A 144,179-nucleotide genomic window follows, 5' to 3' on the forward strand; every position below is an offset into this window, starting at 1 on the left:
CATGGCCTGATGAGCGATGCTATGTCCCCGCCCAGGATCCAAACTGGCAAAACTCTGGGCCAATGAAGCAGAGCACATGAACTTAACCACTAGGACACGGGACTGACCCCTGGTTTCCTTTTTAAAGTAGGTGTCAAACAGCCATGGAAGAATGGATTTGAACATGTAGCCAGGAGCGGTATGGCCAGGAACGGAACCCAACGTTAGAGTCTTGGACAAGAAGGTGTTAGCAGATATGGATGAGGATCAGAGGTGGGATCACACATGAGCCAATTATGAGGATCAGATCAAGATGGGGGAATGAACATATGCTTAGTACAGAGCATGAGGGTGAGAACCAGGAGTGGGAAATGGGTCAGTAACAGGAAGTCAATGGAAAGACATAGGTAGAATCCAAAGATTTAAGCAGAATAATCAACCTAATGGTCAAATCTGATAAAAGTCACAGGGGCAAGTTGTACAAATGAGAACTTTGTACTCATATGAGGGTCAAAAAAATTTGGAGAGTTGTCATGGAGAATCACAGACATGATTCTGCTTCACATGATGGGGTGGCTGCTGCTGTCGTTCATTCATACTCTCTCTGGGCTTTTTGCCTCACTTCTTTCCCTCACTGGCCCCTCTTGTAATAAGGGATACATGTTTGTTTATTTAGAGCCCAACTTCTCCCATGAAAAGATTTGAGAATGTTAATAGGAAACACACAAAATAAAATTGTTAAATATAAGTTTTAAAGCCAGGACTAAGGAAAATCTACATTAATATAGTAAAGAATTATAGGAGATGAAGGAATCAATAGATCTGGGAGGGAAAGAGAATGTAAATAATATAACCATAATGTCCTACTTTTTTGCAATAGTTGATCTGGGATTTGTGTTCTGAGCTCCCTGGGGGTCAGAAATTAAAAGAAAATACAGTCAGAGTCAAAACTTTCCATCAACAATGAGACAAAGAAAGGCAGAACTTTTCCTAGAATATACCTCCAAAGGAAATTTCTCCTGAGTAACATCTAATATTAGGTTCTATGCGATGAACGGACAATGTTTTACAGTATCTCCAGAGCAAAGGAAAAGCAGATTTTATAAGATTGTTTCCTTCAGAGAATCTCCATTAGAAGCACAGAAGCCAGTCCTGAAGGGAAGAGGAGAGCAAACACCTCCAGGTTCCACCAGGTCAGTAGAGAGAGACTGATTGTTTTCTGTTTCAGCATGTGAAGCCCCTCGTGCCTTCTTAGAGCTCTCCATGGTTCTGATCTCTGCCTCTTATCAACGCTAAACTTGTAATCCAGGTTCAACCCGCTAATATGTGCCTTAGCCAATCTTGCCCCATCCAACATAGATCAACCCATTTTTCACCAACTTGCATATATGTGAAATTATCCAAGGATAGTATTCTGTTAACTTTCAAGCAAAGAATTTGAGCCCGCTGGAGGTGCTCAAAAAGTGCCAATTCTCACTCTTATATATTCATTTAATTCTATTCTCTAATCCATCATTTTAGCCCATGCTTACACTCTGAACCATTAAGTACTTTCTACTTAGTGCCTAACAAATAATACAACTTAATAATATTAATGATATTTATAGAGTGCTTATTATGTGTCAGGACCATGTGTAATCTCATTGAATCCTCACTGCAGCCCTCAAGGGAGCTGTTATTATTGTTCCTGCTTCACAGATATGGAAATTGAGAAACAGAAAGATCGAGTAATTTGCCCAAACTTACACAAATAGTGGTGAAACTCGCATAATAGAGCTCAAATGAATGAATGAACAAATGAAACATGGAAGAATGATAGTTAGTGGGAGACATGTTCATCATTGTGAAGAAATGGAGTATTCATCAAGTGCCCTTTATGTATCAGATATTCTGCTATGTTTCTTAAACACAGAGCTTCATCAATCTTCCCTAACTCTGTGAAGGAGGCATCTTCAAATTCAGTGAAGAGTCTTGACTGTTAGATAGTAGCTCTAAAAGAACCAGGGATCACTAGATGACATGAGACCCCATGAATCTGGATCAGGAAGGAAAGTCCTCAAGACTTGGTAAAGCTTTGGAACCCACTTACCTTTTTAAACCTTTAGATATTGAGGGCCCTCAGATGGGTCGCAACAAGTTTTCAGAGTCATTACTACTTTTTGTAGATCCCAATCTCAGGAGGGATTCACGCAATACAATTTGAATGATTGCACAAATTTTTCATAGCATAATTACATATGACTTTGGATTTCTGTAATTTTAACTACTTTTCTTGTTCTTCCCTCCTTCTGACTGTATTAGCTGTACCCAATGCACAGTCAGGATTGAGCACAGCCCCTATTGAACAGTTAACAAATATGAATTTAGAACTTTCAAGTGCCAGGCATTCAGCTTAGTATGGAAAATATGAAGCTTAAAAGACAGGCATATCCCCTGCCCTCAGGGAATTTGTCTGACCATGAAGACAAGCACTTGAAAGAAATTTTTCAAGGTACTGCTATTGGTAAAGTATTGGGAGTAAAAGAGAAGTGGATGCAAAGGGGAGACAATTAGCTGAAAGAGGGTTGATGGACACAGATGCAGAAGCAAGACGAAGTGCCTCATTAGAGACCTTTTGGGAGCATGGCAAATGCCATCAAGTTCCAATCCAGTCATCAGACCAAAGAAAGGTTTCCTCTGGGGAAGAGCATGAGACATCAGCTTATAAAGCGTGAAGCAGAGCACAGCTACCACAAACGGCCAAGTCAGTGTGCAGTGCACAGCTCCAGAGGCCTCCATTACCATGGCCTTGCAACCAAGATAACAGGAGCAGCAGATACGTGCTGAGTTAGCCAAGGGGATTTTTCTAGGATTAAGCATGGAGAGGAGATAAGATCAAGGGCATGTGTGGTGGGTGGTCATGTGCAAGAATCAACAATAATAACATAGCTAAGATTATCTGGATACCTACAATGTGCTCAGCACTATTCTAAGATATACAGCTCTATATTAGAATAAAATATTCATTTATATATGCATGTTGGTTCATGTATGTGTATAGAAATATCCATTTAATCCTCATAGCAACCCTATAAGATGGGTACTATTTTGTCCCCATTTGACAGATAAGAAAACTGAGACTCAGAGAGGTAAAGTAAGCTGCCAAAGGTCACATAGCTAGGAATGTGGCTGGGGCACAAACTGGGAAGTCTGGCTCAAGAGCCCAAGAGAACAGATGCCTTGGGAAGTGGGGAGATAGTTAATCCCCAAGGACCTAAGTGGTCCAGTAGAGAAGAGCTAACAGAAGCATCTCTCCATCCAGTTTGGGGACCAGTACCTTTTGCCATGGCTGTGGGTCCTGGGGCCCACAGCCATCCTCTCAAGAATAATGCAACGAAAACCTAATTCTAAGTTCACCAGTCCATGGAACTGGGACTGTTGATGCAGTGGTCTCTGTCTGTCAGGAAAGAACTGGAATAACCTACATTTCACTGGATGCTCCTCAGGAACAGCTGGAGTGAGGGCAGCTGACAGGAGCCTCAGGCAGCATCAACACAAATAACACTTCTGAGTTGGAGGTAATGTAAATCTAGACCTGGTCAGCTGTCCCAGAAATCAAATTCAGGTCCAAAACATCTAGCCTATATTAACCTTTTATGTTTCCAAATTGCAGCCTTAATCTCTTTCCATCAGCTTACTTATAATTGCATCAGAGACCCCACAAACCTATCATTATTCCTCTGTGAGGCCCTGAGGCAAATCATTTGTGTGCTCTCTGATTGAGTGCCCTGTTAGTTAAATGGGGAAAAGGAAAAAAACCTTCCTCACCACAGCACTGTGAGAATTCATAAGATTCCTGAACACCACACTTTAAACCTATATTATTCCCTTCAAAGAAAACTTGCCCTTGATTTTCAGGATGCACAGGGTGCAGGAGGAAAGGGAAAACTAAGGTCTGTCACTGGTTCTTGCTTTTATGATTCCAACATTCATTCATTCAAAAAATAATTCCTGAGCACTGACTACATGCCAGGCATTGCGCTAGGTGCAAAGGAGTCAATGGTGAGCAAAACACAGCTTCTGGCCTCAAGAAGCCAATGGTCTTTAGAGCAGTGGGTGTCCATCCTGGCTGCTCATCACAATAGCCTGGGAGGCTTTCAAAAAGATCCATGCCAGTGACCCCACCCTAAGCCAACTGAATCAATGAAAGTAGAACCTTGGCATTTGTATTTTTTAATCTCCCCAGATGATTCTGATACCTAGAGAGAGTTGAGAATCACTGTCTAGAATGAATTACCCCTCCTCTCTGCCCTTGGCACAGCCTTTCTAGAACACTTCGTTGTAACTATAGGAGACGTTTGGCAACTGCAGGAAAGACTCTTGTCCTTTTGTCTATACGAGAGTCAGGTGGTCATCTGTAGCTTCTCTGAGGCATGAATTGGAACTCTTGAATTGGAAGGCTGGGTGTAGAAGTGAAGTCATCTGCTAGTAACTTAATCTGGATAATTCTTTGGTGTCCATGACTCTATGCCCTTTAGAGGGAGGGATTAACATCAATCTTTGCATTTTCTGTGCATAATCAAGAAATTGCCTTAAGTAAGTGATCAATTAATAAATAGTGGGAAGGGATACCTTTTGTTTTTGTTTTCCTGGATCCCTTCTTCCAAAAATCTCTCTCTACCATTTGAGGAACAACACTTCCTCCATCTCTCTCTCTAAAACCAGGTGATTTGGAATAGTTCTACCCCCAACCTCCTGGTTCCAAAAGATGGCATCTGTCCCAGACCAGGCTAATGTGTGACATTATATACCCCTTGCCTATGGCCTATGCCAGGCCAATCAATGTCCATCATTCATATTTTGCTGGAGCAATCAGCCATCATTCTTGCCCATGGTGACTAAGCTGGTGTATGGTAAATTAGAGTTGCTGGTTGACTTATTAACCATCAACTTGGAGACCCTGGTTGAGAATAAGGCCAACATAGATTCCTGAGGATTTGGCTTGAATACTTGGATCTCATTGAGCCTGAACGTCTACCCTTCATCTTTTCATTATGTGAACTAATAATTCCCATTTTTGTCTTTGGCTTATTTAAGTCAGATTCCATCTCTTGAAGTCAAAAGAGTGTTCACAAATACAGTGGATAAATGAGTGAATTCTTTATTCCCTACTCTTCAAGTAAGAAAATTTAAGGAGACAAGCAAGGTTTCTTCCTTTACCCTCTAAATTGCTGAAGTAGATATGACAATAACTAAAAGCACTGACTGATATGTCTAATATAACTTTCCCCAAAATGTGCTCCACAGAACACTGAATTTTCCGATGTCAAATAAGTTTATGGTTAAACTGTTAAAATGTATCTTTAGTGAAAAATTTCTGAAACCTTAAGTGTATCCGTGAGAACTGTAATCTTTCACAAGAACTGAAGTATACTGCATTTTCCCAACTTATTTAAGTACAGGATTCTTTTTTGTCCTACATCCCCTGGGACTAGAGTTTTGGAGGAAATGTCATTCAAGCTCCAACCTAAAGAATGTTCTTCCCTCTGCCTGGAACACTCTTCCTATGTGCTCACTCCCAAGCCTGTCAAATTGGTACTCAACCATCATGCCTCAGCTTAAATATCATTTCCTCCAAAATACCTTTACCAAAACCACTACTGTCACCTTCTCCCAACCCCAGAGAAGGTTATTTCTTCTTATCTTTTGCTCACTTTAGTTCTGTACTTCCTCTTTTATAGTACTTATCACATAGAATTATAATTATTCATATGTTTCCCACTTAGAATACATGGAGGCCATTCTACAACATGGCCTCCAATAATCCTCACCTACTGGTATTCATGCCCTTGTGTGGCCACCTCCCACATTTATTTATGGCTGACCCAATAAAATATGGTAGAAGTGAAGATGTGTGACTCCTAAGGTTAGGTCATAAAAGGCATTGCGGCTTCTGCCTTGCCTTCATGAATTGCTCACTCTGGGGAAAGCCAGCCACTATGCATGAGGACACTTGAGCATCCTTGTGGAGAGGCACTAAGGTCCCTGGCCAACAGCCAGTACCAACTTGCCAGTCCTATGAGAGTGCCAACGTGGAAGTGGATCCTCCAGCCCCAGTTAAGACTTCAGAAGAATGAAGCTCCAGCCAACATCTGACTACAATCGAATGGGAGGCCACCAATGAGATCTGTCCAGCTGAGCCCTTCCCAAATTTCTAACCCACAGAAGCCATGAGACTATAAATTCCTGATAGCCAAAACTGAATTGTTTGCTATTGTAACATAGTCTCTCCAACACACACACATATGCACATGCACATGCGCACACATACACATATGCACACACACACACTACAAGAATCCCAATAATAGCACTTGAAACATAAAAGGCACTTATTTATGAAATGGATAAACAATAAATTAATGAACAAAGTAAATTATATATATATGTATGTGTATATATACATATGTATGTATGTTGTGTGTGTGTGTGTGTGTGTGTATATATATATATATATATCTGTATATAAAAACATACAGATATAGGGACTGGCTGATAACCTGGGTTATAAAGTAAGAGAAGAGAAACATTCCTTCAAAGTTATTCAATACTTAAATCCTTAGAAGACTCTCAAACAAAAATTCAAATATCTCACTGTGATTATGGCCCAAACTGGGAAATTAAGGAGACCTGACTTTGTCATTATAGCTACAGGGTTTTAGGCAAGTGCTATACTCTCCCTTCGCCTCAGCCTCCTATGGCAGAAGGAAAGGAGTTAGACAAAGTTATTTCCAAAGGTTATGTCAGCTCTAATTTTCAATAACTCTAAGATAGCAAGCTTTGCAGAGGTCTTGTCCCAACAGAGCAGAGTGGGAATGATACTCAGCTTGTCTAACACAGGGTCCTTTCATGGCAGAGCCAAGGAAGGAAGCCCCAGTCACCTGCTAATGTCCTGTCTTCTTTAGTCCCTCTTCCACTGCTTTCCATGCTGGATTGGGCAGAGCGGATGGGGCCCCCGTCTGCAGAGAGCAAACAGAAGCTCTGCCAAGGCAGTTGCCAGATCCCTGGGGCACACCACCCTCCCAGGATTGTTTTGGTGGTGGTGTTGGTCTTCAACTGTGGAGGTGGTCAGAGGTGCTGTCATTCACAACCTTTGGAGCCCTAAGTCTCAAAGTCAGTCCTCAAAAAACAGCTCCTGCCAATGGCCTCACATAGTCAACTCTTAACAGATACAACAGCTGCTTTCTAAGAACACAGTGTAGCTTTTGGGCAGTAAGCCTAGAAATTCCTTTCCATGGAATTCCTGGAAGAGGCTGCTTGATTTTCTCCACACCCAAGACTCCGAGGAGCCCAGCAGGCCATAAAGCCAAGAACAGCCACACACTGCACCTGAGGAAATCGTGTCTGCACGACCCAGGCTCGTGTGGGGGTGGAAGGAGTTTTTCTGCAAGGACTTGGTGAATGTGAATAAGGAAGGAGAGACTGTAATTCTCGTTTACTATTACGCTGGGGGTGTACCATGAGGATTGGAGTTGGGAATATAATATTTACTGAGTACTTACCACATGTTAGGCATGTTATATTTGTATCTAATTTAATTCTTATGAGTCCTGAAAGGTACGTATTTTTTTTTGTCCATTTTACGACTCACAGAACATTGAGCCAAGTGCACAGAAGCTTCTTGTCCCAGTCTAAGCCCTCCTTAACCACCAGGCTATCTTGCTTCCTAAAAAAAGCAACCTAGGGTGTGAGCGTATTTGTTGCATGCATATGGCATAGAGGAAAGGGTAGAAAAATAAGGACATTCTAGAGCAGGAGTTGGCAAACTAAAGCCTGTGGGACAAGTCCGGCATGCCACCCAATTTCATAAATCAAGTCTTATCAGAACACTACCATGTCCATTCATTTACATATCATCTATGGCTCCTTCTACACTACTGTACTTAAGTAGTATGTATGGTCTGCAAAGCCTAAAATATTTACCATCCTGCCCTTTACAGAAGTTTACCAGCCCCTGCTCCATAAGTTTGTGGTAATATAACACCTCGTTGCAACTACAGGTCCCAGACTAGAAAGATACAATTAAATTTTCTAATTAGCCTTGCTTAAATACTGGAAAGAATGTGAAAATTGACCAAATAATATTCACAATTAAATGGTCATTTATCAGACAATGTTGGACAAACATTGTTCTTATGACAATCTGGAAGTCACTAATAAAGCTAAAGCCATTAGGAAATTAAAACCAGACACTAAGTGTAGAGCCACCCTGAGGAAAGGTGCTGTCTGAAGGGTTGAGTCCATCACCAGTGGCATATTGGCTCAGAAGAGCTGCCTCCCTAACGCATTCTGTGGGTCACTCCGGCAAGAAAGAATGCTGCTGAAGCTGAATAAGCGATAATCTTTCCCACTGCCCCTACTATTCCTCATTACCACCACCAGCCCCCAAACCCAGAGCACAAAGCCCTCCATTAGGATTCTTGAGATCAAAGGTCAAAGGGAGGGACGAATGTCCCCAAAGAAATTTTAGAAATACTAAAATACTCCAGAGATCAAGGTAAGTCAGTGACTTGTCCAAGGGCACGTGGCCATGATAGAGCAGAAGTTGTCACCAGCTCTCCAAAGCCCAGTGCAGATCTTGATCCAGCATGAAGCTGAGCAGTGATGTTCATAAGCAAACAAGACACTTCTCCTCATTGGCACTCCGATCTCAGGCACGAAAGGACAATAAGGGCCTGCATCAGTGTTTCCCAAACTTCAGACATTTCTGGAGCAGCTGCACAATTTTGACAGGTCTGTGTACTGCACATACTATCACCCACTTAATATATTTAATTGAGTCACTTTTATCTTAATTTACTGCACAAGGAAATTATACCATTACCGTAAGTGGAAAATCAGTATCCGTTATCCTCAATAGAAAATGCTATATAAATATAACAATGGTATTAAATTCCGGGTAAATAACATTGCTCACCCAAAGCTCTGTCTCTGAGCCCTCTTCTCTCTTCCTACGGAAAGACTGGAACAAATAATGGAAAATCCTTAAGGAGTAACATCAAACCGAGAGTCTCTCCAGAAGGAGAGAAAGAGAATTAAAAAGAATAACTTTCTCACAATCTCATGCCGTTAGTTGCATTCTCCCCAGACATTTGGGAAACACTGAAACCAGACAGTCTGATTTCATGAGAATTACAAAGCCAGCCAAAGAGTTGGGAAGAGGAGGTAGAAAATAAGAAAGAAAGATTCCCTTCCTAAAATGGACTGAATCTCTCCAGGTCCCTTGTTGAATCTCGTGCACAGCAGACACTCGGTCAACGTTTGTTAACCCCAAAGGAAACGGCACAGTGAACTAGAGCTTGGATAGCAGAGTCCGACTTGAATTTGGACCCTGATTGCCATATTTTGACTACATGAGTTGGGGCAGTTTACAGATCCTCTCCGAGTGTTTTCTCATCTATTAAAAAGAAGAGGCAAGAAGAGTGAATGGTGACTGCCATATTAAATTAAATAGAGAGCACACGACCAAGTGCCTGGCATATAGTTGGTACTCAATAAGGCAAGTTCCCTTCCTTCCTTCCTTCCTGTGACTTTTCAGCCAGAATGGATGTCTCCTCTTTTTGAATGTCTTCCGTACTATCTTTCGTTCTCTGTTCTCACAGCACTTAACCAACAAGATGTGTTCTAATTTTGAAAATACTTTAGCTATTTTCTGAGACAAGCAAGGACATTCAGAAATCTTCTCTTCCCTACAAGTTCCACAAGCTGCCCAACTATAGGATTGGGTTCTGTCGTTAGTGTCTGAGTGTCCCTAACTGCTGCCAGCCACCACCGTGCCCACCTCTCATGGGATTCTAAGAGGCTGAAAGAAAATGGCATCTTTTGCACCTTTAATCTAGGCCAAGCACAGCCCTAGAGACTACACATATTCTATATCATTTAATACTCAAGATAACTTGAAATAAAGTTGAAACTTTATTCCCATTTTGGAGATGAAAAAACCCAAGGCCCACAGACTAAGTAATTTCCTCAGGGTCACAGAATCTCTTAAGTGGACAGAGTAGAGTTGGGACAGAAGTGTATTTGATGCCACAGCCCCCTTCTCTCTTCTCTACCACATAACACCTGAATTTTGTCACCTTCATCATCTCAGTTTTCCTGTCAGAGATCAAGCCCCTGCTTCCTGGCTAATGAGAATAATTGGTCCCTGTCCTCCTCAGCATGTCCTTTCATCTGTCTCCTGCAGTCTCAACACCTCATCTGGCTCAGCCTTCTCTGTAGACTCACCAGACCCAGCTTTCTCAACCTTCTCACATAAATCCAACTCCCGCAACCTTTTATCACTCTCTGATGCTCTCCTTTGAACTGGTTCCAATCCCTCAGTGTCTGTTCATTAAGTAGGGTGTCCAGGACCAAAGGCAGCCACACCAGCATTGAATTAAATAATTACCTGGTACATCACGAACAAGTTTCTTACTGATTCCAGCAATGGGAAGGTGCCAACTAGTGGTTCCAGGTGACAAGAAAGGGCATACAGGGAACTTTCAAGAAATGAAGAAAGTGTCACTCGATTAAGCAGTGGCAAGAAAAGTAGATAGAGGTAAGCCAGCTTGCACACAAGTGTAAAAATGGAACTCAAATCCATGCCACAAAAGTACTGAATACTGAGTAGGCATAAGGCATGTTCTAGGCCCAAAGATGAGTAGAGTGAATGTACGAAGAAGAAAAAAAGACAGAGCCCCTCCCTGAAGGAACTTACCAGCCAGCTCTCCACTGTCCAACACGGGAGTCACTTGCCACAGGTGGTTAGGAGCACTTGAAACGTGGCTACTGGAAGTTGAGAGATGCTGTAAGTGTAAAATACACACCATATTTTGAAGACTTACTATGAAAAAAAGTATGTGAAATATCACACCAGTAATTGTTACATCTATTACCAGTTGAACTGATAGTTTTAATATATTGGGTTAAATAAAATATATTGTTAAAAGTAATCTTACCTGTTTCTTTTTACTTTTTTTTTAAAGATTTTATTTATTTCCTTTTTCTCCCCAAAGCCCCCCAGTACATAGTTGTATATTCTTAGTTGTGGGTCCTTCTAGTTGTAGCATGTGGGATGCCACCTCAACATGGCTTGATGAGCAGTGCCATGTGTACGCCCAGGATTCCAACCAGCCAAACCCTGGGCCGCCACAGCAGAGCACGCAAACTTAACCACTCTGCCACGGGGCCGGCCCCCTTTTTACTTTTTTTAATATGAGGCTACTAGAAAATCTAAAATGACATGTGTGACCCATCTTACATTTCTTTGGACAGGACTGGTCAATTCAGCAAGGTAGGTAATGGAGTCAACATACAAGACTAGCCAAATTACGACACATGTTTAGACGCAATTCCCTACCATGGGGAAGTGGGGAGGCATTCCAAGGTGGGGAAGCACAGTCATAATTTATTTACACAATTCACATTATTTCCACAACATCCATTTCCTACCCAGTTTTTAACTCTTTTCTATTTCCCTCATGTATGTCTAGATCAGAGGATAAACTCGTTGTGTACAAGATGACATTGTCTCCCATTTTACAGTTACTCACCTCCACCTCCCAGAACTTGCTACAATTCTAGGAATGTAGCAAATGCCTGTAGAAGTAGATGAATCCAATTTGTCTTTATCTAGAGCCTTTCTCACATGAGCCGCTTTCTATGAGGACAAGTATCCAAATAGCAGAGAAAGGCTATTGTCTGAGTGTAGAAAGAACAGAGACATGGAGATCATCAAAGAGAGGGGTAGGAGCATTTATTGCTTACTATACACCAGGATCTCAGTTGGGTGTTTAATATCTGATATCTAACATAAGCTTTAAAGAACCCCGTAAGGAAGCTAATCTTATCCTATATTATAAATGAGGAAACTGAGGCCCTAGAGTTTACATAACTGCCCTGAGTTAACACAGTTAATAAGAGAACAGTGCTGGGAAGAGAAATCATGTCTGCCTGACTTCAGACTCAGAGATTTCCCCTTATGGGGCACTCCATACAAGAATTTCAACTTTTAATTTGTATATTGCTGACTTTGTACAAGCAATTTGTCTGAGCATTTGGGGAAGGATATTGGGTAAGTACCTATATCCTATCTATAGAAGGATAGTCAAGAGGGATACAAACAGCGTGACTTTTCTCCCTTCTGAGTCCAACTGCCAAAAAAGTATCCCCTCTTTGTGACTCCAAATGGTGTCTTACCCATCAGGCTTCCACTGTTTAGACTCCCAAACCCATAACCTAAGACTTGGAAATCAGCCAGTGGAGGAGGGAGAGAAAGAATATTTTCGCAATTGCTACAAGAACTTTCCAAGAGCTATTCCTGGAGCTAGGGAGTGTTGTTGACAGCAGGCTGTCAAAGAAAGAACAGGGAAGGACTCTAATTTGGAAACACTTTACACTGTGTGCTTGACAACGTCTACTAAGTGGCAAAAAAAAAAAAAAAAAACAGTGACAGAGGCTCAGATTGGGTAACTGAATATGGGTAACAAGGCTCATTGGTGGCCTTGTTAGTACAATAATGGACCTGACAAAAGGAAATGTAGAGTAGTGATTGCTGGGTTCAAATCGCAGCTCTGTCACTTACTAGCCACATGGCTTTGAATAAATCAGGCTCTCAGTTTCCTCATCTATAAAATGAGGGCAATAATAACCCCTGCCTCATGGAGTCAGTATGAGATTTAATTCAAGTTCATATTTATAATGTATTTTCAATGATGTAAGTGGTAGCTATTATTATCATCATTTTTAGTGGGCTATCCCAGCAGGTAGCTCTGTTTCAGTGTCTTCAACAAAGGTAGGGAAATACTAGGTTAAACAGTACTCGGGAAGATGTTCTCTTCCCACTGATGCATGGAAATGTGAGGTTTTCTTCTTCTGTTTACATTCAGCAGGGAAAGGAGTAGAAAATGTTGGTAGAATATGAGGAAGACGAATGAAGGTATAAAGAGATTAGAAATGAAAGAAAGGAGTTCTTAAGGATGTAAACTTTACGTAGGATGGGCTCTCACATCTTCCAGGTTAGTGTGACCACAACCTTTCCCCACCTCTATAACTGTTTTGATTATTTTCTCCCCTATACACCATGATTTGAAATGTTACCAACAGGTCCTTATTAAGTAACAATTACAAAGCTCTGATATCACATATTAGCTATACTCTCATTTTTATTTGGTGAATAAAGCTTTGAAAAAGCCAACATGTCTTTCACGGATGTCAGTAGAGAAAATGAGCCAAAGCATCTCAGGTATTATGTCCTAGGACTCAAGGCAATGGCCCAGGAGGAGAAGACTTTGTTATATGTTCTTCTGCCACTGAATACCACAAGTCACCAGGCTATGTTATTAAAGCATAAGAAAGCCAACATCCTGGCTCCTCTTGCTTGAACTTCCCCTACTCGCGGGGCGTGGAAGAGGAGAATCACTCTCAACTCTGTCCGAGCCTCCAAATGAGCATGTCAGGGAGAAGAGGAGGTCTCCTCATCACTATCTTATTCCAGTTTCTTCCTGCATGACCCTTCTTCGCTGAGAAGCTGATCTTTGATCAGCCAAGCCCACTTTCCTGTTTGAGATAGAGGCAGAGACACTTTTCATCATATACAGGGACTCACACCAAAGGAGAGGCCTGCATCAGGCTTAGGAGGCTGGTTTTATTACCTAATTATGGATGTGCTAGATACAAAGTAGGCCAGCACTGTTGAAGATGCAAGTGGATTCACCAAGCCAACAGTGAAAAACAACTCAAAAACCACAGGTCTGACACTAGGAGACCCTCATGCTTTGGATCCACACAGATGGAATAGAGTCGGATCCAGGTACTGGGGATGACCATCCAACACATGTGCTCTTCAGGGAGACCAGATGGATGTTATTGGGAGGTCCCCTTCTACCAGCCTTATCCCTTTGACATCTTGATAACTCACCATCCTACAAAGAGTGAAGTGCACCCAGAAATTCCTCAACCAATCCTCTCTGTTTATCAGCACCGTGTCCTCTCCCCATTGAGGAACCAAGGAGAAAACACAGCTGTTGAGTTCAGGATGGATGGGGTCAGGGATAACTTCACACTGTATCTATTTTTCCTTCATTCATTCAGTAAATATTTATTAAGCATTTATGTATAACTTAACTATGTTGTAAAACCTCCCAAAACTTAGTGGGCTAAAACACTGACCTCTATTTAGTTCACGATTCTGTAGGTCAGTAATTTTGGCTGGGCTCAGCTTTGTGGTTCTTCTAGTTTCAAATGAGCTTTCTCATGTGTCTGCTGTCAGCTGTAGTTGATGAGGCAGCGCTGCATCTGAATGGCTGTCATGTAGGGCATTTCAGTTCTCCTCCACGGGTCTCATACTCCAAGTGTCTTTCCTTCCCCTCCAGAAGCCTAGACCAAGCAAGTTCTCATGGCAAGGCCAAATTCCCAACACAAGGAAGCCCAACCGTGCAAGAAGCATAAGTGAAAGCATGCAAGGCCTCCTGAGTTCTAGGATTGAAACTGGCACAATTAGATCTGCCCTCATTAATTTTACAGCCTAGTCGTGGAGAGAAAAGATTAAACACTTGTAATTTAACACTTGTAACTCAGATTAAACACTTGCAATTCAGTTTCCTCATCTGTCAAATGAGGTTAATTATACATTCTCCCATTTAGATAGAGAAGTCAATGAGATAATGTGATAACTTGGTACAATGCCTGGCATTTAGAAAGTGATTTTTTTTAAAGCATAGATTTTATTTTTTAAAGCAGTTTAAGTTTCACAGAAAAACTGAGTGGAATGTTCAGAGAGTTTCCACATACCTCCCACCCCTATACATGCATAGCCTCCCTGTTATCAACATCCCACACCAGAGTGTACATTAGTTACAATTGATGAACATACATTAATATATCATAATCGCTCCACATCTATAATTTACGTTAGAGTTCACTCTTGATAGTATTCATCCTATGGACTTTGGAAAATGTATAATGACATGTAGCCACCATTGCAGTTTCATATAGAGTAGTTTTACTGCCCTAAAAACGCTCTGTGCTCTGTCTATTCATCCCTCTCTCCCCCTAACCCAGGGCAACCACGGATCATTTTACTTTATCCATAATTTTGCCTTTTGCAAAACATCATATAGTTGGAATCATACAGTATGTAGTATTTTCAGATTGACTTCTTTCACTTACTAATATGCGTTTAAGTTTCCACCCTGTCTTTTCATGGCTTCATAGCTCATTTCTTTTTAACACTGAATAATGTTCCATTGTCTAATGTACTAGTTTATTTATCCATTCACCAACTGAAGGACATCTTGGTTGCTTCCAAGTTTTGGTAATAATGAATAAAGCTGCTATGAATATCCATGTCCAGGTTTTTGTGTGGACATAACTTTTCAACTCCTCTGGGTCAATACCAAGGGACATAATCGCTAGTTGTATAGTAAGAGAATGTTTAATTTTGTAAGAAACTACCAAACTGTCTTCCAAAGTGGCTGGACCATTTTGCATTCCCAACAGCCATGAATGAGAGTTCCTATTGCTCCTCATCCTCTCCAGCATTTGGTGTTGTCAGTGTTCTGGATTTGGGCCATTCTAGTAGGTGTGTAGCTGTATCTCATTGTTATTTTAATTTGTAATTCCCTGCTGGCATACGATGTGGAGCATCTTTTCTTATACTTATTTGACATCTGTACATCTTCTTTGATAAAGTGTCCAGATCTTTGCCCATTTTTTAATCAAATTGTTTGTTTTCTTATTGTTACATTTTAAGAGCTCTTTGTATATTGACACCAACCCTTTATGAATAATGCCTTTTGCAAATATTTTATTGTGAATATTTACATTATTTCTCATTATATTTAAACTCGGTGGCTTGTTTTCTCATTCTCTTGCAAAAGTCCTATTTTTTTTAAATCTGAATTCCTTGGCTTGGTAAGGCATGGTCTGATCTTCCATGATTCTGCCAACCCCTTCTCCTTAGATTCATTTTCCTGCCTTAGTCTCCCTTGAATCCCCTCTTCTGCCCACACAGAACTACTCTAAGTTCTCCACCCACCCCAGGCTCTGGGATGTCCATGTGCCTATTTTCAAAGGGCTCCCTCTGCCTGGCAAGACCACTCTGCCACCATCCATCATGCCCACACTCCCTGCTCCTCCAAAACATCCCTCAAACTTCAGCCTCATGAAGCTTCTCCTCTCAACCCTGGGGGATTGTCCACACTTTCCTTTGAGCTCTCGTTGTCCTCTGCAGATTTCTCTTGGTTCATACTCAGAAGCTAGGTATTGCAATCCTCCTGGGTTCCAGGCACTATGTAAGAACCCCCATACTTTTTCTCAAGTGCTCATATCCCCTGCCGGACACTGTGCTTTTGAGGGCAGAACTGTGTGGCATTCACTTCTGTATCAGCAGGTACCACAGGGCCTGGCACACAGTGAACTTTTGACAAGAGTTGGTGAATGAATTGAAGAAGTTAAATAAATGAACAGTCATCTAATTCTCCCTTGGGTTCAATTTATGAGGAACAGGTGGTCAATATGATTGAACCAGGAGTCAGCTACAGTTTTCCATGACCCCCAAACCCATACTCTTTTTCTCTTATGTCGATTATTGTGTTAGCTTTTTATTGTTGCTATAATAAATTACAGCAAATTTAGTAGCATAAAGCAACACAAACTTATTACCTTGCAATTCTGGAGGTTAGAAGTCCAAAATGGATTTTGTTGGGCTAAAATCAAGGTGTCTGCAGGACTGCATCCCTTCCAGAGACTCTAGAGAAGAATTTGTTTGTTTCCTTGCCTTTCTAGCTTCTAGAGGCCACCTGCATTCTTTGGCTCACAGTCGCTTCCTCCATCTTCAAAACTAGCAGTACAGCAATTTCCAAATTATCTCTGTCCCTCTGCTTCTGTAGTCACACAGATTTCTGTCTGACTCTAACCCTCCCGTCTCCCTCTTATAAGGACCCTGTGATTACATTAGTCTCAATTATTACGATAATCCAGGATAATCTCCCCATCTCGCGATCCTTAAATTAATCACATCTGCAAACTACCTTTTTCCACCTAAGGTTATGTGTCCAAAGGTTATGGGGATTAAGACGTGGACCTCTTTGTGGGTGCCATTACTCTGCTTACTACAGTGATTTATTAAAATCCAGAAGATGAAAGATCATCCAGAGAGAATGTTTGGAGCTAGAAGAGAAATGAGACAAAAACAAATTCAAAGAGAGCATCTGAATAGAGGGTCAGCAGAGAAAGAAAAAGAAGTTTGCAGAGAGCGAAGAGAAGAACCAGGTGGAAGTACTGTCCTAGAAGCCTTAGAAGAGAGAACTTCCCAATTCTTGACCCACAAAATGAAATGCACAGAACTTGGAAGAGAGCAGAGAGATGCCCGTGTCATGTGGGAGACCAGTGACCTTAGCAAAGGGGAGATTTGGACAGGGGGATGGTGGCAGAGTAGAAGCCACTGCATGGTCTGGCCCACCCCAGGCCCTCAGCTCACAGGAAACCTCAGCACGGCCTTTTATCTCGGCCAATCTCTCCATACTGTGAACTCAGCTTATTGGAACACAAAAGGCGTGCAGCTGTCACTTGGATATAATTTGAGAAGTCAGGAGTTAGCCTTTGGAAAAGTTGCTTCAGACAGCAAGAATATTTTAGCTCAGGGAGAAATATATTCATCTGATGAAATGGGTGGGGACCAGGGACAGGAGGGAAGCAAGATTCCCTTGGTACCTCCTGGAGCCTCTGCATCCATTTTATTTTATGTGGCGTCAGTGTCACTTTCCGACACTAATGGCGTGACTGTTCAATGAATATTTAATCGTGGTGGGGCTCTCTTCTCTGCTGTGCCTTCAGTCCCCTGGCTCAAGCCTTTCTAAAGCAATAACTCTACTCATCAAATACCAAAAGACCGCAACTTCCCATCTCCATGCTGGGACCATGGCATAGACTTTAGTTTGGATTCCGAGCAACAGGTGGCTGGTTAGGAAGCAAGGGACAGCTCCCAGAGATACCAACTGATGAAGGCCTACATTACCCCAGGGAGGATCATTAAACCCCAGAAGCCATTTGGCAGTTCTATCGAGGCACCTGTATGCAGAGGCTGCTGCCAACACACTCATCTCAATGAGGCTTAGGCAGGGTGATTTCTCCCCGCTGCGCTCACTGATGCACACAAAATGTCAGGGAAGAGCGAGAGCGCCCACTGAGTGATGGAGAGGGGAGGGAGGTTTGCGAGACTACCGGGAAACAGCTCCTCCACCTCCACTCAGGTGGGAGAGAGGAAGCAATGCTCCTTTCCTTAGGAAGGTGGGAAGGATCATTAATAATCGGCAGCTGGCATTGTTCTAGCCCTTACTATATGGTGCTCCATGCCACACCCACTGTTGACATTGGGCTGCTTCGATCCCATTTTTAGGTATGTGAAAAATTGAAGTTTAGATAGCTTAGGTAAGTCCCTGAGGTCCCCAAGGATGAGAAGTGGCAGCACCAAGGTTCAAGGTTCAAGCCATGTCTGTGTGACTCGAGCATTGATGTGGGTACTCGCCAGAGAGCCTTGCTTCTTTCAGAGTCAGACTTTGAGATCCTTAAACACCAGGGCTCTGTCCTGTCTTGTGTGTCATTGTATCTGCTCACCTCCCCAACCACCCACCCACGAGGCAAGCACAAGACCAGGCACCATGGGCAAGTTTCTTCTCCAATGTGAACCACCAGTTCTTCATCTGGAAAACAGGAATAAAAACACCCACCACATGACTCCATAAATGCCATTCCATCTTCATGAAAGAAGATGAGAACTGTGCATTGATGCAACAAGTACTGAGTAAGCACCTGCTGTGTGTGCTAGGCTGTGAGTGGGGCACAAGCGATTAAGGAGATATGGGTCAGAGTCTCAGCAGGATAGACACACAGCAGTGCTGCTAACTCCTAAAAAGTGTACGTGTGTGTGCATGTGCATGTGTGTGTGTGAGACAGAGAAAGAGGGAGAAGAGAGGAGGAGGATACATTCCTGGCTGGGTAAACAGCAGGAGCAGAGGTACCAAGGTAGGAATGTGCAATGCATGTAGAGGAGGCTGAATAAGTTCAGAGCATTCTTTTGACATCATCTATATGCCAAGCACTCTGCTGGGCAGAAGGGAAGTGGCAGTGAACAGGTATGACCCAGGAGACCGATAACACATTGATATCATGATAACTGTGATAAAATGACAATGAGCAAGGGCACAAGATCATAGAGATGCAGGGAGTTCGCCTTATCTGGGAGGTTAGGGAAAGCTTCCCTGAAATAGAATCTGTGAGAACAGCAGAGAGTAGGAAAGTAGGATTTTGCCCCTCCTGGACACGGGGCAAATGTTAGTTCAGTAGCAAGCTTCTTGGGGAGGTAGTCTTGGTATCCAGCCACCCCAGCATGAGGGCAAAATCAAAGTCAGGAACTAGCCTGCAGCTGCATTTGCAGCCAGAAGATGTGGCATCAATGAAATGAGACTCAGGGCAGGATTGGGACTGGAAATCCCAGGCAAGGGCCAAGAATACAAGCCCTCCAGGAGGATGGCACGCTTGCCACAAGAAGCATCGCACATTTCTGTAGTTCCAGTGCCTTTCCCAGACGCTTTAACCACAACAGATGTTTAACATGCATTGTCTCATCTGGGCCTCACAACAAACTCAGAGAGGTGGGAAGGGCCAGAGATATCCTCACCTGACCCAGAAGGGAACTAGGAGGAGGGCTTGCCTGAAGGTACTCTGCTCCTGGAATTAGACATGGGAATTCCCATCCTCCACTAAGACCCTACGCACAGACCATGGTCATCGTGAAAGCCCAGACAGAAACTCACTGCTACTTATATATCAGTTAATAATAACCATAAAAAGGATGCTTGCATAGTGTTTCATTTCTATTTTCCAAAGCACTTTCCTTTCCACCATCTCATTGGAGTATCTCAACAACTGTTAGAAAAACAAAAAACTTGAACAACAAAAAGCCACAAGGCTCAGAGACATCATTTGCCCAAAGGCCTGCAGGTAAAATAATGGAGGAACCTAATCACAAATTCAGGTGTTCTTGCATAGGATCTTTTTCTTTCTTTGCTATATCAGACCATACCACACCATCCCTCAATCCATTTATTCAACAAAATATTTACTGAGCAGCTCCCATGTGCCATGTGCTGTTCCACGTACTGGAGGTGCAATTCTTATAAGGAATTCACAGAAAGCAGACAACCTGATATGTTACTGAATCACATGGTCAGGCCTATAACCAGGATGAGAACAGTGATGAGGGTTGGGGTACCCAGAAGAAGGACCAACAAAGGCTGGATGATGGAGTAGAGAGAAATGAGGAGGCTCTCTAAAGGATCTGGCATTTTGGCTAAGATGTGATGGATGAGTAGGAGCTTGCCAGACCAACCAAGCAGGGCAAATAATTGAGGCAGAAGGAACAGCATATACAAGGGCACAGACATGCACAGGTCTGATGTTTCCAGGGAACGTGACTGAGGTGGGTACAGGTGAGAGATGAGAGAGGAGGCTGGGAAAGAAGGAGCTGGACTGACACCAGAAGCAAAGGACAGCCATAGAGGTATTTTCAGCAAAGGATTGGAACATTCAGCTTTGTGATTGAGAAGCTCGGCCATGAGGAATTTAGAATAAAAAGTGTGGAAAGAGTAAGAATGTTGAAAAATCAGGTAAATTATGAGAATGACATTGTGGAGAAAGGATATCGCATCTGAGAGAAATCAGGGGCTATAGTCAGCAGAACTTAGTGACTCGGATGAAATTATGAGAGAGAAGGTAAAGTAAAGGATGACACCAAGCCTTCTACCTTGAGAGGCCCCTGAAGAACCCCTGTTTCCTCAACACACACACACACACAATACAAAAAGATAAGAGAAATAGAAATACATTAGCAGGTTAGCAGTGCTTATCCTTAAATGACAAAATGCTTTCCAGAATTTTCCACATGTTGTAAAATGAGCATGTATTATAATCAGAAAAGGTAACATTATTTTAAAATTACTATTCATAATAATAGTTACGTTTTGAACTACTACATCCTCACATTTTTATAAGGTAAGAATATCATAATCCCCATTTTACAGAGGAAAAGCTGACGCTCAGAGAAGTGAAGGAACATTTCCGACAACATATGTCAGCCATGATTTGAGCCCAGATCTGTTTGACTCCGGAAGCTAAGGCCTGACTGAATATCCAGTACTGCCATGAAAAGAACCCAAAAGTTGTTAAAGAAAGTTTGAAGCCTCAAGGAGATGACTGGAGATGTCTTATGGTCAGGTTAAATTTTGGACCTGGAGCTCGAGAGGATATTCCTTACTGGAGATGTGGATTTGGGAATTGTCCCCACAAAGATGGGAAAAGGAGACCATGCAGGGATGATTTGTAGACTGAGAAGAGAAGGAACTTGTCAAAGACCTCTGAGTAAGGATAGAGAAGTAGCAGGAAGATGCAGGTGACCTGGAAGCCAAGGCAGAAGGCGAGTTCAGTCAGCTGAGAGGGATAAAGTGGGAAGAGGCGCCCTTTGGGTGGAGTCTTGTGATGGTCTTCACAAAGAATGTTCAAGAGCAAAAGCCAGACCATACTAGGTCAAGGTATGGCGCATGCAAAAGCCTTTCAAGAATGGAATTGATAACGAATAGGTGAGGGAAAGATTGCCGAAATGGTGGAGAGGAAAGAAGGGCTTTCTCCCCCTGGAGAAGGCTGGACTGTGCTTGTAGGTCAGATGCAAGGAGTGAGCGAGACAGAAGAGTCATGAAAGAGGAAACCAGCCGGGGAACACGCTCCTTGAAGGAGTAGGGAGGGGTGGATCCCACGCCCAGGTGAGGGGTTTCTCCGAAGTTCTCTGGATGTAATCACCTCATATTCCAATTATAGATCCTATTGCTGCAGAACAAATCACTCCAAATGTAAAATGCCATGGAAAACAACAACCATTTATTATCTTCCTTACTTCTGTGGGTCAGGATTCTGACGGGCCACAGCGGGGATGGCTTGTCTCTGCTCCATAGTGTCTGGGGTCTCCATTGGGATGACTCCAATAGCTAAGGGTGACTCACATAGCCGGGGACTGGAGTCATTTTGGGGGCCTTTTCACTCATGTGGCTGGTGCCTGGGCTCGGATGGCTCAAAGACGCAGCTCAGCTGGATGGTCCATGGAGCATTTATATCTCCATGTTCCTTGGCCACCCCGACAGTGTGGCGGCAAGGTTCTGAGAGGGATAACAATGCCCTGGGTATCATCACTCCTATCTTGCTGAAAAAAACCTGAAGTTCAGGAAGGGCAAAGCCGCTTGCTCAGTTTCACAGAGTTTTACTGCACCATCCTAGTTTCATTAAAAAAATATACTCACACCACATATAGGAAAAAGTCTGGAAGAATACATCCTAAAACCTTAGAAGTAATTGTCTTTGAATAATGTGATTTTTATCTGCTGTTAGATTATCTGTATGTTTTGTTTTCATTTTCCTGCAATGATTGTGCATTGCTCACATAGTGAAAGTATTTTTTTTCAAATAAAGCCTTGTCAAAGCAGCTTAATAATCTTTTGGACTTTGTTGTCTTCAGGACAAGCCGAGGGGTGGCATCTCCTGGATGGAAACACAAACCAAACCTCTGCCAGGCACGTACCTAGGGTTTCAGACTTGGCACCACCTCATCCGAAAGATGAGATTCCCACACTGCGGGACTGAATCAGACATCACGCTGGGCAGAGAAACTGACATTGGCAGAGAGGGTCCTGGACATGCCACACCACTGTCAAGGGCATGAAGAGGCCAGGACGTCATTAAGTGTTGTGCCTTGTCGTTGGGAGTACAGAACCGTGACAAAGGCCCAAGTCAAAAGCCTGCAGCCTCTCTTGTCACAACAAACTTATTATGGGCAAAGGTCCTCCCTACCTTCTGAAACTCCTCCAAGATCTTCATAAACCAACTCACACCTTAAAAACATTACAGGCATCTTGGAACACAACAGCATCTCCCCTGAAATCATGTCCCTAGCTTATGTGGTCTTAAATTGGGGTTTTTATTCATGGAAATGGAAACAAAAGAATTTTAATATGTTGAAACTTTTAAAGGTAGGTTTCGAATTTGCTTTTGATGAAACATAAACAAAACGTGGGTTCAAATTCAACTAACCGTTACTGAGAACAGCGTTTGGCCCTGTGCCTGGTTCATTGCCATGAACATGCCCTGCTATCTTCCTAGCACTCACCTTGCCTTCCTCCGTGAACCCAAAACCAGGCGGGGCCAGTGAGCGCTGTCTGAACTCAACTGCGGAGTTCACCCAGAATCTAGCTGACCTTGGTTGTTCAAGTAAACTTGGGAGAGGAGTCAGGGGACCAACCGAGGGGCTTGGACCAGTCCTCCACGTAACCACTTGTAACATGGGAAGAGGACCAGGAACTGGATCCAGTCACCTCTAAGACTCTTCCAAGCCCTAAAGTTCTTTGTTTCTTCAAGTCACAGATGCAAACAATTCTCTTGTTACATCAAGCCGTCCTTCATCTGTCATCAGACAGCCACACACCCACCAATTACCCATCAGGAGACAAACGCATGTCCACATGCACATTCTGAGCCCACACCCCTGCAGCAAACAACCCCACCCAAGCTCATGCACCCACATAGGATAGACCCCAAACAGTTGCTCCTCTCAGCTCTTCAGGGCAGTAGAAAAGATGTATTCCCCTCACAGAAACTTCTTCCAATAAGAAAAGGATTTGAAGTCCCCTCTGCCTTGCCTTCTCCCTATCTGGAATTTAACCCTATTTATTGTAATTGCCTTTTTATCTATCTACATAGTCTACCAGACCATAAATCTCATGAAGAAAAGAGCTGTGTGTCATTTTGTTGAGTTTTCTGGCTCCAGCAACCAGCTCAGAGCTGGGTACAAAGGAGTCGTGTGTTGGATGTCCTTGTCGCACCTCCAGATCCATTCTTGTCGTGGATGAAAGGTGGCCCCTTATTCTCTGACACGTCTCTCACCAAGAGGTGGAATCTATATCCCCTTCCCTTCAGTCTGGGCAGGCAAATATCATTCTCCCTTATTCCCAGTTTATAGAGAGGAAACAGAGGCTCAGAGATGTCAAGCGACTTGCTCAAGGTCACTCAGCTAGCAGGTGCAATGATTGTGCATTGTTCACATAGTGAAAGTATTTTTTTCAAATAAAACCTTCTTTGAGGCGAGTCTGTCTAACTCCAAGTTCAAGTCCTCCATGACCTTTAGGGTATCTTTCTTCCTGAACAAAGTTACTGAAGGTACATATGCATGTGGCATCGAGGGAAGGGTAGAAAAAATAAACACCTTCTATAGCAAGGTATGGCTATAGCAAGGTGGGTTGGCAAAGCCCAGCCTTCAGGCCAAATCTGGTAACATTTTATCTGCATATTGCCTATGGCTACTTTCCCCCTGCTACCGTGGCTTAGCTGAGTAGTTGTGACAGAGACCGTCTGACTCACAAAGTCTGAACATTTGCTATCTGGTCCTTTATAGAATGTTTGCAGATGCCTATTCTCGAGGATCAAGGTAAAGGATTACTAACATCCTCAAGGTCACCACAGGCCTCATTTTCTTCCCAAGGAGTGATATGGGGTGACCAACTTATCCTAGTTTGCCCGACTCTTCCTAGTTTTTTCAGGGAACCAACCCCTCAGCCCAGTCCTGGGCAAAGTGGGTCAGTTGGTCACTTTAGTTCTAATCATGCACAGACTCCAGGCCAGGGGACAGCCCTGCCCCACCTGGAAATGCCCTAAATGTAGCTACTCTGGCTGCCAATGGAGAACCAGATGTCCCAGGCTCAGGAAGGCATTTCTTCCTCTTCCAAGGTCCTGCCACAGAGCTGACCCAAGGCTAGGCCACCCTGTTAATGAGCTTAATTGGATTTTGCCAGCTGGGCCATGAGCTCATTGTCCCTGTCAAACCCCCCTGCCCCCCACATTTGAGAGCCAAGAAAAATTCCTAGAGGCCATGATCATGACACCCTGTCTTGGCCTGAGCCCTTCTTTCTCCTCATCCCACCCTGGAAAGGCATACACGGTGTCCTGCCGTCACATATCCCAGGACAGTAAGGAGATATTGTCAATGATGTAAATTTCATAAAAAGTTACATTTTAGTACTAAAATAAGTCTCAGGTCTTTTTGATTTTTCTAACCAAGTAACTTTCATGTTCTTGGGTTGTGAATGATAGGAATAGGGTGGGTGTGATTCTCGGTGATGTGTATATGCACTGCCTACGCAATTTTTTTTCAGAAGCATGAACTTTCATAGGCTTAATAGTCAACCTAAGGGTCCCCTCACCTTAGAGATATGCTCCGTTATGTCTAGCCCCAGGGACTGAGCCTGAGGAAGACTAAACAGGGATAGACTGTCCTAGTCTAGAATGGACTAGAACAGTTAGCAAACTACAGCCCGCACATCAGATCTGGCCTGCCATATGTTTTGGTACAGCCCACAAGCTTAGAACGCTTTTTACATTTTTAAATGGTTGAAAAAATTGAAGAATAATAATATTTTGTGACATGTAAAAATTATATGAAATTGGAATTTCAGTCTCCATCAGTAAAGTGTTATTAGAATGTGGCTAAGCTCATTTGTTTTTGTGTTGTCTATGGCTGCTTTCTTCTTTTACTGATGAAGAAACTGAGGTTCAGAAAGATGACATAAATAAATTATCCCAACGTCACACAGTTTGTAAGAGGCAAAGCTAACATTTGAGCCCAGATCTGCCTATCAACAAAAAGTCTTAACTCTGAGAAGTCGCCATCTTGAAGGAGGCAAAGAAGTGAGCTCCTGAGTGGATGAGTGGGTGGGGGAGAAATCTGGATGACTGAATCAAACGCAGACCTGAGACACAACTCAGCTTTTATCTGTGAACAATGGCTGGCGAAAGCAGAACGTACAAACAGGAGAAGAGAACTCAATAAAAGCAGAAAGAGACATTGAAAAATACTCCATGCAAAGCTCTCCCATGAGGACATGGGAGAATTTGTCCAACATCATCCAGGCGGTCAGAGCAGGATGCAGGAACCACCACATCGTCAATGCCAAGAGACAAGAGATGGATACCTGCCTCGAGAGAGAGAGCCGGACAATTCACTAGCCGTCAAGAGCTCTGGCTAGCAGATTTCAGTTCCACAGGTGGCCTTGGCCAAGGCTGGAGACAGTCCGTGAGTCAGAGGTCAAACTGAGACTAAATCCTCCTGCTCTTATTTCCCCAAAGTTGCAGAAGACAAAATAAATTAGTATTTGACCAGTGGAATGATATACGTGAAATAAATGACTATGTGAAAGTGTGATATGCTTGAAAAGGAAAGAAAATGTCATGAGAGGAACCCAACTTTGGAGCCCAATCTTTTCAGTTAGAATCCGGGCACCACTTACCAACTTCCCCTGTGGTAGCTGCACTTCCTTTTCCAGTTTTGACCAGAGTATCAGAGACTGGGGCACAGAGGAAAGAACCATGTCCAGAAGTCAGCAAACCCGGACCAAGCATCTGTTGTGTTCTCTGCATGCACTGTCACTGCTGATCCTGAATGATAGGCAAAGTGATTCCCATTTGACTCAGGAGGAAACTGGGGCTTAGAGTGACTATGTAGCTGCCCAAAATCGTGCAGCTAAAAAGAACAGGAGCCAGATGCCTCCACACTTGGAAGAGAGTTACATTGCGTAAATATGGAAAGGACTCCTTTCTCCCAGACCAACTGGATTCTTCTATGGAGAAATCTTGCCTCCCTGGCAAGATATCCTCTATCTAGCACTGATGGCTGAAACCAGATTATGGGTGGGAAGCTGCTGCCCTGGGGAGTTTATGCTCAACAGATACAGATAAAAGTGCCATAATTGCCATCAGATGGCCCAGATTCCTCCTGGAGGTCAAATGCCACCACAAATGTCTTTTTGATACAAGCTCAAGGAGCTGATATGCTAAACCTTAACAACCAGGGCAGGGCACTTTTCATCTCCCTGTGAGCGATGACACTCATCTCAGGATGAAATGGGCCGCGGGGAAGGGCCTGCAACTCGACTCACAGCTCCAAAGCTTCCCGAAAGATAAGCCACGCCTTGTGCAAAGTTATGACAGGAAGCCCCACCAGACCCTTGTGATAAGCTCTCGAGCCCGTGGCCAGGGACTGACAATTGTTTGGCAAAGGGGTGGTGTCCATTGCTTCAACTGTGACTTTGGATCAGAGAGTTGTAACAGAAGTGCGTGCCTCAGGCTGGCAACAGCACTCTCTCTGGTGTCAGGGCCCGGCTGAGATTGCTTCAAGAGGGAAATCGATGTTATTAAACTCCTACTTGGTGTGAATGACAGCCTAGTGGCAGGTGACAATCCTGGATCCATATCAGAGGGATGAGGGGACACATGCTGAATTGGCTGTGGTTGAGTTTGGGGTTGGGGGTGGTGCGTCTACTTTTAGCACTCTAAGCTTGCACTGAGTTTCAGCTCCAGCATTTCCTGTTCTACATAACAAACAGCTCCCTGCAACTCTCAAACATCTGGCCATGCATCTAACCATCTCAGAAAACAGCCGGGCATGCATTCACCAGAACGACCTGTGGAATCCTGCCTTGTCCCCTTTGGAAAAGCAGTTACACTGGTCACCCACCCCAGAGAAATGAAGGCACTGGCGTAGAGGACTGCAGGAATCTGCCCAGCCCATGTCTACGAGGTTGTCCTAACTTATCTCAAGTGCTAGGTTCTGTGCTCCAAGAGTACCAAACTGCTCTGAATTCCCACATGTAGATAGCATACTGTTTATCGTCCGTGGGCCTTTGCACATGCTGCACCCACTGTTCAAAATTCCATTTTCTCCTTGCTCACCTGCCTATCCCCTACTCCTCCTTCGTAACTTGACTCAGAAGTCGTCTCTCAGCCAGCTTTCCCCGAACCTCCAGTTTGAGCTTGTACCCCTCTTCTGTGCTCTCACAGCTCCCCTACCATGACCTCTCTCTCCCAGTACTTCTCCTATGGACGTAAACTGTTTCTAGATCAGTCTTCACCACCAGCCAAGCTCGCTGAGAGCAGAGGCCTTGTCTTTACCATCTCGACAGCCACTTCAATAAGTGCTTACTAAATTAAACAATGTGAAGAAATGAACTGCAACTACAAACCAGATCCAGAGGGGCCCCTTTTAGGAATCTCTTCATTCATTTGTTCAGCAGATGTTTTTGCAGACCTGAGCGGGGCAAGCATAGTGACAGTGTAGGCAACAGAGTAGAGAGCAAAGCAGGCCTTGTCCCTAGCCTCAGGGAGCATGTGTGCAGGATAATCCAACAAGCAATGGTGCAACTATGTCATTGTCGTTGTGAGTAGTGCCACCAAAGCACAGGGCTAGGATGAGGGCGAGGCAAGTGAGCCACTCACCTGGGGTGCAAAATTTAAGGAGGTACCAAAAAAAAAGCAGAAACATAGATACTTTAACACAATTTTCTCAATCAAAACTAATGCAAAAGCATCCATGGTGAACAAAATATCCAAAATTTAAAGAAAGAACAGTGTCATGCCAAGCCATGTTGACGCCTAAGGCAAAAACAAAATGTGTGCCTCTATATACACGTGTGTGCTTTTTTTTTTTTGTTTAGTGAGGAAGATTCACCCTGAGCTAACCTCTATTGCCAAATTGCCTCTTGTTTTCGCTTGAGGAAGATTAGTTCTGAACTAACATCAATGCCAATCTTCCTCTATTTTGTATGGGGGTCGCTGCCTCAGCATGGCTGATGAGTGGTGTGGGTCCGCTCCTGGGATCCAAATCTGCAAATCCAGGCTGCCAAAGCAGAGTGCACTGAACTTAACCACTATACCATGGGGCTAGCCCCTGTTTCTGCTATTTTTTTGGTGAGGAAGATTGGCCCTGAGCTAACATTTATTGCCAATCTTCCTCTTTTTGCTTGAGGAAAATTGTCCCTGAGCTAACATCTGTGCCAGTCTTCCTCTATTTTGTATGTGGGCCAGCACCACAGCATGGCTTGCTGAGCGGTGTGTAGGTCCATGCCCTGGATCAGAAACCGCGAATCCTGGGCAGCCAAAGCAGAGTGTGTGAACTTAACCACCACAGCACTGAGCCGGCCTCCTGTTTCTGCATATTTTAATGGTCATTCTTTCCCCAGAGCATTCAAGTCATTGAAAAAGTAGATATATTAAAACTCACATTATTTTAGGCTTAAATGTTTTATTTATTCCAACATAGAATTTTTTATAATTTTGCTTCAGCTTGTTAATTAAAAAATAGTTTAAGATTGCCACTTGATCACAAGAAGCTGTAAAACACGGCAATCCTCTCCAATGTACACAAGATAATCAAAGAAGTGGATCCTGAAATCATGATGGAGAGTTGGCTTCCAATAAAACCAGGAACACACGTTTTCCCTCTGGCTTCAGGCACCAGCTTGGTTCAGCATGGAACACGTCTGCATTTAAAACTCGCCATTTTGTTCACCATGGAATATTTTTTTGCATTGGTTTTGATATTTTAAAGTATTGCATTAGAATATTATTTATCTTGATTACTGAGAGTTTTGCAGAGGGAATCCACTTAAATTTTGCACCCAAAGCAAATAAGATGGTGCCTCACTCATCCTAGCCTAATTCCAGCCTTGCGGAAGAAGGTTAGAGGAGCCGGTCATAGGCTGGGGGTTGGGGAATGTTCCCCTGAGGATGTGGCTGTGAGCATGAGCCCTGTAGGGAAGTGAGGCTGTGAAGGATGGAGAGGCCCCTGCCTACAGTTAGCATGGGACTCGGAAGGAGTCTATTCAAGCAATAATAATGGCGAACACCATAGAAGCCTAAAATGCAGAGGCACTCCCGGAAGTGAAATAGACACTCATTTCATCCTCACCACAAACCTATGAGGTGGGGGTTATAATCCCCACTTTACAGATTAAAAACAACCTGCCCTAAGCTACTTGTTCAAAGTCACACAGCTCTGAAGTGACAGAGCTAGAATGTGAGCCCAGGCAGACTCATGCCCACTCCATTCTGGAGACCCTTCTGCTTCCTCACTCAGAACGAAGTCACTTTGGCTGGAGTGGAGTGAGCCACAAGAAGGCTAACCCGAGGGAAGAATGAGCCTTGTGAAGGTTGCAGTAGGGATTTCAAGGCCTAGAAGGGAGAAGAAATGGTGCCATGTTAAAGGTCTGTTGATTTTACTCTTTGCCCCAACTCCCATTTTGACAGGTGTCTTGTGCCTTCATCTTTGAAATCTGTTCAGGTGGTGCCCAGAAAGAAGTAGAGGAGGGTATTCTTACAATTTACTTTATAATTCAAATGGGGGTTGTGTTAGTCAGGCCAGAGTGGATTCCACACACTGGTAATGCAAAGCCGTGCCCATGTAGCCATGGGGACAAGGGACCTGCCACAAAGAGGAACCTCAGCATCTTCACTCACTGCCAACATTCCATACACTTTGCATATGGTAATGTAGAGGCGCAGTCAAGGGCACAGATTCTGGCATCAGACTGTCTGTGTTTTCAGTCTTGAGTTTGTGACCTTGGATGAGTTACTTAAAATGTCTAAACCTTAGTTTTCTCACCTTTAAAATGAGTTATCATCACAGAGACTGGCTTAGCTGGTCACAAACCCATTTTCCTCTCCCCATGGCACACAGCTAGACTCTGTTACACAGCCTCCCTTGCAATTAGGTGTGGCAGTGACTAAGTATTGGCCAACAGAATGTGGGCAGAAGCAATGGGTACCTCTTCCAGGCCTGATGCATACACCCTCCTTTGCCACCCTCCTCTTTCTTTCTCTCCTTCCCAGTCTACTGCAGGATGTTGAGCCCTGGCATGACTTGGAAGCTCTGTGTTGAACGCAGAGCCTCCATCAACTGGAATCCCTGAATAACTGCATGGATCCGAGAGCTCCTGTCTTGGGCCAGTTTCTCTTGAAGCAGAGCCTGAGACAAGGAGTAGAGTGCACGTGATTTCCTGAAGAAGGGATATCAGGGGAAAGGGAGTGGGAAAAGCAGGCTGGGAGTGAGCAAGGATGTGGTTTCAGCAGGGCACTAGCCTTGGCCTGGTCTCACAGGGGGCTCTGAAGCATGAATTACACCACAGAGCTGGTTCCACCTCTAAACAAGGGAGGTGGGCAGCCTTTGTACCTGGATCAGGCAGTCATTGACCGAGGGCTGCCACTAGCATCGCAGGAGGTGGGGGGGTGTAAATTCCCGGGCAAGGAAGCCCCCTCTCCCCTACTCCCACCATTGTGCAGAAGTCAATTTTCTGGAAAAGGGGGAAGCTGTGAGCCCTTCAAAGCCAACACAATAGCTGAGGAACAGCCAGTGAGTGGGACACCAGTAGCATCCCCTAGAACCCCTGTCCTTCTCCTGCCTCCCAGTCAGAAATTCCTTGTGGACTTTACACGAACAACAAATTAACTTCTACTGTGCTAAGCCACTGCAATTCCCGGGCTTTTGTGCATCAGCATAATAAACATAAGAAATGATATTTACTTCATGGAGTTGTGTGATGATTACATGAGATGCTATTTGATCGTGTGATGGTATCACCAGTATACGCGTATCTTCAAACCCATCAAATTATATACATTAAATATGTGCAGTTTTTTTGTATTTCAATTATACCCCAATAAATCTGCATTAAAAAACCTTTTGGATAGAAATTGATCAGAAAAACTGGTGCAACCACTATGGAAAGCAGTAGGGAGTATCCTCAGAAAATTAAGGATAGATCTACCATATGATCCAGCTATCCCACTGCTGGGCATTTATCCAAAGAACTTGCAAACACAAAGGCATAAAGATACTTGCACCCCTATGTTCATTGCAGCATTATACACAATAGCCAAGACTTGGAAGCAACCTAGGTGCCCATCAAGGGACGAGTGGATAAAGAAGATGTGGTATATATACACAATGGAATACTACTCAGCCATAAGAAATGATGAAATCCAGTGATTTGTGACAACATAGATGGACCTTGAGGGTATTATGCTGAGTGAAATAAGTCAGAGGGAGAAAGTTGAATACCATATGATCTCACTCATAAGTAGAAGATAAAAACAACAACAAACAACACATAGCATTGGAGATTGGATTGGTGGTTACCATGGCGGAAGGAGGGAGGGCAAAAGGGGTGATTAAGCTCACATGTGAGAGGATGGACTATAATTAGTTTTCAGGTGGTGAACATGATGTAATCTACACAGAATTCCGAATGTATTATGATGCACATCTGAAAATAAACAAATAAATGAAGAAAAAAAGGAAAATGATCAGAAAAACAATATAATTCATGAAAACTTCCATTTAAAAGAAATATTTAAAACCACACACTGAAAGAGACACCATGTGCCTGGGAGAATAGACCCAAAATAGACAAGAGAGTAACATGTTCTAATAAATTTATTGTATTTCAAGAAAAAGAAAGTAAATTATTTGGGCACCCCCCCCCCCAAAAAAATGAAATGCCACACTCCAATTGCTTAGCACATGGTATGTGCTCAAGGACTATTAGCCACTATTAGTGATTATTATTATTACTCTGTGGCAGGTCCTGGAGTTGCGGAAATATCCACTCTGCCCTGTTCTAGGGTGCCTCGCGGTCTCGGGGGCAGAAGACAGATGGAAGTAGATGATTACAGAACTGGTAAGGGCTGTATCTGAAACACACATGGGGCACTCACACCTGAATCTACTGATGATGGAATAAAATGCTTCAAGGTGGAAGCGATGCTTGAGTTGGCTTCTAGGATGAGCAAGGGCTCTCAGGCAGACACAGAGGAGAAGATGCCCAGCAGAGGGGTCATGTAATTCCATTATGTTGGGTGCCTTTCCTCGGGGCTCCAGAGCCCCCAGCATGCATTTACACGAGTATTGGTATTATCTGTTGTAACGGTGACCTCCAGAGTTTGAAGTCCCATCTGCCACTTGGCTGTATGATCCAGGACAAGTCATGAAAACTCTCGAGCCTCGGGGTCTACAGCTGTCATGGGGGAATGACAGCACCAACTTCTCAGGCTTGGGGCGAGAGTTTGATTCCAGGCCTGGGCAACACAATACTTGGCTGGAGTAGGTGCTGGATTAATGTTAGCCCCTCCTCCTTTCCTGCATCCCCCCCCCCCCATCCTGCCCCCAGGGCTCTGCCCTCCAGCACAGGCCTCAGGAGCTCCTCAGTCCGGACCAAAAATTCCCACCTCCCAGCTTTCCTGAAGTGCACCCATTCCACCCAAACCAGAGCCTGAGCTACTTGCTGCAGGCTGGGCACTCCCCATCAGCCCCTGCTTCATTCTCCCACCAGTCCCTGCTCACAGCCAAGGCCTCTTCTCCTCTTCCCCTCCCCCTCCTGCCCACCCCATTCGTGAGCAGAAGTTTGAGGAGTATTTATGTGTCAGATACAAAGCGGGTTCCAGTCCTCTGATGGCCTGCCTTATTTTTAGCAGCCCTCCAGCCTCCTAGATGCCTCTGCCAAGGTCTTTGGCTGCCAGGTCTTTTCAACAGGAACATGGACGTGCCTGGATACAAATGAGATATGCACTCCAAGTCCCCTTTACCTAAATATTTGCAGCTCCCAGCCAGCAAGTGCAACAGTCCAGCCTTCTCTCTGTGAACTTCTTTCTTCTTCCCCGCTCCTCGATGCCTTTCTTTTCCTATTTTACTGATTGTTCTGGTTTAGTGCCAGGAACAATCATTTCCATTGCCCTATAAAACAGCGGGGAGAAGCTTCCCTTTCCAAACACAGAGATACTGGAGTGAGGAGGGCTGTGGAACCGCATTAGGTGATTCAGCTCAGCCACTCTCCTCCAGGACAAGGGAAAACCAAGAGAGGGAAAACCACACACACACACACACACACATATGAAAGGTTTAAAACTTTATAGATAAAAATTTTGCTGAGAACCTGGAGTTTGGATCTCATAAGTCATCTCAACTCGTAGAGTTTGATGGCCACGGCTAAAAGCAAGAGAGATGAGATCTGACATTGTTGAGTCCGAGAGATAACAGCCACAGCAGTCCTGCTCCTCACGTGGGAGTCAGCATAGGCTCGTGAGCAAGCCCTGGCTCTGGAGTGCAAGCCGAACTCGGGTTCAATTCTTTAGTCAAGTTACCCAACCTTTCTCTGAGCTTCACTTTCTTCATCTGCAAAATGGGACAACTAACGTTGCCCTCTTCCTAGGGTTCCTGGGGGCCTTCGATGAGGTAATTGATGAAGGTGCTTGTCACTGAGCACTGCCTACCTCACCACCAGCACTCAATAAGGGGTTGTTCTTATTTTCACTTTTGACATTCATCTGCACAATGATCCCATGAACTCTCACCAAGAAATGGGAGCTCCCAAAGGGCAAGATTGGTTTCTTATTTCTTTGCAGCCCCAGCACCCAGCATTGTGGCACCCACTCAACGTGGGCTGAAGATGAAAAGGTAGCTGGTATCATCCCTATTTCCGAGATGATGACTGTCAGGCTCTGAGGAATAAGGCAACCCCAGTTTGTCTGCCTCCAGACCCTGTCTTTTCACAAAGCCGTGGCTATCCCGAGCTGCTTCATTTACAGAAATGGTTTGGAGGGACAGGCAAAGTCATCACAGGCATTCGTCTAAGGGCTGAAGGTCGCTGATTGTGTTCACATTACAGAACAGGTCCAGGAAGGTGCCAACTGGTGCCCTCTCATCATACAGAGACACCTACATTACCAGCCCTAGCCTTTGGAATTTTTTGGCTGGTGGTTTATGTATTCATTCATTCACTCATTTATTCATTCATTAAGGAATAATTGTAAACCTTGGCACAGAGGAGACAAAAAGTAACGAGACACAGGATCTGCCTTCCTGAGGCTTGCAACCTACCAACAGACAAGGAACTGTAAATAAATAATCCTGGTATAGAGCGATGCAGGTTTTAAAGGAGATTTGCCCAAGATCCTCCCGGGAGATGACAGAGCCAGAGGTCTTCGCTATTTTGGGAGCAAGAAGGAGGGTCAGAGAGAACTTCATCCAGAGGAAAGGCTGGAGCTGGGAGGGACTTCACTGGATGAACAAGAGGGAAAGAATGTTCCCAGCAGACAGAACAGAAGAAGGCCAACAAGAGACATGGCTGAGCAAGAAGCATTAAGACCACAAGTGACCGTGGATGGCAGGCATCTAGAGAAAGAATTGGGAACAGTGAGCCTGGAGAAGACAGCAGGAGCCATGCTGAGCAAGGCTTGGAGCAGTTTCTTTACCCTGATGACAACTGCGGACCATGGAAGAATCTCAGGCAGGGCATTAACATGATCAGATTTGCATTTTAGGAACAGAGTGAGCTTTCTGATCCACACATGAACTCATTAGACCAACTCAAATGAGTCTTGGCTCCATCTCTTTCCCCTCACTCTCAGTAGCCTTTGTCACTGGAGGCCCCTCCCCTTCTTTGTATTCTGGGACCAGCAGAAGCTCTCCTCCTCCCACCTCCCTGACTGCACATTCTCTGCTTTCTCAGTAAATCCTTTCTCCTGGGCTTTCCAAACATGCATGTCTCCCAAGTTTCTGCCAAAAGCCAACCGCCTTCATTTTCTCCTACCCCATCTCTTGGGGATCTCATCCACATCCAAAACTTCAACATTTAAGTACCTTGTTGATGAGCCCTGGACCCAAATCTCCAACAGGGTCTTATAGATAGATCACCACAATCGTGCTAAGTTGCCTAAATGTTATTGGCCAGCATTATACAGCCTTTCTATAAAACCATATTTCTAGTCCTATAAGAGAGTTAACTAAGTCCTATTTTATGTTAGGATTGCCACGTCTCAAAGTACCCAACAGAGAAGTAAAAAGTAGCATCCATAGTCACTATTTGACACATCAAATAGTTCTTAGACCTCCTTAGCAGGTGTTTACTGGGAGCGTACTCAATATTCAACCCTGAGCTTGGCACTGCAGAAAATACAAGAGCAGCCTTCCACATGTCCTTTCCTCAAAGCACTTCCCCTTCAGTGGGAACAGCAGAGAGGACAATGGGACATTGTGACCAAGAGTACAAGCTTTGGGCATGACGATCTTAGGTTTGCATCCTTGCTCCTTACAAGCAGGATCTTGGGGAAGTTATTACACCTCTCTCAGCCTCAGTTTCTCCATCTGTAAAATGGGGACCATAAACCATTCCTCCTAGACTTGTTGCAAGGATCCAATTCAATAAAGCCTTGAAGTACAGTATCTAGCATGTTATAAGGACTCGATCCATGTGGTTAAAAGAAAATCAGCACGCTGTGGAAGAAAGTTTGTTAGATCCTCAAAAAGTTACATTTTTAGAGTTACCAGTTACCATGTGACCTGGCAATTCTACACCTAAGCATATACCCAAGAGAGATAAAAACATTCTGCCTCCTTTGTTAGGAGGCTCAAGTTCTGGTGTAGCCCATTCCCTTGACTCCCATTCCCAACTGGATTCTCACGGGGCTTCTGCAGCTCTTCTTCCTCATCACCACCAACCACGTGAAGCCTCCCACTTCTGGGTCCCACCTACTACTCTGCTATTAGGCCTGCGATCTTTATCCTGTTTCATCCCTTGGACTCCACGTCCTGGACTGCCCAGAAGCCCTTACAGAGCTGACCCTCCGCAGCCCCACAGCTTCCTCTGCCCCATTCCTTCCATTCAGGCTCCTGTTTTCCTCCTGGTTGCAGCTGAGAATCCAGCATGCCTCCAATCCTTAACTAGGGAACTTATAAAAACATAAGGCCCAGGCTGCATCCCCAAACCAATTAAATCAGAGTTTCTTGGGAGTAGAACACAGGGATTCTATTCTAGGACCTAAGCACTCAAGAATGGCATTGCCCCCTCCCCAAGAAATTAAACTACCCAAGATCACCCATAGGGCTCAATCCACCGTGCAGATATTATAAGAAAAGGGCTGTGCTTACTAGACCAGAAAGAGATCCAGTGAGAAAAGCCTGAGTTTGGGTGACAGCCTTGGGATCAAACCTTGCCACTTACTAAGCTGTGTGGTCTTGCCCATGTCCTGTATCCTCACTGAAGCTCTGGATTCTTGCATTGGAAATGGAGATAGTAATGCTTATCTCACAACTGGTGAGCATAAGCAATAAATATTAACATCTAGCAGAGCACCTGGGCAATAGGAGGAGTCATCAAAAGCCCTTCTCCTTCCCTTCCTCCTGGAATTGGCAAAAAGTTTAAATCCAGTTGCAGACACCAAAACTGTACCTGCTACAAAAGGCTCCTTGGCCCTGGAAAGGGGTTAATTGTTTAGCTTAGATTTTTTAACATGTGTTCACTAGATTAGGGGCAATTCCGGAAATCCACTCCCAGATGATTAAAATAGGGTGGGAAAAACGGTGAGGCTGATTTGGCTGTGGCTTCCAGCCACTTGGTGGTAATTTGACTAGGTTAACACCAGCCGCAGCCACAGAGATCTGGCCCCGTGACAGGCTACAAAAGCTGGTAGGTGCGGAGGTTCTGGGTGTTGAACTCCTTGTCCAGTTCCTCTGTTTTCCAACCAGAGCAGAGAACCAGAAGGTTCTGATTCTGCTTGATCTTCCTGAGGAGCCTCCTGACCATCCAGTATTTCCTCTGCCATCCAACAAAATGGGAAGCAGACTCCTCTGAGAAGCCAGAAGCCAGAACCCACAAGGACGGAAAGTGAAGAATTCAGACTCTCCAAATGGTCCCAGTGCTGTCTCTGTATTTTGCCTTCCTCACGAACACCCCGTGGAATCCTGCAGCCCAAACAGAAACTCAAACCAAAACCCCTTTCCTTCGCACGTTCTATCTTTTCATCCTTTTCACAGCAGTTTGCAAATAATCCTACCGCAGTCCTTCTTCTAAGTAAGAGTAAAAGCACGGGCATCTTTATTGTCTTTTCCCCATCTCTTTTTCCCCAGTGCCCAGTGGAATATCTGATACATTCATCCAGTAAATATTTATGGTGCACCTGCTATGGGCCAGACACCATGCCTTGTGCCCCTGTGGGTACTGAGTGCCTGGCACACAGAAGACAATCCACCACATAATTGTTGAAGTGAATGAAAATTATTTAGAATTCACTCACACTAATGAACTCGTTTAGAGATAATACGTTAGCAAAATTCCTATGGGCCATGACATTCTTATTTGTCCTGAAGAAAATGTGTAATCCCATAGGGTAGGTCACACTTGTACCTTAAATCTTCACCATGAAAAGAATCTTAGAGCTCACTTAGTCCATTGGATCCCAAGTCTGGATCACCAGGTGAGTGTGAAGAATGGCTTGAGTTGAAAACTATTCATCTAGTCCAACCTTGCACTTAAAAAAACATGTCTCTGCTATGGCTCCCCATTGTCCTTTTGATAAAATACCCAGCTTCCCTATCACGGTCTGCAATGCCCTACATGATCTGGCCCTGCCTGCCCTCATCCCCTACTTCTCTGTCCCTCTCGTCACTGTGCCCAGCCACATTGGCTCTCTCCATTCTCAAGTGCACCAATCTGGGCCTTTGCTCTTGCTGGTGCCTCTGATCACTCAGAACTTGCTTCAAAGGTTGCCTCCTCAGAGATACCTTCTCTGACCATGCAATACAAAGTATAATCCACTCCACATACATGTACACACAAACACACACATGCAAACACAAACACATACACGCACACACACAGTTATTCTTTTACATACTCTTCTTTTATTGTGCTTAAGACACCCATCACTAGCTGCAACTATCTTTGTAACTATTTGTTCACTTCTTTCTTGACTGTCTCCACCACTAGAATGTAAACTTCACGGAAGCAGGCATCTTGTATGTCTTTTTCATCAGTATATCCATGTGCCTAGCACATAGAAGATGCTTAGTAAGTACCAGTTAAGTGAGTGAATCAATTAAGAAATCATTCCTTGAACTGGTGGGAGGGAATCCTTGAGCTCCTACTTGCACACTTCTAGTGATAGAAGGAAGTATCTTTCTCCTACTCAAGGGAATATCATTCCATTATCGGCCAGGTGAGATTGTCGGAAAATTTTTCCCTCTACCAAGCTGATACTTGCCTCCCTCTCACCTCCTGCCACTGGCCCTACTTTTACTCCCTGTAGCCGGTCTTTCTGCCAAGTGACAGTGATTCAAATATTTGAAGACTGTTAAGTTTCCTCGCAAACTTCTATTGTCCAGGTGAGTGGCTTCCAGGAGATGTCGTCAAGGAACACAGCGGTGTTTGCCTTTGATGACTGTGCCCATAAAATGTTTCAGCTTCCTGAATCTGTAAACGGCTTGTGTTTTTATTTTCCAGAACAGCTGCCGACACACTGCCAGGGTGGGGCCCGCACTTGCATTTCCCCATCTCCGAGCTGTCACTGGTAAGGTCCAAGTGTCCTCTTTCGAGTCCCAGAGAAATATGCTTCTGGCTGTATCAATTTCCATGAGAGGTTCTTGGGGGCTTCTAGGAGGAAAGAAAAAAGAGAGAGAGAGAGGTGTCAGGGAGGAGAGTTACTGCAGTAGCCCACTGCAGTGTGGGTGTAATGAAAGGAGTGTAGAATTTGTCTTCCTTCGAGTTCTACCTTTATCTCCTCCACCAGCCTTCCCCCATCATCCTTTCCAAAATAGCATGTACGCCCCACCAACCCCCCCATCCACCAGCACTCTCTATCCAGGTCCAATGCTCTGTTTTCTTTACAGCACATGGTCCTATTTACCTACGTAGTCACGTGTTTACTGCCTATTGCCCCAACTAGAGCATCAGTTCTGTGAGGACAGGCACTCGGCCTGTCTTGTGGAGCTTGGTATTGCCAGTGCTAGAATGGTGCCTGGCACAATGTTAATGTTTGCTAACCAATGAGAGAATGAATGAATGCTTGTGAGATCTTAGGCAAATCACCTAACATCTCTGAGCCACAGTGTCCTCTGCTGTAGATATGGGGAGGGAACGGTAATCCCCTCCTCACCAGGCCATTGTAAGGATCAACTCAGATGATATCTATGGAAGTGTGTCACCAGCAATAACTCCATCAGATGTTCATAGTTCTTACGTCATACACTTACACAGGGCTGGTCCTACAAGCAGAAAAAGTCAGTGGCTATCCCTTGAATATCTGAAGGACCCAACCGCCTCAAAAGTGTCTCCCCTATTGTTTCACCATCTGAAAATTCCGCCATTAGACATTCCTTTCACCAAGGCATCTTGTTTCCACTAAGACGGAAATGCTTTCCTCACTTTGAAGAAGGGAAGGTAGAGATAATGGAGAAGATAGCCTTCTTTCTCTTCATCTCAGCTACTTTCCTTTCAACCCCCAAGTCTTGCTAATTTTTACAACACTTCAGATGCATGAGCCTGGATTACTTTCACCACCAACTATTTTTAAAATGGAGAGATGGGCTTCACTATCATTGACCTATCTTTCCAGCCTGCCTTAGGACTTAGGAGGCATTTTCCATCTGGCCTCAGTTCTCTCGCAACACACATTCCATAGAAGGGGAAGCTCACTGTGCAAGTGTTTCCTGTCTCAGTCTTGCCAAAAGAAAACTGGACTCCGAAGATGAGACTTAAGACAAGACTTTGGCCCAGACAGTTCCAGCAGGATTATCACTGTCTGGAAGCAGAGGCGGGGTATCCCCTGTGCCTCTAGAAGTGACGGGAAGAGGTAAAAATGGGAGAAGCATTATACCAACTCCCCATGGTGACACCTACACAGCAGCCAACCCAAATGCCTGCTCTTCCCAATGCCCTCCCTCCCTCTCCTGCTTTCTGACCTTGGTGCAGTCTGTCCTTCAAAATCCAGTCACTTATTTAACAAGCAGAAGTTCAGCTCCTGCTCTGAGCTGGGAGTGTACACGACCACTGTCCTCCAAGACCTCGCTGCCAAGCAAGAAAAACAGAAGAAAATAGCAAGCAGAATGCAGAGTGACACATCTGCACTCATGGCACTGAGGGCCTCTGAAGAGGAAAATAGAGGGGATCATTTAATAAGGCCTGGGAATGCTCGTGAGAAGAAAGAGTAGGCTGAGTCTTAAAGAACCAGTGTGAGTGAACCCAGGACAAAAGGGACGATGGGCACTGCGATCCCAGGGAACAGAATATGGAAAATGAGAGTCAGGCATCCTCAGGGAAGTGAAGGAGATTGGTTTGGCTGGAGGGAACAGAGAGTGTGAAGCAATAGCCAAGAAGTGCATGGAAAAGCGAATGGGGTCAGATGATGAAAGCCTGGTAGGGCGTGCTGAGGGGGTTGGCCTTATATACTAAAAAGGGAGCCGCTGATGGAACTTAAAAGTGATCAGGGTTGCAGTTAGATAAATTACTGTGGCTTCATTTGGAGGATGGATTGTGGGCAAGGAGGATTGATAGAAGAGTGGAGAAAAAATAAGAAGCTATAGTAAAACCCACCTAAGTCATGGTGACACCTGAAATAAGGCAGTGGCAGCTGAGGGAATAGGAAGGAGCTTAGTTCACTGCGACCCTGGGCAAGGCAACATGCTTTCAACCCAGTCACTTTATCTGGAAAAAGAAGATAATAATACCCAGCTTGCCAGGTTATGAGGATTTGAACTACAAATGTCAAATGTCCAGTACAGAGTTAGGCACACAGTAGGTCCTCAACACACAATAGCTTTTATGTTTATCCATATGACTGAGGAAGAGAGAACGAAGATGCTGCATCTGCCAATCATCTGCATTAGCAATGCCAAATACAGTGGTTATGGGCTACCCAACCTTATATAAGACTAGGAACATCCTAACTCCTCCTCAGCAGCTGTGGACAACTTACAAATAATGTCATTGTGTAAGTAAGGAGAAAATCCAATAGGAACCTGAAGGATCAGCAGCTCATCGGTATTTGGTGGACGCCTTCTGCATGCCTAGCCCTGCACTAGAAACTGTGGACATTCAAAGAAGAACTCAGTGAAGTGTTGGATGCAGCTCTTCACCACCCAAAGTTTCCCAGCTGGTTGGAGAAACAAATTAGAAACCCATGAGACCATTGAAGAACAATACCTCTTTTCATTTCTTATCTTAGACTTCTTTACAGCTTTTGTCCCTAGTGACCTCACCCTCCTTCCTGAAACTCGCTTTGCCCTTAATTTCCAGGGCACCACTCTCTACACTGATGGACTTTTTTTTCCCCTCTCTTTTCCTGGTTCTTCTTCCATCTGTCTTTAACCGTTTGTGCTCCTCAGGGTTCTTCGGTCCTCTTGTCTTCTCAGTGCACACAGCTCCCTATCCACAGCTTTAAGTCCCCGGCTCCTTGGACCTCTGTACTGAGCTTAGAGCTGAACTGTTACCCCACCTTCCAGGCAACAACCCCTGGGTGCCCTACACACAAGCCAGAGAAAGCATCTCCCAGGCTGAACGCACTGTTCTTCCCTCAAACTTGCTTCTCCTTCAGGCCATACCCAAGTTCATGATTTTACTATCCACGTAGCTGCCCAGGTTCTTAGCCAAGTGGTAGACATCACAGTGATTTAAAAGCACAAGTGCTGGAACTGGGCTATGAGGATCCAAGTCCCAGTTCTCCTCCTGATTTGCTCTGTGACCTGCAAATTACTAAACAACTCTGTGCCTCAATTTCCTCACCTGTATAATGGGTGCTTTACCAGTACCTATCTTGTAAAGTTGTTGGGAGCATAAAATGAGTTAATATTTATATAAAGGGCATCAAAGAGTGTCGGCACACTGAAAGTGATATATGTAGGTTTGCAATTATTCTTAGATTCCTCCTTTTCCCTCAAGTCTCTACAAACGATTTGCCTTCAACTCCAAAAAATTCATCCCGTTTAGATTCTCATTTCCCCATTCCAGTTGCTGTTGTCTGCATTCCAACCTTCATGATCTATGGCAGAAGTTCTCAAAGCAGCTTCACCTCATTCCATAACCACCCAGTGAAGGTCCCCAGGGCTTGAGGCTCAGTTGTCATCTGGGTGGTGTTCATGAAGCTACTGCTAAGGCCTTCTAACTTTTCGATTCTCTGGTTCTAGAACACTGGCATCTAATCCAGGTCAGCTGGGTTAGTGTAAGGTCAGAAAATGTTGCCCCCTCCACGCTCACCCACCCCTAATATTCTACTCCCCTGTCGGTATTCCTCCTACTTTGCTTTCTTCCTTTCAGTCCTTCCTTGTTCGCTGGTCCCTTTCCACCTAAAGACAGGTGGGAAAAAGAAAGCGACCTGACCTTTTGACTCCCGCTTGCTAACCCCTAGGGTCCCCTCCTTCTGGATTGATAAGGGTAAGAACATTCGAACCACAGATAAGACCTCAGCTCCCCAGCTCCTGTCCTTCCACTCCCTCCAGCTCAGCTTTGAAGTTCCCAAAACCATGCCTCTGTAACCTGATTGTGTTATCTTCACAGCCAAGGTGAGAGGGCGTAAAATGACTTTATGGTTTCCTGGAAGCAGCCTTCCCCAGAACCACTATTTCTTATAAAGGGAGAGAAAGGAATGAGGCGTTGGCGGGGTGGGGTTGGGGGGTGATGATTTGGGAGGGAGGACCAGTGCTTGTTCAGCCATTAGAGTACTGTCCAGCACAGAGTAGGTGCCCCATGTGGGGCTAGGGATTGTAAAGGAGAGGCACATAGCAGGTACTCAATTCCAGCTTAGAGCAGTAGTTCTCAACCAGAGGTAGTCTTGCTCTCATCTTGCCCATCCCATGGCAAAGTCTAGAGACATTTCTGATTGTTACAACTTGGGGGATGGGCACTATTGGCACCTGGTGGGTAGAAACCAGAGGATTTTCCTGTACTTCCTACAATGTACAGAACAGCGCCCCTCCAGAACAAAGACTTATCTGGCCCAAATGTCAATAGTACTGAGGTTCAGAAACTCTGTTGTGGAGAATGGAAGGAAAAAGGAAGGGAAAGAGAGACAGATCCTTCTCTAACATACAGGGCAGGGTGCCATAGCATTTTTGTTCTGCTGCTGTCCAATCTTCAAGCATCTGCACTCCCAAAAGCTCTCAAATCCCACTCTGATTCTAAAGAGGGTACAGGCAAAGTAAGATCTATGCATTTCCCATTCCGCAAGAGCTGACACCCTGATGTGGGAGAGGACACACATTCGTGGTGCCCAGAGAACTTATTCCTTCTTAGCTCTGCTCCTGGTAACTGGTCACATTTGGGCAAATTGCCTCAGTTGGTTTTTCTGTAAAAGGAAGGAGAGGAGCTCAGGGGACGCCGAGCTCTCTAGTCCAGAGGCAGAGGGAGTGCAGCTGGCAGGGAGAGCTGGAGAAATTAAAGGGGGTCGGGCAGAGGAGCTGGAGAGCATGAAAGGCCTGGAGGAAAAGAGGCTCCTGAACTGGACCCAGGAAAGGAAAAGGTGAGCATGATGTGACAAATTGAGAAAGGAAAGAGGGTTTTAAATAGAGAGAACCACGCGAGCAAAGTTTTGGCGTGGAAATGAAACGTGTGCCTGTCACATCACAGTTGCTCACAGATGCTGGCTCTTCCCCCTTAAGAAAAGCAAGACAGGAGATGAAGCTTAATAGACTGGGACCCGAGTCAGGTCACCTGACTGCCGCCATAGTTACAGAGAGCGGCATACAGGCCTTTAGTAACACTTGAGGATGGGAGGGCTGGGCCAGACCTCCAAGACCACCTACTTCAGTGACTCGCCAAATTGCCAGGTATGAGAACTCCTTTCAACATAATTTCTTCATAATTTTACCCTTATTTATATTGCCAGTTAATTGCCACATTATGGCCAAAAAAATTTTTAATCCTATAAAGTATAACAAATTTGTGTTTTAGTCATGACAGTGTTCATGTACTTTTTTCTTTCTTTCTTTGAGTAGACTTTATTTTTTGCAGCAGTTTTAGATTCACAGAAAAATTAAGAGGAAGGTAGAGAGATTTCCCATATACTCCCTGCCCCTACAGAGGCATAGCCTCCCCCATTATCAACATCTCCCGCCAGACTGGGACATTTGTTACCATTCATGAAACTACATTGACACATCGTAATCACCCAAAATCCATAGTTTATACTAGGACACGCTCTTGGTGTTGTATATTCTATGGGTTTGAACAAATGTATAAGGACATGTATCCATCATTACAGTGTCATACAGAGCAGTTTCACTGCCCTAAAAATCCTCTGGGCTCCACCTATTTATCTCTCCCTCCGCTCCCCTCAACCCCTGGAAACCAGTGATCCTTTGACTGTCTCCATAGTTTTGCCTTTTCCAGAATGTCATATAGCTGGAACCATACAGCATGTCGCCTTTTCAAGTTGGCTTCTTCCACTTAATAATATGCATTTAAAGTCCCTCCATGTCTCTTCATGACTTGATAGATCATTTCTGTTTAGTACTGAAAAATACTCCGTTGTCTGGATGTACCACAGTTTATCTATCCATTCACCTGCTGAAGGCCATCTTGGATGCTTCTAGTTTGAAGAATCATGAATAAAGCTGTTAATATCAAGGGTAGCTAGGAAAAAGAATCATGCTGCAAATCGTTCAGACCAGGCTTTGAGAGGGAAAGTGACATCTAGACACCCACAGTCCTTTACTGACAGGCTCCAACATCTCTGAGCCTCAGTTTCTCCATCTGTAAAATGGTAATTTTTCTTAAAGTGTCTACTTTATAGGAGGACTGAGATAACATTTGTACATCTCTCAGCCCAGTGCTGGCAACATAGTGAGCATATAATACAAGTAAACTACTGATATTAACAGGCAAAAGGATCTGGGGCTATCCCAATGGAGATTTATGTTGAAACTCTGAGATGAGTGGATCACAGGGCCTTCCCCCATTAAATGACACCAAGAGTAAAAGCAGGTGCTTGTGTTTTCATGTGGGTGCTTGTCCACTGGCACACGACCTCCCTTCTTTCAACCTCCACACAAAGGCCTCAAAGAGAAAATATATCCTTTTGTTCAGAGGCTGACCTACCTTTTCTTTTGCTTATTGAACAGTCCTTAATCGAGAGTGTGCTGCTGGTCCGTCAGAACCCCACTTGTCTCTGGGACGGTTACAGTGGTCAGGAGACCTGAGCCTCTGTAACTGCTGCTCTCAGCCCAGGCCCCTCTAAGACCAACCTCTCAGCACCAGCATCTGCAGGCAGGCCTACAAGGAGACTATGATTTAGCCTGAAGCTTCTACACCATTGACTTTTGCCATTGTTTGTGTTTTAAATTCACAATATTTTTCAAGAGCTGAAAAAAAAAACAACCTCCTTCTGTTGATGCAGCAGTGCGTCTTTCAAGGCCTGCACTAATGGAGCACTCGAAGCCTCTTCATCAGATGAAGGCTGCCCCCTTTCCGCCTGAGGTTCTTATATCCATAGAGAAGTCTTTTGTGTATTCTAAATGGCTATGAAGGTCATACAGAATCAATGGGTCACTCATAAAGCCTCTGGGTTTCCTTTGTCTTGGCAGTAAGACCTCTTGAGATGATGTGAGTTTCACCTAAAGATTTCAGTCACTGGTCTAGCCAAAGGCTTGAGACCCAGCCAACACCTAGTGGTTGGACCCTGGAAAGCCAGTGGGCAGACTTCCTAATGGCAATTAACACTTACAGCTCTGTGCAAAATGAGGTCACGACCCCAGGAGAATAAGAACCAAGCTCTTCTATTCAGAGGAGGTTGAGGGACACTGTCAGCATATCCCCTGAAGAAAGTTTAAGAACAATGAAGTGAGGCTTGGGAAAGGAGCATAGAATTCCAGACTTCTCTGCATGCAACTCTACATGAAAGGAAAGATAGCTGCAAATTCAGAAAACCTTCCAGGCATGGTGATTAACAAACGCTATCTTTAGGGTTTCAGTGGCCTTGGTTGTCTTTGAAGTTTCTCCTTCACCTCCAGGGTCAAGTCTAAATTCCTCAGCTTGGGTTTCAAAATCCTTCAGAATCTGACCCAAATCTAGGGAACATATTGTGATGGCAAAAGTTAGAACACGAGATTACAGCACACAAAGGGGAGGAGCCACATCTGAGGCCTAAGCCTGGTATTTGGGAGTTCTGAATGCTCAGGCAAACATCATGTTGCAACCCTGTAAGGTAGCTCTCACACTTATTTGATAGAGCAGGGGGCAGAGACGCAGGGTGATTAAGTGATTTACGTGACAGTAAAAGGCAGAGCTGGGACTAGAACAGGAGTCTGCTTCCTGAACCCTGGTGGAATTCTGCTCCGCTTCTGCCCACACCTGCCTCATCCGTCCTCAGTACATCCTAAAACACACTCTATAAAGCTCTTTTTATGGCTTTTGCACTTTGGAAAGTCTCTGCTAATTAAAGTCACTAGCTTCCCTTACTCTGTGCTTAGATGTTGTGTCCCTCTTTACACTCACCTGCTGTCCATGTTTTGCTCATTAAATTCCTTTCTCAGAGACTGTGCAGAAGAATGAATTTCCTTTAGATGGTCTTTCCCTTTGTCCGCCCATGAAAATGTTCACTTATTCTGTCAGTTTCACTGTGTATTTTGTCCACTTTCTGACCAAAAACCCAACTTCTGCATGCAGAAGCCAGGAAATTTTCATCTATTAATTACATATCTGCTAGACAAAGCTAAAAAAAGATTTTATTATAGAAAATCTTTTTATAAAGTTTATATAATTTATAAAATTTATAGATAAATTATATGTATATAAAAACAAATATATAAATATATATAAAATATAAATATATAAATATAAAATGAATATAAAATACTTATATTATATTTTATATTTATAATATATAGTCTAATATATATTATATGATATGATATATTAAATTATATATTATTATATGTTATATTATATTAATTTATATTATATATTTACAATTTATATTTATATTTTATATATAATATTTATACTTTATAATATATATTATATTATATATGTATAAAATATATATATTATAATATATAATAAAATATAAAATATATAAAAATATACAAAAAATAAAAACACATATTTATAAATTATAAAAATTATAAAACTTTATATTTATTTATAAATATAAATTTTATATTTATATATTATATTATACCTATATTTATGAAAATTTATTTATATAATCACATTTATATTTATATATAAAATATATACAATATAAAATATATCTAAATAAATAAATATAAATAAAATATATATGAATATATATAAAATACATATAAATATATGATTTATAATTATAAAATACATAAATCGTATAAATCTTTATAAAACATATTTTATTATATATCTAGATATATATATTTATATTATAAAATACTATATATTATTATATATTATATATTATATATGCTATATATATTTAATACATATTTAATTTATATAAAATATAACAATATATATTTAGTAATATGTTTAATAACATAATAATCATTAAATATATTAAGAATATTATAAATGAATATTATATATTAAATATTATATATTATAAATATAATATACATTATAAATAAATTGATTAGTTAAAATATATTTAATAATGTATTTAATAACATAATAATTATTAATATATTAATTATATATAATTAATATCTAATTAATTAATATCTAATTATATATAATTAATATATAATCTATTAATATAATTATGTTAATATTATATATGATTATTACTTGTATATCATATATAATACATATATAATAGAATGTATATTATAATATATAAAATATATATATAATTAGATATATAACATATAATCATATATATTAAAATATACAATATATAATATCTATTAATAATATAATGTGAATATATTAGAATACATTATATATAAATATATTAATATATTTAATAATATAATTATTAAATATATTAAATATTAATTCATTATAAATAAATATTATATATTGCAATATATTATATATGTTGTATATTATAAATAAATATATTAAATAATATATTTAATAATACAATAATTATATATAATATATAAAATAATATTTATATTATTATATTATTTATATTATTATATATTATATTAATATATATTTAATAATGATATAGTAATATATAATATAACCTATTATATATAATAATATATTATTATACATGTGTGTGAACATATATATATATATGTATGCAGAGAGAGTACTAAAGTCACAATAAATCTACCATAAGACTTTCAACATAGCCCTGACTTAAAGGGCGACCCTAACACTCATTTGGAGGACCCTTGAGACTTCAGTCAACAGAAGGGGAAAGATGGGGAGCAATTCTCTCTCTCCATTCTCCAAAACAGGCAAGTTGGAGACAGAGGTGCAGAGTAGAGATTTGGGAATGAATGGGGGAAAAATGTAATAACAAGGGGAACAAACTCAGATTTTCTCCTTTTCTTCCTCAAAGACTTCTCCGTTTGGGTAATTCTATCTTGCTGCTTAACAAACAGCCCCCAAATCTCAATACCTTAACATAGAGAAGTTTACTTTGTCTCTAACGTAACAATTCAACGCAAGGACTCAGAAGGTAGCTGTTGACACTGCGATTCAGGGACCCAGCCTCTCTCCATCACGTGGCTCCACAACTCTTGCCGGCCACTAGCACCTTGAAGATCTCTGTGTCCAGCATGAAGTGGAGACAGGGAGAATGTGGAGGATTGCACAGGAGGTTTTCATGGGCAAGGCCTGGGGGTGGCACACATCACTTGTGCTTATATTACATTGGCTACAACCAGGCACCTCGTCACACCCAACTTCCCAGAGACTTGCAAACTAGAGTGTGCTCCAAAGGAAGAGGAAACACATTGTCATGAGCATATAGCAGGTTCTGCCACAGGGGCTTAGTGTCCTGCACAGGGTCCTTGAGTTTCAGAGTGGTTCACTGAGAACCTGCCAAATACTCTGCACGACCTTGAGGGGAGGACAGGCTGGTCCAGCCAGGATTCTGGGCAGTAGATCAAGGTCAAGGTTAGATTCCGTATGCTGGAGCTAGGATCCAGAGGAACAGCCAAGCCAAAGGCTGCTGGATTGGGGAAAGCCGAGGTTAGAATCCCCAGCAAACAAGAACCCAGAGGCGGGATTTGAAGTTGAGTTGCAAAACCAGCAAGTTTAAAAAGAAACAAAAGAAAAGTTGGGAGAAGAAATAAGAGCACTTCAGAAAGGGAAAGAAAAGGAAGATGCAAGCACAACTGGCCCAAACCCTAGGAGGAGTTCCTGGGAGATCATTAGAGGCTAGTGGCTGTATAGTGTGCACACGGGTCAAATGGGCTCAAAAATCTAGGAACAAGAACTCTCCAGAAGAGTGAGAAGAGGAGCTTACCATTGACTGTTATGGGCTGAATTGTGTCTTCCCTCACAATCGTATGTTGACTTCCTAAGCCGCAGTACCTCAACATGACCTATTTGGAAATAAGGCCATTGCATACGTAATTAGTTAATTTAAGATGAGGTCATACTGGAGTAGGGTGGACCCCTAGTGTGAGACAATTACTGTCCCTAAAAAATAGGGAAATTTGGACACAGGCACACACGCAAAAAGAATGCCATGTAAAGACGAAGGCAGAGATAGGGTGATGCTTCTACAAGCCAAGAAACGCTGATGATTGCTAGCAAATCACCGGAAGCTAGGGGAGAGGCGTGGAAGGGATTCTCCCTCACAACCCTCAGAAGGAATCAAGCCTGCTGACACCTTGATCTTGAACTTCTAGCCTGAAGACCTGTGAGACAATAATTTTCTGTTATTTAAGCCAGCAAGTTTGTGGTCCTTTGTCCCAGTAGCCCTAGCAAGCAAATACCATATGAGGCTGCAGAGGCAGCATCAAAAGGAACAGCGAAGAGGAGGGGAGATCAGCCCAGGGAGTACGCCACCTCTAACCATCCTGGATAGGTGGGGGACAAGAAGAATGGGAGGAAAGAGACCAAACCAGCGCTACATACAGCCATTGACTGTGTTTGTAAAGTGTACTTTATCTTCTACAAATTCAGTTTCATAATAAACTGTGCTAACTGGATTTGCACAGCAGGGAGGGTCTGGGGAAAAGAACACAGCTGATTCTGTGACATAATAGACCCAGGTGTAACCCTACGGAAGGGAAAATGGTATCTTCATACAAGTTAGCATCTGGGCCTCTGAGTAAGTGATAGTTAGCAAGAGGACACAGAACAGATGTAAAAGTAGGCCTGAGTGAGTGCCGGGGATGTTCAGAGGAGAGAGAGCTGGCTGTGGCCAGGGCTGGAGGAAATGAGAATTGACCTGCGCCTTGAAGGTTAACTGCATTTCAGGAATGCAGAGAATAGAGAGATTAAGTTCTAGGCAGCCTAAATAGTGGTGCACACTGCTCTTCAGTACTCCCATCACAACTGGTACAGTTTCCTCCTCCCTCTCTATTGTAACTATAACCCATATGCTGAAGAAGCTGGATTCACCGGGTGTAAGCAGAAAGCAACTTCACTATGCTCCCATTGTCCCTTTATAATGTATTCACTTGGGGAAGGTGATTTCCTACTCTAGGAGGAAAACTTATACAATCCAATGAGGTTTCTGATCAATCTTAGTTCATAAAAGTCGATGTCCTTTTATAACACCATAATCTGAAGGGAACGCCCCTTCATGAAACAATGCTCTCTCCGAACTTGATTTCAAGTTAAATGTTTTCTCCTTCCCTGGGTAAGGCTTACGCTAGACGAGAAGTCTGGTACTGGGGCTTCTCTTTCATCAGCTGGCTAAGTGGTTTCTGCCCCCCTGGAGTGAGAGAATGGGGAGGAATGAAGCCAAGGGGTGTATAAAAGTTCTTGCTGTCTGGTATTGCTGTAGGGTGGCTTTATGCTCTCTGATCATGGCAGGTGTTTAAAGCTGACTTGTTTTCTTAAGGGATGCTTTTGTGAGTCTTTTGGAGACCCCACCCCAATTGCTGGGGATCTCTGTGCCACAGCTCCCTTGATGTGGAGAATGCATACTTCAGTTTCAGGTAATGGTTTCTTCCCTCCCCATCTCCTGGGAATGCGGCCATAGCTCCAGCTGCGGTCTGTGCTCAGCTCTAGGCAGCCCCCTGGAACAGAGTCAGTTACAATCCCCCACCAGCTTTCTTGTGCATATATCCATGTCTGGTCCACGGAAATAGTCAGACATCCTTATCCCTGACAAACTCCCAGAGGACAGGCTGCCCAGTGCAGCCAGCTTTCCTTTGGATCATCCATCAGCAGATGACCAGCCCATTTCTCACCCCTCACATGTCCCGGATGGAAGTCCGACTTAGGTCCAACACAACCTCCAACTTCCAGAGGTACATGCCACGCTCTCCAAGTGGTCCTGCTGGAGCCCCTCTCTGCAGACGTAAGGTGAGGGAAAGTACCTGGTCCTTATCCCTTCCAAGTGTCACAGAGTCCAGCAAACAAGCTGCTGCTGCCAAGAAGTCCTCTTCCCATCAAATCATCTCTTTTCCTAACACTTTCATATCCTGATGTAGGTGAGGGGCTTAAGAGGTAGCTAACTGACTCTTGGCCACCAAATTTTCACAAATTCTTCTGAGTGGTCCATCTTATAACACATTATGGTGTGTGATAATCTGTTGCCTTAGAATCTCAGCCAAAAGTTCCATATTAATGTCCTTTTATAGAACTCTTCACTGTTCTGTAACTTCCCCACAGGCAAAATCCTGATTTTCCCATCTTTGTAGCCCAGCCCCAGACACAGTGTTCAAGAGTTGGTTGAATGAATGAACAAATGAATGGATGGGTGTTAGAGAAATGTACAAAGCATGTCCCTCAAACATTGAGACATCAACCTTGCTTGAGTAGAGAGTTTGTTTAGAGAAGGATCAGAAACTAAGTTAGAAAGAAAGGCTTAGAAATATTTGGAGAAGAGAAAATTATAGATTAGAGACTGAGGAGAAGAGTTGAGAAAGCATGGGCATCAGAAACAGATGAATCCAGGTGAACACTTAGCTCTGCTGCTAAGGTTAACTGCGGACCAGAGGCAAGTTACTTAACGTCCCTGGCTCTCAGCATTCTCATTGTAAAATAAATACCATCATTCCTATCTGGTAAGGTTGATATGAAGTTTGGTGGAAACAACGGATACAAAGCACCTGCTGAAAGACTTATCACACAGTGCATGATGGACATATGGTCATAATAACAAATTTAAAGCCATCTTTGAGTGCATCCAATGGGCCAGAGACTGTCAATGCTTTATAGGCATTATTTTATTTAATCTTTGTACAAAGCCCATGAGACAGGGAGCAAGTTAGCCTGATTTTAACACAAGGACGACCTGGGATTTGGAGCCACATCTCTCTTTCTGAAGAGCCTGCTGTCTGTTAGCCTGACATCTTCATGCATCTTTAATGAAGGATTAGTGCAATGTCTCCCATTTAGAGACTCTAGGAAACAAATGAGAAATAGTGCCAGATCTCAAGGAGCAAACACACTTCAGCCTGATGCTAAAAGCAATTATGAATTCTCTTTCCTTGATTAAAAAGAAATCAGTGATGTTGGGGCCAAAATATTTGTTGAAAATCTCTAAGGAAATGGAAAAATGTTAGCATGATTGGACCACGCTCTGTGGATAGTGGCCCGTGGAGAGGATCAGATGAGATGATGTGTGAAAATGCTTGGAAGCTCGTGAAGTGCTTTGCAAAGGGGAAGCAGTAGGTTTCCAAAGGACTTGTGAGAGTCAGATCACTCTTCTGCAGGCTTGAGTCCACCTCTCCCGTCAAGGTGTTCTTCTCACTAAAAGTAGAACAAGTATGCTAAGGAGGGAATTAAAAGCCAAGAGAGGTGAGGATATTGTGGGAGAGCACCCCATAAACTTTGCAAATCCCAAAGAAATAACCATCATTGACGTGGCAATGCAAACAGAGGGAGACTGGGATCCGCTTTGGGGTTACTCAAGTCCGTTTCATCTGACACTGGGACCAAAAGCAAAGGTGACTTAGACATTAAACTCTAACAAAATTCCAGAATCTATTATTAGGAAGCAGATTGTTGACACTTAAGAATATAGATGACGAGCATCAGGCCATCCAGATCTAATTCATGAGGCCAGGATGGACGAGCAAACACAAGGGTTGCACCCCTCTGGGGCAGGCTAAAGAACAGTTACCAGAGGTCTAGTGGAGCAAGTGGGGCAGGTGGTAACCTCAAACCCTTCCACCGGAGCCTCAGAGCTTTAAATAGACCCATAGCATATTTAGCTAATAACAACAAAGATGACAATAATAACAACAACAATAATATAAGCTGTGTGGGTGCACTCATGCCAGGCACTGTCAGGGCACTTTTTCCATAATCATAACAATCAATCCTTATCACAACCAGGCAGAGTAGATATTTTAATCACCAGTATAATAAAGATATGGCAAACAAGACACAGAAGCATTAAATGACTTGTCCAAGGTCACATAGCTAGCAGTGGTAGAACCCGAATTTGAATTCAGGTCTATCCAATTCCTAAGTCCATGTTCATAAATTATTCTGCTATATTACACATATTCAAAGGTTGAGAGGTAAACTGGAGACCAAGATGAAGATATGAATAGAGTGGTGTGAGCAGCAAGCAAAAAGGGGAAAAGATATTGGGCTCTGGAATTAGAGAGTCCAAACTCTATTCCCTGTTAGCTAAGAGACCTTGAGTAAATTACTTCATGTCCTTGTCTCTCAGTTTTCTCATCCATAAAATGAGGATAATAATAGTTACTACTTCCTAGGGTTGCTGTAAGGAATCCACGAGTTAATAATGTGCAAAGCACATAGAATGGTATCTGGCCCATGGGAAGTGCTATTTTAGCTACTGTGGTTGTTAAGGTAGGTGGGGTAGGCTGTGTGTTTGAGACTTCCTTTCCAAGTGCCAAGATCAGATGGTCTCACTAGAAGCTTCTTCAAGGAGCCACAGTGAACTAGAAGAAGCTAATATTGGTTTGCCTATAATAAAGCTTGGCAAATACATGGATTTCCCTTTCTTTATAGGGTTTCAAACTGGGACTGTTCCAAGCATAGTAGATGGTGTTATCAACAAAGCTTTTCAGGTCTCCTTTGATATTCCGGTGTCAATAAGAAGCAGTGTGATTTGAACAGGTGCTGTAGGTGGTGGATTCACAGTAGGTTGAAGGATGTACCTGCAGAGGGCCATCAATGGATCCATGTGGTCTTTGTCTACTGGCCTGGCCTGGGCTTTAACTTAGCTATCACTTTTCTTACTAATCCAGAAGAAGATAAAGAAGGCATGCTTGTCCAGTAGGCAGATAACCCAAAACTAGGAGAGAAAGAAAACATATGGGACAATTGACAAATATACAAAATGGCATAACTTTCCAAAAGCAGGAAGGACGGACAAACTTACATAACAGAACATTCAGGAATCAGTGTGAAGTTCTGCCCACAGATTTTAAAAGATGAGGCTGAGCGGGGTCTGGCTGAAAGGTCTTAACAGCAATTTTTGTTGAGAAGGAAAAGGAGGGAAAAAAAGAGAGGAAGAAAAGGAGGAAGAAGAGAGGGAAAATTAGAGAAGTTTAAGTACATGCCCAATGCAAGTCAACTGTGTGAGGCAGAAGCTCCAAAACTAAACAAATGCTAATAATATTTATTAGATACACAAGCCCTTCCCAAGGGGGACAGAGAGACCTGAGCTCTGAAGCAATCAGATCAGGGCTGAAGTGCTATATTCACTCTGGGGAGCGATTACATGGAGGAAAACAGTACCAAACTCAGGTGCATTCATGTGCAGGAAGGGGATCTCAAAACCATATCACACCTGGAGCAGATGATGAGATGAGAGGTGTTTTCCTGCAGAACTGAATCCAAAAGGGACCAGGCCAGCCATCTTCAATATTTGAAGGGTTGTCATGAGGACAAGGGATCCAAGTATGCTTTGTGGCCCTGATGCAGAGTTAAGATCATAAAAGAGAAGGGACAGGGCAGCAGATTTCAACGCAAAATACAATAAAGGAGCAGAGCTGTGAAACAAGGGTAAGTGATGGGCTTCTTGGTGGTGGTGAAATATTTGGAGATTTGAGGGCTCTGCTGGTCCATCATAGAGACTTATACTAGGTCACCTCTCAGATTGCTTCCAAATCTAAGACTCCATCATCCTTTGACATGGTGGCATGGGCTCTTCCCAACAGGCAACAACAATAACTAGTGGAATTTGCAAAGCTCTTGCAGTTTACAGGTCTCTTTCATATACATTATCTAAAAGAACGCTGCAAACTTGGACTATGGCAAAGAGGAATCTTTTCGTTGACTGACTTCTTTACTTATTCAACAGATGCCTTTGTATGCCTGCTATGTTCCAGTCATTGGTCTAGCTGCAGAGGATACAGTTGTTTAAAAATAAAGCAATCTCTGCTTCAGGGGGTTTATAATATAGTGGCTGGAGATAGGCAATAAATACATGTATCAGGTTCTGTTAACCTCTGTGAAAAAAATAAAGACATGAAAAGATATAAAGGAAACTTAAATGCATATTACTAAGTGAAGAAGACAGTCTGAAAAGGCTATATACTATATGATTCCAACTATATGAAATTCTGGAAAAGGCAAAACTGTGGAGACAGTAAAAAGATCAGTGGTTGCCAGGGGATAGGGGGAGGGATGAAGAAGTGGAGGACAAAGGATTTTTAGGGCAATGAAACTACTCTGTATGATACTATAATGGTGAATACATGTCATTATACATTTGTCCAGACTCACAAAATGTGCATCATTCTATGAGTTAATCCTAATGTAAACTATGGACTTTGGGTGATAATGATGGGTCAATGTAGGTTCATCAACTATAATAAATATACTACTCTGATGGGGGATGTTGATATTGGGGGAGGCTATGCATGAATGGGAAATCTCTATATCTTCCTCTTAATTTTGCTATAAACTTAAAACTGCTCTAAAATAAATAGATGATAAGTAGATAGATATACATAGATAGACAGAGCAAGGAAAGGGGACTGAGCATGACAGAGAAGAAAGTTCTTTCAGGTGGGTACTCATGGGAGGTCTCCTTGACAGAGTGAAATTTGAACATAGATTGAAATGAAATCTAAGGGAATAACATTCCAGAAAGAGGGAACAGTAAATGCCAGGCCCTGAGGAACAGCAAGGGGACCAATGTGCTGGAGAAGAGTGAGAGCAGGAAAGAACCATGAGAACAGACCTTCGGTTGGGAGTCAGGGGCGTGTGTCATCCTTGCAAACCACTAGAAGAACTTTGGATTTTACCCTGAGTGAGACAAGAAGCCACTGGAGGATTTTGAGCTAGGGAGTGTGATAATCTAATGTATATTTTTAAAATATCACCCAGAGAACAGGCCACCAAGGGACACAAATGGAAGCAGAGGAAGGAAGCCACTGCAATAGAGGAGGGTGGCTTAGAACAGTGATAACAATGGAAGTGGTGAGAAGTGGTCTGTTTCTTCACATATTTTGAGGGTAGATCCACCAGAATTTGTTAAGGGATCTGATGAAGAGAGGAGAGAAGTCAGGGACGACTCTAGATCTCCAGGTTGATCAATGGAAGAAGGGGATAGTCATTCACTAAGAAAGGGAGACTGGGGTAGGAGAAGTCTTGAGAGAGACCAGGACTTCAGTATTGATCATCTTATGTTTGTGATGCTTATTAGGCTGGGTATGAGAGTGTGAAGTTCAGAGGAGAGATCCAGGTTTGAGATAACAATTTGGGACTCATTAGCATACACACTTAAAAATGTTCAGCTGTTTAGAGGCTGAGAACAAAGACAAGGACAGAATTCTGCTGGGGCCCTCCAACATTTAAAGACATAAAAGGCAAGGAGGACTTACCAAGCAAGACAGAGAGCAGCTGAGGAGCTGGAGGAGGACCAAAGGAGAGGAAGGAAGGGAAGGAAAGAGAAGAAATCATTCCGCGAAGAGAGGACCATCAACTGTGTCAGATGATGCACAGGTGAACAAGTGAGGCCACTTGAAGATGGAGGATGAGGCTGAGGCTGAGGATGCTAAATTGATGGTTGGATTTAGCGTTGTAGAAGCAACTGGTGATCTTGACAGAAGCTCGTTTTACTGGAGTCGTGTAGACCAAGGCCTGCTTGAAAGAGTTGAGAGGGAGTGGGAAGAGAGGAAATGGTGACAGCAAGTCTAGATAATTCTTCTGAGAATTTTTCTATAAAGGTTTGTAGAGAAATGGGGTGGTGGCTGGTGGGCATCCAAAGGCAGGGGCAAACCAATTTCTTTTATGCTATTTTCCAAAGACAATAGTTGTAGAGAAGAAACATTAATTTCTGAGGGCTAGAAATGATCTACTGATTGATCCATGCTGACTATTTAATTACCTAGGGGTCTATATTAATGAGATGCTGCCTTGGACGTGGCACAGTGGACCACCCATGGTTACAAAGGCCAAAGAGGCCATGTTGAAAGCATCCCATGCTGCGGTGGGTGCAACACCAATTATCTACGACATTCCCAAAAAGGAAGGCAGAGCCACAATTTTTTATAACGGAGCAAATATATAGGACAGGGAAAATATCAAAATTAAAATTCTGGAAATCTTAAGAAATCATTATTTACAAAGAAACTTTCTCAATCTCCAGTCCTAAACTGAAGAAAGGCCGGAGTCATTGAATTTAAAAACTTCATTTAAATTTAAATCCGTTAACTCATTTAAGCCACACAACAGTTTTGTTAGCGCATAACAAACAACCCCAAATGTAGGGACAACAATTATTCTATTACGCAGACAGAATCTGTGGGTCAAGACACACAGTGGTCAGTGTGGGGTAACTTGTCTCTGCCCCTTGTCTGGGCCTCAGTTGGGAAGACTCAAATGGTTGACGCAACTGGAAGAACTGAGAGCTAGAACCATCTGCAGGCTCATTCACCCACATGTCTGGCTTCTGGGCTGGGATGACTTGAAGGCTGTTGACCAGAGGCCTCTCCGAAATGACCTTTTCACAGTAGTTGGCCCTTTTATATGCAACTCAGAGCTGTAGGAACAAATGTTCCAGCAAATGAGGCAGAACCTCCATGGCCTTTTATGACCCTGCCTCAGAAGTCACAGTGTCACTTCTGTTGTGCTATGTTGGCCAAAGCAGTCACACCCAGTTTATCCAAATTCAATTCACCCAATTCAAATCAATTCCACCCAAATTCAAGGGGAGGGAACGTGGACCTCTCAAAGACCTTGCAGCCATGTTTTCAAACCACCTCACATTATTTTGCAGAGGGAGGAGAATTAATGTAGGTGGTTACATAACTTGCCCAAGGTCATACAGCTGGGTGGTGAAAGTTAAGTCTGGCTTAACCATGACATTCTACTCCTTCTCACACCCTAGGGAAAACAGCAATCCACTCCCCTCCCCAACACTTCTTATCCCAATGGCACTGCCTCATCTTCTCTATAGCATTGATCTCCCCTGACAGGACCCACAAACACTGGGACGGTCTCACTTACTCTCATGTTCCTCTTTCCTAGGACAATGCCTGGCATGTAATATATACTCAAAAAAAAATTGTCAAATGAGCAATTAAAACATGAACAAATAAAACAATTCTGTTTATTTGACCAATACCAAATATTTAAAGCAAGTCTAAAATTCCCAAGAGGTTAATCTTTCAAAATCAAGCTCTGCTCAAACACAAGCCTTAGAGATGGAGATTACATACAAACCCTTCAAACACTGCCAACACCATCTCTGCAGCCCCTTGGATTTGTCTCTAAGAGACATTTGGTGGGTTTTGCTCTCACAATAAGGTTTGAGAGGCAGCATATTTTGGGTATGGACATTTTACTAGTGATGTGCAAAAATAAAAGCCATCAAAAGAAATAATCTTTCCTAAACCCACTTCAGCTGGCCTGGGTAGAGCCTGCTGTTCTGTCTTTACCTGCTCAGGTGGTTTGCTGAGACCCTCCAATCTCACATCACCCCCGTGCATCCAGCATCAACCCTCCTCTCTCCCACTCAGGCCCTGGGCCCCAGCCATCCCAAACTCCTTGCAATCCCCAGTGATGTCATTTCCTCGTCACCTTTACTGAAATGTGTTTCCCTCCACTCTTTCTTGTTCTCCTGGCTCAAATTAAGCATGGTCCTCTGTAGTGGGCTGAATGGTGCCCCCCAGAGATATCCGTTCGTAATCCCTGGAACCTTTGAATGTGACCTTATATGGGAAAATTTTTGCAGGGGTGATTAAATTAAGGATTTGGAGATGAAGAGATTATCCTGGATTATCCGTGTGGGCCCTAAATGCCGTGACAAGTATCCTTATACGAGACAGGCAGAGGGAAAACAGACCTACAGTGAAGAGGAGGAGGCCACGTAACCACAGAGGCAGAGATTGGAGTGATGTGGTCACAGGTCAAAAAAAAAATGCCCGCAGCCACCAGGAGCTGGAAGAGGCAAGAAAGGATCTGCCCCACAGCTTCTGGAAGGAGGGTGGCCCTGACGACACCTTGATTTCAGTGCAGTGCAACTGATTTGCAACTTTTGGCCTCCAAAACTGTGAGAGAAGAAATTTCTGTTGTTTCACACCATCAAGTTTTTGCTAATTTGTTACGGCCACCACAGGAAACTAACACACCTTCTCTAGAAAGCCTGCCCTAACCACGCTTTCCTCCAAGCCTCGGGTGGCTGGTCTAGCAGCAACCTCTGCTTCCTTCCAGCAGAACTCTTCTAGCAGGGGCTGCAAACTCACCGGCCCCCTGGCGACAGCAAGGAGCATCAGTGTGTGAAGTGGCTGGGTGGAGAGTGGTACAAACCAAAGGCCACTTGTCCCTGCAAAGCAAAAAAGAGCTAGGAACCACAGTAGAAAGATGGGCAAAGAGCGTGCTAGATAACTTAATCGAGAGGATGCACGAAAGGCCAACGAGTTTGTGAAGAGGTATTCAAACTCATCAATAATCAGGCAAAAATAAAGTAAAATGAGCCATCCATAAAGCTGGGAAAACCAAGGAGTCAGGGGTCTGGGATGTCCACACCCCAGTGGTGGGAGTGAAATCCTGCAGCTGTTCTGGAGAGTGAAATCAGATACTCATGCTCTATACAACCCAGCCCTCCCACTCCCGGATGTGTTCCCCCAAAGAATTCCTCCCACAGATCCGTAGGGGAGACATGGGCTGCTCTGATTATCACAGCAGGTGGCAGGGAATGGAAATATCCACGTGGCTGTCATTGGAGGAGGAAATAGGACTACACAGCAGACACTCACCGCAGAGCACCAGCAGCAGTTAGAAGCATACACAACAACTTGATGGATCTTCAAACCCCAGGCTGAGTCCAAAAAATAAGACACAGAAGCAGATCTCTGATACAGCACTGTGTATGTAAATTAACCTCTGTGCGTACAAAACACTGTACATCATCCCAGAACACCTACAACAGAAAGATAAATGTCAAATACATTGGAATGTTGCCTACAGGGAGAGGAGGATGGGCATTAAAAGGGGAAATAAATAAAGAGGTAAACAGATGCAAACATAAATGAGAGGGGCTTTGCAGGGACCAACATCCAACTAGGATGACAGTGTTCAATTAACTGAGGAGTTTGATTAACTCAACTGTCTGCATTTGAGGACCAGGTTAAAAGAAAAAGTAGCACATGCTCTTCGGAGATTTGGGGGAACAAAAGAGGCCTCAGATAATTCTTTGACATTTCTTCCAATGATGGAGCAGAAGTGATGCTGCAAGACTTCAGAAGCTGGGCTATGAAAGGCATTTTCCCTCTCAGAACCCGGCTGTCATGCCATGAGATTGGAAGCCCAAGACACGTAGAGGGATGGCAGAGAGATGCTGGGTCAACAGTCTCCCAGCCTAGCCCCACCTTCACGTCATCTCAGCCCCAAGGGCCACATATGGGCGTAAAGAAGCCATGCTGGAAGTGGACCCCCAGCCACAGCTCTGCCAGCCCCTAGACATTAGAGTTACCTCTAACTCAGGCCCCAGACATCATGGAGCACAGACAAGCCATCCCTTTTGTGTCCGACTCAAATTCCTGACCCACAAAATCCGTGAGCATGATGAAATAGTTGATTTACACCCAGAAGTCTGGGGGTAGCTTGTAACTCAGCTAGAAACAATCAAAACATGCTTTATCCAAAGGAACTACTACTCCTCAACTCCCGCTGTTTCCCCACAAAGTGGGTACCTAAATATTCTGATTTTCTCAAAAGAATGGAAAAAATCCAGATTTTTCTTCTGACTTTTAAATTGTAGTAACTATTTCAAAAATTTTTCTAAAACACGGTGGAACGCAAACACATCCCATCTTCACTTCCAATTGGCCCATAAGTCACCAGTTTGCAAACTCCTAAACTGTAATTAAGTACTGTCCGTCATTCCCCAGAGGTCTGTGAGCTCACCTATGTTTATCTCTGTGTCCCTCACACTTTTCACAGACTAGCAATGAGACCACCTAACCAGGGACTTAGTCTCCCACCAGTGGCTTAGGTCAGGGGATTGCCACTAACTAGCTGCCCAACCCTGGATTTCACTTCACCTCCCTTAATGCAAATGGGGGCACCAATATCTACCACAGGTGCTTCACGGGCTGTGGTGAGGCTGGATTCAGACAAGTAGGTATATAAAAAAGCAATTTATAAAGGATGATGTGGTACATATGTGTAATGGGATACATGGCAGCTCCCAAAAAGATATGTGCATGTCCTAATGCCTAGAACCTGTCACTGTGACCTTCCTTGGATAGAAGGTCTTTGCAAAAGAGATCAAGGGAGCCCTAAATCTAATGACAAATGTCCTTATAAAAGACACACTGAGAGAGACACACACAGAGAGGAAAAGGCTGTGGGAAGATGAAGGCAGAGATTGAAGAGATGCAGCCACAAGCCAAGGAATGACAAGAGCACCGGAAGCTGGAAACGACAAGGAGCAGAATCTCCCCCTGGAGCCTCTGGAGGGATCCTGACTCTGTCAACAGCTTGATGTCAGACTTCTGGGCTCCAGAGCTGTGAGAGGATAAATTTCTGCTGTTTTAGGCCACTCAATTTGTAGTTATTTATTACGTCATCCCTAGGAACCTAGTACGGTACATAAGCAGATTTACCATGGCCTCCTCATCAATTCCTTCAAGCAGTGCATCATGTGGGAGCTTTGTCATCCACTGGTCATCAGGCCAGCCACTCTAGTTCTAGGAGACTCCTCCCTGAAATCACCCATCTGGCCATTAATCAGCAATGCCTTGTGAAATCGCATCACACTGGGATGAATTACTCAAATCTTGTGTTGTTGTTCAATATTCTCATTTCCCTCCTGGTGACGAGCTCCTGAAGGTGGTGAGCCATTTAAGACAGCAGTGGTCCTGGAAGGGTGGTCCCCAAACCACCCCCGTCAGAACCACCGGGAACAGGTCCTAAAAATGCTGACTCTCAGGCCTTGTCCGGGACTTAATGAATCAACAGTGAAGTGTGGGAATGATAAGAGAGGGTGGTAAGAATCAGTATTTTGAACAGGCTCCTCAGGTGTCTGCTAATATCACTAAAATTTGAAAACCACTAACAACAGAAGGAGTTATAGTGGCCTTGAGTCAGATAGCCTGGGGCTGATGTACAGGGCTGCTCCACACTCTCCATTGAAAGCCTAGGCTCTCTAAGGGTCAGTTTCCTTCTCTGTAAAATGGGGGTAATAAGGATGGTCCATCAAAGGGTTGTGCTAAAAGATGGATTACATGAGATCATGCGTGCGAATCACCTAGCGCAGTAGCTTAATAAATTCTGGATATTGTCAACATGATGGGGATGGTGATGATGGACCTACCCCACTAAGGACATAGCTCCAGGCCCCCAAAATTAAGTCCTACACAAACTGCCTGAGGGGTCTCCCCAGTTCTAACCCACCAACCTCTGTGCTGAGGCACTTATTGCAAAATTCTAATCTGATCACGTTTAATTAACAGAGTCCATATCACTGTCTCCCAGAAGGAGGATAATGATGGTGGTGACTCAAACCTGTCCCTCTATTTGCGCCTTCTAAGACTATTAAAAGACTTTGTTATACGTTCTTAAGGGAAAAAAAGAAAATATTGACTTTGCCAGTCCTCTGCTTAAAGTCATTTGTCTCAGCGGCGCACACAGTAGCCCACGGGAACTCCCTCGCCCACCTCCCCCACCTCACCTCCCTCAGCCTTCTTCCCTTCGACATTTGCAGTTTCCCCAAAGCCCAGTACAATTTCAATCCCCCACGCCCTTCCACATGCTGTTCCCTCTGCTTCCAATGCCCTTCTTCTTCCCTAGTTCACCCCTACTCATTTGTAGCACTCTTATTCATCCTGCAGGACTCAGCTTAACCATCACCTTCTCCACAAAGCCTTCCCTGATTCTCTCGTCTCACCCCAATTATCCCTGTAGCTGAGCTCTTCACCCACTTTTTTGTGCCAGCCTCTCCCCAATATATGCCTTGTATATTGTAGAAACTAGGGTCCCAGGCGAGGACACCAGACTACCTATGTTTAGAGTTCCTAGCTGTGTGATCTAATCTTTCTGGGCCTCCATTCCCTTGTCTATACAATCTGAATTGTTGTAAATCTTAAATGAGGTGATTCTCGTTCAGTATTAAACATGGCACCTGGCGCATGGTAAGCAAATAAAATGCTTGCCATTATAGTTATCCTTCTGCAGAATAGCCTAAAACTACAAGGAAAGTAACCTCCTTATTTTGCTCTCCAGACATCCACAGAAAACTGATAAAGACAATCAGTGATGAGATGTGGGAATCACAGAAGCCCAGGCTTGGGAGGAACCTCAGAGATAATTCGGTCCAACTCACTTTCAACCACAATAGTACGATCCACCGTGACTTGTGGTGAGGGCCAGAGGGCTCCATTTGTCTGACTAAAGGACTCGGGACGAAACAAAACACTTGGCAAAGTCCATCCTCACAGCCTCATTGAGAAACAGGTGTGAGGCAAGGGCCCAGAGCCCCAATTTTTAGATGAGAAAATTGAGTCACAGGGATGGTGTTACCAGCAAAAGAGCCAGCAAGGAGGGCCAGTTCCTCGATGGCCCCCTCCATGCCATCAGTTGACAATCTCAAGACCAGGAAGTTGTTTGGGTCACAAAAACTGGCCTCGTGGGAAATGAATGTGAGGTGATAAACATGAGTTATGAGAACTAGAGCGAGAGGTCATGTTGGGGTTTCAGTTGTTGTTCTTATTGAACACTGTCTATGGTGAACATTTGTTTTCTTTAATTCCAGAAAAGCCTTGTCATGAGAATAGGCGAGGAAGCATCTGGGGAGGCCTGGCTTCACAGAAAGTAGGGAGAGTTTGAAATCAGACAGACCTAAGCTTAGATCACCACCCTGCCTGTCACCAGTTCGAAAGGATTTAGACAGATCCTGTGCACTCTAAGAGCTTTGTCTTCATCTGTAAGATGGGGGTAGTGGTAATACCTTCCTTACGGGGTTGTCATCAGGACCTTAGATGACGTATGTAGAACCCTGACACGTAACAGGCACTCTATAAATAGCTACTATTGCTATGATTGGAGCTGTTTGGACAACTATAAATGTAAATTCTCCAGAAGGAGGTGGAAGGTGTTTGCAAAGACTGGCTTGAGTTTTAGCAAGGTAGTGCCTAAACAAAATAAATATTTGTTGAGCACCTGCTGTGTGCCAGGCCCTGTGCTGGCACTCTACAGATGTGCCCTCATCTCTGTGTCCTCCACCCCAGGTACGGTGACTAGGAAGCATGGAACAAATTTTTGTTGTTTATTGTATGAATTCAATGTATAAATGAATGAAGGCATTTAATCCTCATAGCACTACCAAATAAATATTATCATTTTCATCTTATAAATTAAAAGAACAGAAGACGTGAGTACAGAAATCACTTCTCCAAAGTCATACGGTTCATAAGTAGCAGCATTAGACAACCAGACAAGGCGTCTTTTGAAAAGTGTTTTCAGCTGAAACCCAAAGGATATAAAGCACACAGCTAAAGCAAGAGTTGAGGGAAGAGAATTCAGGTAGAGGAAATGCCCCTGTGAAGGCCATGAGGTCGGGTGGAGACCAGTCTGTTGGAGGAGCAGAGAGAAGGCCTGTGTGGCCTGAGCTCAGGCCTATGGTCTAAGATGAGCTCAGGGAGCAAGGTGGGGTCAGAGTAAGCAGCAGATTGTGGGTTTCAGCAAGTCTTTGAATTTTATTCCAGGCACAAGGGATGGCTTTTAAGCAGAGGAGGGACATGATTCAAATTTCATCTTGGTGCTATTCAGAGAATGATCAGGAAGAGGGGGACAGGAGTAGATCCAGGAAGCTTACGCAGCAGAAGCTCAGGCCAGCACTGATGTAGCTGGGCCCTAGGTTGAGGTTAGCAGAGATGGAGTAAGGTGGACAATCTGGAGAAATCTCTGGTTAGTAGACCCAGTAGAACTTGCTGATACATTGGTATGAAGGATTAAGGAAAACTCAAAACTGAAACTTAGTCTTCTGGCTTGAACCATTTCCTGAGACTTTAAAGCCTAGAGGAAAGGTAGGTGGAGAGAAGATCAAGAGTCTACATGGGGCGTTTTAAGGTTGAAAGCCTTAAAAAGTAGAGATGAGACATAAGAGCTGGTTAGAGACCTGCCTTAGAAAGTTATTCACATAGGGGTGATACTTAAAGCTGTGGGGATGTATAAAATCTCCTTAGTTTGGAGTGGAGGATGGGAGAATTAAATATAGCATGAGAAGTGGACCAAGCTCTGAGGAACACAAGCCCTGAGGAGGAGGAGAGCAAGAAGAAGCAATTAATGACCAACAAGGAAAACTAGGGGGGATTGAGATGTTTCAGAAATCAGGAGAAGAAACTGGCATTGACTCAAAGGACATAGAAGGTCTAGAATTAAAAGGTCAGGTCAACTCATTCGACTGCCTAGTTTTCATATGGGAATCTGTAGCCCAGATAGGGGAAGTGGCTTAGCCCAAGATAACCTCAGAAGAACTTTCTAACAATGAGGACGATTGCCCAGTAGTGAAATAGATTCTCTCTTCAGGTAGTGGACTCCCTGCCATGGGCAGACACAGAGAAGCTGGATAGTTCTGTGTGTGGTTGGGATGGCAGTGGGGGTGGCAGTAGAGGAGAAGATTTCTCCCAGCTTTAATGACTCTCAGGCTTAGCTTGAACACTTTGTGTCTCAGGATTCCAGAGGGCTCTTTCATTGGCACATGAATGAACACATCAAAATCCATAAATGCAAATAAATGTTGATAAACAATAGAATATTTGCACAAATCCATTTACAAAAAGCATTCACTGCGGAAATTTCTTGCTGATGCTCTCTAACAATGCCAGCAGAGAGATCAAACGTATTGGCAGGCTGTGTCGGGGAACCTCTGTGTCTGTACCATGACTCAAAAGTATCCAGAGCTGGCAGATGGAAGATTCTGCATCTCCAATGTCTCAGGAACTCACGATGTGAATGCAGAGCCCACCACTCCTGGGAGCAGAGGTCTACCCTTCCCACCAGGATTCACAAGCCAGGGCCTCCACACAGGCATCTGCAGGACAGAGCGTGAAGCCTTTTGTAAACATTATTTTCATAATTTCCCTATGAGACAAGCAAGTGAGGCAGTCCATCCCCAGTGCTTGCAGGGAAGCAAAGATAAGACCACTGACAGAACACTCAGCAGTAAACCAGGAAACCCCTTAGAACATTGAGGGAGGGGCTAGGTACCTCTCCCCCTTTTCTCCTCTCTGTCACCACTTTTCCCACCTTCCTACTGGTTTTCTCTTTTTCTCATTCTGCTCCCTCTCCTTCCTTCCCTTCCTTTCTCTTAGGCCTACGTGCCCATGTCATCTGGCCACTCTGTTTAGACCCAGATACTAGAGATACCAGTTTCTGAAATGACAAGGGTCATGTGGTTCCTAAAACATAAAAGAAGGAGGTAAAGGTGGGTACAGGTGAAGATAAATTTTTAATTGTGCAGAGGGTGGAAGAACCAAAGAGAAATCACACCAGGGTCAGTAACTCTATTTTCTCCCCACAGTAACAATATGGGTTGAGGAGCGTGTGGGAACTGAGGAAAAGTTAGGGCAGAATAAGAGAGAGAGCTGGCCAAGGGCCAACATAAGGAACATCAGGTGGCACTAGGCCCAGTTGTGGTGGCACCAAACAGCACAGCTGTGTGACCTGCTCCAATAGTGCTCAGAAGCCAGGGTTTAGGACAAGAGGGCTGTAGAACTGACCAGATTTGGGGTTTTGCTGAATGGCCATGGCAGAAAGGTAGGAGCTCAAAGAAGGCGAAGGCATGGATAAGATAATCCTCCTGATGATCAACCAAGTGGCCTAGGCTGAGTAGGGAAGCAATGAAGCTGGGAGCCACTGACTGACTGGGAGAAAATGGAAGGGACAACAAAAGCAGTTAAAGGACGGCACAAGCCTTAAAAGAGAAGGCAGTATGAAAGGAGGAAGGAGCAACAAAAGCCTGAAAGCAGCAATGGGGAGCTTTGAGGGAGCCAGTCCACCACCGTGAATCCACCCACTGGGACAGGAGCTGCAACACATGAGAGAGATGCTGAAGAGGGAACAGGTCGTTGTGAGAAAGCCAGGTTTTCTCTAAGGCGGGAGGAATATTTATTGAGCTGGTTGAGACGTAGAATGGTGAGCACAGATGGAAGATTCATGAGAAAGAGTGAGGGAGAAAATGAGAGGCAGAAGAGGAAATACAGAATGTGCAAAAAACATAGAGATGTAGGAAACATATTTTGGGATTCAATGATAAAATCAAGATTCAAAAGATCTTAATGATAGATGTCCAGTCATGCACCACATAAGGATGTTTCGGTCAATGACAGACCACATATATGACAGTGGTCTCATAAGATTAGCTCCATATAACCCTGGCGTGTAGTAGGTTATGCCATCTAGGTTTAAGTGCACCCTATGATGTTCGCACAATGATGAAATTTCCTAACAATGTATTTGTCAGAACGTATCCCCATCGTTAAGTGATGTATGACTGTACAGATATTATGTGTTTCTTTATAAAAGTAAAAATACTATTGACGAAGTGTCCTTGTCTAAAAACTAAAAGCACAACCCAAATGTCCATCAAGAGATGAATGGAAAAACAAAATGTGATCTATCCATATAATGAAGTTCTGAGACCTGTTACAATATGGATGAACCTTGAAAACATTATGCTAAGTGAAATAAACCAGACACAAAAGGACAAACATTGTATGATTCCATTTGTATGAGGTCCACTTATGTGCCTAGAATAGGCAAATTCATAGAGATAGAAGTAAAATACCGGTTGCCAGCGACTGGGGGCAGGGGAAACGGGCAGTTATTGTTCAGTGGGCACAGAGTTTCTATTTGGGATGACAAAACAAGTTCTAGAAATGGATGATGACGATGATTGCTCAACACTGCCGATGTACTAAAAGCCACTGAAATGTACATTTAAAATGATTAAAATGGTAAATTTTATGTTGCATATATTTTACCACAATAAAAAAATATACTTTAAAAAATCAAAAGCAAATGCAATCACACCACTGAATTCTACTTGCAATTTATAGGAGAAACAGGAGACAGAGTAACATGTTGAGTGACACCACTGGGATGCAATAAAAAATTCACAAGAAACTCAACAAACAAGAAGCAACCTCATTTCTTAAACAACAACAATTCAAGGCAAAAAAAGGAGAGACGAAGGGGAAACCTATAGATTAAAAGACACTTAAAACACATATCCATATTGAATCCTAATTTGAGCAAAAGCAATTTGAACACTAACTGGATATTTGATGATGTTATGGAAGTGTTGTTAATTGACTTTGACATTATAATGATCTTGCAAGTATGTTTTTTAAAGGTCTTTATCCTTTAGAGATACATACTAAAATATAGATGAACTGGTATGTCTAAGATTTGCTTAAAAACAATTGGAGAAGGGAAGATGAATGTTGTGAGCGAATGGGAGTCTTTAAAAAAGAAGATTGTCCATGAGTTATAATTGGTGGAGTTCATGGCAGTGATGGATTCATTCAGGTTCGTTATGCTATTAGTCTCTACTTATGAATAGGTTGGAAGTCTTCCATAATAAAAAGTTGGTGGAAGATGAACTTTGATGAGATAAGACCAACAAGAAGATGTTTTAATGGGCATAAATGTAAATCCTATATTTGAGTTTAGAATAGTGGAGGGAGGCCAGGTGTTAAGAATTCATATGAAAATCATCTGGGCATTTAGTTGGCCCCAAGATCAACATGAGCCAGCTATAAAAATTAGTCTCACCTGAGGCCAAGATCCCACCCGAATCCTCTGTGTCCAGCTTTGCTAAGCCACGTCTGGGGTAATGTGCTCAATTGTGGACTCCAGAATTTGTAGGGGACGTTGTCAAACTGTAAGCTACTTACTGCCAAGTGCAGCCTGAAGAAGAGAAGACTCAGTTAAGGACAAATAAGGACACAGTGGTGGACTTTCCAGGGAGGCAGCTTTTTGCTAAATATAGGAATTGTCTCCATATCAGGAAGTAGCATGAAACACCATAGTGCTTTTCAACATTTTCCACTCTATCATACCTAAGAATAGAGGAGGGGAATTAATATATTCCCTGAGGAAGCAGCACAGACTAGAAATGTCTCCGAAACTTGTTTAGTCTTTAAAAATTGCGTGGATTTGAATTCTACGCAACAACACCTTGAGCTGACAAAGATGATGATCTAGAAGCATGCACTCACCTTGTGGCCTCCTCCGACACTAGCACATTATCCCACATTGAGGTGTAAAAGGTTTACCCCAGGGCAAGACTCACAGAGGGATGGATAGAGCTCTTGCCCCTTCCTAGCTCTGTGCCCTTGAGCAAGTGATTTGACCTCTATGAAGCTCACTTTTACTCATCTGTAAAATGGAATTATTTATACAAACCTTTCTGGGTTTAATGAATGGATGAGAGCTACTCTACATAACAATTACAGCTATCATTTATTGAATATTTGCCCCGAATCCTGTAGTCATTTCTGCTATAACACTTATTTTGAAAACATGTTTGTCCCAGTACAATTGATATATTAGGGTACGATTTGAGCATAATGCAAATTTCATGTTTGCTCATGTGAGATTTCATCTGTGAGAAACACTAGATGCACTCAGTTGAACCAAACCATGTGGGAGCACACAAAACACATCTCAAACATCTACCAGCTACCTCAGTTGGAAGCATAAGGTGGATGCGATGAGCCACACCATGCATATCTGGTATAACAACTTTCCGTCGGATTTCAAATAACCCTCCCATCGCTACCTCACAGTCACTCACAAGCTGCAGCCTTTCTGACACCCACTTACCCAAGTGAACATGAGGCTCTCTTAAGATAAAGTGCCGTATGTATTGTAGCTTTTATGCAGTTCTTTGCCATTTAACGTGTAAAACTGTGCTAGCATTTTATTAGGTCCTTATCTTTTAAATACATATATGTCACTGGTGAAATGTTTTAGTGTTTTTCCCCAACCCCATTTTTCCCATAAGCCCTGTGGTTTTTATTGTGCGATTTTGCGTAGCACGGTGATTTTTAGGAATGCATATGTGTTTACGGCAGAGCTGCCTGCACTAAGCAATTTACATGCCTTCAATTTTCAATAACTCAATGAGATGGATGCTATTATTATCCTCACATTGTAGGTACTCAGTAAATGACAGCTGCTGTTGTTACTAATAATAACAATTAAGTAAGTCCAAGATTGTAAAAAGGCCCCTTGTCAGCTGTTATGGCACTTCCCCTTATTAATGATCTAGCAGTTGAATGATCAATGACAGGTTTTTATTTGGGTGGTGTGGGCCCTTGCATTTCACGTAGTCTCAATTCTGAAACCCTTCGGCCAAGGAAACCCAATCATAGACCTCTGTAAGCTAACCCTCTGGCTGCTATTCACCCACTAAACAGGTCAGGCAAGCCCACGGATTGGCCATTCCCTCCTGTTCAGTCCTGGGACATGTCTTCTTAATCCGCCCCTTCCTCTGTGACTCACTCAGTACCATCACTAACAGATCAACTGATCAATTTGCTAGAGAAGCTTATTACAGCTCAGCCAAGTACTTTCCATAAAAATCTGCATGATTACTGATGGCCCAGATGTCTGGAACGTCTGTCACTTCCTGTCTTGTGTTCTCTGTGAAACGAGGGCCCAAAATGAGTCATTGGAAGATTCATGCAATGGATCAGGATTTGCTCCAGATGCCCTCCCAGTTCCTTGCAATTCTCAGTGTCTATTTCTCCAGGCCTCCCTTCTGGATAGCTTTTCGGGAATAAGGGACCTCTTGACATCAAAAGCTGAGAATCTCATTTATTCATCAGTCGATGCATTTGACAGAGAGCCCCCTTCGTGTTAGGCTCAGTGCAGAGTACCAGGAGTGGAGCTGGAGGCAGCACAGCCAACACCACCAGCCCACATGGGGTGTACATTCTGGTGAGTTCATAGAAATATGTCTATATATTTTAGACATGTTTTCCAATTAAATTGTGGGAGAGATGCCCACAATTCTTCCCTTCCCTTTGATTTCTAGGGTAAAAAAATGGCAAGTTAAAAATCCCAGCTTTGTTGCTTTCTAGATGTATCATCTTGAGTAATTCGGTTAGCCTCTCTAAGCCTCAGTTTTCTTATTTGGAAGTGGGGATCATGCCTGTGTTGAAGGATTGCTATGCGGATTACAAAGCACATGGCATATAAAGCATCCAGCACAGTGGCACATGACATTAAAATCATGTTAGTCATCTCCCCCTTTTGACTCAGCCCTCAGTCTCCAGGGTAGCAAGCACTTAGCACAGGGGACTCTGAGCCAGAGTTTGCTGAACGTCCATCCATTAAGGAGCACTCCAGTGACAACTGAGAGCCTCATTCCAGCACAGGTGCTTGTGGATTGGGATTCAGAACACAGAAAAGTAGGCTTGGGCTGAGACTAGGAGAGGCAACTTACCAAAAGGTCTTGGCGTGAGTTGGCCTCATCACTCTGCAGCATCCCAGCTTGGTCCCGGGAGGAGCCTCCAGAATTCCGGGTATGATGAAAATCCACCAGTCACTTTGATGGAAAAAGAAGCCAGCAACCCTTCCCCGCCCAAGTCTCAATTTCCTCCTCTGAAATTGAGTTTTCTTTCTCCCTCTTAAATGGTCATTTTAATCCATTAATCTACTTCTTGACTGTGTGAGACATAAACATTTAGTTCTTGGCTCATTTTTCGCCAAGGACTAAGGAGGGAATGATTCTGATATCAGTCAAATCCACAAAAGGTTTTCTTTTTCATTATGAAATATAGTAGTACCTTATTGTCCCAGCATTGCCAGAAAATGAGTTGTGAGGAACCCACACATGTTACTTGAAAGCTACGGCTTTAGGTTTGGGTCCACGCAAATTAAGACACAAGAGAATTCCACATGCAGTACGGTCCCACTTAGTGACTTTTCTTGAGGACTTACCCAAATGGCATTAAAAGATATTGAGTGTACTGTGTGCTAGAAACTTTAAATACATTCTCTCTAACCTCTCCACAACCCGTGGAAATAATTATTATTCTCAGCTTACGAATAAGGAAACGGAGGCCCAAAGAGGTTGAGACCAAAAAATGCTTCCTAGCCCCTTTCTCAGGATGGCCTTTCTTGACTTTATTGGGTCCCCATGGGTTTCAGTTCCTGAACACCAAATATGTTCATATAATCATACTCATCAAAACTGTGTTCAATGATCCATTTCATTTTTTGCGAAATGTCTATTTTCCCCCCCAGTCAGCAGAGTCCCCAAAGGTAAGGATGCTGTTTGTTTTGCTCATTTGGTCAACAACTGTGTGAGTCCCTGTTCCAGTGCAGCCACTAGAGATGCAGCGGAGGCCACAATGGCATTATGTCCTCAGGACATTACACTCCGGCGCTCAATGCAGCAGCCTCAGCTCCCAGATCAGGGCCTGGCACACAACAGGCATTCAATAAATACCATTGACGGCACAAATGCCTGAAAGCCAGGTTTCCTGCTCCCAAGTCATGTGCCCGTGCCTCTGCCACGGCGCCTCTTCATGTGTCCTTCTCAAGGTCCTTAGTGATCTGGCTACTTCCTTCTACTTTGTTCTCACTATTTCATCTGCCCCCTTTACAACCCAGTAGTGCCAAAGCAAACAAACCTTAATCAAACAAGGCTCGCTCAGATCTCCCTGACTTTGAACGCCATTCCCTCCCCCTGGATTGCAAGGCCCATCTGATTCAAAACTCCACCCAGAGCCACCTCCTCTCTGAAGCCTTCCCCGGCCCCACATTGCAGACCAAGCTCACTCCCCTGGCCATCCTGAGGCACCTGGTTTATACCTGCACTAAGATGTGCATCACACCACACCGGCATAAATGCTTGCTGCTTTTACAACTAGGCTGTGAGTTCTTGGAATATAGATACACTCCACATGTTGCTCACTTTTTCATCATCTTGTACCTCTTAGGAAGCTTCCAACTGCAAGTAACAGCCGACCCAAATAAATCGCTGGGACAATAAAGAAATTTATTTTCTCACAGAATAAGAAGGCTTGGGATAAAAAGACCCCAGGACTGCTTGATTCAAAATCTCAATGAACCCTTCAAGGAACCAGCGTTTTCCATAGTCACACTCTGTTCTTTCTGTTAGCAATATCTCTACTTATTAATACAAGATGGCAGCCATAGTTTCAAGCATCACATGTGGAAACAGCAATGCCAGCCAAAGGGAAACGTGGAGACTAGGGAAACATCCCCTCTCTGATGTCTTTTTTTTTTCTGAGGAAGATTGGCCCTGAGCTCACATCTGTTGCCAATCTTCCTCTTTTTGCTTGAGGAAGATTGTCGCTGAGTTAACATCTGTGCCAATATTCCTCCATTTTGTGTAGGATGCTCCCACAGCATGGCTTGACAAGCGGTGCTAGGTCCGCACCTAGGATCTGAACCTGTGAACCCGGGCTGCCGAAGCAGAGCATGCAAACTTAACCACTGCACCACTAGGCCAGCCTCTGATGTCTCTTATGAAGATAAAAACCCCTTTCTCAGTCATCCAGGCAGATTTCCCCCCATATCTTATGGGCCAGAAGTGTGTCACATTTCCCAACCCAAACCAATCCTTGGCAAGGAGAGTGAGACCACCTTGATGCTGAGACTAATTCTGTCTCTCCTTCTGAAAGACATAGCTTCAGAGGAGGGTGAACAAAATCGGGGCTTGTTAGCAGGGAAGAAGGGTTGGGAATGGATTGAGCTGACACACCAGTAAGCATGTGATGCTCCCCTTGTGACTGTTTACTACACAGGTTCATTATTCTCCTAAATAAGCCAAGTTCACTGCCTCCCGTGGAACTCTTGCTTATGGTAGACCTCGGTACAAACTAGCTGGTTTATTGGAGGAAGTTACCAGGTCACCTCTAGCTGGTTTTTCACTATTCAGTCCCAATTTCATCTGGGTCCTACTGCTCACTCTGGGTTAGTGCTGTGAACTTACTCGTTTACACAGCAGAAATGTGTTGAGTTCCTTCATGTAACAAGTCATGAACTAGGTACTGGGGCCACAGGAAATAAGCCGCAGATCTTGTCCTCAAGTAGCTCAGTCTACTGCTCAGTCTCATTTGTGTTGTCCTCCAAAATATGAGACAGACAGGGAAGGCATTCCCCTCGTACAGACTAAGAAATCGAGGCACAAATTAGCGATGTGATATTCCTGCCAGCACAGGAGCTCTTCTCAGACAGAGATGATCAGAAATGCAACCAGCCAATTATAAGCCCAACCTTAAGTCTAGTCAGCTTGCAAACCATGACCCTCTCTGAGATCTACTCCACTGGACAAGGTAGGAAACAAAGCATCTCATCCTGGGAGATGCTCCTGGGAAGAAAAGTTTTCCACGGCCAAACAATTTTGTGAAATGCAGCCTACTAGCCCTGCTTTCGCTGGAAGATTCACAATCGACTTTAATGTACTGAAGACTCTGAGAAGTCCTACAGCAAATAAGCTAGTTAGCTCAGCAGGTCAAACTTTCATTTGTTCACAGAGCGCTTTCTCATTGCACAACCCCTCCTAACATCGTTCATTCATTAAATAAATAGTCAGTGAGCATCTACAATGTGACATTCACTACATCCTTTTGAGCAAAACAGACATGACTTCATGGACTTTATAAAGTAATGGAACGGATTTCCACATCACCAAGAACTGGGGTAATGAATAGCAATATGAAACTTTGTGGTTTACTAAGTATTTTTATGACTAATTATTTAAATTGATCCTTACAGGTATTATTATCAACCCATCCAAGTTACCAGAGATGAAAATCAAATCCAGGCCTATCTCCCTGAGATGATTATTATCTACACGATACATGCATCTCAGAATATCCTTGGATGTTTAGTCAGATTTAAGTGTAGTAACAAAGAGGACCAAAATCTTGTTAAAATAACAAGAAAAACTTATTTCTAGATCATGTTGTGTGTTGATGGTGCAGGTCAGCAGTGGTAGCTGTGTGCAATGGACTAAATGTTGATGTCCCCCCAGAATTCAGATGTTGAAACCTAATGCTCAGTGTGATGGTATAGGAGGTGGGGCCTTTGGGAGGTGATTAGGTCACAAGGGCAAAGCCCTCATGAATGGGAGGCTCCAGAGAGCCCTTCCACCATGTGAAGACACAGCACCCTATGAACCAGGAAGCAGGCTCTCACCAGACACTGAAACGTCAGGCACCTTGATCTTAGACCTCCCAGCCTCCAGAACTGTGGGAGATAAATTTCTGTCATTTATAAGCCACCCAGTCTACGGTATTTCTCTTATAGTAGCCCGAACAGACTGAGACACTCTGCTCCACATGTCTTCTCGTGCTGGGATCCAAGCTGAAGGAACAGCCCCTGTGTGGAGTGTATCACTCTCATGGCAGAGGCAAAAAGCAAGAGAGCTGACAGAAACTCTCAATGATTCATGAAGACTTCTGCATGGAGGTACCATATGTCACGTCTACTCACAATCCCCTGGCCAAAGCAAGTCACCAAGTGGCCAAACCCAAAGGAGGTCAAAGAGGCAGAGAAGTATCTTCCTCCCTCCTTCAGGAGACACTGCCAGTCACATGGTGTGGAGGACAAGGGGCATGTGCAGTCCCGTTACAGGAAGGGACGGGGAGTGAATAATTGTGGGCAACACAGCGACATGGAGAAGAGAAGAACAGCATTGTGTAGGGTCATAAGGATGGGCTCTGAAGCCAGGTCAACCTGAACTTGAATTTATCCAGTTATTAGCTGGGTGGTCTTGCGTGTGTTAGATAAAACTAAACCTCAGTCCCTTCAACTGTAAAATGGAAACCATAGTGTCTACCTCACAAGATTCTGACGAAGATTTAATGAGATAACTCAAGTTCTTAGCACTTGATATAGTAAAATCTTCAGTGAATGGCAAATATAATCATACCAGAATTTCCTTTGCATCTAAATCAGTGGTCTGCAAACCAAACCTGGCAAGTGCCTATGAGTCTCACCCCTCATGCCATTCTGACCCTTCCTCAGCAAGGCTGCACCTCTCAGCCTAGAAAAGGCCACTGGGTCCATGGCGAAGTGAAGGAAGAAAAACAAAGAAAAAGATAACAAGTGACAGATTTGACAAGCTGTTCCTTTAGAAGCTGCTTAATCATGGACAAGTCAACCCTAGTGACATATGCAAATGACATGACCGGGACAAGTAAATATACCTTGGCCTCCTGGTATCCAAATCTGGTTTTAGAAGGAGAAGAAAATTCACCCAGGAGTCAAAAAATAAGTGAGGGAAGTCTTGCAGAAGGAGGGTCAGTGGAAGGCTCCAGGCTCTCAACTATCTGCCTGGGTTACTGGGAGGATAGGCCATTCTCACCCTCTCTACTCAAGGAGGAAAAGCAGCCCTATTCCCTCAAGTTCTGACTCAAAGGGGCCCAGGCCATGTGTGCCTCCTTCCTCTTTAATAAGGAGGACTGGTTTCAGCAACATGAGCTTGTGCCCTTGCAAACCACATCAAGGTCGTTAGCAACAAGAGATTGCCTCAACGTCTTTAGTAATGACCCACTGAATCTTTGGGACAGTAGCTCCTTGGCAGCCAGAGAGTAGTGTAAGAGGAGTCTTGGGGGCCCTAGGGCTCAACCCCTATCTGTCAGAGGGAGACCATGGGTCTCAGAGTAGCTTCTCCATTTCTTGCAAGAATATCTGCATGAGTTGTTGAACTTTGGAAGGTCTTACCTGAGCCCCACAACAGAGTCTCATGGTTATAAGTCTTGCATCACACAACCTGGTTCAAATCGTAGCTGCGTGACCTTGAGCAAGTTATAAGACATATTTGAGGTTTGGTTTCCCAATCAGTAAAAATGGGGATGTTAATGTAAGTTATCTATTCCTCTTTGTCCTTCAGCCATCCTTACAACTCTCATTACCACCGTCAGAGAGGTGACTGGTATATCATTTCCTGAACTAATCCATAACCTGGAGTAGTTTCTTAAATGGGACTGCAAGAAGTCAGTTACTTCTCTTTTTTTCTACTTTTTCCAGCTTTATTGAGATGTTATTGACATATAACATATATAAGTTTAAGGTGTACAGTGTGATGATTTGATACAGGTATATATTGCAAAATGATTACCACAATAAGGTTAGTTAACAGCTCCATCCCTTCATATAATTACCATTTCTTTCTTTTGCAATAATAGCATTTAAGATCCACTGTCTTAACAACTTTCAAGTATATAATACAGTATTGGTAATATAGCCACTATGTCATACATTGGACCCCTAGAACTTATTCATCTTAACATTGGGAGTTTGTACCCTTTGACCAATGTCTCTTCATTTCCCCTGCTCCCCACCCCTGGCAACCACCATTCTACCATTTCTATGAGTTCAGCTTTTTTAGATTCCACATATAAGTGAGAAAAAACAATATTTGTCTTTCTCTCTCTGATTTATTTCACTTAGCATAATGCCTCCAAAGTCCATCCATGTTGTTGTAAAAGGGCAGGATTTCCTTCTTTTTATGGCTGAATAGTATTCCATTGTATATACATACACTACATTTTCTTTATCCATTTATCCACTGATGGACACTTAGGTCATTTCCATGTCTTGGCTGTTGTGAATAATGCTGCATTGAACACGGATAATTACTTCTTAATGTCTGCCATTGAAACTTATATTGAATAAGAACCTTAATATATCCACCCAAACGGATTTTCACATCTGTGTATTGTATTATTTTTTCAAAATATTTGCTGCCTGAATAGGTACTCTTTTTTTGTAGGCTTATTACACTTCAACAAAATGTTCTTTAAACATGAGTTGCCATTTCCTACCATGCTTCTCTCAGTGGAAGCAGAGAGCTTCACACACAGTCACCTCAGACTGAGCCACGTGAATTTCTTTGGTCAGTGGAATGTGATTGACACTCTGTGCCTCACCCAAGCATTGATCTTTCCCTCTGCCAGAAGAATGCCAATGTCCCTTCCAGAGAGAAGAGGATGTGGCGTAGAATCATAGCTCAACTGCAATCAACATGTAATGTGAATGAGAAATACGTTTAGTTCTTGTGAGCCAGTGAGACATGAGTGTGGTGTTTTACCATGGCATCACTTAGCCTAAGCCACAGAGCAGCTGTGAGGTATGGAAGAGAATCATCAGCTCATTTTACAGATGAGGGAGCTGAGGCAGTGATAAGACAGAAGCTGTAAAGCTGGAGAGTAGGAGTCCAAGTCCACGTCTTTTGTCCCCAAACCTTGTGCTTATCCCACTACACCACGTACTTCCTGAGCAAAGTTTGAACTTCATAGAAATTCTCATAATTCAGAATTTCCTGTATTTTTAATTATTTTTTGGTCTGATTTCCCCATCAGTCTCATCTCCACGAAGGCTAGAACCGTGTCTATCTTTCTCATCATTTTATCCTCAGCTCTAGTACACATTAGACACTACACCTGGATGGATGGATGGGCAACTGGATGATGGGATAAACTGGCCCATTCATCGCCTTGATTCCTTCATCTGTCCTTACATTGGGGAGACAAGAGGAGCATACAAAGAAGTGGAAAATTTTTAGACTAAAAAGGGATATTAGACCCAGTGGTCTGGCCAGAATCAGGAGGTTTGGATGACTGACATGCTTATTACCCAAATTATTCACTTCCTCTAAAGACTACCTCCACCATCACTCAGGTCCTGCTGGGGAAGGGGTGTCTGCAGCCCCAGAATGAAGGTGGGCAGCTTGGTCCATTGACACCTCAAACTAAGCCCATCCCAAACCAGCCTGTTAATCTTCTCCCCCAAACCTTCCCCTTCACCTGCATTTGCTGTCTTGTAAGAGCACCACTCTGACAGTCGTCCAACCCAGAGACCTGAGAATTCCCAGGATTCTTCCCTTACTTCCCAACCCTAGTCAGTCACCAAGTCCAACTGATGTGTGAGATTTCTCTTCACTTCCCTGGCTCTCCTGACCTGAGTTCCAGGCCACATCTCCTCTCACCTGGACTTCCCTAGCTGTTCTTTCCGACCCCACTCTCTGGCTCCTCTAAAACACTTTCCCTACTGCTCCTGTCGGACTCTAAAACAAACCAGATGGGCATATATACATTCATAAATAAAGTCAGCCTCCTGCTTTAAAAAGGTGGGGGTGGGGGGGCTGGCCCCGTGGCCGAGTGGTTAAGTTCGCGCGCTCCGCTGCAGGCGGCCCAGTGTTTCGTTGGTTCGAATCCTGGGCACGGACATGGCACTGCTCATCAGACCACGCTGAGGCAGCGTCCCACATGTCACAACTAGAAGGACCCACAACAAAGAATATACAACTATGTACGGGGGGCTTTGGGGAGAAAAAGGAAAAAATAAAAAAAAATCTTTAAAAAAAAAAAGGTGGGGGTGGGGGGACTTTAGATACTATCTGTCTCAGTCTTTTTCAAACTTGTTTAATCGTAAGACTCACCTTAGGGTACTTGCTAAAAATACAGGTTCCTGGGCCCTACCCTGAACCCACTTACTAGGAATCCCCTAAGGGAGGAACCTGAGAATCTTTTTTTGAGGAAGATTAGCTCTGAGTTAACATCTGCCGCCAATCCTCCTCTTTTTGCTGAGGAAGACTGGCCCTGAGCTAACATCCATGCCCATCTTCCTCCACTTTATATGTGGGATGCCTACCACAGCATGGCTTGCTAAGCAGTGCATAGGTCCGCACCTGGGATCCGAACAAGTGAACCCCGGCCACCGAAGAGGAATGTGCGAACTTAACTGCTGCTCCACCGGGCCAGCCCAGGAATCACTTTTTAATAAGTGACTTAAATGGTTCTTAAGATTAGGCAAGTCTAGGAAACACTGACATAGCCTACTAGTTAGAATGAGATTCAGCTGTGTTGGCTGTATGTACAGAATCTTGACATAGAGGGGCTTAAATAATATAGGTTTAATTATCTCACACAATGGAAGTCTGGAGGCAAGTCATTCCAGGTTTGGTTTAGCAGCACAGTAATGTCACTACATTGGGCTGGTATCTTGGAAATTCCATGGTTACAGAATGGCTGCCATAGCTCCAAATATCACATCTTCACATAACAGTATCCCAAGCAGGAAAATAAAAAAAGAGAGAAGGAGCAAAAGAACCTTTCCTTGTGCCATTTTTACCGTTTATCAGGGAGAGATTTTTTTTCCCAGAAGCCCACAAGTAGAGTAGTGGTCCAAGCTGGGTCACATGCTCATCTCTAGTCTAGACCAGCCACTGGCAAAGAGGAATGAAATTGCCACAGTGACATTAGAGCAATAGTGATTTGTCCCCCACAGTATGGCACACTGTCACACTAATAAAGTCAGGGTTCTGTTATCAAGAAAGATGAGGAAATAGCTACTGGGGGCCCTGGGAATCATTAGTGCTGTTCACCAAATATTTCTAGTTCTCCACCCTTCCAGATACATGCAAGATTGCCCTCACCATCTCTGTTCAGTGAAATGTGAGCAAGGGTAATCTGTGTTGCTTCCAGGAAAAGCTTTACAACCAATGCAAGATTTACCACATTCTCTTTTCCTGCCTTGAAACTCATGGAACTGAATTCATGGATCTTCTATCAGGTCAGTCTGTGAATGACCAAGATGATCTGAGCATCCCCTGCCGACCCCCAATGGACAGGTAGCACAGGTAAGAAATAAGCTTTTGTTGTTACAAACCACTAAGACTGGGGCTATTTGTTACTGCAGCACACCACAGCCTGCTCAGCTGGAGAGAGGGCCTTGGAGACTATTCAGGCTGGGAAGAGAAGCCTGGAAACTCCTGCTGGGAAAACTGCACAGAAACACCTGCAGGAAAATTTCATTTACAGCAGCTGGTGTAACAGCTGGAACACCTCCTTTTGACTGCTATATTGCTTTAAAAACAAAAAAAAAGCATTTCTCCCTTTGAAAGAAGCAGACAGAACCCATGGAGAAGAGGAGAAATGGGGCCATTTTTCTTTCTCTCCCCTGCTAATTCTCTCAAAATCCAGAAGACAAGTAATCCATGCAATGGAAGCACTTTACTAACTGCTTGTTATGTGCTGAGCTCTGTGCTGAGCACTTCAAGTCTATCATCCACCAGCAGCCCCATGACACTGCTGCTGTGATTATCATTCTCATTTTCAAATTAGGGAATCAAGGCTTAAAGAGTTTAAGGAACTGCTCTAGATCATATAGATAGTGAGTGTCGAAACTGCAACTCAAAGCCAGCCCCTTTGACTCCACTCCTGATTGTTATACTACGAGGTCTGTGTCCTGGGGCCAAGGAGAGCTCCAGCTGTGAAATCTGAGAGGAGCTTGCAGGTGCCTCTCTTTCCCAGGGACCAAGTAAGTCCATGGTCTGAATAGAGCCCATCAGGTTACCCAGTTCATCAGAAGTGCACTGAATCACCAGCAAAGGGACCAATGGAAGAGAATGAGCATCCTCCCATGGCATTCTCATGCCGACACTATTAGTCAGCTTCTCTATTTCACCTCTATCCCTCACCAGCAGCTACATGATGATATCACGACAGCAACAGCATCCATCAAGAACACTTAGGCGGGCCCCCCTGGGCTGGCCCAGGTCTTAGGGAATGCAGAGGCTCAGGTTCCAGAAGGGGTAATGGGGTGGTGCTTAGACAAACAAACACAGCAGTGCTCACAGGGCAAAAGATGACCCCTTAGTTGCCATTCAACATCCCCCTCTCTGTACATTGTCACATGCTCTTTTATCTGTACGGGATGTTCTTCCCAACACCACCTCCCCTTGTCTACCTTTTTATACATCTATCTCCCTAACTGGACTGAAAAAAGTGTGAAGCACAGGGAGTGTATTTTATTCATCTTCACAACCCTTGAACCCAGCCCATTGCCTAGTACATAATGAGTGCTCCATGAACAGATAAATGAATGCTGTCGCCCGAATGGGGCTTGGGGGGCCAGCCCGGTGGCACAGTGGTTAAGTTCGCACGTTTGTTCTGCTTCTCTGTGGCCCGGGGTTAGCCGGTTCGGATCCTGGGTACCGACATGGCACCGCTTGGCAAATGCCATGCTGTGGTAGGCGTCCCGTGTATAAAGTAGAGGAAGATGGGCATGGATGGTAGCTCAGGGCCAGTCTTCCTCAGGAAAAAGAGGAGGATTGACGGTAGTTAGCTCAGGGCTAATCTTCCTCAAAATAAACAACCAAGTGGGGCCTGAATCTTCATGTTTCTACATCACTTGACTGCCTACAAAATGCTTTGACTTTTGTGCTTCTCAACAACTGTGTGAGTCAAGCGGGGCATAATTCATTCCCCTTTTATGGAGGAGAAACCAAGTTTCCAAGATCTCAAGCGACTTGGCCAAGATCACCAATAAGCAAGTGGCACAGTCAGAAACCAGACGGTGTTAAACACATAGCAGGAACACAGCAAATATTTGTTGGGGAGATAGGAGGAGAAGAGGAGAAAGGGAGAGAGAGGAAAGACAGAGGTGATTTGGACCCAACCCTAATTCGGTGATCTGACCATCCACCCATGATAATTTGGCAAGACCCACACTGAGGGGCTGAATCAATGATTGTTTTTATAGCCAGAGATAAGTGGACACATTTTCATGTTGATGAATTATCAAACAGCAGTTTTAGTAATGTTGTTAGACTGTAATAGAGATAGAATGCAATTTAGATATGCATATCCTCTTCCTAATTATCATTTGTCCATCAGCCTTGGAGGTCAAGTTGAGTTTAATCTTCCTCAATAGCACTCCTTTTGGTTTCAGTCTCCGCATACTCACTGTGCTTCCTGTAACTTCCATTTAGCATATTATGGGAAAGGCATGTGCCTGCAGACCGAGAAGGTAGAATGATTCTTCTTTGTTAAAACAAGACAAGGAAGGTTTGTTGTAATACTGGTTTTCCTCAGATATCCAGCCTTGTCCACACCTCCACACATATACCCGCTTGAATACACTCTAGTATGTTTTTGGAAACTCCCAATGGTTCTGCAAACAGAGATGACTGTTTGCCTGAAGGTTTTCAGCAGCCTTAGCAAGCATGATGTTTGAATCCTTGAAATCATCTATTTTTCATGTGTAAATAAACAGTGGGAGGAAAGGAGAAGGCATCCATACAATTTTAATGAAAAAGATTCCCATCGGTCATCAAAAGAAAACAAAAGGTAGCTTAATGGGCACAAGGAAGCTATTTTTCTAGTGATTTTTCTGCTCAGCTCTCCTGCGAGAGGAGTGGCTTCTAAATTAAAAGAAAAAATGATGCTCTGAGTATATTTCTTCCTGTCGTTTCATTGTCTTTGATCTTGCATTTCTTAAGAAAGAAGCACTTAACCTCCCGTGTCAGATCAATATTGAAAATGCATGCTTTATTTTAAGATCTTTTTTGAGTGTATAGAAACTCTGTGAATCAGGCCAAATCTGTATTTTCACGTATGAACTTAAAAAGATTCAAACAGTGGGTTCCATTCAAACAACCGATATGCCTCAAAACTATTGAGTGAATTGAGGCATATAACTCATTTTCTCATCAACCGTTAATGAATTATTTTTGAGATGGCAACCATTTTCCAAATAAAATTTACTTAACTAAATTTAACTAGTCATAATGTTTTAAAACCAGTTTGTACTTGGACGCTAACCAAGTGGATTCTCCCTTCACCAAAATGGTGGGTTCTCCATGGATTTCTCCTGAAGGGAGGTGAAATGCCCCACAAGCAGTCTATCATGGATCTGTTTGAATTCCCTTTTCAAGTGAATGAAGTGTATTATGTTACCAGAAGGATACTCCATCATCTATAATAAATATTCATCTGCATGTATCTCGCACTTGAGCTGCATGACTGATGAACTCCAGCTCCGGAAATGAATGGGAAACTCACTAAGACAAATGTCACCTTTCAGTACTGTTCTTACAGATAAATTGAAGTTAGATTTAAACAAAGTCAGTAATTTCATGCTTTCCCACTGGTGCCTGATTTAGCTCAGACAGCCCCCACTCTGTGTATAAGGGTGCTAATACCCAATTTGATTAGTTGGGTTTTGGCACGCTCTGCCACGGAACTGGCAAGGATTTCCGCTCAGTGGTCTTATTATTGAAATACAATTATGCTAAATACACTCGCCCAGGTATTTATGCAATTTGGCCAATTTAAAATTTTGGCAGCTTTATTCATGGTTGGTAGCAGTATACAGAGGTACCACTCTTTTGGAAAACAATTTGGCACCAGGCCATAAAACTGCATTCACTCTTTGAATCAGGAATCCCCCACCTGGGGATTAATCCAAAATCTTTGTAAGGAGGACCATTTATCTCCCAGGCCTCTGGGTTCTTTTTAGGGGGGCAAAATTCCACACCCTAGAAGATTCGGAATCCTCTCCTCTCTCCATGTTGCTCCAAGTGGGAGAGAAAGCCTCAGCTGATGGGTCCCTTTGGGAGGCGGAGCCCAACAGGAGCCTTCAAGCATATGTTGGACTCCCTTTCTCCGTGTTGCTTTCCAAGAGGCTTGTTTCATTCTACATTGAGCATGAATAGATGCAAAGTTCAGTCAGGGGGAAAAATATTAGGAAATCCATATGGCTTGTATCTTATTCTCCGTCCATCTGCCCCTAGCACCTTTCTCTCATTGTACCAGATCTTGTGAGAGGAAGAGAAAAGTTTCGTGTATTATCTTCATCAAACATCAACAAGCTTTAGACTCAAAGATATCCACTGTGGTGTTATTATCCAACAATGGAAAAATTTTAGGAGCATAATCCACTTTTTACAATATACCATACTAGCCGGCCATTACAAATAATGTAAATGCAATGTATAGCATTTACTTTAAAATAAGAAAAAAATTGAGGGATAGCTAAAACGATACTAGCAAAATATTGATATGTGTTAAAATTGAGTCATGAAAATGTTAGTGTTCATTATCCTGATTTCTCTCTAGAAATAATCAGGAAAAATGAGATATGGGTCACACCTTAACTTCTATTTAAATATTTATTTTATATGAATTTTTATTCATTTTTCACATATGATAAAGATACTCCTTGCTTGCCAAGAAAGTTTTGTAACTTGTAGGAAGGCAGAATGGGCAAAGTTTACTGATGTGACCTATTTCAAAACAGTGTGTACTGAAATATTTAGATCTGGCAAGTCCTTATGGAGTGGACATGCCATGGTGTTTGCCTATTTTACTGTTTTAAGGAATAGGAATTGGTACATTTATCCCCAGACACCCCCTGCCCTCACTGAAGTGTTTCAGATATAATTGTTCTTGTATATCTTTGTAGAGAACTCTAAAAAAATAAAGACATATCTGAGCCTTTTTAAGTTAAAAAACATAAAAGCCAAAATTTTAACACACAATGCAGCAGTTATGTTCCTTATTATTTACCCAAATAAGTTGAAAACTTATTCCACACGGAAACTTGCATACAAACACTTTCTGCAGCTTTATTTGTAATTATCAAAACTTGGAAGCAACCAAGATGTCCTTCTATAGATGAATGGATAGATAAACTGTGGTACAGCCATACCATGGGACACTATCCAGCGATAAAAATAAAATGAGCTATGAAAAGACATGGACAAACCTTAAATGCATACTGCTCAGGGAAAGCAGTCAATCTGAAAACACTACATACTGTATGATTCCAACTATATGACATGCTGGAAAAGGCAAAACTATGGAGACAGTAAAAGATCAGCGGTTGCTGGGGGCTCAAGGAGAGGGAGGAAGGGATGATTAGGTGAAGCACAGAGGATTTTTAGAGCAGTGAAACGAATCTGCATGATACTGTAATAGTGGATACATGTCATAAATTATACAGCTGTCAAAACCATAGAACGTACCACACAAAGAGTGAACCCTAATGTAAACCATGGACTTCAGTTGATAATAGTGTATCAGTATTGGTTCATCAATCGTAACCAATACACCACACTAATGTAAGATATTCATAATAGGGGAAACTGTGGGTGGGAGTGGAGAGGTGTAAGAAACTCTCTACTTTCTACTCAGTTGTTCTGTAGACCTAAAACTTCCCTTAAAAATAAAGTCTATTAATTTAAAAAATGAGAACTCTAACATGATGGCTGCAATATCATCTCTGCCACCAAATCACACATAGGTGGCATCTACAGTCATTGAGAGGCCAGTCAAGTCAGCCAGCCAGGACTCTCAGAGCATCACTTCTCTGATGTGTTCTCTTCACACCAAGGCCAACAGAAGTGCTCAGTGCCATCTGAGACTTTGCCTCCCTGGATTCTGCCTGTTCCCCCCGTTTCTTTACTCTTGAGAAAACTTGCATGGTCGGAAATAAGTGGGAATGTAAAGCATTTGACAAAATGTAAAGCTAGACAACTCATACATTCAACAACAATGACGATACTAATGATATTTATTACACCTGAGCGGAAACATCAAAATGCTTATGTAATGCTGAATTCAAAAAAGAAAACAGAAGGGCACAAAACAATGAGAAGGTGTTCTGAATTGAGTATTATGATTAATATCTGATTCTGTGTATCTGTGGTCCTAAAAAATCATTATGAGTGTAATCATTTGATTGGAATTACAGATAAAACTGCACTTGAAAACATGACAGAAAAACAAAGAAGACAGAAACAAAAATTCAAAAAGAGAGCTGTGATGTTAAGGTGCTGGGATTATGTGCGATTATCATGCTTATATGACTTTCACTCGTTTAAATGTATTTTTTGGAAGTTGATCATCAATCATTTGATTGTTGAACAATGATTCTCTGTTAGTACGATGCATTCTTAGGGAGTGAGTCCTTGGGTGTGGCAAACATCTTTTATGTCTCAGGCTCAAATATAAAAATGAGAAAGCTAAGCCCAGAAGTTTGCTGAAGTCCTAAAATTGGTAGAACCAGGATTAAACCCTAAAGCTCAGATCCTAATTCCGTTCTTGGGGAAAAATCTCTAATACTGACTCTCCCGCACCTTATTGAATTTCTTGTCTACAGGCCCCACCAGACTGTGATCAATGTTCTTCTGGTTCATTTATAGGTCACCACAACTCAACCTAGTCCCTGCTACAGAGGAGGTGCCCAATAAACGAACAAGTGAGTTCTATTAGACAGTACTCTGGTTGTCTTTGTATTGATTCCTCATCAAGAGTTGCAAATTCTTTGACAGCCAGAATGACCTCAGCTTATACTCTTTTAGCATCTTCCCAAAACACACAACACAGGGCTAGGTCAATTACCAATGAATTGACTAATATTTGAAGAAAAATTTAAATTTGAAAATGTTACCCATCCATTTGGCCTCATTGTGGGTCATTGCCCTTGAGCATTTTTAATCTTACAGAGTTATAATCATGCCTAACACTCATGGAACATTGACTGTGTGCGAGACAGTGTGTGGGGTATTTTACGTGCATTTTCTTAGTCATTGCAACTCTGTGCACCAAGTATCGTTCACATCCCTATTTTCTAGGTGAGTAAAATGAGGCACAGAAGAGCTCAGGCCAAGGTCCACAGTTACTAAAAGGTGAAGCTGGGATCAAACCCAGACAGTCTGATTCCAGAGCCCAGGCTCATAGGCATCCCCATCATGCCTATTCCTCATGAATAGGGTCTTTCCTCTGGCAGAATTTGCAGGACAGGAGTAAGAATTTCATCCACAAAGTATCCTGGCGTATTTTTATTATTACCAAATAAATCACTGGCATCATGATGTAATTCATCCTGGTTACCATATAGCACAAGGTCTGCCAATGTGCTGCCGTACTATCTGACTTACCATCGACACAAAGAGAGGAGAAGTCAGACCACAGAGGTAACTCTGTCTTGATTTCCAAACAGATGATTTCTGACACACAGTATGTTTTTCCACTCAACACTCCAACTCTGACTCCAAAAATTTCTCCAGCTGGCAGGGAAATGGCAGAAGCAAAATGTAAATATGGCCAGTGCTTTTAATAAATGATAGTTAATAAAACCCAAAAAGATTATCGCTCAGAAATTTAACTTCCTGTAATTCCAATTATTTAATAATTTATTATACGAAATCTATTGACCTTTCAGTGGGTTTTTCTTTTTTTTTCAGAGGAAGCTGGCGCGTTAATTATGGTTTAGCTACTTTCCTGAGCAGCATTAGCATACAAATAGGACATCGATAACCAATTACAGTCCCCATCTTGGCAAAGCAAGTCACTTCCAGAGCCTCTGTGACGGTTAACTCAGCCACTTAAAGGTCTTGGTACCTAGGTGGCATTCAAGGCTTTTCACAATTGGCCCCCAAGGGGTCTCTCCAACCTGACATCCTGTTCCTCCCTTCCAGCCAAGCCAATCCACCTGCTGCATCCAAACAGAGCCTGTGCTCGCTCACCAGTGTTTCTTATCTCATGCTGGTCCTGTCCACCCAATCTCTGGCCCTTTGATTTCTGGGTTCCATGCACCCACCTCCCATTCTTCATTCATTCAGCAGATGCTTATTGGCTCCTGGTGAATACAGTCAGTGGGTGACTTTGGGGGAGGAACAGGAGCAAGGCAGACATGATGCCTCCCCACTGAGGCTACAGGCTAGTGCCGGGCTCAGCAAACCTTCTCTCTAAAGGGCCGGCTACTGAATATTTTAGTCTCTATGGGCCGTATGGTGTCTGTCACAACTACTCAGTTCTGCCCTTGTTGTGGGAAAGGGGCCCTTGACAATACACAAACGAATGGATGTGGCTGTGTCCCAGTGAAGCTTTATTTACCAAAAAAAACCCAGACAATAGGCTGCCCTTGGCCTGCAGGCCATAGTTTGCCAACCTCCGGCTTTGAGCCTGGACTCTGGAGTCAGAGAGAACTGGGTTAGAAGTCCAGCTGTCCAACTTCTCACTGTGTGGTTGTCAGCAAGTTACACTGTTTCTCTGCACCTCAGTTTCCTCATCTGGGAAATGGGGATAATAAAGTGATCCATAGGGAAGGTTTGGAACAATCTGCCTCCCACTTAAGTCTCCCAACCCCTTTGTTACCAGTCTCCCCATCCCTGACTCCATTTCTATCCTGCTCATCTTCTTTCCCAGCCCAGGGCCACTGCCTGGGACTCTCTCCCTCTAACTTGTCATGTGCTCAGCTCCCATCCTCCAGGGTCCAATTTCAAATGCAGTTTCCTCAAAGGGGCCTTCTATGACCATCCCATCTAAAGGCCCCCCCACACACATGGAAAAAAATGCCACCAGTCCTTCTCTGTCTCTGCCCCTTATTTGTTTCTTTCAGAACACTTATCCCAATTTGTATTTGTTTAATTCTTTATTTTATGTCCCTCCACTAAAACATGAGTTCCATGAATGCAAGGACTTCACTACTGTGTCTCCAGCACCTAGCCCAGTGCTTGGCATGAACAGTCAATCAATAAATATTTGTGTCATTAATCAATCAATCAATAAATGTAGCTGAATGCATCTCGGTCAAAGAAATGGCCTGGTATTTTATCCCTCCCAGTTACATCAAGCATGGTAGACCCATGACTCACATTTCTTCAAAGACTCAATCTCCTCTAACATTAATTCTACCTTACAGTACAGTCACCTTTTGATTTCTGGAATGATTAAATCATTGACTTAGACACTTAATTTGAGTGTAGCCCGGATGTTCCACACTGAACTACCCCTAGAATTCCTAGGACCATCTTCTTATTATTTCTGGTTAGATTCCTTTCCTCCTGTGAAAGAACCACCTCAGACCAAAGACCAGGAGGACCAAGTCATGAAAAGTTGAGAGGCCTGGGTTCTGGTCCCAGCTCTCTCCGATTAGCTGTGTGACCCTGGACAATTCAACGAACCTCTCTGAACTTGTTTCTTCAACTGCAAAGGAAGAATATGAACAGTTTCACCAAAAACAATCTAACACTATCTGAAGCAGCCCGCAGCTGTTAAGTCACAGGTATAGGTAGACAAAAGTGAGAAAGAAAAATATTTGAATATACCTACTTCATAGAAACACATCACTTCAAAACAAACACACCAATGCTATCCACTCTTGTAGGGCTCTCAGCCAGACTGGACTCTCCAGGGCCAAGCCAGTCCCGGAAATGATTAATTATTGTAATAGCAGAAAGGCAGATGAAGAAGCGACAGATGGCCCATGTGAAATAGTCTGGAATCACCTGCTATGAAATTAATTCCGCATCTTGGAGGCTTGGGGCTCAGAACACCGTGCAAAAAATGACTGTTGATAAATCGTGTGTGTTTGTGTGTCAGCCTCTCTGCAAACACCTAAATAATATATGTTGTGTCATGTTTTCTTTCCTCCATCTCGTTTTAATACATTATCATTTATAGAAAACTGCAGGGAAACGTGGCACATCAATCAAGCCATTAATTCCTGAGATTATGCTAATGAGATGCCTGCAGCATTCGTTTCCCAGAATAGCTGCTCCCCCAGGAAGGATGCTCCCCGCTCCCCCAGCTTAGCCCTCCCTGCTTAGATCAGAAGCCAACGCAGCGTGGCATTCCTCTTAAAAGCACATCTGACACGTCGGCACTGGCACAGGGAGCATTGGACCAGCCAGACAGCAAAGGCCAGCAGCTTCCCTGGCAAGAACGTGTGAAACACAAAAGGGAGGGAGATGTGAAACTCCAGCTAATGAGCTTAGGAGGCCTCCACCACAGTTACCACTCCTGCTGGGGAGCAAAGTGGAGGAGGAAGACAAAAATGAAATCAAGAGCCTCCCAAATAAGATGCTCTGTCAGCTGAGTAGGCAAGAGGGGACCAGAACAGCCATGATTTCTCTTCATGTGAAAGAAAGTCAGGGTAACGAGGTTGGTGCCAAAGGAGAAAACCTTGATTACAATAACTACCCATCGGCAGGCACTTCCTGGCCCCTGTACAACGATGCTGCACGTTATTGCAAGGACTGTCACCCCTGCCTTTTATCCACAGGGCTCGGAGGAGACTCAAGGTTGCCCAGTTGGTAAAGAGCTGTGTTGTGCCTCACACCCAGGGGTGCCGGAGTCCAGACTTTGTGCTCATTCTGTTCTGTATGTTGTATACATATTAAGACTTTGTGGATTTAAAGGCACTCTATTAAAGTCCTCCAGAGAAATAGAAAATAGGTTTAGGCAACAATGTCTGTAAGATGCTGTAAAACAAGAATCACAGGCAGGAAATGGATAGCAGACAGGAGCCCTGTGGTGATGGAGCATCTCTGTTTCTTGACTGTGGTGGTGGTGAATCAAATCCATGTTTATGATAAAATTGCGTAGAACTCTAGACACACACACACACACAGGAGGGCACGTGAAACTGGTGAAACCTGAATAAAGGCTCCAGATTGAACCCATGTCAACTTCCTTGTTTTGATACTGAGCTTTAGCCATTTAAGATGTTACCATTAGGGGAAACTGGATGCTGGATACATGGAGCCTCCCTGCACGTTTGTTATGGACTGGATGTTTGTGGCCCCCTAAAATTCATAGTTGAAGTCCTAAGCCCCAGTGTGATGGTATTTTGAGGGGGGACTTTTGGGAAGTGATTATATGTTTAGATGAGGTCATAAGGGTGGGGCCCCCATGATGGGATTAGTGGCCTTATAAGAAAAAGAAGAGAGACCAGAACTCTCTCTCTTCCTCCCTCTCCCTGTGTGTGTGTGTGTGTGTGTGTCTCTCTCTCTCTCTCTCTCCCTCCTCCCTCTCTCTCTCCCACTTCCCTCTGTGTGTGTGTGTGTGTGTGTATGTGTGTATGTCTCTCTCTCTCTCTCCCTCCCACCCACTCCTTCTCTCTCTCTCTTCCCCACCCCCCGCCGTCTCCCTGTGTGTGTGTGTGTGTGTGTGTGTGTGTGTGTATCTCTCTCCCTCCCTCTCTGGCCCCCCTCTGGTGAGCACACAGTGAGAAGGCAGCTGTCTACAAGCCAGGAAGCAAGTCCTCACCAGGAACCCAATTTGCCAGCATCTGGCTCTTGCACTTCCAGCCTCCAGAACTGTGAGAAATAAATGTCTCTTGTTTAAGCCCCCAGTCTACAGCATGTGTTTACAGTAGCCCAAGCTGACTGAGACATTTGTTTCTGACTTGCTGTGAATCTGCAATTATTTCAAAGAAAAAAGTTGGAAAAAAAATTCACTGTCAACCCTTTCAAGGAGGCTCTTGCCAGAAGTTTCCTTTTCATCAGCCTCCACTTATTCCTGCCCCACTACTGCCTCTGCTTCTTGGTTATTATAGGTACATAGACCAACAGTAAGAACCAAAAAAGTTCAAACTATAAAGGAAAAGATGGGAAATCCAACTCCATTAAATATAACAATTTCTTACAAAGACACCATAAACTACATGAAAGATAACAGACAAAAACAACAACAATTTTGCAATGCATGTAATCAACAGAATATATATAATCCAAAATATATGATCATATATATATGATTATAAAGGATATACAAAGGACTCCTAGGCAAATAAACAGGAAAACAATATACAACCCAATAAGAAATGAGCAAAGAATAGGAAAGTCAATGGAAACACAATTGGTCAATAAACACATATAAAGATGTTCACCTTTACTGATAGCCTGAGAAACACAAATTCAAACAATAATGACACATCATTTTACATCATCAGATTTGCAAAAATCTAAAAGTCAGACAATATCAAGAATAGATAAGGGGCTAGCTCCATGGCCTACTGGTTAATTTCACGCGCTCCGCTGCAGTGGCCCAGGGTTCAGATCCTAGGCACGGACATGGCACCACTCATCAGGCCACGTTGAGGTGGCATCCCACATCCCACAACTAGAAGGACCTGCAACTAAGATATACAATTATGTACGGGGCGGGGTCGGGGGGCCGTTGGGTAGACAAAGCAGGAAAAAGAAAAAGATTGGCAACAGCTGTTAGCCCAGGTGTCAATCTTTAAAAAAAAAAAATAAGAATAGATAAGCCATGAAGAATCAGAATTTACATTTTTGCAGCAAGTCTGGGGGCCATCTGGCAGCACTTAGCCAACCGGAAGGTAGGCACACCTGCAAGCAGGCACTTCCTCTCCAGGATGTGTACCCAGCAACACTCTCCTGGGCACACAAGCCGTGCATGGAGCGTTACTTAGAACAGTAAAGCATTTGGAAACAAGCTCAGCATCTCTTCACAGGTGGTTCTGAATCCAGGCAGGCCACGCCAGGTCTGAGTTCTTCAGCTCAGAGCCATCCGGCCAGCTTTCAGTTCAGCTTAAGGACCAACTTTCTGAAAGCAACAGCACCCCATGGGGCTCTTTGGGAGCTGGAGTCAGGCTGCAGGAAGTTACGCTGAGGTTCTGATTTCTCTGGTGCCAAGTCCAGGGAATTCGAACCGATTTGTGAAACATAAACACACTTCCATGTTCTAAGGGCCACTGTCAAGGTAGGCAGCTGGACTCAGTCAGTGACTGTGCAAGAAGGTAGGCATGCAGAATGTCTCTGAGACCAAGAACGTACCAGGGGTCGGAGGAGAGAAGCCAGAAGCCAGCAACATTCAAAGCAGGTGAGCCAGGTACCTCTTGAGTGAAAACTATAAAGAGAGAGGGGATGAGGCAGCCTGGGGTGAGGATTGTGGGGCGGATGGTGGCGGGCAGGGCAGGGGCCTCATGGCCAGAGGAAGCTGTTGAGCAGGTACTAATGGGAGGCAGGATGAAGGAGCCACATACTGGCCAGCCTCTGTGCTAGTGCTTTCCAAAGGTTATCTTGTTTAAAGTAGGAATATTCTCCCCCCTTTACAAAAAAGTGGAGACTGAGTTCCAAGGAGGCTAACAATTTGTGGGTTATAAGTAATGGGTCTGGAATTCAGACCCAGGCCAGTCAGACCCCAGAGGTCACTGTCACTCATCCCTGTCATCTCATTGTTTTTCCTTAAGGTGAATCCTTTTGTAAGTAATCTTTTCACTTGCGCTTCCGTTGGTGATATTTTGGACTGTGATCCAGATTCAGCGCTAGCTGGGAGCACCTGCTCCACTCACTGAGTTTAGCAGCATCACTAGCTGAGCGGTAGGATGTGGTCTTTGGAGACAGATGGGTTGCATTGTCTTTGGAAAGGTCCTGAAACTCTCTGAACCTCAGTTCCCCATGCTATAAAATGGGGATAAAAGCAATAGTAGTCATGTCATAGGACGAAAAGAGGTAACACTTAGAGCCAGCCCAGCCTGGTTCCTGGCACAAGGGAAAAGCTTAGGTACCCATCTTCTTTCCCCAGCTAGATTCTACGGAATCCAAGAGGAGATTCTAAGCTCCTATTGAGAGACTAGTTAACTCTCATTTATTTTGCATGCCACACCAACATGCTGCACACCTTGAACGATGCTTTCTATCTGGTAGAGGTGAACCCACAGCATACTGCACAAAGACAGGCTTTCACTGGACTGGAAAATCAGAAAGTGCGCTTTCTATATCCTACGGCTTCACACTCAGAGGCAGGTGTTTTGTGAACTCCAGCCCCAGAACAAATATTAGGGCAGGCCAAGCTGGACAGGGTTGTTACCAAAAGCTGGAAGCTGTGTACATATCGAACCAGAAGGCACATCTTCTAGGTGCTGTTTGGTTTTAGTCGTTTGGTTCACCTCGTGTTCATCCAGAAAAGACTTTCCTGCCTGTTATTCCTACGTTTTGAAATCCTAGTAAGTCATTTGATTATAATTGGAAAGCATACCTTAAAACACCCCTGAAAATGTAGGGAGTGAACTCTTTCAAGAAACAAGCTGGTTTTTTGGTTATGATGTCACAGTCAATTAATATAGGAACACCAAAGAGAAAAATGCCAGCAACAAAAAGAGTATCTCGCATTTGTCTGGCTCCAGCACATGCAAGGTTTAGTTTGACCTCAAATGTAACACCAGCGAAGGTCACTGTTAGGCCCATTATACTGAAGGGGAAACAGACGTCCAGAGGAATAGTCACGTAATAGGATACAGGACTGTGAAGGGGAAGAGGCAGAAGGTAAACCCGAGGCTATTGACTCCAGACCAGAGTTCATTCCTTGGGCCTTATTACAGCAACCCCCTTTCCGAACGCACCCTTCCTATCTGATCAATAATCTCTTTGACTTTATTCAGTTTAAACGGCTGATTCATTAATGAATTCCAACTTCCGCTTGAATCCCAGCAATGACTTTTTCCCTTCATGACGGTAGTGTTCAGCCTTGCCTACCTAGCAAACAAGAAGCTGTTTTCCTGGTCCAGTAGAACAAACCCCTAGGTCAAAGGCAGGCTCTCTGGACTCCTATTCATCTGCTGGATGGCTCCCTTCTCTCCGCCTTAGCTTTTTCATCTCCAAATGAGAACCCAGCCCTTACCATCTCATCTGGTTGTTGTGAAGACAAACTGAGATAACAGATGTAAGAGTATTTTGAAAACAGTACTAGCGAGCGCTATACAAATTTAGGCGTCATTATTAGAAAGGCAATAAAAGGATTGATCACACTGATAAGTGGTGAGAGTGTTTTCGAGCCTCTGTAGCTTTCAGGAATGGCAGGAATGCACTTGGCAGATGCAGCCGTGGCAGTTAACCAAAGCTGAGAGTATTGGGGAAAGGCACATCTTGGCCAAATCCAAATGGTTTTAAGACTCTATAAAAATAAACAAGTATTCCAGTATAATTAATTCCAGTTCCGTCAACCCTTCCTGCTACTTGGAGCAATGTAGCTTGTTACGAAGCAATTACCCTTCGAATCCTTTTAATCCCAGCTGATCGTTTTCAGCTTTAATTGTCTTGCTGAGTTTGAATGTTGTTATAGTTCAAATGCAGCCAATTAGCACGGGCCCCGCCACCTCAGGATGCCTTGCGTGCAAAGCACAGTCTTTGAAATCCCTGGTGGACTTTGTCCCAGGTTGTCCTAGCAGCCGCAGTTTATACCTTCAGGTGCTATTTGGGGGAGGAAGGGCCAGCAGAGGCTCAGAGAAAGCACCAGAAACAGTGGACCACGTTTACCAGGGCTCAAGAAAAAGGATAAAATTCTCATAACGTGTCCCAGGACATATGGGCAGGACGGGACGCCCTTGTTGACTGGAGATGTTTAGGCAGATGGCACAGGAAAGATCTGAGCATCTGCAGGGGCTGAGGAGGGGCAGGGAGGTGGCCTTTATGATCACAAAGATTTCTTCCTTCCCTTACAGCCTGTGATCCAATGTGATTGCTAAGTGAGAAAACCAATCTATACGGCAGAGAGGTGAAGAGTGTCAGCTTTGGGTCCAGGATGTAGGTTCAAATCCCCGTTGTGCCAATCACTAGCTGTAAGAATCAGAGCAAGAGGCACACCTCTTCAGGGATTGTCCTCTTATGACACAGACGATTGTTACTTAGCCTCTCTGTGCCTCAGTTTCCTCATCTGGAAAATGGCGATAACAGTAGTAGTTACTTCATAACGTTGTTCTGAACATTAAGTGAGTGAGCACATTAGTACATTTAGCACAGTATCTGCCCCGTAGGTGCTCAGTCCTGTACCCATCTCATCACCATCCTCTTTGTCCTGTCCCTTTCGGTGGTGTTATATCTGCTGTTCCTACCTCTTGCCCTGCCCCCTGCCCCCTACCCTCTGCCCTCTGCCCTCCACATTGCTGCGGGATGCGCTCTCCTAACACAAGTCCAGTCCTGTTCTTCATTTGAATAAAACCTTTCTGCTGTTCCCCAACACCCACAGAATAAACCCATGTTCCTTAGCCAAGTGGATAACATCTTTGAAAGCCAGCCCCAGCCTCTCTCTCGTCATCATTGTGTCCTCCCCTGCTTCCCCCGCCTCCCTTGCCACATTGCTCCCAAATCACTCATTGTTCACCAAGTCCCCAGTGTCTGCCACATCTGCTTTTTAAGTCAATGATCTTGGCATATCTGGGATGCTTATGGAGGAAGTTTAAAGTAATGGGGAAAGTATGAGCCCAAATCTCAATTCTGCTGTGTGGCTTTAGGCAGGTGTCTTACCCACTCTGAGCCTCCATTTCCTCATTAGTAACAGAAGTGAATAATAATTCCTCTGTTGTAGAGTCATGGGGAAGAGTAAATGGAATAAGCTGTGCTTTAATTCTACTGCAATGCCTGGCATGCTGGGGGAGCTCCAGAACCGCGGGCTTTCCTCCTTTCATCTTAACCATCCCTAGAACCAGTAAGCAGAGCCCTACCAGGAAAGACTTAAACATCCAAAGCAGGCTTCACTTGGAACAGATCCGGCTGTAAAAACATTCATTGGGCAACAAGCGACATGGCACTGTGCTTGTTGCTGGGGATACAGGTGAGGAGTACAGACAGGTTCCCATTCCCGGGGAGTTTGGTCTCCCTCAAAAGACCCACCGTACCTCAGCCCAGACTTAAAGGCCATCACTTAGGGAGGCAGATCATAGGGCAAGGAGGAAACGCCACATACCAGTGGGCTGTGAAAGGGCATGAGTGTGAGAATTTAGTCCTCCCCCAAATTTGGGAAAATTAGTCAAGCTTGTCATTCCCCTCATTGAAAAGCAGTCAAGAATATGTGAACGATGTAAGTGACCCCTTCTGGAACTTTCTGATGAGTGGAGAAATTAAAGCCACATTGACAGAGGCCATAGTTTAAGGCTTCACCTTACATGCCACCCTTCCAGCTATATTACTCAAATCTGGAGAATTCAAAAATTATAAAAAGACTACTTGTCTCAGGCTTTGGAGATCACTCCATGTTGGTGGAACCCAAGAGTAATATGTGTTCTGGGCCCATCATGACCACACCACCCTCACCACCGGGTCCATCCACTGCTCCACGATCTTCCGCATCCTCCTCTCCCCGTGCATTTGGGTGGATTTCTCTCCCCTTCAAGGTTGATTTTGATACGCATTTTAATTTTATTTCACTGGCTATAAATATTATAGGGGGAAGCATGAAGCAGGATTTATTTATCTCTGTCGCTATACCCCAGGGGAATTTCTGGGACCTGAACTCTCTGGGAAGAGCCTGCGATTTGGGGAAATGGGAGGGAGGAAGGGAGAGAGAGTTAGGAAGAAGAGACAAAGAAAAAGAGAGGAAGGAAGAGAGAATGAAGAGAGGGAGGAAAGGAGGGAGGGAGGAAGAGGGAGAGAGTCAGCAAGAAGAGATGACGAAAAAGAAAGGAAAGAAGGAGAAAGGAGGGAAGGGAGAATGGAAGGAAGGACAGAAGGAAAGAAGGAAGGAAGGAAGAGAGGGAGGGAGAAAACAAAGAGAAGGAGGAAAGGAGGGAGGGAGGAAGTTAGCAGATTTTGACTCTGAGGCAAGCACTTCCCCATGCATTTGTCTCGTTTGTCTCCTCCACAGCAAAGAGCAATAGATGACTAGTAATATTATTTGCCTTTATAAATAAAGGATGTATATTAATTGAAGTAAACAAATATATGTTTTTAAATTTTCAAACACAACTAGGTTCCTGTGTACAGCTGAGGGCACCGAGACACACAGAGACAGACTGATGGGTTGGGAAGCAAAGATTCAAACCTAAGCCTTCTGAGAGCAACAAGCTCCTGGCTCTGCTCCCACCAGCAAGAGGGTATTTCTGTGACTTCTCATTTTATTGATATGCTGCCTTGCTCCCAGACGGACCTAAGATACCTTCATTGACTCCTTTTACTTTCGAAATCCCAGATTTTCCTACTACATCATCCCTGAAGCAGTGAGCCCAGGACCACGTGGCTGCCTTTGAGGTCAGGACCACTTGGTCCCTGTGTGAAAGGAGCGTCCATTGCTGGGTCAAACTTGCCTCCCTCAGACGTTGAATGGGGCCATGTTAACATGGCCATGAATGTCAGACCTTGGGGCAGTTTCCCCAGGACAGTATTTTCTGAGTCTCTTTCAGAGCCATTTCCTCTCTGATACAGGTCCTCCTAGGGTCATCCTGAAGAGTTTCCTCTCCAAAAGTTGACTAAACTTTTGAAGGAAAAGAATAGGGAGAGATTAAAAAAAAACTGCCTTGTTGCTTCTCAAACTCTAATATGCATACAAATGACCTGGCATCTTGATAAAATGTAGGCTCTCATTCAGTAGGTCTGTGGTGAGGCCTGAGAATCTGTGTTTCTAATAAGCTTCCAGACGCCATTGATGATCAACTGTGGACCAAACTTTGAAAAACAAGAGTCTACACAACTTATTATTATTGATATTCAAAGATGCCCAGGAGAATCCTATTTTTGGCCAATACGGAGTAACAGGGACTAGATTTACCTTCCTACCTGAAGTTACAAAAAAAAAAGAATAGACAAACAACAATTTTCAAGACACTGGCCATCAGGCAGTGAAGGACAGCGATCCCTGGGAGGTGGGAGCACACAAGGAGCCTGTGATTGCCCTGGCTCACTGCCTTGAGAGAGTTTCCAGGTTGCAGCACAGGGAGGGGCGAGCCAGATGGAACTTGGGCAGCTTCCAGAGTTGAGGAGAGGGAGCTGAGAATCCATAGAGAACAGGGCGGCTAGACTTTGCAGGACAGAGGGCCAGGGTGGAGAGGGCTGCGCGGAGAGAAGTCCACAGACCTGCACAGGGTTCCCTTGGAGTATTCAGCAGAGTACAGTTCCGCTCCTGGGCGAGGAAACTACACAAGTGCAGGGAAAGAACCACCTGCCAAGATTAGAGGGAACGGCACGCACCCCACAGGACTCTCACAGAGCCAGAAAAAGTGCCTGTCAGCACCAGCCAGACTGGAAAACTCGGTAATGCCCTGGACGTGGCGTGGAACACTCAGAATGGTATTGCCTCAATGGGGTAAATGTCAGCCCTGTGCCAAACAGAGCTCTAGGCCCACCCAACAAGTGTTAAAAGCAAGACCTGGAAGGATCAAACTCTTCCCCAGTAACCTGACTGCATCTCATAACCAGCTCAACAATATTTATAATGTTGTTATATTATAAATTATAATTTAAATATAATATATATAAAATATATATATGTTACATATATTCGATATTAATATATATTATTATTAATAATATATATTAATATAATATATAATGTAATATATTATATAATATATAATTATAAGAATCATATGATATTATGATATATAATATATTATACATTATATATTGATATTAATTATATTATATAATATGTTATAATTATATTAATTATATTATATATAATTTTATATAATATATTATAAATAAAAATATAATATAATTATAATTATATATAGTATAATTATAATATAATAAAATGTGAAAGAATAATAAATTCTGTACACTGGAAACTACACTGTACACTGGAAACTACAAAACATTGCTGAGAAAAATTAAAGAAGACCTAAATAAATGGAGAGATATACCATGTTCATGAGTCAGAAGACTCAATATCATTAAAATGGCAATTCTCAGGGCTGGCCCTGTGGCCCAGTGGTTAAGTTCTCGTGCTCTGCTGCAGGCGGCCCAGCGTTTCATCAGTTTGAATCCTGGGCACGGACATGGCACTGCTCATCAGGCCACGCTGAGGCAGTGTCCCATGTGCCACAACTAGAAGGACCCACAACTAAGAATATACAACTATGTACCGGGGGCCTTTGGGGAGAAAAAGGAAAAAAAATAAAATCTTTAAAAAAAATGGCAATTCTCCCACACAATCCCAATTAAAATCCCAACAAGCATTTTTATAAAAATTCAAGACAATTCTGAAATTCATCTGGAGGTTCAAATGACCTACGATTGCCAAAATGACTTCGTAAATCAAGACCAAAGCTGGAGGGCTAACATTATCTGATTTTAAAAGCGGATTAATACAGAATAATCAGATAATGAAGGTACAGATCAAAACAGTGTTGTACTTAAAGATAAATAAATATCAATGGAACAAAGTGTCCAGAAATAGACCCACACATAAATGGACAATAATTTTGACAAAGTTAGGGAGGCAACACAGTGAAAAAGGGTAGCCTTTTTAACAAACGATGCCAGAACAACCGGATTTTGATATGAAAAAGAAAACAAAACTTAGGTCCATACCTCACATTATATACAAAAATTAACTTAAAATGCATTATAGACCTAAACGCAAAACCTAAAACTATAAAAACTTATAAAATAAAATGGAAGAGAAAATCTTCATGGCCCTGGGTTCAAAGATTTCTTACATATGATCCAAAAGCATGATCCATAAAAGAATAGAATGACTGGGGCCAGCATGGTGGCAGAGTGCTTTGGCGGCCCAGGATTTGAGGGTTTGAATCCTGAGCACAGACCTACACATGACTCGTCAGGCCATGCTGTGGTGGCATCCCATATACAAAAAATAGAGGACAACTGGCATCGATGTTAGTTCAGGGACAATCTTCGTCAGCAAAAAGAGGAAGATTGGCAACAGATGTTAGCTCAGGGCCAATCTTCCTCACAAAAAAAAAAAAAAGAAGAAGAAGAAGAATAGAATGATAAATTGGACTTGATCAAAATTAAATGCTTCTGCTCTTCAAGTGATACAGGCACAGACTGGAAGAAAATCTTTACAACTTACATATCTGATAAAGAACTTATAATCAGAATGTATAAAGAACTCTCAGAACTCATCAATAAGAAAAAAACAATAAAAATGAGAAAGATTTGGACACTTCAGTGAAGAAGATATATGGATGGCAAATAAGCATATGAAAATATGCTCAACATCATTAATCATTAGGAAATGCAAATTAAAACCACAACAAGATGCCAGTTACACATCTATTAGAAAAGCCACAACGAAAGAGTCTGACCATACCAAGTGCAGACAAGGATGTGGAGCAACTAGACCTCTTGTACTCTGTTGGTGGGAATGTGAAAATGGCCCAATCAATTTGGAAAGCAATCTGGAAGTTTCTTTAAAAGTTAAATATATATCTACCACATGATCCAGACTTTCTTCTTCTAGATATTTACCCCCAAAAAATGAAAACATATGTCCGTACAAAGACTTTTACATAAATGATTATAGAAGGTTTATTAGTAATATTTAAAAACTAAAAGCAGGGGCCACCCCATGGCCGAGTGGTTAAGTTCGCACACTCTGCTTCGGCAGCTCAGGGTTTCGCTGGTTTGGATCCTGGGCACAGACATGGCACCACTCATCAGGCCATGTTGAGGCGGCGTCCCACACGCCAGAACTAGAAAGACCCACAACTAAAAATATGCAACTATGTGCTTGGGGGATTCGGGGAGAAAAAGCAGAAAAAAAAAAAGATTGGCAACAGTTGTTAGATCAGGAGCCAATCTTTAAAAAAAAAAACTGAAAGCAACCATGTGTCCCTCCATAGTGAAGGGATAAACAAATTGTGATATATCCGTACAATGGAATACTACTCGGCAATAAAAATGAATAAATGTGCATCAGCATGGATGGATCTCAACATAACTATCCTGTGTAAGAAGAAAAAGTCAGGGCAAAAGAAATACACAGTCTGATTCCATTTACGTAAAATTCTAGAAAACGCAAACTAATATCTAGTAGGGAAGGGGACACAGAGAGACTACAAGGGGACACAGGCTGCTTTTGGGGGTGATGGATGTGTTCATTATCTTGACTGTGGTGATGTTTTCACCGATGTGTGCATATGTAAAAACTTAATAAATTGCGCCTTTTAAATAGGTCAATTTACTGTGTCAATTATACCCTCAATGAAGCTGATTAAAAAAGAAAAGATGCTGATATCCTGAAAAAGTGTCAAGTGAGAAAAGAAACAAGAGCAATGCGATAAAGAGGGGGTGGGGAGGTGACCTGAATCTCAGGTGTCTTCTCAGAGCAGACGCATGCTCGCCAAACAATTTATGGCCAGCACTGGACTTGCATCTGCCAGAGTTCAGGCAGATAAAAAGCAGTTGGAGAAAAATGCTGAGAACAGACCAGTATGCTATAACCATGGGTCAAATCCAAAGTATGTGGACAGAGCTGGTCTACTCAGAGATGCACATGATTAAAAATCGGTGGTGCAGCCACTATGGAAAACAGTATGGAGATTGCTCAAAAAAATTAAAAATAGAAATACCTTATGACCCAGCCATCCCACTACTGGGTATTTATCCAAAGAATTTGATATCAGCAATCCCAAAAGTCCCATGCACCCCTATGTTCATCACAGCATTATTTACAATAGCCAAGACGTGGAACCAACCTAAGTGCCCAGCAACTGACGACTGGATAAAGAAGATATGGTACATATATACAAAGGAATACTACTCAGCCATAAAAAAGGATAAAATCGTCCCATTCACAACAACATGGATGGACCTTGAAGGTATTACGTTAAGTGAAATAAGCCAGATAGAGAAAGACAAACTCTGTATGTCTCCACTCATAGGTGGAAGTTAACATATAGACAAAGAGAACTGATTGGTGGATACCAGGGGAAAGGTGGGGGGGGGGGGTGGGCACAAAGGGTGAAGTGGTGCACCTACAACATGACTGACAACAATGTACAACTGAAATTTCACAAGGTTGTGAACTATCATAATCTTAATAAAAAGAAAAAAATTCGGTGGTGACTTATTTAGAAAGGAGCACATACACACATGCGAGTACACCCACACACATGTACACACAGAAGCTTAAAAACACTTCCAGGAACCAGTATGACAAGATGAGAATACGTTGAAAACCAACCAAATGTTTGGCTGGAGGTAATCATTCTGAGCCTCTGATATTGCTATGTGTCAGACAGTGGCAGCCGGAAGAGCTTCACTGGGAAGAAATGAATGTGAGTTGAGAAGTCAAAGAGGTCTTTGTGAGCAGAGAGTCACCCCGTAAAGAGGATAGGGGGTGAGAACTGCAGAGGGGCAGTGGGGACAACGCAGAGCACTCCTGTGGGTCCATTTCCCTGCCCAGAGGCACTGCTGAAATGACCAATGACAAACGTTAGCTTCTAATGTTTGCTACTAGTTGAAGCAAGTTAAGAAGAGCTGAAAGCATTCAACTGAGTGTACTCCTCATTTGGGAGATGAAGAAGCTTGGGTTTTGAGGGGAGTAGTGATTTTTTTCAAAACAAAAATCTAGTTTTTCACAACTTGTGGAATTCCTTCTTCCTTCAGGGAAGTCAGTCTTTTTCTTTTAAGGCCTTCAACTGATTGGATGAGGCCCACCCATATTATGGAGAATAATTTGCTTTACTCAAAGTCTACTGATTTAAGTGTTAATCTCATCTAAAAAATAACTTCACAGAAACATCTCGACTGATGCTTGACTAACTATCTGGGTACTGTGACCCAGTCAAGTTAACACATATAATTAATCGTCACAGGGGTGCTATGAGAATAGACCTCATCTTTTCTCTTGTCACAACTTCTTCCTGGCAAATTTCACAACAGTTTTTATGCCTAGGTTAGGCCCGGGTAAAATTGCCTTCCTTGTCTTCTTCTTTTTCTTTCTTCTCACATCCCCTCTTTCAAAACCTCTCCCAGAGACCCTGGCCCCTCGCCTGCCCCCTCTTGTCTGTCCTGGGTCCCATCACCGTTCCCCAAACAGATCTGCACTCTCTCAAAATTCCCTGTGCTGTCAACCAGTGGCGCCAAACTTTGGCTGCACGTGACAGTCATCTGGGGAACTTTTTTTTTTAAAGATTGGCATCTGAGCTAACAACTGTTGCCAATCTTTTTTTTTTCTGCGTTTTCTCCCCAAATGCCCCCAGTACATAGTTGTATATTTTAGTTGTGGGTCCTTCTAGTTGTGGCATGTGGGATGCCGCCTCAGCATGGCCTGACAAGTGGTGCCATGTCCACACCCAGGATCTGAACCGGTGAAACCCTGGGCCGCCGCAGTGGAGCGCGCGAACCTAACCACTGGGACACAGGGCCAGCCCCTGGGGAACTTTTAAACATCCCTCAAAATAGGCCACACCACAAACAAATTAAATCAGAATTTCTGCAGGCAGGTCCAGAGCATCTGTATTTTTTTTTTTTTTTTTTGACTCCTCAAGTAATTCCGGTTTCTAACATGCAGCCACATCTATCCTGGGTCCCATTCCTTCAAGGTCCAGTCGCACACCAGGTGGTCCAAGATCTCATCGGCTCCTGCTCAGGGGTGGATTAAATGTCTGCTTTCTTAAGTGTCCTCTGGAAGCGATGCCTTAATGGGCACGTGATTCACAGGGCAGAGGATGAGAACCCCAGACAGACCAGTGGAGGGAGGCCGTGGAGGATATTATCCCTCTAACGTTACATCTCAGAGAGGGCCACCTGCATGGAGAGTCAGCCTTGTTCATGCCGCAGCTCCTGGAAGAGTGCATATTCACAAGCCATGGGTGTCAAGAGCAGCAAGAAAGAAGAGAAAGTAAACACGCTCAATAAATCAGATCAGCCTAAACAAGCTCAGAGGCCAACGAGACACAAGATTTCAAATCCCACCGGTACAGACCAGGAGTTAGGAACCATCACCAACTGGCTGTGTTGCCAGACCTAACACCATGGTGCTCAGCTCTCACAGCCTCAGATCCTCACTACTCTGAGAAGTAGATCTTTTCATCCCCATGTTAAAGATGAGGAGACTGGGGCTCATAAATTGTAAGCAATGTGCCCAAGACTGTGCAATTAAGAAGACCAGAGTATGATTTGCAAAGCGTTTTCACATCCATTGTATCATTTGATCTTCAAAACATCTTAAGATGCCTCCTTTTTCTCAGAAAACTGTACTTCTCTTGTCTACCGTTTTACTAAGGTATAAGGTATATATAAGGCACCAACCTTCCCTGTTTTCCCTGCCTCCACGCTTTCCTCCCCTGGCCTCCAGAATCCATCAAACCATGTGCGTTGAAAATTACTCAATGCTTCTCCATCATCTACCTCCCACTGCTATTCAAAAAAAAAAAAAACCAACTCGGGGGCCAGCACAGTGGTATAGTGGTTAAGTTCATGTGCTCCACTTTGGCAGCCCAGGGTTTATGGGTTCGGATCCCAGGTGCAGCCCTACACACTGCTAATCAAGCCATGCTGTAGAGGCATCCCACATACAAAACAAAGGGAGATTGGCACAGCTGTTAGCTCAGGGCCAATCTTCCTCAAAAAAAAAAAAATATTGGCACCAGATGTTAGCTCAGGGCCAATCTTCCCTACCAAAAAAAAAATCCAACTCCTCATGACCTACAAGGCCCTCCATAATTTGAGCCTCATTTCCCTCTCTAGCCTCATTTCTACTACTCTTGCTATGAATTTTATACTCAGCAAATTTTGCCCATGCTGTGCCCTCCGCCTGGAATATCCTTCACCTCTTCCTTGGCATCGTTAACTCCTCAAGTCTTGGATTAGCCTCTATCTTCTCCAGCAAGGATTCTCTAAAACCTCCAACCCCTGACCTCTCCAGCCTGGCCATGTGCCCATTCTCTGGGCTCACATACTATTCTTTGCTTATCTCTATCTTTATTACCTGTCTTATCACATGCTTCTGGGAAGACTAGCTCTGTATCTGGCAGTCCCTTGGTGAACTGTGAGCAATCTGAGGGCAAGAGCTGTGTCTTATTTCCATTTATCCCCTCAGCCCTAGCATAGCTCCTAGCTAGAAGAAGCACATAGTGGACACGTTGAAATAATAACTTTCTTAAAACCCCTATCTGATATTTTTTGCCATGGATTATTCACTTGGGGAGGAGTGAGGAGGTGTTTCCCTTCTAAATTCAGAACCAATGGAGAAATAAGACACAGAAGACCCAGATGGAGATCAAGCTATCAGGTCTGATACTGATAAATCTGATTGGAGAACTGGACTTAGAGTTTTAGAGCAAAAAGATGGTGTGCTACTTCATCTTCTTGAGTGAGGCAGACCCACCACTCATCCCGGCTGGGCTGGAAACCTTCAGTCTCCCTGGCACAGGCAGAGCCTGCGAGCTTACAGTGTGGAGGGCAGAGAAGGCGCGTCTCCTAAGGCAGGCTGCCTCCAACAAGACAGAAAGATGCTGAGACAGTGCTGCGCAGTCCTCCTCCCAAATGGTCCTTCCTAGAGAGTGGGGGAGAGGCACCAGAAAAGATGCTACTCCACAGAATGCCCTCCAATTCCCTTGCATGAAGCCTGGGAAATAGGGTGCCCCAATATTATTATTTGTATCCACAGAGAATCTTGCAAATAATGAAGTGCTGTGAAATACTTGATCTCTTCTGCTCACTGATGGTAGAAACTGGGTGTGACTACAAGAGGGTTCAACGTAATTCATCTTCCAACCATAGATGGGTTAGGCAAGGGGTGGTTATGGCTCACATTCTGGCTCCTGGCCTAGGTTGGCAGGCCTTTCCAAAGGTGGCAGTGATGTCAGTTGCCATTCTAGCCCTCAGCATGACGAGGGGCAGCAAGAGCAGGGAGCGGCATTTGCGCCCCCCTCACGAGATCCAGACGGTCTCTTCAAAGGCTGAGGCACTGAGAGTTGGCGTTTTAGAACACGGGGGACCCAAGATTCAATCATGGCCCTGCCTTTACCAGCTGTGTGTCTCTGGCCAATTGACTTACTCTCTCTGAGCCTCGGTTTCATTTTTAGCCAAACAATTTCATAGGCTACTACGATTGTTTAAGGTAGGGATAATGGGAGTCAGAATGAGGCCTGTGATGGAAAAGAGGGAAAGAGTTCAAAAAATACTTCAAAGTAAATTCAGGAAGATTTGGGTGGTGATGATAAAGGAGAGAGGAATCCAGACAAATTGCAGCCGCAGGATGGATGGTGATGCTACCGTTAATTCTGATTAACCAATAGAATCAAACTGGGGGAGAAGAGACAATGGAGACTGAATTCAGTTTGGGCCATGTGTAGTTTGAGGTGCTCACAGACATCCAGATGAAGGTGCCCAGTGGACAGGTGAATATCTGAGTTTAAGCCTCAGGGTAAGAGGACTAAGCTGGAGATGGACGAGGGTGTCGTCTTCACTGTGTGGGATTTACAAAACTGAGTTGAGTTTCAATAAAATATTTAAATGGCATTCTTTTCACGCAGTCATCCCTCCCCAAGACCCTGTTTTATTGTCTTCATAGCAGTTACTATCCTTGATTGACAATATATTCTGAGTTGTTCTTGCTCGCCCGCTTCCGCTATAGAACGTAAGCTTCGTGAGAGCAAAGATTCTTGCCTGTTTTGTTCACTGTTGTGTCCCAGTGTCCAGAGAGTTGCCTGGCACAGAGTAGATGCTCAGAACTTTCTTGAATGAATAAAGAACTGATTCTACCATCGAAACTCACCAATGTATTAGTTCAGGTATGTAACAATGCTAGCTGCTGTAACAAAGAAATCTCAAAACCTCAGTGACACTATTGATACTTCAGGCCACATGCTATTTGAGTTGTGGGGGCTATCCTGTGCACTGTAGGATGTGTAGCAGTGTCCCTGGCCTCTACATACTAGATGCCCCATCCCCCAGTTTTGACACCATAAATGTCTTCCGACATTGCCAATAAGAACTACTGGCATAACGCAAAGTTTATTTTTCACTCACATCGCAGTTCATTGTGTATGGTCCAGCAGTCCTCAACACACTTATTCAAGGGCTGTCTCCTTCCATCCTGACACTCTCCCAGTCCCTGGGGCCTCTCTCTCTTGAGGATCCTCAGCCTCCAGCCCTGTGAGAGAGAGGATTATGTGCGATCTAGGCCTGGAAGTGGCCTTCATCATTCTGCCTTTATTCTATTGGCCAGAACTCAGTCTCACAGCCCCACCCAACTGCAAAGGAGACTGGAAAATGTAGTCTAGCTCTGTGCCCAGAATGGAAAGGAAATGGGTCTGAGTGATGACCATGGCAGTCTGTACCACAACCATTGAAAATCATCTCAGGCTGTAAAAGAGATCAGCTCTTCTGCACCTAGAATGGTCATTGCTTACCCCCTCAATATTTTTGGTGTTGAATTAAGCAATACAGCTTTCTTACAGCAAGGTACTTCTGTGTAGTACCAACCGTTATGCTATTTGATAGCCAAACATCCTCATTTAAGTCATTCAATGGAAGTGGGACATTAGTGATTTTATACGTTACAATGACGTTCACCTGTACACCATGCAAAATCATTGCTGTAACTCCAGAGCCTAAACTTAGCATATAGTAGGTGCTCAATAAATATGCATAACATCTGAATTAATCAATTTTTCCACTAGAAGGTAAGTTTCATGAGGATAGAACTTTATTTCATTTGTTCCCAGGACATAGTGCAGTGCTGCACATAGTCAGCGCTCCATAACTATTTGTTACTAGAAGAACTTGGCAAATACGATCCAAAGAATGATTGGAGCCAGGCCCTGTGCCAGGCACTGGAGGCCATTCTCCCCCACAGAGTATCTAGTCTTTTTCTCCATAATTCCACTGCATGCTATTTTTGAATGAAGGTGGACCATAAACATGCAAGAACTACCTAGAATTTCATTGTAGTGTTTCCATCCAGCCTCAAGGGGTGAACCATACTTGTTAAAATGATCTGGTTTTGAGGAAGATGGAGCACTTCCTAACACATTCTATGAGGTCAACATCACCCTGATAACAAAGCCAGATAAAGACAACACAAAGAAGGAAAATTACAGGTCAATATTGCTGATGAACAGAGATGCAAAAATCCTGAACAAGATATTGGCAAACTGAATACAGCAATGCATTAAAAAGATCATACACCATAATCAACTGGGATTTATACCAGGGACACAGGGATGATTCAACATCCACAAGTCAATCAATATGATACACCATATTAACAAAATGAGGAACAAAAACCACATGATCTTCTCAATACACGCAGAGAAAGCATTCAACAAGATCCAATATCCATTTGTGATAAAAACTTTCAATAAAATGAGTATAGAAGGAAAGTACCTCAACATAATAAGGGCCATATATGACAAACCCACAGCCAACATCATACTCAATGGGGAAAAACTGAAAGCCATGCCTCTGAGAACAGGAACAAGACAAGGGTGCCCACTCTCACCACTCTTAGTCAACATATTGCTGGAGGTTTTGGCCAGAGGAATTAGGCAAGAAAAAGAAATAAAAGGAATCCAAGTAGGCAATGAAGAAGCAAAACTCTCACTGTTTGCAAATTACATGATTTTATATACAGGAAACCCTAAAAAATCTATTGGAAAGCTGCTAGAAATAATCAACAACTACAGCATAGTTACAGGGTTCAAAATCAACTTACACAAATCAGTTGCATTTCTATACTCTAATAATGGACTGACAGAAAGAGAACTCAAGAACACAACCCCATTCACAATCACAGCAAAAAGAATAAAATATCTTGGAACAAATTTAACCAAAGAAGTGAAAGACCTATACAATGAAAACTACAAGACCTTCCTGAAAGAAATGAATGATGACATAAAGAGATGGAAAGATATTCCATGTACATAAATTGGAAGAATAAACATAGTTAAAATGTCCATACTATCTAAAGCAATCTACAGATTCAACGCTATCCCAATCAGAATCCCAATGACATTCTTCATAGAAATAGAACAAAGAATCCTAAAATTCATATGGGGCAACCAAAGATCCTGAATTGCTAAAGCAATCCTGAGAAAAAAGAACAAAACTAGAGGCATCACAATCCCTGACTTCAAAATGTATTACAAAGCCACAGTGATCAAAACAGCATAGTACTGGTACAAAAACAGGAACACAGATCAATAGAACAAAATTGAAAGCCCAGAAATAAAACCACACATCTATGGACAGCTAATCTTCGACAAAGGAGCTGAGAACATACAATAGAGAAAAGAAAGTCTCTTCAACAAATGGTGCTGGGAAACCTGGACAGCCACATGCAAAAGAATGAAAGTAGATCATTCTCTTACACCATTCACAAAAGTAAACTCAAAATTGATCAAAGACTTAAAGGTAAGACCTGAAATCACAAGACTTCTAGAAGAAAATACAGGCAGTACACTCTTTGACTTCAGTCTTAAAAGGATCTTTTCAGACACCATGTCTTCTCGGACAAGGGAAACAATAGAAAGAATAAACAAATGGGAATTCATCAGACTAAAGAGCTCCTACAAGGCAAAGGAAAACAAGATTGAAACAAAAAGACAACCCACTATCTGGGAAAAAATATTTGCAAATCCTGTATCCAACAAAGTGTTAATCTCCATAATATATAAAGAACTTACACAACTCAACAAGAAGAAATCAAAAAATGGGCAGGGGATATGAACAGACATTTCTCCAAAGAAGATATACAGACGGCCAATAGGCGTATGAAAAGATGCTCATCATCACTGATCACCAGGGAAATGCCAATCAAAACTACACTAAGATACCACCTTACACCCATTAGAATGGCAAAAGTAACCAAAACAAAAAGTAACAAATGTTGGAGAGATTGTGGAGAAAAAGGAACCCTTATACACTGCTGGTGGGAATGCAAACTGGTGCAGTCACTACGGGAGACAATATGGAGATTTCTCAAAAATTTAAAAATAGAAATTTCATGTGACCCAGCCATCCCACTACTGGATATCTATCCAAAGAACTTGAAATCAGCAATTCAAAGAGACTCATGAATCTCAATGTTCATTGCAGCATTATTCACAATAGCCAAGACATGGAAGCAACCCAAGTACCCATTGACTGATGACTGGATAAAGAAGATATGGGATGTATATACAATGGAATACTACTCAGCCATAAAAAAGGATAAAATCATCCCATTTGCAACAATATGGATAGAACTTGAGGGTATTATGTTAAGCGAAATAAACCAGATAGAGAAAGACAAACTCTATGACTCCACTCATATGTAGAAGATAAACAAACACAAGGACAAAGAGAACAGATTAGTGGTTACCAGGGGGAAGGGGGAGGGAGGTGGGCACGAAGGGTGAAGGGGCTCACCTATAAGATGACTGACAAATAACAGTGCACAACTGAAATTTCACAGTGTTTTAAACTATCATAACCTCAATAAAAAAAATATCTGGTTTGTTCTGCAGAACAATCTCTGGGATTTTATAGTTCAACACTAGCCATTTTCTCCCCACCGTCCCAGAAGTACTATTTGATCCATCTTCAGAACCCTGGTGCTTTCTTCCCCAAATCCCTTTACCCTTTTCATTTCTCACGCTTTGTTTTTTTTCTTTGAGGAGATCAAATGTCGTAATGCCTACTAGGTGGCAGGTCCAAACCAAGCCAGTTTATGCCTTACAATGTTGCTCTGTCGCACTAGGAAACTGGAATCTGGAGCAGACTGCTTGGCTCAAACCTTGGCCCCAACACTTCCTAACTGTGTGGCTTTGGGCATATAATTAACCTCCCCGTGCCTCAGTTTCTTTTATCTGTAAAGTGGGGGAGATATTACTCACTCCCTCATAGATTTACTGGAGGACTGAATGAACTCATTTAGCTGTGACACTTGGTACAGTTCAATGTCTGGCATTTAGTACTCCAGGTATTAGCCTGAATAACAAAACTCACAACAAATGCGGATTCTCACTTAACAAGTGAGAATATTCATAGTGCCCCATAATGCCAGTACAGAGTAGGAGCTCAATAAATATTTATTGAATAAATGAATGTTTATTATTCTCATGCCCGACACTGACTTCTGGGAACTTACTTTGCCAGGGGGCATCTCCTACCTCACCCAATAATAAATACCATCTCCGTGTTCTTCCCTGGCCAGGTGAATGCATTGAAGGAGTCCCTCTGAAGCCATTTCCAAAGCTAGGATGGAGGTCCTTCAGTTAACTATATGGTGGTCACTGTGTAATTTTTAAGTACTGTATATTTTGAATTCCAAAGGAAAAGGTGATATATAAAAAGGGACATTGTATCATGAATTTCCTCCAATGTTATCTTATTTACTTTTAAATTGGACTTATGTGTTTAAACTTGTCTCTGGACTATTAGTCACTCAAAACACAAACATACATTTTGTAAAGAAAGTTTGCTGCCCATAAAATCCACAGGGCAGAGGCATTCAATGATTTTTCCTTTCTTTCTTTTTTTATTCTTTTTTGAGATGCACTTTCCCCTTCTGTTAATCCTCAGCTTGGCTTAGCTGTACCTACGCTCCCTTTTGAAATGCTATCTCTGTGAATCTCTCCTTTCGCTCATACTTTTAAGCTGCTGTCTTGCAAGAAGCATTTCAAGGGAAGTACACCCTGAACAGCATCCTCAAGCCTCAGTAATGTCTTTTGTGTACACATGTTTGATCAGTATGAACTCCATTCTCTCCTCTGCCTTCCTGATCACAGTAACTATGGTCTCCCAGATAACATCAACACGCCAACCCAATAGGGCCATAGCGAGGAGCACCTTTCAGGAGATTAGACCAAACATCTCTAACTGCTTTGAATTTCATTACAAGGAGCAGAAGAGAGGAGATAGGAGAGGAGGCTGAAAGTGCCCTGGCTTTCTCTGAACGCCAGCCTGTGGCCTCTCTAGGAACAGAGAAACCCTGGCCAGCAAGTGTGGCGTCAGTCCCAGAGTGCCATCTCTGTTATTGTCACTTCTAACCTACCTCTTTCTATGTTAGTTCCCAAAGATCAGTTGAGAAGTTAAGATTCTAAAATGTCATATTCTTGGTAATCTACCATTTTGCAATTGTGCTCCAGCCATAATGACTTTTTGCAAGACTTCTGTTATAGGTTGAACTGTGTCCCCTAAAAAGATACATTGAAGCCCAAACTCCCAGGACCTAGGAATGTGACCTTATTTGGAAATAGGGTCTTTGCAGATGTAATTAAGAATGAAGTCACATCGGAAAAGGGTAGGCTCTAACCCAACAGGACTAGTGTCCTTGTAAGAAGAGGAGAAGAGACACAGAGATAGATACACAAGAAGAACGCCATGTGAGGACGGAAGCAGAGACTGGAGTGATGCATCTTCAAGCCAAGGAATGCCAAGGATTGCCAGCAACACCAGAAATTAGGAGAGAGGCATTGAGTAGATTCCCCGCAAAGCCTTCACAGAGAGTATGGCCCTGGCAACACCTTGATTTCAGACCTCTAGCCTCCAGAACTTTAAGAAAATATATTTTTGATATTTTAAGCTTCCCAGTTTGTGACACTTTCTTATGGCAGCCGTAGGAAACTAATAACAGCTTCCAACCTGCTCCCTCCTGCCTCTTTGCCTCTGTGGGAAACATTCCCTCTGCCTACATGAGCTCGCCATGCCTCCCAAATCTGTCTCAGGTCCAGGGATGGTACCCTCAGTCTCCCATAACCTCCGCTTCCCCAATCTGGCACTTCCCAGGGTGCATTCTGATGCTGTCTCTCCACCCCAGATTGTGTCTTTGGCACCTTTGAAAGCTCTGCACAGATCCCATTGCTTAGCATTCAATAAACGTTGCCAGAGGAGAAAAGTAAGGGAAACTGTCAGACGGAAGAGATGGGTCATGCCTGAGGTCAAATGTGTAAAGGTCTGAACAAGGGATGTGGCTTAAACATCAGGTACAAATGACTAAGGTTATCATTTAGCAAACAAAATTTAGATGCAATTGAAGGAAAAGCAGAGTGTATTTGGGGATCAGAGAACAGTGGGTTAAGGGAAAGCCCAATTCAAAATGCAAAAGCAGAGTCAGGGAGAACGATTAAAGCTGGTGAAGATGAATCATTAGGATAGACAGAGGAACTAACACAAGACATTTCTGTAGGGGGAAGTCAAGGGGGATTCTCCAGGGAACTTTGAATCGTGCAGAAGCATATATTGCTGGCTGGGGTACTTACCTTCCCGATTTAGCTTTGGGCTCATCTTAATGACAGTGCCCCCTATCTGAGAAGCGTGAACAAGGATTTGTTTGCCAAACCCCAGAACACTCAAAGTGGGGGACACCAGTAGATGCTCCATCCAGGAAGGTTAGCGGGGGGTCTTAAGAAACCTCCTGATACCATTGGTGGTAGGGTTATGGGGTTTTTACCCTATTTGGATAACAATGGAAGACAGGTGTGTAGAGGTAGGGCATCAAGGACCTACGACAAACCCACATACGTTATTTTATTTAGACCTCAAGTCCAGCAGGTGAGGTAGGTGTCATTATCCCCATATCTTAGATAGGGAAACTGAGGCTCAGCAAGGTTAAGTGGCTTTCCTAAGGTCACTTCTTGCCCTGCATGTCCTCCCAGGCTGCCTAAGATGAATGATATGTGGGAAAGCACTGTGATATTGGTTGAATGCTTTGAAATAGAAGCAACTATTATTATTCAGAACTTGCTAATTGCCAGAAATGCTCAATAGCGAAAATGGCTGCCTCAAAAAAGTGTGCATTTGCCCACTCTCGTGATGAAAGGTCGTGATACAGAATATAGCCTCTGTGTCCTTAAGAATCCACCTCACTCTCCTGTTTGGTCCTGAGCAACTTGCCTTCCCCTGCTCATACACTCTTCTTTGCTCATCTCCTTCTTTGTGCCAAATCTCACTCATTTCTTCATTCTTTCTCCTTACCCCCTCCTCTTTTGATCACTCTGCCTGGAGCACCCCTTACCCCCTCCACCTCCCCTGGAGGAACCCTAGTAACTTTAACAGAGAAAAGTCTGAAGAATTACAGAACTCAGCATCCTAACTCCATGCCCAATATACTCTTCCAACTCTCTTGCTTTCCCGATATTCATTCATGCAGGGCCTTTCAAATTTTTCACACTGTGGACCCCTTCATAAAGGGAAAAGACCGTGGGCCCCATCCACAGAGGTATAGGAGGGAAATTACTAAGATGTCTGAACCAAATTCCCCCTCAATGCCAGGAAGTGGTTTCTTCTTTCTATCAAATGTTACAAACGAATTGATCATTTATACTCAAAGCCAGCATGACAAGAGGCCAACCCTAAGATCACCAAATAGACCACACACAGTTGGAGAACATTTCTTCCTAGTTATCCTTCCAGACTCATCTAAGATTTCCCTTCCTCTGGGAAGCCTTCCTTGATTGTCTGCCTCATCCCCCAGGGTGAATTCCCCCTTACCATTTGCCCTCAGCATATCATGCCGCACCATTATTTCTGTTTGCTTGTGTGTGAGGCTGGCATTGAAGCATCAGCTGACTTCCCAAGGGCATGACTGAGTGTCTGCCATTGCCACATCCCCAGGCCTTATCACTCTGACCAGCACATATCAACAATGCCCAGTAAAGCTCTGTTGAATCACATTGACATGAGTCTAGAAGAGAAACCCAGTTCACAAGTTGTCAGGTCTCGGATACGAACCATTTGAAAGCCTTAACTTGGGCTTCAGCATAAGTAAATGTGCCTTGGAAAGTCCATCTACCCTGAAGATCATAAGCCAACTAAAGGGATAAATTGCCTTGCTGAGCCACCAGCCAAAATGACCGCCAGTTTTCGCCACTCTAAAGTCACCCATCTGTGTGATATTAAGTTCTCCGTCAAAGGTGTGGCAAAATCAACTGAGTCATTCTTGGCCAAAATGTGGTTTCCAGTTACCTAAACTTCTCCCACAATGAGATGATCCATCACATACGCAGGTTCCTCGTTCTCTCGGGGGAGTTTAGTAGTTTGGCTATTGACCAGATAAACCATCCAATTAACCCTCCTGCTTGGCCTCAACCCAGATCTCCCGCCTCCTTCTTCAGGCGCCTGATTCATGCCTTATGACACCTGCCAGCAGGGCCCCTGACCTGGTTCCCAGGGAAGGACCGGCCAGCGTAAGAGAGTGAAACAAAGAGGCAGAGCAGAGGCACCGCCCGAAGGCCAGCAGGGAGGGAGGGTCCCCAGAAGACAGACGTAAGCACAGCTCTGGGCACACACACTGGCTGTTTACCTGGAAGCCTCACACTCCATGTTGCAAGAGCTCCTTCACGGACAGATTGCAGCCTGCCGATGACTCAGCCGCAGCGAGGGTGAGCCCGAGGGGAAGCAACAGCTTCACAAGGAAACCAGCCCACGCCCAGGTTGCACCGTGTACCCGGGGAACTCGCCCGAGGCCAATTCCTATGCCCGCTGCCAAGAAAGCCGACCTGAATGTGCCAGGGAGGCGGTGCTGGCTGGGGAGCTGCTGCGGGTCCTGGGAGCTGCTTCCCATCCTTTCTCCGTTCTCCACTTGTTTGAATTTTCCTGTATATTCTAGGACCTCCCTTCCTGGGGGCCCAGGTGAAGCCAGTAGAGACAAGAACTGGGAGTGTGTCCCCAAGAAGGCTTTCAAAGGGAAGATCAGAGTGGATGTTGGCAACAGCCTTCCAGCGGCCCTCTCCCTCAACCACTGTCTTGCATCATCCACTCCACACTCCAGGGTGAACTCTCTAGAAGGCTCATTGGAACCTCTCACTCACCTTCATGAATCCCTTCGAGGGCTCCCTGTTTGCACTCGTCAGAGCTCGTTAGCAAGATGGACACTGCTCCACCAGCCTTTCCCCTCCCCAGACATGCCTCCAAGCTCAAAGATAGTACCAAGGAGGAAGTGGGGAACAGCAACCCCATCACCTCCATTAGCGGCACCTGCATTCTTTGATGAGCATTGTTGACCTTTTCCCAATTTTATGTAGAGGGCTGTGCCAAAGCAACTTCACGGTCCCCTCAGTTACCCCCCAAACCCCCTCGAATATAGGGAATTTGGAGACACCATGCCACAATTTCAGTGTATTTCAGGGTCCAGATTACAAACCAGCTTGCAGTATCCTAACATACCCTGCTGGTTTTTATCCATCAAATAGCAGTATTTCTGGAGCCAGGCATTGGCAATACTATCAGGAACCGCAGGCAAGAGGAAACTGAACAAGCAACTATGCCTTTGCGATGGGCTGCTCCCTCTGCCAGGAATGCCCTCTCTCCTTTGCTTCCTGCCCATTTAGCAAGCTCCTGTTCCCTCGTCAGGACTCAGGCCAAATGCCATTTGCTCTATGAGGTCCTTCCTGGCCTTTTCCCAGTGATGTCCCCTCTGGATTCTCATCGTATCTTGGTCTGTTTTGCTGTGTCTGTCCCCATGAGGATGCAGCCTCCTTGGGGACAGGAAGCACATGGTCTTATTTCTGCATCCTCATGATATGAGCACAATAAATATTGGCAGGATGACACAGCGCCATCTCATAGCCTTTTGGCTTGTCTCCAAAATAGAGCCCCAATCTGACCTGCTCCCCACTCCACCCCTCCTGCTACCATGCAAGGCGCCCTGGACGTCTATAGCAACCGCCTCCTCGTCTCCCAGCTTCCCAGCTTGCTCCTTCTCCTTTTCTCCACACAGAGGCCGGTATGACCCCTAACAGCATCAATCTGATCACGGCACTCCCAGAGCAAAATCTTCCACACTCAGTTATGTCCCAAGTTCCTCCCATGGCCCACGATGGCCCACGAGGCCCTACGAGGAGGGGCTCCAGGTAATTCAGGTACCTGCCCTCATCTTTCCCCATTCCGTGCACCTCATGCTGGCCATACTGACCTGCTCGTGAAACCCACCAAGCATGCTCCCACCTCACCGCCTTTGCCCTGCTGCCCCCTCTGCCCAGACACATTTCCTTCAACACCTTCGCACCTCACTTCTTCCCTTTCTTGGTTCTCTGCGGGCTTCCCTGGCCCTGTACCTGAAAAGCATCCTCCATCCCTCTGCCTCGCCTGCCCCTGCCTAGTGCTATTTGTATAGCCCTTCTCATTGTTGGGTAGCACTGGCCGCATTTGATACACTCATTTATCTGCTCTTGTCTGTTGCCCACCCTCTGCCCTCAGGGCCTTAGGTTTGTCCCAGGCCATACATGCAGCAAAAATCTCTTGAGTAACATGGTCTGGAAGCCCCAATTTCCTACTCCTCAGGGCAGATGCTAGGGTATCTGGAAAGAGACCACCTTCCCTCTCTCCCTCACTCCTAGGGATGGAGACAGGATTGTAGAGCTCCTGGCACAAGAGCTGAGCTAGAGGAGCCCACCCATGTCTCAGCGCCTGATGATAGGCTCATTTGTGAGCCCTCTGTCACCACGCAGGACTGCTCATGAGGGCGGAGGCAACCGAGACACCATCAAGCTGTGGCAAAATCACCCTCCTCCAAACATTTCCTGGCAGAGTATGGGGCAACTTGAATGGCGAGGCCTGTAGAGATTAACCTGTGTCTACACTGCAGCCACGGCCATAATCTGGTCCCAATCCTCCTCTGCTTGACATCCTTCAGGGACCCCGACTTTGTTTCTTTTCTGGGGCTTCCTGGAGCTTACAAGACTCTCCAGATGCAGCTCCTGCCTCTCCCCGCAGTCCAGAACTCTCCCTGCTCCTCACTCTCTCCACCCCTGACTCTCTCTTGCCAGTGACTACCTCACTCCTTCACACTTTTTGCTCCAGTCCTACTCAGACCTGTTTGTGGTTCCCCCAATGCTCTCTTGAGCCCCCACATCTCTGCTTATGCTGCTCCTTCTGTCTGGACCACCCTCCCCTCTCTCCTTTGGTGAATGCAGCCCATTCATCTTCCAGACCTCAGCTCAGAAGACATCACCTCTGCGAAGCATTTCCTGACACCTCCTCCGAGTTTGCCCCCGTCCAGGCTCAAATGCTCTGCTGTATGGTCCTCTGTCCTCATGACAGATCCTATCACAGCATTTTATTTCAGTTTGGTAAATGCTTCCCAGGCCTTCTCCCCCACTAGGATGCGAGCTCCTTGAGGGCTGAATCCTTATGCACCATGGCTCACAATAGCCAGAGAAAAGCTGGTAAACTATGAATCAGATCATGTCACTCCCTTGCTCAAAAGCTCCCCGTGGCTCCCACTCCACTCAGAGTGAAAGTCAGAGTCCTAACCTTGGAAATCATCCCGGAGCCCCTGCCCACCCATTAGCTCTCTGACCCCACCTCCTATTTCTTGCCCCCTCATTGGCTCTTCTCTAGCCAGATCAGCCTCCTTACCATTATTTAAACATCCTAGGCACATTCCCACCTCAGGGCCTTTGCACCAGCTGTGCTTACTTCCTTGAACACTCTCTTCCCTCAGTTATTTACATGGCTACCTCCCTCACTTCCTCAGGTCTTTGTTCAAATGCTGCCACCTCCCAGGGAGACCTTCGCTGACAGCCGACTGAAAATGAAGGCCCACATCCTCCCCTTGCCTGTCTTTCCTGTGCTCCTTCTCTATCCTACTTCTCTATACAGACTTTATGGCCATGAAACATATGATGTGTTTTATTTATCTGTTTTATTGATTGCCCAGCTTTCCCCGACTGGAGTATAAGCTTCAAAAGGGCACGAATTTGTGTCTGCTTTGCCCATTACTGTATACGCAATGCCTTGAACAGTGCCTGGCACACAGTAGGGACTCAATATTTCCTGAATGAATGAATGGTGTCCCTAGCATCTAGCATATTTCCTGGCACATGGTAGACTCCCAGTGAATACTTGGTGAATGAATGAAGAGAAAGAAAGACAAAGGAAAAAAAGACAGATGGAGGAGGAGAGAAGGAAGGAAGAAAAGAAGGACAGAAGGGAGAGGTGGAGAGAAGGAGGCATGTAAGAGGGGAGAGAAGAAAGGAAGATAAAGAGGGAAAGAGAAAGAGCAGTGACAGAGAACAAGCAGGCCAATTTGCCCAAAATCCTCAGACACTTGTGCATGCTGTGGCTTGGGTAGGAGAATTTTGCAGCTTAGAACTACCTATCTTAGGTTTCCGGAAAATTTCTCAGCCTTCGGCTTCTTTTTGCCACCACAGACCTGACCAGAGAAGAAAACACACATCTTACAAGGATACCTGGCCATCTGGGACTTGTCTCTGGGACTCATTCTTGGCAAATTCTCCACTGCAGACTGCCTGCTGGTGAAAGCCGCACGCTCCCGCTCAACTCAAGCCTTGCTCAAGAGCCCTTCACTCAATCATTTGCAGAGATTTTTGCCTTGAAAAACTGTATTGCTTTACAATTATAAAAGTAATACATGCAAAGATGCAAAGAAGAAAATAATAGAGCATTAAGCCTTGTTTTCTTCCTGTCTAGATAAAAATTTCTTAATCAGACTAGGATTTACAACTTCTCGTATCTGGATTTCTCCTACTCCTGGGCATGTGCTTAAGAAGGAGCCAGGGAGAAAGCTCAGGACAGTGGAAGGTGCAGACTTTGGACACAGGCGTATCTCAGACCAGTCCTGGGTCTGATACTTGGTGTGTGGGAGACCCCAGTTAAGTTAAAGTGACCATTCCCCATGCTTTAAGGGACTGTCCCAGTTTACACCTGCAGTCCCAGTGTGATTAATAAGGGCAGCCCTTCCATGCTCAAAGTGGGCCAGTTTAAACAATAAGTTACGTGGTCCCACTACACTGAACCCTATGAGCTTTGGTTTCCTCATCTATCAAAGTGAGAAAACAGTGCCTGTCTCCAAAGAATTATTACAGGAATTGTCTGAGTTATTTTTGCTGTGTAACAAATTACTCACAAACTTAGCAGCTTAAAACAACAAGTACTTTTTCTCTCTCTTGTTTTCAAAGGTCAGGAACCCCGGTGTTACTTAGCAGGGGGTTCTGGCTCAGGGTCCTTTTTGACGCTACAGTTAAGTGTTCACCTCTGGCTGCAGACATGCAAAGATTTGATGGGCTGGAGGATTTCCAAATTCACGCATGTGGCTGCTGGCTGGACGCCTCAGGTCCTCACTCCGTGGGCTTCCCCCGGTGCTGCTCCCAACATGGCAACTAGCTTCCACAGAGTGAACGATCCAAGAGAGAAAAAGAGAAAACGAGATGGAAGCTACAGTGTCTTTTAATCTCAGAAGTGACAAACCATCACTTCTGCCACATAGACCCAAGGGTGTGAATACGAGGAGGCAGTATCAGGGACGGCCGTCTGGGAGGCAGGAGACCAGAGGAGTTCATTTAAATGCTGCACGTAAAGTCCCTGGCATATAGTAGGCATGCAGGAAACATTACCTACTTCAGAGCAGACTCAGACAAGCACATCTTTTGCAACCAACGATAGGCATCCCTGGTAACTTTCTCACAGCTAAAGATTGAAATGCTGTCATTTTTTCAGAAGCAGGTTCAATTCAGTTCAACAGTCATTTACGAGATACCTGCTGCTTGGCATTCTGTCCTCTCAACCAAGCACGTTCACAAATCACTGCTGAATTATAGTAGATCCCTAAACTCATTATCTGGATAACCAAAAATTGACTGTTTTCGGATTCAAGACTTGTCTTTATATGCTTAAGCCTCCACAATCATAGCATGTCATCTGAGTCTCACTGTCAGAAGCACTTGATGCTTGTTCCTAAAAAGGAGATTAACAGACTTTTCCAGAGTCGATGCACAAATAAGCCAATTTGCATCCTGTTTGACTATATTTAGGTGTTGAATTCTAGGCTGCAACTCCCAGCATGTGAGAAGATAGGAAGAAATGAAGTAAGACTCTGTCTAGCACTATGGTGGACACAGTCACAGATGCTTAAAAAGCATGGGTTTTGCAAATACATAGACAAAGAGAACAGGTGAGTGGTTAGCAAAGGGGAAAGAGGTTGGGGGATGGGCATAAGGGATAAAGGGGCACATATATATGGTGACTGACAAATAATAATGTACAACTGAAATTTCACAATGTTATAAACTGTTATGACATCAATAAAAAAATATTTTTGAAAGAAAAAGAATTATTTTGAGTATGGGTTTTGATTGAACTTACAGGATCTATTCAAAATGTGAGCCAGATCACCACCACCCTGATCCAAGCGATCATTATATGAATTATTGCCATAATTTTCCAGCTCTTGCCTTGGCTTCTTCTCTTGCCCCCACCTATTCTCCACACAGCATCTAGAGTGATCCATTTAAATATGTCAGATCACATGATTCCTTTGCTCAGAACCCCCCAGTGGTATCACAGAAGCAATGGTGCCCTGGCCATGCATTCACTTGTGCGAACCAAAGGCCATTTACCTTCAACTCTCTGCCTCGGAGCCATTTTTCTGGCTGGGAAATCTCACATAGCCAAACACAGGGTAAGAAGAATATGCCAGATGGCTAATGCCCTTGAACACAGCCCCCAACCATCAACGGTTGGGGAGCTGGTGGATCATGTTAACATGAAGGCATCCTCAATGCCCGCTCCCAGAGCTCCCCAGCAGGACTGAGATCCAGTTGCTCACAGTGGTAACCAGCTGGAGAATACCCTCTGATTGGTTGCTTTTTCTTTCCTGCCTCACTTCTCCACTCCTCTTCTGGTGTTTCCTGGAATCACTTCCCGCATAAAACGCTCAAATCCTTTCCTCAGGACATGCCCTGGGGGAAGCCCACACCAAGACAAATGGCTTCCCCTTGAGAGGAAAGGCCAAAGGTTGCGCCATGATCCATGAGGCCCTCCATGCTCTGCCCCTGTCCCATTCTCCCTCCTGTTCACCCTACTCCAGCCATGTCGGCTCCCTGGCTGTTTCTAGAACATTCCAAGCATGCCTTCAACTCGTGGCCTTTGTTCCTGCCAGTTCCTTTTCCTGGAAGACTTGCTTATACGTTTATATGCTTATGGCCACCTCCTCCACCACCACCCCTCCACGGAGAACAGACTCTCAGGGAGGGAGATGACTTTCCTCTGTTTTATTCACTGCAACATCTCCAATGATTAGAATAATACTGGATCCATAGAGGATGCTCAATAGATATTTGTTAAATGGTTGAATTTATGATGATATGAATGAAACCTGCTTAGGTCCAATTCTTGTGAAACACTTGCCAGGCTCCCAGCTATTATTATTGGAGCCTCTGCAAAAAAACTTTCACTTCATTATGAATAACCCAGTCCTTTCACTTCCTGTGGGATGAAGGCCAGAGAGGATGAGCATATTGCCTAATATCACACAGCTCTCCAGCAGCAGAGCCAAGAGTAAGTTCCAGCTCCACCTGGGTTGTGGTGGGAAAAGAACCACTCAGGTTAAGTGTAACATTAGGTGTACCACCTGTAAGCTTTGTAACTTCTAAATAACCAGGGCAAATTCCTTAACCTTTATGAGTAGCTGTTCTCTCATCAGTAAAGTAGAATGATACACCTGTTTCCACACATTCCGATGATTACATAAAATAATGAGAATAAAAGAGCTTGGCACATGACAAGTATTCAATAGATGCTCACCAAATCTAAGGAAGCACTAAAAGATGCTGAGAAAAGAAGAGAAGATGCTTACAATGATAACAATAATGCTACGCTGGGAGATTTTTCCATGCATTATTTCATTTAATCTTTACAATACCCTCAGAGGTTGGTACCATCCTATAGCTGAAGATACTGAGGCTCATAGAGGTTTTCTAACCAGCCCACGATCACAAAGACAAACTCCCCTTGGTCTGGGGGCTCGTATCCACTGTAGTCTACTGCTTAAAAGGAAGTGGCCCTATATCCTTGGAGATCTTTTTAATTTCAAAGACTTGTGAAATAGAGAGAGCACAGTTTGCTTCCCAGCAAGACAGGGCTAATGGCGTTTCCAAAGTCTGATAATAGCTAGCCCTTTGAAATCTCTGTAGCAGGAAGCTCTGTGAGCTGCATTAACTGTATGTTCCAGGGCCTCACAGTTCTGAAATCTAGAATCCAATTCGCTGTAATTTAAGGCTATCTTCACCCTAGGTAGGAAACTCTCTTTTGGAAAGTAAAGTCATTGTGTGGGTGGGTGGGTGGGTGTATCTTTCTCTCTCTCCCTGTCTCTTGGTCTCTCTCATCTCTCTCTGTCTGTCTGTTTCTGTGTCTTTCACGCACACACCCTCCCTCACCTTAATTCACGGATCTCTTTAGCCCAGTGGTTCTCAAAGTGTGGTCCCTGCGTCAGCATCATCTGGGAATTCACTGGAAATGCAGAATCTCAGGCTCTACCCGACACCTACAGAATCAGAACCCCTGCGGGTGGGCCCAGGACAGTTTCCATTAGCCCTCACGCAATTCTCATCTGAAATCTGAGAACCACCGTGTTAGCCTGAAAAAAGCAGTCTCTCCGTTCTCCCCACCCCCTTCTCCAAATTGAGCTTAAGAATAAATCACAGCTCTTCATGGCCTTTAAATGTCAAGGATCCTGAGCTCAGAGAACAAGGACCTCGGCTGGAAATGCCAAGCTGAAGCCTTGGCCCTGGGAGTGTCGGAGCCCCAGCCTTGCCAGGGCAGCACTGGCAGCCCACTCACAAAAGTCACAGCTTCTCGGAAAGGCACCTCGTTTTCACTTAGAAATACAACCAAAATCACCACGTTTGGAAGGACAGTATAAAAACGGACCTGGTAGGGAAGCAGCAGCCTTCAAACGGAACAGACTGGCTTTTGGGAGGGTGGGGGGGCTGAAATGACGGGACTCCAGGGGCCCTGCTGCCTCGCCAAAGTTAGGCCATAAACACTCCCTCCGCTCAGCAAGCGAGATGGCCTCATTTGGTGCTGCTCACCCACTTCAGTCATATAAAGAGCGATAAAGGAAGACAAGGGCGGAATAACCTCTAAATAAAAGATGAGGTAATTTTGAAGGCACATTAGGATTTTATGTGTATTATGGCTTGTGGTTTTTTATTCAAACCCGGGGAGGGCCAGCCGCTGAGCTGCGGGGCCGTCAGCCTCATAAAGCGCCGAGGCGAGCCACGCAAATGGTCCAGGGCTCGACTCTGGTGCTTGGATGGCTCAGGGAAGGCATAGGAGAAAAAAAGAGAAGGGATTTTTTGTCCCCTCAGCTTGGGCCTCATTGCACCAGGCATGGCCACTCCCAGAATCAAAAGGAAGCATCCTGGGCCCTGCTCTTCCTCTCAGGTTTGTGTCTTCCAGAAGGGGAAGGTGGCATAGAACCCTCCACAGGATAGTGGAGACCGTCCTGAAATGGCAGATTAATGGTGGCCTGGTACAGCTTGGAAGTTCCACTGGAGAACGCAGAAGAGCGATGCTTTGTAATTGAGAGAGCGTTGCCTTGGCAGAATCACAATGCCCAACTTCCACGGAAGTCCGGAAGATGGCCAGAAGCCCCTTTGCAAAGGGGCCAAGAGGATTCAGGATACGAAAGGGTGGGAGGGCCTGGTGGATGACCCAACACAGGTTCTTTTTTAATTTATTTTTAGGCTACTCAGGACAGTAAGGAAGGGTATCTTTCCCGGAAGATGAGAGCCCTCAAACTAACCACAAGCCTCTTTGAGGCTTGTTTCTCATGTATGAAAATGAGACTGTGCCATAAACGCTCCCAGCTTAACCATTATCGCCGTTGGCATCAGCAAGGCCACCAGCGTTCCCCGAGCACTTAGCATGCATCCACCCTGAAGGGACGGCTGTCCTTGCCTGTCTCCAGCACCCCACAGGGAAGGAACTTTGTCCGCACTCTATAGACGTAGAAATCAAGGCTGACAGAGGTGTTGTAACTCACCCAAGACACAGCAGAGAAGTCAGGATTCAAATCCAGGTCTTGGACTCCAGAACTCCCACTACACACAGCAAACGGTTTGGGGGTATTCTCTGTGTGTTAATAATGTTAGGAATAGTTAACCCTAGTGGAGTATTTACTATGTGCTAAGCGCTTTCTGTATTCTGTATTATCTCATTTAATCCTCACGACCGTAGGAAATCAAGGCCCAGAGAGGTAAAGTAAAAGGTGAAGGTCACATAACTAGGAAGCAGAACATCTAGGCCATAACGGGAATATACACAAGAGCCACACTGTGTTCATCATTTTTTATGTTGTTAATGTGTTAGCAACACCGACTATGTACTTGGGCACCATGCCAGGTGCTTGGAGGGGAAAGAAGCCTGCAAAGATGAAGATCTGGTCCCTAGCTTCAGAGCAGCCTACAGTCTAGTGAGGGAGAAACAGAAACACAAAGGGATTGAAGGAGCAAGACAGAGGCTATACTGGGTCTTCTGCAAACCTGGGGGTTTTACAGTGGGGTCCGTTTACAGAAGGGTCTCTGTAAGCCTAGCTTCCCAGGAGGTTTCACCGGACTTGTTCCCATGGATACATGCAGACTCAAGGACGCTCTGGGAGTCCCCAGTGTCAGCCAGCTTAACTCCCTGAGTCAGCAACAGCAAAATACAGATACTCGCTGAATCCTCTCAAGGCCCCGGCAGCCCAGTGTTTTTCAAATCCAGAGAAGGGCATCCAGGTCCCCACCCCCACCCCGGGATGCAATAATTTCGGTGCTTTGAGATTGCCTCGGGCATCTGTTGGTACTCCCACTCCATCCCGAATTCCCCTCACCCTAGCAGAAAGGGGTATGAACAAAAAGCAAAAACCCCATTTGAGGGTTACAGAATTGGGAAGACCCGCGATTCCTCTCACCCAAGACCTCCACTCCCTAACTATATGATCTTAGGCAAGTAGTGGAACCTCTCTGCACCTTTATTTCTTCGTCTATAAAATAGAAAGAATAATTGTACTCCCTTATAGTGTGGTTTTGAGGGATGAATGGGTTAATACAGGGAAAGCTCTTAGAAGAGTACCTAGCATCTGGTAAGCACTCCATAAACGTTGCACGTGGCTATTCACTTAACAAGTATTTATGGAGGACCAGCCAGGGTTAGGACGCCTAACATACACCTGGTCCATACACAGCACCGTGCCAGACACAGGCCAGGGATGCAGCGGCCCTGGGATGAGGAATCCCAGGATCCCGGCAGGGGAGGGTAAGGCATAAAGAGCCCAGGGCTTCTCAGTGGGGCTTAGTGGCGCACAGGCTCTAGATGCAGACAGCCTAGGATCAAATGCTGATTCCTCACTTAACTAGCTGTGAAACTTTGGATGACCTAGTTATCTGTTTGAAGTCTCAGTTTCTTCATCTGTAAAGGGAGGAATAATGACAGTACCTACCTCCTAGGGTTTGTTGCAAAGAGATAATCCATGAAACTCACACAGTACAGGGCAAGTACTCAAAAATGGGAGCTGTTATTATTATATTATCCATCTTTTCCAACTCAGCTTAAATGGCACCTCTTCTAGGCAGCCTTCCAGGCTCTCTCCTGCTAAAAGCACTAACCCCTTCTATTTATCTCTACCTCTGTCTTAGGGAATTTATTACTTTCTATTTGATTTAAATTATTTCTCTTCCTTTTTTATCTACCCCACTGGTCTATAGGCTTCTTGAGGGCGGGGGTTTTGCCTGTTTGTTACAGTACGCTCTGACCAATTTCTGGCAAGTCCCAAGGACCTGATAAGGTTTGCTGAATGAATGAATGAAACAGATGAATGAACAAATGAATGGGTAAATGAGGTGATTAAGCAATGCCTAGCAGGAAAGGTAGGGGTAAGGTGATGGGAACCGGGAATAGTAAGAGAAAGATCTACAGAGGCGTAAAGCTGTTGGGAAAGGTGTGAAGGCAGGATTTTTGGTTTTGCTTTTAGCTAACACTTTGTGCCAGGAACTTCTCCAAGATACACCATTGGGATGTGGTTACTATTATCAACCTTATTTTGCAGATGAGGAAACTGAGAAAGAAAGCGTCAGTAATTTGCCTCGACCACATGGCCAGTAGGAGGTGGAGACAGGATTTGAACCCAGGCATTTGGGCTGCACGTACTGTTCAGGTGGAATGTGTCATAGGACATGTGCTCAACACCTCCCAGGTGTCAGACCCTCACTGCGGCTCTTGGCTTCTTCTTCTCTGGCCCCTGGGGGGACCCAGCCCATCCTGTCCCCACCCCCTTCCGCCCACAGCCAGAGTCAAGAGCCCTCTTCAAAGGTCTCCCCCACGCAAGCCCCATCCAGGCACATGCTTAGCAGGTACGGTCCTGCAGCAAATTTAGCAACTGACACCCGTCCCAGAGTGGAAAAGATGGGGAAATACCAAGCTTGGGGCTGCCAGATGAATGAATGTGACAGGAACACCACCTCATGCCAGCTGGGTTGAGCTCTACACACCTGGTCCCTGGCAGCCCCCAGCACTTTTTACTGGGACATCTGGAATCCTGGAAATGGGGACTCCGTTTGGTCCCGACAGGAAATCCTACTCTTTATTTGATCTCTCTGCTCAGCTGGGTGCCAGGCCGAACCTACTTCTGCATAGGGCAGATGGCAGAGGGGCCAGGCAACACAGAGTGGCCACTCCTCCCTGGGGAACTCACGGGGACTTCGAGGAGAAGCGGCATTTCATTCCTCCTCAGCCAAACTGTCCTTTAGGCTATTCCCCCTCAAGTAAGTACCTTCTATCCATCAGCCCAGATCCGTAAGCCCCTCTCCAGTCCCTGCCTGCACCCCATTATTTTCCTAGGAAGCTCATTGCCCCAGAGTTCCCATCAGAGGCAGTCTGTTGCCTGGGACCTCAGGTCAATTAGTCAGCAAGCAAATACATAGTGAAGACTTGTACACTCAGGGCTTCTGCTGGACACTGGGGACAAGCCCCCACCTTCTGGTCCGACAAGCATTAAACCAATGCTCACAAATAATTGATCCCTATGTGATGAGTGTTTCAAGACACAAGAAACAAAGGGAGAACGAAGGGGACAGGCGCTTGAGAGCAAGGGGCCCAGGGGAACTCTTCGGCCGAGCACTGCTGTATTCTCGAGGAACTGATTTCCCTCCCACTTTGAAGGCCCTGCCTGGTGGTGTTTGTGGACACAGCCTCCTGTATGCCCTCACATGACCCATGTGTCGTGGAGGCACAGGAGATGTGGGCTCTGCCCTCCAGGAGCATTTCCTTTGATTACTCATTTACAGCTGTGAAGACAGCAGGTGACAGCTGCCAGAGGACTGGTGTCAGCTTATCCGTGGAAGTCAGTCACTGTTCACCGAGGGCTTCTCCCAAGCAAGAGCCAGGGGACTTCATCCCTGGCAGCCCCGGGCCGTGAACCGAGGAGTCCGATGAATGATCGTCCAAAAATTGAGTAAAGGATTCAGAGAAAGTGAAGACAGAGGGAAAAATCTGAATCCATTTAGGAAGAAGGATGACTCACAGGTAGGGTGACCATACGTCCCAGTTTGCCGGGGACAGTCCCAGCGTATGCCTGTTGTCCTAATGAGATTATGACTCACAACACCCTTTCACTCTCAAAAGTGTCCCAAGTTACTCCATCTATTAATGGTCGTCCAACTTAGAGTCCGTTTCGTAAAGAAATGCAGCTTTGTAATTCTGCAGATGGCAGCTGCAGATAGCGGTAAACACCCTCAGCTGCAGGCGAGCTGGAGAGAGAGAGGTAGGGATGGCTGCCCATATTGAGGGTCTGGGGTGTGTACCAGAGTCTGATCTTCAGCTGTGAACTTTCAGAAACACCAGGGAGGACGGAGACTCGGGTCAAACAACCCACAGGAAGCAAATTCGAAATGGATGGATCCAAAACCAAGTCCTCCAATGTTGTCTCAACAATGGCCATTATATCTCACAAAAATCAAATCTTTCATTTAATTTACCTTTCCTGAGGTTCCAATTCATTGTCTTTAAAATGCGGGTAATAATGCTCATTCCACCTCCTTGCAGAGCTGTCGTGACAGCCAGTGCGTTAATGCATATGCCTTCTAAACCGCGAAAACCGCGAAGCGCTGAACCAAAGCAAGGCACTAGTAATTCTCATTGGTTGGATCGTTAGATAGCATTATTGGGTCTTAACTATTGAATTATATTTATGTTTGCAAAGACAGCTCACACCTGCTGACATGCCCCTCCTCGATTATGCTCCCACGCAGACTTGAGAACTGGATCGCCGCCATTTTTTCCCACCACCAACATCTGAACCCTCCCCTTGCCTGTTCCACTGTGTCCTCCTTCAGGACAGAGAGCTCCTCCTGCTCCCTGCTTTACCACAGGGCCAAGCCTGCTGCTCGGCACCTTGTAGATGGTAAATAACTTCTGGTGACAACTAGATAAAAGAAATCCCAGGGGCCAGCCCCGGGGCTGAGTGGTTAAGTTCACGCGCTCTGTTTCAGTGGCCTAGGGTTTAGACAGTTTGGATCCTGGACAGTGGTACATGACACCACTCATCAAGCCATGCTGAGGCAGCGTCCCACATAGCACAACCAGAAGGACCTATAACTAGAATATACAACTATGTACTGGGGGGCTTTGGGGAGAAGAAGGAAAAAAAAGAAAAGAAGATTAGCAATAGATATTAGCTCATGTGCCAATCTTGGGGGAAAAAAAAAGAAAGATTGAAATCCCAGCTCCCACACCACCTCTGGGAGGCCTACCTCAACTTCTCCAGGTCGAGCCATTCACCAGGGCCTCTGAACAATTCCAGCTCCTTCTCTATGTTCCATGTCAAACTATATTCTCCAGTGTGAGCACTGGTTTAACCTCACCTAATCCCGTGCCCCCAGGGCTAGTCTCTCACCTGTGCCTCTCCCTCCTTCCAGTGCCTGATGTCTGTTCCTAACAAGGCACTCGGTACTGGTGGGTGAATGAATGCTTTTGCATCTCTTTAGCTTCTGTACACACCAGTACACACTAGCACAGTGCCTAAAGGACAATAAATAGTGCTCAAGTAAATGAATCAAGGCGATGGGAGGACATTTCAGTGGAAATGTCGAGGAGGCACTTGGAAGATCAGAGTGGACATTCTGCTGGCTCCATGAAAATCACCGTGACCACCTCTTATCAAGTGCCTCCAATGGGTCTGGCCCTGAGGTTGGTTCTTCTGTACATATATACTTACTCATTTCATCCTGCCTACAACACACTGAGGAAAGACTCCCATTTTACAGGTGAGAAATATGAAGCACAGCTTTTAAATCTGAATTTCACCGGAGAAACACTCAAGGAACAATTTTCCCCGGCCCCTTGCCCACAAATCCCAGAAAACTATGAAGGAAGGCATATAGGTGAGAATGCACCGGAGGGCCTTAAAAAAATTCCAGGAAAAGTTATTTTACAATAACTTGTACTTTTTCTGCCCTAGTTTCTGTTTCTTGTATATATGAGAGTGTAGGAGGGGGAAAGCCAAGGATCTAATTTTGTTTTCCTGCTTTCTCCTGAAACTGGATTTTGGCTGCCTTTTGGCAATTCTGGAACCAGGGTGGGATGGGCACCCGTGTAGGCATTGCTTGGGGCAAATCACTTCTCTTTGTACCTGAGTTTCCTCACCTAAGTATGAAAGGTGGATAAATAATACCTACCTAGTTGGAGTTTGGAGATTTAATTAACACTTGCAAAGCGCTTTGAGACTGGAGATCAAAGGGCCTTTTAAAGGAACTATTAGTGTCAGCAGGAGCAGTTGGTCTCTGAGGAAATTTATTCAGCACGAGGCATTCATGCAGGCCCTCCTGGGCCATGCTTTCCTCCACAGGAAGCCATATCAGCCTTTCACTCTCCCCTCAACCTGGCATTCTTGCCACCATGTCACTGTCCAGGTCATTTCTCTGCCTGCAATTCCCTCCCTCCTCTTCTCCACGTATTTAAACCCTCCAGGAACGCTTCAGGTCCCATCTGCTCTGGAGTCTTCCCCAACCAGTCATTCATTCATTCGTTCATTCCTTCAACAAGGCTTCGTTGAGTGCCAACTGTCCCAGGCTTTGTGTGAAGCACTGGGGACGCTGTAAGTTAAATATTCTTGTCCCCATGTAACAGTTGAGGAGACCGAGGCTCAGACAGGTTACACAATTCAACCAAGGTCACACGGCAAGTTAGTGACTGAATCAGGATTGAAACCCATATTTCCCAGGCCCCCAACCCACAGCGTTTCCTCTCCTTCGTGTGACCTCCCACCACAAATCAAGGTATGTGGTCCACCAGGGAAAGAATTCTCACTCACCTGACTGCAATTCACAGGCTTGGTGCAAATAGATGACTAAATCTGATACACGGGTTGTCCTTGACATTCCCGTCATAACTAGATGTCAATAGTGTCACCGAGGGCTTGACTTGAGGTTGGAGCAGAGGAATGGACAGCACTTAACCCTAAGAAAAACAAACTGGGCTCGCTCTACAAACACTGCTTCCCAAGTCCCCTGGCCCACCCCTCTTTCAATCAGATTGTCACCACTGACTTCCTCTAAATAAAAACTCCAGAGACCTCACTACTATCTCTTTTTTGATACCAGGGAGAAAAGTACAGGAGAATAGATAGGAACGTGGACTTCAAACAGACCCAGAAGAGATTTCTGCCCTGCCTTTTACTGGCTGCAAGACCTTGGGCAAATCAGTAAAATTCCCTGGGATTCAGTTTCCTCATCTGTAAAATGGGCACAATGATGGCACCAATCTCCTAGGGCTGCTGTGGAGATTAAATTGGCTCCTGTGTGTATAGCCCCATGCCTGACACATAGGAAAGGCTGGACAAACTCACTAGATTCTCTCTCTAAGAGAGAGATGCTCCCACGGCTGCATACCAGGATCTCAAAAAGCCACACTAAGTAGCCAGCCAGCACTGGAGTCTGCCTATAGGCATTGTCCTCCAGAAATAAACACAGCGCTCACTGTCCACTGTACTTTATCTCGCATTCTGCGATTCTCCTTTGCCACCTGTGCCCTGAGAGCATGAGGCTGCAGATGGCTTTGCTGAGATGCTATGGAATTCTGCACGTGGGTTGATACTGACTTCCTTTCCTCTCACCAGAGCTCAGTGGACCCAAGGGTTGTTCGCAACCATTTAGAAAACCATCGAGACAGTTAGTCCTTGTACCAGTCACATGGGACCCAGGCAAACCAAGGGGCAGAGGACAAAGGTTTGTGGTCAACACATGGGGGAAGCTAAGTCTCCCCTAGATTCATAAGAAGCTCCTGAACAAGAGGTTGCAAATGGAGGACTTTTGCCAACTGAGAGATTTGGGATGCTCACGTTTTAAAAATTAGATTTTATATTAAAATACAATTTCTGGCTTCTCCAGGCACATTGGAAGATCTGGCAAGTTGGGGCCCGTATCCTTGCACGGCCACAATCAGCTGGAGCTGAGGGACTTAGGCTGTGTGCTTGTCTCTGGCCCCAGCCCTCATGCACAGTACGTCACTCGGTAAGCCATCTGCTTCACTCACTTGCATTATTCACCCGGCCCCGACTGGAATTTGACTTTTCTATCCCTAACTGAGCAATATTCAGAATTTAGGACACATTCTTCCTTCTGTCTGGAAAGCACTGAAAACCCCAACATTCTTTCTCTGCCACACTGGCTCCCAGTCAGGACTCCTACTCAACCTTCCAGGCAAGCTCAGCTATCACCTCTTCCAGGAAGCATATCCTGATTACCATCTCCATCCTTCTCAGACTGGGCTCCTGAGTGTTTTAGTTATCTACTGCTGCATAACAAATGACTTCAAAGCTTAAGTGACTTGAAACAACAATGAACATTTATTATCTCACGGTTTCTATGGGTCAAGAATTTAAGAGCAGCTTGCATGGATGGTTCTCGCCCAGAGTCTCCCATGAGGTTGCTGCCATCTGAAGGGTTGACTGGGACAATAGGATCCCAGATGGCTCACTCAAATGATGGGCAAATTGGTACTGGCCATTGACAGGAGGGGTCAGTTCCTCACTGGGTGGAACTTTCTGTAGGGCTGCTTGAGCATCCTCATAACATGGTGGCTGGCTTCTCCTAGAGAGAGCAATCCAGAAAAAGAAGCAGAAGCCACAAAGTCTTTTATGATCAGCCTTGTAAGTCACACACCATCATTTCTGCAGTATCCTTTTTGCTACACAGGTCAGCCCTATTTGTGTGAGAGGGAACTGACTACATAAGAGCATGAAATACGAGGAGGCGAGGGTCACTGGGGGCCACATGGAGTTTTGACGGCCTCCTACTTCTATCGCAGCACTTTCCATGCTGTCTTATACTTACTGCCTTATACATCTCTCCCAGTAAAACTGTGACTTATTAAGGGATTGTCTCTTTAATCCTGATAGTCCCAATGCTGGCAAGGGGTAACTGCTCCATAAAAGTATATAATGTCACTCCTTTTTTCAAAACCCTCCAATTTCTCCCTGTTTCACTCAGAGTAAAAGCCAAAGTTCCTACAATAGTCTACAAGACCCTACACATCCTTGGCCCCATCACCTTCCTGACTGCCTCTTGTATTTTCTCCTCCTTGCTGACTCTGCTCCAGCCGCATTGAGACCTGCTTTTTCTTGAACCCATCAGGCCAGCTCCTCTCTTAGATCCTTTCACTGGCTGTTTCCTCTTCTTGGAATGCTTTTCCCCAGACATCCCCAAAATTTATCCCATCACCTCCTTCAAATATGGCTCAAACAACTCATTCAAAGAAAGACCTGTTCTAAGGTGCCCCCACCCACAGTATTTTTGACTCCCTTTATCTGTCTTTATTTTTTTATATAGCACTTATCACTATATAATTTATTTATTTGTTATGTTTATTGCTTATTATCTGTCTCCTCACCCAAGAATGTAACCTCCTTGAGGGGAGACATCTTTGTCTTGTTGGCTGATAAAGCTCTAGCACCTAGAACACAGTAGGTTCTGAAAAAAACAATTGTTGATGTAAATGAATAAGTGAACTGACTAATTTATTGGTACTAGATGTCAGAAAAATTGCCGTATTATTTTAAGTCGTAAGATAAGAAAATTCAAGATTCTCTGTCAGTTTATAGAGAGGGTTCCAGAGGTGCTCAGAGGTGGACCAATCCATGAGCATCTGTTCAGGACACAACGTGAGATCCCATAAGCAAAGGGCCTAGCTCTGTGCTTGGCGTGCAGTGGGCAACCCAGCCAGGGCTAGCTCCTTTCACTTCCCTCACCTGTCACTGCCGGAACGGGAAGGGACTGCCCACCCCACAGCTGCAGGGAGCCCCATCATTCAACGCAATGTGATGACCAAGTGCATGAACTCGCACAGGACAACTTGGGGTCAATCCCCAATTTTCCTACTTATTAGCTAAAGGAGCTCACACTTTTGTTAAAGATCACCCTCCCCACGCCAGGGCTGACGGGTTCTTTCATTCATTGGGTATTTTTTGAGTACTTTGAAGGTCAATGTTAAGCATGCATTGAGTTCAAATCAATTCCTCACTCCACATGAAGCTCCAAGGTGGAGGACCATCTTATAAAACGTGAGTCTTTCTAGTCATGCTGTAACCCAATCCTGTTGAATATCCCCAAGTGGAAACCACAGAGCACTGCATTCCATCATGTGTAAGATGCTGTTGGAAATTTAATTTCTAGCAAAGTTAATAAAGATAATTTGGTCAAGTAAAAAAATAAATAAATAGGGGCCAGCCCGGTGGCCTAGCAGTTCAGTTTGCATGCTGTGCTTTGGCGGCCCAGGGTTCGTGGGTTCAGATCCCGGACACGGACCTACACACTGTTCACCAAGCCATGCTGTAGCAGCATTCCACATACAAAATAGAGGAAGATTGGCACAGATGTTAGCTCAGGGACAATCTTCCTCAAGCAAAAAAGAGGGAGATTGGCAACAGATGTTAGCTCAGGGACAATCTCCTTCACCAAAAAAGTAAATAAATAAGTGAACTTCAGCAAATTATTGAGCCTTTTGGTGCCTCTACTTTCACATCTGTAAAATGGGAGTTGAAAGAGATGTCTTTTCATACTTCTGCGGTGAAGACTGAATCAGATAATGTGTGTCAGTTAGCACAGTGCCTGGTATAAGTATAAGAAGCATTTAATAAATGCTAAATGTTATCCTTAGTCAGTCCTTCCACTGCAAGGCTGTAATGGAATATATTAGAAATGTCAAAAAGATAAATTTAATAAGCAAACAGTGTTTTTAATGTCCCCATTAGTATGGATCAGGGGACTAAATCTATTCTAATTCCTGCCGTCTGGGTGATATGCCAGCTGGGCGTCCTCAAATATAAAACAACTTCATCCACCTTTCATTTGCAAAGGGAAAAAAAAAAATCAATGCATTTTTTTGTTTGTTTTCCTCTCTTCTCCTTTGCTTATTTATATGCCCAAACAAGGTTCTATACAAAACACAATCGTGTGATCTATAAACAATGAACAGCCCCTTCATGTAGTCAGCATCTGCCCAGAAACGTTCTAAATGGATTTCTTTGGTCCAAATTTGTTTCTGCCCTAGACCTGACCCTAAACGTAAATATAGGCAGCCTGGCTGGCATGTAACAGGCCCAGTTGACCCACTGACCCAGTTTGCCGAGACAGCGCCATGCAGACCCACTTTAGCAGCAGCTGCGGGAGAAACTGTTGGCCACAAAGCCAAAAGCTGCTCACTTATTCCCTCTAATTAGTCCATGAGCCCCCGCGTACGCAGGCCCTGGACTCAAAGACGCCTGTAAGCAGCGCCGACACCCACCTCTGTCTAGGGCTGGCTTGAGTCTTGTGTCTGTTACGGACAAAGAGTAACAGAGGCTTTTCTGCTGCTCCTAAGAGAACTGGACAGCGGTACTGTAGCAAGATCTAGTGAGAAAGCCCACCTGCATCTGCTCCAGGACCCAGCTCTTGCCCACGACAGCAAATCTTCTCTGCGTAGCCAACATCCATCTTTTTTTTCTTTCTGTTGCCCTCATCTGCCATATTATTCCTACTGAGGAGGACAGAAAGGCAAAGCAATCCCACCAGGCATGGTTATACCCCACAGGGATAGCAAATGGAAGTAATGGGGACCGTGGGCTGTGCCCCGAGGATCACCCCAAAAATAACATTCATGCGTACAACCTTATCTTTTTGGAATTTAGAGGTCAGGTAAATTCTGACCAGCTTCTCTTGTCTTCATCCCCGTTGAAACTCAAAGTTCCACGGTCACTAAAAGAAATCACACTTGGTCCTACTTCTGGCAATTTCCAGTTGACAAAGAGCTATCCTGTGGTGTTATTTCATTTGATCACACAACCACTCAGTCAAATAAGTGTGTCAGCTCCATTTTACAGATGGGACCGCTGAGACCTTGTGGGGCAAAGTAGCTTGCCCGAGGCCACACGGTTAGTAAAGAGCAAATCGGTGAGTTCCAACTGCGTTTATCCATTCTGGCCTGATGGTATGGCATAGTGGTTAGGCATGTGGCCCCTAGAGCTGGCCTGCCTGGGACAAAATCTGAGCTCTACACTCAAGTCACCTCATCTGTACAATGGGCACAATGCAAATAGTGCGCATTTCATAGGGCAACTATGAAAACAAAAGAAGGTAATTAATACATATGGTTGGCACATAGGAAGTGCTCACGAAGACTTCCCAGCTGTGACCACCATGTATGCACAACCGTCCACTGAGGTGGGGACAGCTACTTGCCCTGCTTCTTCCAGTAATAAAGCCCCAGTCTTCCAGCCTTGCAGGCAGCAAGGTACAGATATAAACTAAGTTCTGCCCAAAGGGATGTAAATGGAAGCAGGCTATCTTCCAGGAAATGTCCTTGTGGACAGGGAAGGCCCATCTCTCTGCCCCTTCTGTTGGCTCCCAGGCAGCCTCCTTGGACCCTGGAGGGGAAACCACGTGTTAAGGATGTGGAGCATCAGGACAGAGCACCTACACCAGTCGCTCTCTCACAGCAGGGAGAACAAAGGAAGCCAGATCATGCCTGAAGCTGCCCCTGCCCCGGGACCAGATCTCATGCCTCTGCTCATCAGTGCCCCTGCCAATCCAATCCTCAGGGCCAACCTCCATGCCCCACCATCAGATTGGCCCCAGGCAGGCTGAGAGCCACATGAATTGAGCACCTGGTGAACACCAGGCATGGAGATAAGGAACACACATTCTCATAAAATGTTCATGGCAACACCGCAAAGCCCATTTTGCAGGTAAAGGATCTGAGGCCCTAGGAGGGGCCATCACACTGCCACTAAGGCAGAGTCCAGGTGCAGAATCCAGGCTTCGTGACTCCCCAGCCCGCACTCGTCCTGCATGCACCAGCAGAGCTCCTCGTGCCGCAGCTCTCCAGGCCTGGAGGTGTACAGAGATGGAAGCAAGGAGTGCTTTCCGTGATGGAACCAAAAGCCAGACTTCCTAGGTTTGATTCCCAGCTTAGCAACTGTGAGAACTGGGTCAAAGGACCTCTCACATCTCTGACCTTCAGTTTCTCCATCTGCAAAATGGGGAGAACACCCGCAAGGTTTTGTAAGAATTCGGTGAGTGAACACACGCATACCTCCCGATAGCAAGTTCTCAGCTGCAGTACTGTCATTGCTGCTGTTTGCTGGTTTCTGTTTTGAGCCTGAATCCCTAAAAGCAGATCCGGAGACGGGGGGGGGGGGGGGGGGGGAGCGATTCTTGTGTAAATGGCTTACTGGGGAGATGCTCTTGAGAGAAACCTGGAGGAAGAAGGGAGAAGGCAGGGTGACATCTAAGCAAAGTGGGGACTCCATCTGGAATCTAGGATCAGCCTGATTCCACGGGGGGCCCTAGGGTGTGAATGGTGCCACAGAGGTGCCCCACCTTGAGGCAAGGCACCAATCTGCCATTGGCCGTGAGCCACCCATGGGGAAGGAGCATGGCCACCATGGGGAGGGGCTGTAACCTCCCAGCCATCTCAGGGAGAAGGGGCTCTTATTGGCAGAAGGCAATCCCCCAGAGACGGGTGCAAGTGCAGCCTTAGGAGGCAACCCCCCCAGCAGCTGAGCCCAATAAAACAGATCTGAGGTAGGTATCAACAGCATCGACTATGTCAGCACTAGTAATCAAATTCCCCTCCCTTGACTTCTGTCCATCCTCCCAACTAGAAGTCATCTCCACACCTCCATAGCATTGTCTTCACCGTTCGTACAGAACTTAACTTTCTTTAAACCTGTCTTAGAGCCTGTTAAGTACAATTCTTTATGCATATTCTCCCCCGCCCCATCCTCAGCCCTGCAAGAGTTCCATGAGAGCTAAGATGGGACTGGAGATGGGGGCTGTCCATTGCACCTGCCACTGTAGCCCCAGTAGCTAGCACACTCCTTGGTGTGGAATAGGCACTCAACAAACTCATGGAGCATTACCCCAGACATGCCAAGATTCTGAGAACACATTGTCGGCTCTTGGAAAGACGTGAATAAAAAAGATAAACATCGAAATTTAAAAGCCTGGATGCCAATAAAAACTATCTCATGCAATGAATGTAGATGGAGTGTCTGATGTTTTCAATAACTCAGAGTGTCCAACAGAAGGGCCCCGGGGCTGAGCACCTCTTTAAATTTTTTATCCTATACGCCTTGCTCACCTCACCCTAGTCCCAGCTCTGGTGCCCAAAATCATAAGATTGGTAGCCAGCATGTTCACTAGGCGCAGTATTTAAAAAGTTATTTACCAGCTACTTACCCCTGGGCCAACCACTAAGGTCGAGAATATGAAAACCACAGTCATTTCCTCAAGGAGCTCCCACATTTTGAGGATACAGACATGAATACAGACAATTTCAACACAAGAGTAGGCATCGAGATGGAAGGGAGTGCAAGCAACAGCCCTGAATTCTGCTGTAGGTGGAAGCAATCACCACAGGCTTCACAGAGGAAGTGATGCTCCACCTATGTCTTGAAGGTTGATGAGGAATTTGGCACAAAAGGACAATGTGCATAGAGGTGGGAGAAGGGGTAACGTGGATTGGGAGGGCAGAGGGATTCAGGATGGCCAAAGCTTCTGGGCCAGAAAATGTGTCATCTCAGATTCCTGACAAAATTGTTCACAGAGGAGCTTCCAAGTTGGTGAACACATCAAGGCTCTGGGAGGATGACCTGGAGAGGACATGGAAGCTCCGTACCACTATCCCCATATCTTGTCCTGTGTATCTCTTCCATGTGGCTGTTCCTGAGTTGTATCCTTTATAATAAACCTGTAAATGTAAAAGAAAAAAAGAGAAATGTTCATTTAATAAACAAATGGAGGAAGGATAGACGGAAGTAAGGAAGGGAGAAAGAGCAGAAGGAAGGACATTGTTGTTAAGGTAAATGGTCTCACTATAATTTTTTTTTTTTTTTTAAAGATTTTATTTTTTTCCTTTTTCTCCCCAAAGCCCCCCGGTACATAGTTGTGTATTCTTCGTTGTGGGTTCCTCTAGTTGTGGCATGTGGGACGCTGCCTCAGCGTGGTCCGACGAGCAGTGCCATGTCCGCGCCCAGGATTCGAACCGCCGAAACACTGGGCCGCCTGCAGCGGAGCGCGCGAACCCAACCACTCGGCCACGGGGCCAGCCCCGGTCTCACTATAATATTATAATAATGATAATGATTTTTTGAGAATCAACTACATTTTAGAAGCTTTTCATCAATTCATTACCTCTTTTAATCTTTACTGTGATCCTGTAAGATAAGTATTAGAACCCCCCATTTGACAGGTGAGGACCCCCGGAGGTTGAGTGACAGCCCAGCATCCTCCAGCTAGTTGGAGGCATTGTTTGGGTGCACACTGGGCTCTCTCTGACTCTCCCCAAAGAGAGAGAGCAGCTACCCCCTGGTACTGACGTGGGTGTTTGAAATCTTGGGTTCATAAGGGTTGGTTGAGTTCACTGAATTTCTGAACAGGCTTCTTCCCAGTCGATTGTTAATTCCTTAAATGTTTCCTCTACCTTCAAAGGATGACAGGTTCGTTAAACTGTGAGACAGTATCCACTCATTAATGCGTGCTAAATTGCCATGCAATTTCTATAGAGTTAAATTACATATTCAATGAATAAGCAAATAATTCATCAAGACTAATGTTACTTCCATGAATGCCAAAGGAAGATTTGGGCCATTTACTTATCAAATGCTGATTTTTAAAAACTCACAATGAAATAATAAATAAATCATCAACTCAAAAGTTTAATTTGGTATTCTGGCTTAATCAGGAAAATATGCATAGTACTAGGTACCCTCCTTGGTTTCCAAATAAGGTGGCACTCAGCAATATGAGCCCATCCATTTTCATTCAGCTGTGTGATTATCTGCTAAGTCTGTGTAGCTAAAATACACACACTTGCAAACTCACATACACGCATAGCCAAGCATGGCATCTGTGCTGCTTGACAGGGACCCAATGCAAGGGCGGTAAAAATAACTCAAGCAAGTTTGGTGTTGTATAGGATCCACCCTACCCCAAGCACCAGCAGATTGAGATAAGGAATAGATCACCTCCCCGCTCTAGAGTTCTCACTGTGGCCCCTGGACCACGTCAGCATCACCTGGGAACTTGTTAGAAATGCAAATCTCAGGCCCCATCTCAGACCTGCCGACTCAGAAGCTCTGGGGGTGGGGTAATTCCTCCAGGTAACTCTGATATAGCTAAAGTTTGAATTGCTAATCTAGATGTACAAAGTACCAGAAGAACTTGGGATTTTCCCTTATATAGGCCCAAATTTGAATCATAATGGCTGAACACCAGCTGTATTAACCTAGGCCAGTTATTTAACTTTTCTGAATCTCACTTTCATCATTTATTTAAAAAAAAAAAAAAGAAGAAGAAAATTAAGAGATGAATGCTACCTCCTTCCTAAAATTGCTGGTGGGCTCACAGAGATGACACGGGTAGTACCAGCACAGGGACAGCACCCACTAGGGAGTGGCCTAATGGTCAGCTGGCTCTTCCCTTGTACTGGATTGTCTGCTATCCATTCAGCAGTATCCTCCTCTTTTCTAAGTTCTCCTCCACACGGCACAAAAGAAGCAGGGCGCATTTCCCAGAATGCCCTTCCCAGCATGGTTCCTGGTAAAGGTTGGGCAACGAGAGGACCTGGGCTGGACCTGGAAGGCACAAGGAGCGGGAGCCATTTGCTTTGGAGGCAGTAGCAGCCAGGCATGGGAGATTCACAGCAGCATCCCAGAGGGTTCCTGAGAATCATTGCCTTCCTGCCATAGTCTGAGAGTTTGGCTGGGTGCTACCCAGACATTCTTGAGAATCAGAGCTCATGAGAACCTGTTAGGGTGCTTCGGGCTGAGCCATGGTAGAGTCCCGGATCTTTTCTCCTCCAGCTGTTCATCAATCCTATATGCCCCTAACTCCTTTTAGTAAAACTCTTATTCCCTGGAGTCTACAGAGTGGCTTTTGTCCTCCCAACCAAACCTTGACTTATACACATTGCTTTACCTTCTTTACCTAGGAAAATCTTTTTCCCATAACAAACAGAAGGATTCTACTTCCTTCAGAGTTGGGGGAATCTCCTGGTTATCTGAGGGCAGCCAGCCTAAATGTGCAGCTCCCCACACATGGACTTTTCTTCCAAGAATCCAGTATGCTCACTGTCGTGTTACACTCATATTTCTGGCCCATTGTTGGTATGTTAAATAACTGACTGAAGATTCTCTACACTTCTGAGTGTGATTTTGCTCCGTTGCAAGCCCCCCATGGAAACCAATCATCATTCTTTACGCAAATTGATGGGGAAATATGATTCAATTAACAGAAACTTGCTTAACAGACATCATGCATTGGCTTGTTTTTTATTCGACTTTTAATGTTTTTATAATGTCATATAAGCCATTTTTCTCCCCTCTTGCGGAAAACGGTTCTAAATATATAAGACAAAATAATAATGAAACCTCAAACAGGCAAAGCATCTACAGCACTTCAAAGCCCTGTGATGTTTTATCTCTGGTCAACAGATATTCTCAGACCCACACAGAGGAAGAGACTGAGGCAGAGAGAGGTCATGCAAGTCAC

General features: G+C 44.2%; 1 long non-coding RNA gene across 2 annotated transcripts; it reads right to left on the reverse strand.

The window, feature by feature from the left end:
- Positions 1 to 37,766: 37,766 nt before the first annotated feature.
- On the reverse strand, positions 37,767 to 117,834 carry LOC139085129 (uncharacterized). Of its 2 annotated transcripts, XR_011543192.1 has the most exons (6): positions 117,680 to 117,760; positions 109,423 to 109,546; positions 72,631 to 72,695; positions 69,951 to 70,085; positions 60,929 to 61,092; positions 37,767 to 39,344 (listed from the first exon to the last, which is right to left on the reverse strand). It is a non-coding gene; the product is annotated as an uncharacterized lncRNA (long non-coding RNA). The 2 variants fall into 2 exon arrangements; XR_011543194.1 differs by lacking the exon at positions 109,423 to 109,546 and having other exon boundaries at positions 117,680 to 117,834.
- Between the last annotated feature and the right edge of the window lie 26,345 nt (positions 117,835 to 144,179).

Source organism: Equus przewalskii, chromosome 8 (genome assembly GCF_037783145.1).
Source record: "Equus przewalskii isolate Varuska chromosome 8, EquPr2, whole genome shotgun sequence".
Lineage (NCBI taxonomy): Eukaryota > Metazoa > Chordata > Mammalia > Perissodactyla > Equidae > Equus > Equus przewalskii.